This window comes from Nicotiana tabacum, chromosome 20 (assembly GCF_000715075.1).
Source record: "Nicotiana tabacum cultivar K326 chromosome 20, ASM71507v2, whole genome shotgun sequence".
Lineage (NCBI taxonomy): Eukaryota > Viridiplantae > Streptophyta > Magnoliopsida > Solanales > Solanaceae > Nicotiana > Nicotiana tabacum.
Window position 1 is genome coordinate 161,560,402 of NC_134099.1, and position 144,179 is coordinate 161,704,580.

The 144,179-nt window shown below is 36.4% G+C and overlaps 8 protein-coding genes, 2 non-coding genes and 3 pseudogenes across 10 annotated transcripts; all 13 read left to right on the forward strand.

The window, feature by feature from the left end:
* Nucleotides 1-21,972: 21,972 nt before the first annotated feature.
* LOC107805325 (eukaryotic translation initiation factor 3 subunit H) lies at nt 21,973-29,276 on the forward strand. The gene is made up of 12 exons (XM_016629355.2): nt 21,973-22,112; nt 22,201-22,283; nt 23,699-23,815; nt 23,917-24,020; nt 24,859-24,925; nt 25,742-25,875; nt 25,967-26,015; nt 26,451-26,522; nt 26,614-26,715; nt 26,805-26,872; nt 28,147-28,299; nt 29,127-29,276. Exons 1-12 carry the CDS (start codon nt 22,103-22,105, stop codon nt 29,182-29,184), a joined length of 1,017 nt encoding a protein of 338 aa, XP_016484841.2. The 5' UTR covers nt 21,973-22,102; the 3' UTR covers nt 29,185-29,276.
* Nucleotides 29,277-32,372: 3,096 nt separating this feature from the next.
* LOC107805323 (putative WD repeat-containing protein C2A9.03) lies at nt 32,373-45,164 on the forward strand. The gene is made up of 10 exons (XM_016629353.2): nt 32,373-32,587; nt 33,368-33,514; nt 34,774-34,941; nt 35,055-35,141; nt 41,950-42,084; nt 42,419-42,529; nt 43,454-43,545; nt 43,625-43,730; nt 44,049-44,135; nt 44,518-45,164. The coding sequence occupies exons 2-10, from the start codon at nt 33,392-33,394 to the stop codon at nt 44,929-44,931; spliced, it is 1,323 nt and encodes a 440-aa protein (XP_016484839.1). The 5' UTR covers nt 32,373-32,587; nt 33,368-33,391; the 3' UTR covers nt 44,932-45,164.
* Nucleotides 45,165-50,134: 4,970 nt separating this feature from the next.
* Nucleotides 50,135-54,032, forward strand: LOC142161659 (DEAD-box ATP-dependent RNA helicase 45-like). The gene has a single exon (XM_075240969.1). It carries the CDS (start codon nt 50,421-50,423, stop codon nt 53,847-53,849), a length of 3,429 nt encoding a protein of 1,142 aa, XP_075097070.1. The 5' UTR covers nt 50,135-50,420; the 3' UTR covers nt 53,850-54,032.
* Nucleotides 54,033-54,228: 196 nt separating this feature from the next.
* On the forward strand, nt 54,229-56,052 carry LOC107805322 (uncharacterized). Its single transcript, XR_012703828.1, has 3 exons — nt 54,229-54,363; nt 55,605-55,656; nt 55,815-56,052. It is a non-coding gene; the product is annotated as an uncharacterized LOC107805322 (transcript).
* Nucleotides 56,053-59,125: 3,073 nt separating this feature from the next.
* On the forward strand, nt 59,126-63,331 carry LOC142174772 (15-cis-zeta-carotene isomerase, chloroplastic-like). The gene is made up of 4 exons (XM_075240970.1): nt 59,126-59,680; nt 61,457-61,603; nt 61,730-61,939; nt 62,669-63,331. The coding sequence occupies exons 1-4, from the start codon at nt 59,267-59,269 to the stop codon at nt 63,002-63,004; spliced, it is 1,107 nt and encodes a 368-aa protein (XP_075097071.1). The 5' UTR covers nt 59,126-59,266; the 3' UTR covers nt 63,005-63,331.
* Nucleotides 63,332-68,761: 5,430 nt separating this feature from the next.
* LOC107805326 (ABC transporter G family member STR2-like) lies at nt 68,762-72,311 on the forward strand (annotated as a pseudogene).
* A 2,341-nt stretch (nt 72,312-74,652) lies between these two features.
* LOC107805321 (CRIB domain-containing protein RIC4) lies at nt 74,653-77,466 on the forward strand. Its single transcript, XM_016629334.2, has 3 exons — nt 74,653-75,002; nt 75,655-75,792; nt 77,020-77,466. Exons 1-3 carry the CDS (start codon nt 74,852-74,854, stop codon nt 77,259-77,261), a joined length of 531 nt encoding a protein of 176 aa, XP_016484820.1. The 5' UTR covers nt 74,653-74,851; the 3' UTR covers nt 77,262-77,466.
* Nucleotides 77,467-78,570: 1,104 nt separating this feature from the next.
* On the forward strand, nt 78,571-82,089 carry LOC142174795 (ABC transporter G family member STR2-like; annotated as a pseudogene).
* Nucleotides 82,090-84,429: 2,340 nt separating this feature from the next.
* On the forward strand, nt 84,430-87,243 carry LOC142174141 (CRIB domain-containing protein RIC4-like). The gene is made up of 3 exons (XM_075239867.1): nt 84,430-84,779; nt 85,432-85,569; nt 86,797-87,243. Exons 1-3 carry the CDS (start codon nt 84,629-84,631, stop codon nt 87,036-87,038), a joined length of 531 nt encoding a protein of 176 aa, XP_075095968.1. The 5' UTR covers nt 84,430-84,628; the 3' UTR covers nt 87,039-87,243.
* Nucleotides 87,244-88,347: 1,104 nt separating this feature from the next.
* Nucleotides 88,348-91,866, forward strand: LOC107798228 (ABC transporter G family member STR2-like; annotated as a pseudogene).
* A 2,343-nt stretch (nt 91,867-94,209) lies between these two features.
* On the forward strand, nt 94,210-97,023 carry LOC142174140 (CRIB domain-containing protein RIC4-like). The gene is made up of 3 exons (XM_075239866.1): nt 94,210-94,559; nt 95,212-95,349; nt 96,577-97,023. Exons 1-3 carry the CDS (start codon nt 94,409-94,411, stop codon nt 96,816-96,818), a joined length of 531 nt encoding a protein of 176 aa, XP_075095967.1. The 5' UTR covers nt 94,210-94,408; the 3' UTR covers nt 96,819-97,023.
* A 16,532-nt stretch (nt 97,024-113,555) lies between these two features.
* LOC107805319 (galactolipase DONGLE, chloroplastic-like) lies at nt 113,556-115,335 on the forward strand. Its single transcript, XM_016629331.2, has one exon. It carries the CDS (start codon nt 113,611-113,613, stop codon nt 115,051-115,053), a length of 1,443 nt encoding a protein of 480 aa, XP_016484817.2. The 5' UTR covers nt 113,556-113,610; the 3' UTR covers nt 115,054-115,335.
* A 14,282-nt stretch (nt 115,336-129,617) lies between these two features.
* Nucleotides 129,618-129,724, forward strand: LOC142175049 (small nucleolar RNA R71). The gene has a single exon (XR_012704239.1). It is a non-coding gene; the product is annotated as a small nucleolar RNA R71 (small nucleolar RNA).
* The last annotated feature ends 14,455 nt before the right edge of the window (nt 129,725-144,179 follow it).

Consider the following 144,179-nt stretch of genomic DNA (forward strand, 5'->3'; position numbering starts at 1 on the left):
TTCAGACATGACAGTTGTAGCTTGTCTGGCATCTATGCATCTTAATAATCCAAGATCTGGTGTTCTTTTATACAAAATTCCTCCGCTTAAGAAGAATCCATTTGCCAATCGCCTAATGGTCCTCTTTTGATCCCCTGTGGCTTGTGTGGGATATATCCCCATATTGATATACTCCTTGATGTCGTGGAACCATGGTTCACCATCAAATTCTTCTTCAACCATATTGCAATAAGCGTGCTGATCGTGGACTTGAATATGTATCGGATCTACATAAGCTTTGTCCGGATGGTGCAACATTGATGCCAGGGTAGCCAATGCATCAGCAACCTCATTATGGATTCTTGGAATATGTTGGAATTCCACTGATTGAAACCGCTGACAAAGATCATGTAGACATTGTCGGTATGGTATGAGCTTCAAGTCTCGGGTTTCCCATTCTCCTTGAATTTGATGTACCAAAAGATCCGAATCTCCCATGACTAAGATTTCTCGGATACCCATGTCTGCGGCTAGCCTTAACCCCAAAATGCAAGCTTCATATTCAGCCATATTATTGGTGCAATAAAATCGTAATTGAGCCGTAACAGGATAGTGATGCCCTGTTTCAGAAATGATTACAGCTCCTATTCCGACTCCTTTCATGTTAGCGGCTCCATCAAAGAAAAGTTTCCAGCCAGGCTTTTCAATTTGCTCCACCTCGTCGATATGCATTGTTTCTTCATCAGGAAAATAAGTCTTCAACGGCTCATATTCCTCATCGACCGGGTTTTCGGCTAAATGATCGGCCAGTGCTTGAGCCTTCATTGCAGTTCGAGTCACATAGATGATGTCGAATTCTGTGAGCAATATCTGCCACTTTGCAAGTCTTCCCATTGGCATAGGCTTTTGAAAAATGTATTTCAATGGATCCAACCGAGAAATGAGGTAAGTAGTGTAGGATGACAAATAGTGTTTCAATTTTTGAGCTACCCATGTTAGGGCGCAACATGTCTTTTCCAGATGGGTATACTTAACCTCATAAGCTGTGAACTTCTTGCTAAGGTAGTAGATGGCCTGTTCTTTTCTGCCAGTGAGGTCATGTTGCCCCAATACACAACCAAATGAATTTTCCAAAACCGTCAAGTAAAGAATCAAAGGTCTTCCTGGCTCTGGCGGGACCAACACGGGTGGGTTTGACAAGTACCCTTTTATTTTATCGAACGCTTCTTGACACTCATCAGTCCATTTGACTGCAACATCCTTTTTTAACAATTTGAAAATTGGCTCACAGGTTGTTGTGAGCTGAGCAATAAACCTGCTGATGTAATTTAACCTTCCCAACAAACTCATTACTTCAGTTTTGTTTCTTGGAGGTGGCAGTTCTTGGATGGCTTTGATCTTTGATGGGTCTAGCTCGATGCCTTGTCGACTGACTATGAATCCTAGCAACTTTCCGGATGGAACTCCAAATGCGCATTTGGCAGGGTTAAGCTTGAGGTTGTACCTGCGAAGTCTTAAGAAGAACTTCCTCAAATCCCCAACGTGGTTGGCCTGATGCTTTGATTTTATGATCACATCATCCACGTATACCTCAATTTCCTTGTGTATCATATCATGAAACACTGTGGTCATTGCTCTCATATAGGTTGCTCCGGCGTTCTTTAGACCGAATGGCATTACCCGGTAGCAATAAGTTCCCCATGGTGTGATGAATGCCGTCTTTTCTGCATCTTCTTCATCCATTAGAATTTGATGATACCCGGCATAACAATCCACGAAAGACCCTATATCATGCTTGGCACAATTGTCGATCAAAATATGGATATTGGGTAATGGGAAATTATCCTTTGGACTTGCTTTGTTGAGATTGCGATAGTCGACGCATACTCTAATTTTGCCATCTTTCTTTGGCACAGGAACGACATTAGCTAACCAAACAGGATATCGAGTGACTCGAATGACCTTTGCTTCCAATTGTTTGGTGATTTCTTCCTTAATTCTCACACTCATATCAGGCTTGAATTTTCTCAGTCTCTGCTTGACAGGAGGCACCGTTGGATCGGTGGGCAATTTGTGGACCACTAAATCAGTGCTCAAGCCCGGCATGTCGTCATACGACCATGCAAAAACATCTTTGAATTCTATGAGTGCTTTAATTAACTCCTCTCGGATCTTTGGTTCGAGATGGACGCTTATTTTAGTTTCCCGGACATTACTCGTGTCCCCTATATTGACGTCCTCGGTATCACTCAAGTTAGGTTTGATTTTTTCCTCAAATTGAATTAACTCTTTACTAATCTCTTCAAAAACCTCATCTTCATCATATTCTGATTCATAATCACAATATATTTCTTGAATTAATATTTCGGAACCAGATTGATTTTTAAGACTGGGCTGAAGATTCCCCATGCATGTCATATCACTAGAGCCAGCGTAAAAGGAACTGTACAGGAAAGAAGAAAAAGAAAAGAAAGCTATTAGGAATGATAATAAAAAGGAAACTGCTTTTTATTGGATGATGAAAGATAACAAGGTTTTGTACACTTCAAACCAACTGTAGGATAAACTTTGGGATTACAACCTTGAAATAACCCAAACAAATTGAAAGAAAATCAAAATAAACTACCAAGACTCCTTTCGAATTGGGAGAGGAGTGGCTTTCCAATTATTGAGCTTTGTTTCTGGCCCAACGAATTGAACTTCTGTGTTGCTACACCCTTCTCCGTTTTCCAACATGTTCACATCACTAAACAATTTCTCGAATCTTTCAATTAATTCCTCCTCAGGATTGATCCGGGATTTAGGAATTGTTGTTATCGGGCGATTTTTAGCGCCGGTCTTGACAAAAGACTTTGACAAATGTGGGACTGGTTTTGGAAGAACCCATGCTTGGTGTTTCAGCTTCCTAACCCTTATCACGTCATTGGCAGTGGGTATGAACCCCAAACCGAATGTTCCCCAGTTCTCGGGGAGAGATACTGGTTGTATAATTCCTTGCAAAGATAAACCCAGACCTTTGCCGGGTATAAAGCCATTCTTTAACATTTCATAAGCTACCATGGCTGATGCAGAGGATATCTTTGGATTTGGAAGATATTTCCCCTCTGGAATTTTCTCTATCGACACTGTGTCGGTCACTTGGTATACCCAAGGTCCCTGGTCATTTTCTGTTCCTTCGACCGGTACAATGGTACTGCTGTGAGCATTTAAACTTTCTTCTCCATACACGACTACTTCTTGATGATCCCATTCAAACTTGACAGCCTGATGTAGTGTTGACGGGACTGCTTTAGCAGCGTGGATCCATGGTCGACCCAACAACAAGTTGTAAGAAACAGTTATGTCCAACACTTGGAATTCCATTGTGAATTCAACTGGCCCTATTGTTAGTTCCAATACTATGTCGCCAAATGAATCTCTGCTTCCACCGTCAAACCCTCGTACGCAGATACTATTCTTCTGGATCCTCTCCTCTTTAATCTTTAATTTGTTTAAAGTGGAGAGAGGGCATATGTTTGCACTTGACCCATTGTCAACCAATACCCGGGTTACTATGGAGTTTTCACATTTCACAGTGAGGTAAAGAGCTCTGTTGTGTTCGGTACCTTCCACAGGTAATTCATCATCAGCAAATGTAATTCTGTTTGTCTTAAAGATTCTGTTGGCTATTTTTCTCAAATGATTTACAGAGATCTTTTCAGGAACATGAGCTTCATTCAGGATTTTCATCAACGCCAAACGGTGTTCCTCTGAATGGATCAGTAATGACAACAGTGAAATTTGAGCGGGGGTCTTCTTTAATTGATCCACAATAGAATAATCATGGAGTTTCATTTTTCTTAAAAACTCCTCCGCCTCTTCTTCCGTCACAGCTCTCTTTGTTGGCATTGGATTGTTTTTAGTTTTTCTCAGCTCTTCGGGAGTAAAACATCTTCCCGAACGAGTCAAGCCTTGCACCTCACACACTTCTTCCTTGATTTCTTTGCCTTTATACATTACAGTCACCCGTTCATAGCTCCATGGGATGGCTTTGTTGTTGATGACCGGTAGCTGGATTACAGGTGCAATAATAACCCGATCTGTACGGGCCCCTTCCACGAATATAATGGGTTTGTTAACAACCCCTGGTACTATCACTTTCGGCTTTTCTTGTTTTGCGGCAACTTTGCTCGATGATCCCTCATCGACTATCATAGACGGTTCATCACCATTTTTGTTCTGCTTAGACACCGGCTTCTCCTCCATTAACTGCTTATCTGGCTTGGTTTCATGAGACTTGATCATCATGACAGTTTGTGACGGCTTCTTTGTCTTCCCATCAGCTTGTATGATTTCTATCATATTAGCCTCTTGATGGGCTAGCATTGGATTTCTATTGATATTTGGGGCTTCGGGGGTTTGAACCTCGATTTTATTAGTATCAATCAGCTCTTGTATTGCATTTTTCAAATGCCAACATTTCTCCGTATCATGGCCTGGTGCACCAGAGCAATATTCACAGCTAATGGTGTAATCCAAATTCTTTGGAGGAGGATTGGGTAGCTTGGATTGTATTGGTCTCAGCATGTCTAGCTGTCTCAACCTGTGGAACAGACTGGTGTAAGACTCTCCCAATGGAGTGTAAGTTTTCTTTTTCTGTTCCCTTTCTCCCCGGAATGCTGGCCTAGGCTTGAAACCTGGTCTGGGATAGGCTCGTGGGTAAGTATTTGGTGTGACAGGAGCACGCCAATTGGTGTGAACAGGTGGCTGATTGTATGCTTGAGCATGGTTAATGGAAAAATGAGGCTCTGAAGGGTGATAGTAGTGTTGGGATGAATCATGGTGGTAAGCTGATTGGCGAGGTCGTGGTTGATTATAGTAAAGCGGTGAACCTCTGGGTCCCGACCAAATTCCTGAATCAACTATTGTTGCTTCCTCCCTCTTCTTTCTTCCGATTCCTCCTACCCCGCCTTGAATAGCTTGAGTAGTTGCCTTAATTGCTGAATAGCTCATGATTTTATTTGTCTTGAGGCCTTCTTCCACCATACCTCCCATCTTCACTACTTCGTTGAATGATTTCCCAACCGCTGAAACCAAGTGGGCATAGTAAGTTGGTTCCAAGGCTTGGAGGAAGTAGTCTACCATTTCGCTCTCCTTCATAGGAGGATCTACTCTTGCTGCTTGTTCTCTCCACCGAAAACCATACTCTCTGAAACTTTCATTATGTTTCTTCTCAAATTTTGTCAAAGATAATCGATCTGGGATGATTTCCAGATTGTATTGGAAATGGTATGCGAATGCCTGTGCCAGGTCATCCCAGGTGTACCATCTTCCATGGTCCTGGCGTGTATACCACTCCAAAGTTGATCCGCTTAGACTTTGACTGAAGTAAGCCATCAATAATTCATCCTTCCCCCCAACTCCTCGCATCTTGCTACAGAAACCCCTTAAGTGGGCTACTGGGTCGCCGTGCCCGCTGTATAGGTCAAATTTGGGCATCTTGAAGCCAACTGGCAATTGTACATTGGGGAATAAGCATAAATCTTTGTATGCTACACTGACTTGCCCACCTAATCCCCGCATGTCTCGGAACGATTGTTCTAGACTTTTGACCTTTCTGAACATCTCTTCTTGTTCAACATTTTTGGCTGGCTTGTCAATTTCGGTTGGGAGATCAAACCGAGGAGCAGTTGAATTGATTTCGGAGGCTTTGAAGGTGGGCTCCGGGGGGTAATATTGGTTGTCTTGGGCCTAGAATGTAGGCTCACTAGGAGATTTGTGAAATGTGGCAGGGGAGGTGCTACGAAAACAGGAGTCATAGTTGGAGGAAAGTACGGAACTGGTTTTGGAGGTGGAGACTGTGGTGTCTGAGAGGTGGTGCCTCGGTAGTGCTGGTAAATGGGGAAGTTTGGGGACAATTCAGTGGTGATATTATCCTGAGTTTGGGTCATTGATGGAGCAGGGTTATTTGGGTAAGATGGGGGTAACTGTCCTGTAGACCAGGCTTGGTACATCTCAGCCATTTGCTGCTTGAGCTTAAACATCTCTTCTTTCATTTTCCCGACATCCATCTCCTCTATCTCCATACCTGTGTCAACATCTGGGATAGACATACTTTCGGGTATTGGTCCTTTTGATCTTGTGTGATAGTGATAATATGCCAGTATACTCTTTAGAGAAACTAACTGCTTGAATTCTGAAAATGAACAAACTTGTTAGTTCTGAGAGTTTAACACATATATAATCACACGTTGAGATGCAATGTTCCTAGACAAATAATCCCTTTCTATTATGCACTTGCTCGGCAGCTTGTGTCGTCCCAGCTTTCTTGAAATTTTTTTATTGTTATTCACTTTTATTTATTATATATATCTTTTATCATGGTGGTCGAATCTTAGAGATTGCCTACGTATCATGCCCCCACATGAATCAGACCATGCGTAGTTTGGACCAAAGGCAATCACTTTTATTCATTACACAAAGATGGAATTACATTTGAAAACTTTAAGAAAATGGCTTGAAAACACACACACTTAAATCAAAATAAAAGATACAATTCTTAACATCTCACAACGTGCCCCACTTTCCACTTTTGTTGTCAAATATTGGGTTATATGCTCAATGTGGGGCTTGACCCGGATGGCCTCCCAGCGTACGATACATCCTTTCCAACTCCATTGCTAGATGACGAGCAAAAGTGGGCGCATGCTCTGTAAACCTTTCATAATTCATTCCTTGGCAGTTTACATAACTTTGAGATGTGAAGACTGCCAGGTCGTGGATTTGTGCCCTGAAACCTTGGAGACGTTGGTCTTGGTCTTGCAATTGCTGCTGACGAGTGGTGGCTATATCTCTGACACGGTTTTCACGATCTAGAGCTGATTCTAACAGAGCTCGGAGTCTGGCCTGCTCTAATCTTGCTTGCGATCTTTCCCTGTCGAGGTCTACTTGTTGATGTTCTCTGTTACATCTTCTTGCCTCTTCTAGTTGTGCACGAAGCTGGTCTTCTGATCGCATCCAATAGTCTTTTTCCTTCTTGAATTGTGCCTTGTCTTTTTCGGATTGCCTATCTTGGCGTTCCTTGTTAGATCTGGCTTCTTCGTTTAATTGTTGGATCCTTTCTTTTGCTTTTCTCAATGCCCTTTCGTTTTCCGCAAGAATGGAATCATAATCTTGCATTCTTTCAAAGAGATTGGCGATGGTTTTTTGATCCTTCCAGCTCCTCTTTGGCGTTTCAGAAACTCTTTTCATTTTTTGGAATCGAGCATGAAGATTTTCATTCTCACAAGCTAGACTCTTTTTCTCGCCTTCGGCTTCTTGTGCTTGCAAATCTTTCTCCAAACTGAGGCTTCTTAGATTTTCTTTTAGGGCATGGATAGTTGCTTTGTACCCTTTTTCTTTTTCTCCCCAGATCAACCGCTCTTGGATTTTATCATTGAAGTTTTGAACATGGGGTCTTTTTGTTGGCCTTTTTAGCTCAGGTTCTGGTACATCATCCACGCGAGACCGTTTTTCGAACCACCTTGCATATCCAGGATTTATCTCACCCTTTGTAGCGTCTAGGACTTGAGTATCGCTTTTCAAGTATCGGCACCCATTCCACATCTGCTGAAGTAGAGCTTCGGGAATAGTGGCTTCTGGGTGTAATTCGATTACTTGCATACTCAAATCTTCATCGTCAGGAACTATTTGATATCTCCCTAGTTGCCTTAGGACTCTTAGTGGTGCATACGGCTGAATGCTTCTCAATCCCAATAGTAGTAGATAACTATTTGAGGTTGACATATGTATTACTTCCCTCATCGGGAGCCATCCCAGGGTCCATTCAATTTGATTTGCCGTTAAAGCCTTAAGATGAGATACCCATGCTTCTATCCCTTCTGGAACCTGATAATTTTTTGTTCTTTCATCATAGCTTTCGATGCAATTATCATTGTTTGACCCATACTGTATGATCTTGGGCTGTTGTTGGAGATGTTCAATCACCCATATTTGCAACAAAATTTTGCATCCTTCGAAGACTTTTGCTCATGATTTGCATAAAGTCAAAGCCCGATAAATATCTGATAGAATGATGGGGACAAGGGTGTGATTTTCTTTAGTGGTGAGGATTTGCACAAATTTTGCGGTGCGAATATCAATTGTTCGCTCTTTATTTGGGAAGACCATGACTCCTAGAAAAGCTACCATGAAAGCAAATCGACGGTGCATCTGCCAAGTGTCTTTGTTTTGCTTATTAGTAAGGCCTTTCTCATGAATTTCGAACTCATCTGACTTTCCGAACCTTGAATACAAAAAGTTGAAGGAACAACATCCATTGATGACATTGCTTTTCCTGATTTGACTGCTGATGTTCAGAAGACCGAAGAATCGATGTACCGAAGGAGCCTTTGTGAATATCAAGCTTTGATTTCTTAGACTTCCGTCAAAACCAGCATATCCAGCTATCTCCTCTAATGTAGGAGTAAGCTCGAAGTCAGAGAAACGAAAAACATTGTGAGCAGGGTCCCAAAAAGTTACTAACGCCGCAATCAGATCATCACGGGGTTTAACTTTCATAATGTCCGTGAGATTTCCCAAATGCTTGACGACCCATTTTTGACCGTCTTCGCCTAAATCATACCACCATATTTGAAGCTGACATAGAAATTCTTCCGTACTTGTGGATGAGGGGCTTTGTGTGGTGCTCATTTTGTATCTGAAATTTAATTTAGATAAAGTCAAAATTCATTTTTTGAAAATTTATAAAAAAAATCATTTTCGAAATTTTTTTTTTTATTTATTAAATACCTTTATTTCAAAATTTAAAACTATTTTTTTTCGAAAGATTTTTTTTTAAAAAAAAACAACCCATTTTATTCCTTTCTTCTTACCATGATTTTATTTAAGCTGGTCAACAAGCATGTTCGAGGCAAATGAATGCACAAGTAACAAGTAGGATGCATCATGATGGTCTTTTATTTTGGGTTCACCTGTCCTAGACAGACCCAACCCCTGTGTTGAGTCTCCAAGGCCAAATGTGTATGATGCAAATAGACGTTCCTACTAGGGATCAGGTACATGGCTGAGTTATTCGAAGTGTAAAACCTTAGGTTGATTGTTCTAAACCTGGCTTACCCAAACGGACAGTTTGAGCCGAAGCGGGGGCAACGTACCGGGAGCACGAAAGTCTGCCCGGCCTAGTTACTTGTCCCAACTCCGTCTTATTTGGTATGACTTTAACAGAAAGGTGGGTCACGCGCACGTGTACACCATAAATTCAGAAGACTCAGAAAGAAGGGGGTTTCGTAGCAGTTGTATATATTCACAATTCAAATAATATTAAAGCGGTAAAAAAAACATTTAGCATATTAGCATATAAACAGTTAAAAATCATATAGTAAATAAAGCCAATTAACACAGATATTTTAAGCTCGAATTCTTTAAACCCTGAACCAGAGATTCTGGGTTACAATAACACTGGTTTAGTCCCCAGCAGAGTCGCCAGAGCTGTCGCACCTCCTTTTTACCGCGCCCGCGGGGCGCGTGGGGAGTTTTCTCCAATTAAAGGACAGTTGAAACGGGATTTATTTAATTATTTAAGAGTCGCCATCTGGGAATTTTAAGGCGTCCCAAGTCACCAATTTCAATCCCTGAATCGAGGAAAATATGACTCTGTTTATTATTCTGCGAACCAGAAATCTTGAGTAAGGAATTCTGTTAATCCGGAAGAAGGTGTTAGACATTTCCGAATTCCGTGGTTCTAGCACGGTCGCTTAACTGTTTTTATTATTGGCTTAATTATCTTGATTTTATTAAATATATTGATGTTACATGATTTTACTACCGCTTATACTTATTGTGATTGAGGACCCTTCTTTGAATCGAATTACGCGTACGTATATTCGTGTTATAAATTTAAAAATGCGGAATTGTGTCACGCGTACGTGTACACGATAACTTTTGGTAATATATTTATTAAACAATCATTTTTTCGAAATTGTGTCGAATCAAGAATATTTGTTTTTCTTAAATAGTAAACCATACATCTCGGGTTTTTATGAAATTGATTTAACGCCTTTGGAAAAATCCTTTTATTAAATATTCGCTCGAAATTGCGCGTACGCATAATCCGAATTTTTTGCTTTTAAAAATATAATCAGGGTACGCGAACGTATCCCTAATTGCGCAAAATATTTGTAATGATATTAGGGATTTTTTCCACAAATTGTTTATTATATTATGAGAAATCTTCATTTAAGATACCCTTTAATTCTTGAAAAAGAATTCACAATTTGTTGAATGTTGCCCGTTGATTATAATTTCCGCATATAACATGTTCATCCAAGACTATTCAAATTCTAAATAAAAAACATGATTAATACTATTCTTCACAAATACAACATATATATCTACATGCCCAATAATGAATTGTATATGAAACTAAAAATGATTTATAAAGGGAAGAATATTTTTTTAAGAACTTTTATTATTTCTATTTAGTGCAAGTCCTATTTCTAATTGTCGTTGATAAAAAGTGTTGCAATTTGTATATCTCATCTTATTCTCATATACTTGCTTTTAATCTAATAGGACTAATTATTTATTTAGGATGGTAAATAGGCATCAAATTGATAATAAAGGGAATTATTGTACAAATTAATTAACAACATTGCTTTACATGCCACCTATTTGTATGTCTTGAAACATTCGTAGCACTTTAACTTCGTAATGAGCCATAACAACTCAACTCACTATCCACTAATGGTTCTATAAATACCTGTTATCATACCACATAAGAACGTATAACTTATATCATTCCATCCATAACTAAATCAAGTATAAGAATAAACTAGCAATATAGTTTTGATATTTTCACTCCATTCTAACAATGCCATAAGGCCTAGTAAATAGCCAATCTTTATGTCATGTTTCTTGCCTTGACAGTTCAAATATGATTAAACTAATGAGATGAAGGACTAACATTATTACAAAGCTTTATACGAACTTTCAAAGTAAGACAATTAGCTCATAGCTATCAAATTGAATTCACTACTAATTAACTAACATGAAACGAAAAAATGAAATTTAAACTGATGAACTTGGACAAATGGAAAAACAGAATTTCAATTCAAGCTTCATTGATGAGTCATGTTGAATCTCTTTCCAACTTAAAATTTAAAAGACATGTACCTGAAAATGAAGGTAGAAGGAGTAAATTTCAGCAGTAGCAGCAGTAACAAAATCAGCAGAATATACCAATAACACAGCAAGTCTGAATAAGACCCGTTAACCCAGATGAACAGTGACAGAGACTTGAGAAAATTTTCAGATTTGGACTGAACAATATTCACAAGCAAACAACGGACAGATTCTAGAAAGATAACATTTCAGATTTCAGTTTCTTTCCTCTTCCTGTTTCAGATTCCTATTTCACATTTTCTTTCTTTCTGTTTTTCACAAATGTGTATGTATTTCTGTGTGTATTTCCTAATGTTTTGGAAATCAGCCTCTCTTAAAGAGATAACCTGAAGAAAAACAAAACTGCCTTTCTAAATCAGATTGTTCCTTCTCTTAAAATCTACCTAAAATCTCAGTTTTCCTTGTTCTAATCTCTCTGAAAACTGAACTTTAAAATTTATGTCTGAAAACTGATTTCTCTCTCTCTGAAAACTCTTAAAGTCTGTCTAAATTCTGTTCTGAAATCTCTCCAAAAAAAACTCTTAAACTCTCTTCAAGTTTTCTGAAAAACTCCTCTAAATCAGTCCCCATTCCCTCTATCTTATACAGGTCTGTCCCCCCTTTTTAAGTGCTGCCCGGACCCCCTTTTATCTTTTAAAAACAGAAAAAATTCCATTAAAATCTGCCTTTACTACTTTAAATCCCATCAAGTTAACTTTTTCCTGATTTCTAGCAGCCCATTATCCCTTGTTCCCCATTAGTATCATTAACTAATAGCCATTAACATACCACTTTTAGCCCTCTATTATATCATATTACCTCACTGTTTCATTACCAGTAGTACCCCTGAAAACCTACTGTTATTACTGAAAAATCAGAACCCACTGTAAAACAGATTCTATAATCTGTATAAACTTAATTATCCTTCTGATTTATAGCTATAAACAATCCTATGATTTTGAGACAGTATATCACATTTCTAATAACTGATTGACAAGAACTGAATTTAAACAGGGGATTCTCAACTGAACACTGAATAAAACACCCTTAACATTACACAGAACATGCAGGATTATTTCAACTGAAATTCAAAACTGAACTAAAAGCAAACAAATACAGGATCATTGTCAATATACTGACAATGCCCTGTTCAGAAAACAATATATACATACCATTGACAAACTTTCTGAATTATTAAAAGAGAATCAATTAATTGGGAAGAACTAATTGACTGAGTTCAATGACAATAAACAATTCCAAACGGATAAACAGGGTATTATAAACAGCATTAATGGCAATAAGAATTTACAAAACAACTAATCGACGAACTTAATCGAGTCGATTACACATATTATGACCACTCATAAACAACAGAAACAATAGTATGATTCTGATCCAATAGACGAGTATGAGACAGTATAACAGAATTGACTAAAAAAATATGAAAAATTAAACAGACTAATGAAAACAAACATAGAATACTCATAGAATACTCATAAGAAACAGAAATTACCTCTGAACCTTTAAATTCAACTAAACTCAACTCGACTTGGATTTGGACTTTGTTTGAAATCAAACAGACCTTAGTCGAAGTATTTTCCACTGAAAATACTTCGACTAAGGTCGATTAAACCTCAATCTTTATTCAATCTGGACAGAATCCAAAAGTTTGGTATTTTAGGGTTCTTGAAAGTTCGATTTGGGATTTACTCATTTCTGGTTAGATTCGAGGGAAACCAAAGATGTTCTAGGCACGAGGGAGGTCAAGGGGGTAACTGGTGTGGGTTTGAAGTAGGTTGGGATAAGGTCAGGTTGTACTCGAATCTTCAAATGAAGATTCGAGTAGTTCCAGTATGATTCGAACCATGCAACTAACAGATCCATGATGAGGGTATCTAGGGGAAGTTGTGGTGTTATTTTGGAAGCCATCGGAGAAGATCAGGTTTTCAGGCCAACCTTCGATTTAAGATTCGAAGAGTTGGGGCCTGATTCGAAGGAAACTAAGGTCATATTCGTGTAGAGGATGTTCAGGGGGTCCTAGGGTGTTGTTTTGGTGACCGGCGGCGTTGATGCCGCCGGGTTTCAGGCTTTGGGATCTTAGGGCGGCTAGGGTTAAGGGGGAGGGTCTGAGGAAGATGATGAACAGTGAGAGGAGGGGGGGTGTTCAGTTAGGGGCCGGGGTAGGGCTTGGGACTTATATAGGGGTGGGGTGGATTGATGCTATCCGTCCGATCAAGTAAGATGAAGGGCCAGGATCAATCCACTTATCAAAACGACATCGTTTGATTTAAGTTGGGGAAAGGGTCAACCCGGGGTTGAAATGGATCGGGTTTGAGTGAGTATTTTAAGACCGTGGGATCAAAATGGATGAACGGTTCAGATCTAGTTGCCCTAAACGTCGTCGTTTTATTTATGCACGGGCTGAACTGGACCGTTTGATTGCAATGAATCAACGGCTCAGATTTGAAGTACCTCATGCGACGTCGTTTAGTCTGGTTCGAATTGGACCGGATAGGGGAATGTTGGATTGGGCTGTGGGGGGGGAAATTAATTCATTTGGGCCTGGATTTTAATCCAGGTCCGATTTTCTAACAATTATTTTAATTGTAAAACAATTTTAAATTCGCAAAATATATTAATTATTTTATAACAATTATTTAACACATAGACAAAACATCAATCATACAATGGAATAAAAATGGAACTATTGCATATTTTTGTGATTTTATTTAAATTATCTTTTAAATGTATCATTAAATCCTATATGCATTCAATATGTATTTTATTTTATTTTTTCACTTTATTATGACAATGTAAACACTTACGGACATAACACAAGTATTTAACACCACGCAAATTCAAAAATTACACAGTAAAAGAAATTTATTTTATTTTTTGATTTATTTTGGAGTAGTTTTTCGTAAGGCAAAAATCACATGCTCACAGCGTGCAACCCGATCTAAATCATATGATACTGTTCCGGCATGCAACCCGACCCCACATGTCCTCTCTTATTACTCCTTGTTGCGGCGTGCAACCCAATCTCATATAATATTGTTGCGTGCACCCCGATCCCAATATACAAATCAACACTAAATGACAAAGAATTCCGGCAATGGAACAACAATATAATAACAATATCCCGACAAGGGAAATAATATCACAAGAATTGACATCCCGACAAGGAATCAACTATAACCAATCCAGTTTCAACAATTAATTCACAAGAGAAACCTCAACCTGAGCCAATACTTGGCAACTACCAATTTTTAAGAATTCATCATGAATTTTGTGCCACGGTTACTAACCATCCAACTAAGCATGATCAATACATAATAAGATCACAACAAATCCAATTATAAGACTCACGGGCATGCTTGACACCAACGTATAGATACTTGACACCTCACATATACGTCGTACTCGACACTAACACATAGCAAATAAGACTCAGCACCTATTTCCTCAAGCTAAGGTTATGCCAAACACTTACCTCAAACTTCCACGGCCAACTCAAGCCTCAAACACCGCTTTCCCTTTAGAATTCACCTCCAAGTTACTTGTATCTAGCCCAAATTAATTTAACAACATCAATAAACGTTAAAGAATTCATACCCAATGCTTAATTTATAAGTTTTCTATCATTTTTCCCAAAAAAATCAAAACTCGACCCTGGGCCCACTTGGTCAAAACTTGATGTTCGGACCAAAACCCGATCACCCATTTACCCACGAGCCCAAATATGCAATTAATTTCGAAATCCAATCCCAAAACGAGGTCTAAATTCCAATTATTCAAAAGCCCCAACTCTACCCAAATTCCCAATTTCTACCATGAAAGTTCTTGATTTTTGATTAAAAAGTGATGAAAAACGTTGGGTAATTGAAAGAGTAGAGTTTAGAATTGATTACCAACACTTTGGGGATGAATTTATGTGAAGAAAATTGCCTCTAGGTCTTGGGAGTTCGAAAATTTGGAGAAAATGAGATCTGCCAGTTTTGAAACCTGTTTTAAAAAGAATGGGCAAGCCTTCATCGCGTTCGCGATGGGCCTACCGCATTCGCGATGGGTCAGGCCCAAATGGCCTTCGCATTCGCAGAGCTTTAGATCCTCAGGCCTCCGCGTTCGCGGTCAAAGGGCCGTGTTTGCGTAGAACAAATCGAGCTCTTTCCCCAGGCCCACTAACCATATGCGTTCGCGTGGGCCAGAACACGTTCGCGAAGGGTAAACCCCCCTAAAGCTTCGCGTTCGCGTCCTGAACTTCGCGTTCGCGTCCTGAGCTCCGCGTTCGCGAGGAACAAAATGACACCTGAGGAAATTTGCCTTACGCGTTCGCGAATGGATCCACGCGAACGCGAAGAACAAAATCATTGTGCACCTGCAACAACTATGACAACAGAAATTCTAAGTCCAAAACATTCCGAACCCCATCCGAAACTCGCTCGAGCCCTCGGGGCTCCAAACCAAACATGCACACTAACCTAAAAATATCATACGGACTTACTCGTGTGAAATCGGCAAAATAACACCTAGAACTTCAAGTTTAGCATCAAAATCAAAGAAAAATCTCAAGAACTCCTAAGTTTCAAATTTCACAACCGAGGGTCCGATTCACGTCATATGAAGTCCGTTTCTTATCAAATTTTATAGGCATAACTTAAATACCACATAAGACCTGTACCGGACTCCGGAACAAAATACGGGTCCGATACCTTCAAATTCAAACACATTTAAATTTCCAAAAACTCTTAAAATTTCAGTTAAACAATTTTCTTCAAAAATTCATTTCTCGAGCTTGAGACCTCAGAATTCAATTTCGGGCATACCCCTAAGTCCCATATTTTTCTACGGACCCTTCGGGACTGTTAAATCATGCGTCCAGGTCCGTTTACCCAAAATGTTGACCGAAGTCAACTTAAAATCAATTTTAAAGGCCAAATTAGCATTTTTATCAAATTTTCACATAAAAGCGTTCCGGATATACGCCGGGACTGTACACGCAAATCGAGGTGAGATAAAAGGAGGCTTTTAAGGTCTCGGAACACATAATTAATTTGTAAATCAAGTGATGACCTTTTGGGTCATCACAAGAGTGTATTCAATGAAAATTATCTTTTGATTCTATTGCATTATTTAAATATATTTTTATTAATTATGGGTGTATTGCAAGAAAGATTAACAATTGCCGATTCTTTGAGTTGATTCCTCGAACAGATTTGAGCATAGGAAATCATACTTTCCAGCTTTGGCTATTGTCAAGAGAGTGGAATGATTATGACTTGAAGGAGAAGGATCTTTCATCTTTAGATACTGAGAATGCAAATATGGTTATCCGATTGAATGACTAGATTATGACTACAGTTATGACATTTAATTCGGTGAATATTTTTTAAGAAGCTTGATTGATAACTTTTTAGATATTCTTGAAATTTGGTTAGTTAGGTAATTATTTTTGAAGTATTTTTTCGACAAATAGTATCTATTATAGGTTACAAATAGTAGTTATTTTAAGTCCTTATTTGACGAGATTCGTCATTGTCAACAAAACTTATATAACGTTCTGCTTTTGTATTCCTATAATTTTACGTCAAGATTATATTTATATGTGTGTGTTCTTTTTTTTCCTTTTATCTTTCAATTTAATTAATATTCATTGACAATGTAAAGAATTTTGATACATATTTACTCGAGGAACATGTGTTTGTTCGTGATTGTTAGAATTTCTAACAAGTGTGAACATAGGTCCATTTTATTAATGTACATTTATTTTGTAATTTTGAAAAGGGTTATTTTGCGATTTAAATTTATAACCTTCTCGATAGCCACACAACAACAATTGTTATTGTTACGGTAATTCTTACCATGATATAAACATGTTTTTCCAAAGTATTGGGGTTTGAAATTGCAGTAAACATACTTGATGAACTGTTGTTGCTAATGTACAAGTGTATGGTACGAGCATATTATTAGTTTATCTGCTATATTTATATCTATATCTTCTATTATATTAAAAGTACAAAGGCCTTATTGAAATGTCGTTTAACTTTTTTAACCTTTAAAAATCGAGTTGGAAAGAATTATAATTTAATTTTTTTAACATTCAGGACTTTTAGATCAACCAAAAATTTTGCTTATTAATTTTTTCCTTATTTGAATTAGAATTATTTGTCTTAATTATACTTTAACTGCTTTTCTTTTGGGTAAAAACTATGTACAACAACAATTTAAGATATGCTTGTAGAAATTATTAGAAGAATCCAAAATTAAACGAGTCACGACTTTGGTTAAAAGTAAGAATGTCCTTAACGAAATGTCATTTGTCTTTTTTATCTTTTGAAAATAGAGTACACATTAGAAAAAATAGTCATTTATTTTAATTTTCTAATATCTAGGAATGGTCATTAAATAAAAAATTTAATATTTAAAAATAGTCATCTAATTATTTTTCTAATATTTAGGGTTTTGATTTTAACTAAATTTTTTCCCTTGTTTGATCTAGATAAGGAGTTCTAATATTTAGAAATTCAAAATCATATATTTTCACTTATAAATACGATATTATATATTTTGTATCCAATAGTCATAGTACATAATTGGGTATGAACAATCTATACGTGCACTTTTAGGTATATATTTTGATAGTCAAAGTTTGTTATTAAACTACGAAAAAATAAGTAATTACTTATCAAGTTTCAATTCAAACTAGGATATGATAGTTAACAAAATTATCAATTTGTTTGATATTGAACATCATTTATCAGTAAATCTTTATTTAAAAGATTTAAAGTGAAACATCAAATCAAGTTTTTTATCATTTCAAAATAAATTCTTAATGAGTAAATAATTTTTAATACTCTATGAGTTATATTTTTGCCATTTTTAAAAATTTAATTCTCACGGATGAGGTATACGTGCAACGCGCGTACCTTAAGACCAGTCATATAAAATAGAAGCAGATTGTATATTAAAATACATCATATTACATTCTTATCATGTTTTAGCGGAGGTCCGTAATTGCTTATCCACCGGACAAATCGCACAAGTAATTGATTTTAAGGGCATCATTTAAAACGTAACCAATTTTAAAACCTTTTTTGAGGTTCAGTCTCCTCAAAATCAAACATAACCAAGGTTGAAGTTTGAGCTGAATTCAAATTTCAAACTTCTAACTTGAAATAGTTTGAAAATTCTGGATACATTTTAAATAGGGTGCTACAAGTGGCTACCTCGTGTCATTTCTATTAGTCACGCCCCTTGTAAAGAAACATTTATTTAAGGGATTTTTACCTATCTATACCATATATCAAACCTTATTACCCTCAATGTTTAAGGTTTGTGTTTATTACATTTAAGCATATCAAATTACCATTTCTATACCATAATTCAAATTAGGGATATAATTAAGGGTTCATTTATATTAGGCATAATTATAGGACTATCTTCCCACTTTCTCTTTCCTTTCATCTCAACTGTTCACAACACACACACAACACATTTATACTAATTGTATATCCATTTGTTCCCATATAATAAATGTTGTTAGAGCTATAAGGTCCCCCAAATTCTCAAAGAAGTGTATCAAATTTAGCTCATACAGATATAATTCGCTTGATCAGATAAAGTTTTGACAAAACTGAGTTGAACATATATTTATTGGCAGATCAATTTAAGCATAACTCAAGTTAGCTCGTAAAAAAGACTATCAGAACATATTTGAAAAATAAATCTTTCAAGTTTAGTTTGTCAAATATAGTCCTAATAATTTTTTTAAAAAAAATATTTTCGTTATTTCGAATTAGTAGTTAAACAAATTTTAAAAGAACAAACAAACAAATGAAAATATATTATGAGTTTGGTTTGGGTTATGACCCATTAGCAAAAATTTATCAGCTCATCTTGACCTAAAAATAGGGCAAAATATGATCCAACCAGCTAATTAATTCAAATTGTTTAGATTAAATACAACTCGCCTATTTGACCCTCTAAGCTTAAAAGATGACATTTCAATCAAATGAATTTAAAAAACATAAGCTTTAGGGATTTCACCCAAAATCATGACGGATAAAAAGATCCATATATAAAAGTAGTCAAGACATGCGTAATGAGGTGTAGCTGTATCGTTGGGGGGGCAAAGTCACAAAGAAAGAGCACAAACAAAAAATAGCTTCTGGTATTAAGAAAGCGTCTTAATTTGCTTGGCTCAACAATTGGTGATTGGAGGGGTCCCCCTCCCCCCACACCACCTATTAAAGCAGTTTGGCATACGTAGCCTTCAGAATCTTTCCAAAATAAACGACATGTGTGGTGTGGTCATTCTTGCAAAACATATCGATTGCTGCTTCTTTAATTTGTTATCCACACTAACCTTATACTAATTGTATATCCATTTGATTAAGGGATTTTTACCTATCTATAACACAGTCGATTGAAATTCGAAGAAGAAGAAGAAGAAGACATATTTCCAGAATTTGTAGATATTTTGTAGTCAAATTGTAGTCAAATTAGAAAAATTGTAGATAAATTGTAGACTGTTTTTTGCAGAAGATTTTGTAGAAGCTTTAGTCGTTTTGGATTTGTGAAAACAGAAAATAATGCATCTACAATCAGAATACAAATAATCTACAATTTATCTACAAGATATCTACAAAATAGATACATTGAATTTTAATATCCAAATTCTCATTTCAATTGTAGCATAATTGGCATTTTCGACATAATTGTAGAAGATTTGTAGAAGTTTTAGTCTTCCCAATCTACAATTTATCTACAATATATCTACAATTCTACAATTTAACTACAATTTATCTACAATTTCTGGAAATACGTCTTCTTCTTCTTCTTCTTCTTCTTCTTCTTCTTCTTCTTCTTCTTCTTCGAGTTTCAATCTAAAATTCAGTCAAAACCAAGTCTAATCTTCACCAAAACCCCTCAAAATTGAGATATAAACTCCTAAACATATTCCGAATTATTTACAACAACACCCAATCCAAACAAATAATGATTTTTGAAAACCCAAATTTGAATTCAAAGCTTTCAAGCTTTTTAATGGCTATCAATGGTGGAAAATATATGGAAGAACAGATGAAGATGAAGATGAAGAACAGAAATCTCCTTTTCGTTTGATTACTGGAGCTTCAGTAGCTTGCGTTTTTTGAGAATTGTAGTTGAGTGAGAGAAGAGAGATCTCTTTCCATTGAGGAAGGAGAGAATCACGCAACAATTCTAATTTGATGTTGACAGAATCACACGCAGATCTGGTGCCTTCATTTTAGCGCATTTTTATGGCAAAATCTACCTATTTTTGGATTGGTATATAATTTGTAGTAAAAGTGTGGACTACACGGGTAAATAACAAATTATGAACATTTTTGGTAATAAAGTTTGATATATGGTATAGATAGGTAAAAATCACTTTATTTAAGAAGAATTAACCTAGATAACAGTCCATTTAATTAGTTAAATTAAAATTAGCCGGCGAATATATAATATATGTACTAGTTTTAGTATACGCGCGTTGCGCGTGTCCCTCGTGTTAATGAAAAATAAAATTTTATAAATAAAATAAATAATATTCAAAAATATGTTATGTTATTATATAAAATTAAGAGTAGTTCTTCCTTAGGAGTTTGATCTACTCTAATAGTTCTTCCTTCAGTTGTTTCTCTTGCTTGCTTTATTGTACAAAAAAAGATATAGGAGTAGCGTTTGATTGAAAGGTAAAAAAATCATTCAATTTTACTTGAGGACTTGGGTACGTACATTGCATGTATATTTCATGTTACTTATTCAAAAATTTATGTAAGATAGTTTACCAACAATTAATTTTTTTTATCTTTACTCATTTTACGGTACTGCTAAAGCTGTAACCTTATTCTATTGATAACTTAACAATCATATAGGCATCCGAACTCGATTATTATTAACAATTTTTATATTATTTTTTTTTGCTCAATTATTATCTTATTTTACCTATAATTTCTTTCTAAAGTACTTTTACTCGTGACCAATTACATATATATATATATATATATATATTCTTTTTCTATTCCAATTTTTGTGTACAAAATATATATTGATCAACTTATTCTACCATTTAAAATAATGTCACATTTAAAAACGATTATCATTTGATTATTTCTTAATATTTAGACAATAAAAATGGACAAAACTTGTAAGTATATTTCAAATTCTACGTCCTTATTGTTAAAAGAAAATAGAATATCACAATTGCTTTTTAAAGTCTAAATTCATGCCACCTTAATATGAATTATCATTAATGTTTTCATTTTTTTTAAATCAAAACTATGACTTAAATGCACTATTTCTTACGTGCCTTTTTAAAATATTAGGCATAAAATTGATGGATCATTTATTTACTTTAATTTTATTTAAACCACACGTTATTTACTTTTTTTCACAGAATATATATCCATGAAAGCAACATGTAAGAATTATAATTATGTGACATATATAATTCAAATAAGGAAAATATTTAAGTTAGGTAAAGTTTTAATTGACTTTAAAGTCCTAAATTTTAGGGTTTCCTACCTAGTTCAATGGAAAATAATTTAATAACAAAAATTTTAGTCAATTTCAAAGAACTAAATATTAGGAGAATAATTAAATGACTATTTTGTCTAGTGTGAACTCCAATTTTAAAGGGTAAAAAAGGTGAATGACATTTCGCTAAGGGCCTTCATGCTTTTAATATAGTATAGATAATCATGTATAATTAGTATATATAATTTATGTACACCGACTAAAAAATGTACACAGTAAAAGTGACCGACTATTTATGTAAGATCCTTTATTAAACAATCTGGCCCAATATATGTTCTTCCTCAGGCCCAATATTTATAGGGCCATACGGGCCAGCCCAAAATGAAAATCCTCACATCTCAAATCTCTCCACCATCATCAGCACAAACCCCTCGAGCAATTTCGATCGCTTTCAGCACAGTGATATATTTCAATCTGTTTCACAATGTCAAACGGTATGTAAAATTCTTTCACTTTGCATCTATAATGGGTATTTTGTACAGAATCAGTTTGGCAATTGACCTTTTCGTGTGGTTAATGCAGCAATACCGAGGTCATTTTTGCAAGTTGCAGCTAAAGAAGAAGAAGCTGCACCGCCGCTGAGAGTTGTTCAGATTGAAGGACTGGTACTTTCTATGTTTCTGTCCACTTTACATTTTATACACTTGAATTTGATTGATTTTAACCGGTATAGATTCTAAAGCGGCATTGTACCGTGGATTAGGATTGTTAAATAGGTGTCCTTTTAGCTAAAAGTAGAAACTTCGATCGAACCAAAGGGAAGTGCGAGGAGAACCATGAGGTCTTAGGTTCAAATCGCACCGGAAGCGGAAAAAAAAAACTAGGCGATTTCTTTCCATCCGATCAAGCCTTAGATAGACAGAGTTACCCGCTAGTGGGAGGTAGCAGGTACCTAATGGAATAGTCGAGGGGTGCACAAGCTTACCGGACACCACCATCATTAAAAAACTCATGATTTTTGTACAGTTATGTAATGATAGACTTGTAAGACTTGATACTTGTTAATTAATTGGTTCCTCACCATCTCTAATTTGACCGAGACAACGATGTATCGGTACTCATCTTATAAGCTACTTCCCATATGCGAGATAATGTATTTGTAATGAAGGTTTCAAAACCTCAAGTATTGGTCGTGATTATTTATTTAAGTTGCTTATTACAAACAACACTTAGAATACTGGCGGACTTAGTGAAGAACATAACACATTGGAAGTAAATAATCCATATAAGTAATACCAACTAGTTGGGATAAGACAAAATCTTGTTGCTACCATTATATTACGTACCAGTGCTTGTACACTTACATTAGTCGGGATTGATTCATCTAAAAAGACAAATTATCAAGTATTGAAATGGTTGACCCCAACTGGCTTTGGATTGAGGTGAAGTTTTTATTGCCATTGGATTTTTCACACTTTTATTGTTGCAAAACTGAGTAATTTTCTGATGCGCGCCAGCTTACCTTCTTTTCATTTTGGACTGGGGATTGCCATCTTTTCCTTTTTCCTTTGATCTAAAGTTAATATTAATCAGTTCTTTACCTTTTCATAAAGAAAAGTTAATATTAATAGATTCTGTTAATCTAGGAATGCAGTATGGTTTCTGACTTACAACTGAGTTGAACTCAATTAATTTATTCCATGACACTCCACTGAATGACTTCTAGGAGGAACTAAAATATGTTGGAGAGTTACAAACTTGTTAATTATGTGATTGAAGCACTCAAAGGACTAACGGCGATGGGTCATCTCATCCTTCTAGTTAAGAAAACAATGTAAGAAACACATTGGCTACTATATTCAACCGGGTCTCTTATATAGATGGTGACTTTAATGAGTTCGTTGGAATGAATCATTTATCTTTAATATACTCCCTCATCCTAAATTATTGTCCTGTTTCTGCTTCGAGAGGGTTGCCCATGATGCATTGTATCGCACAGTTAGATACCAGATGGTTCTGGAAAGATTGGACGCGATAGTAGAATTATCGTATTCTAATGGTTTAAGTATGTGTGCAACAGGTCATTCTGAAGATAATAAAGCATTGTAAGGAGTTTTCCCCAGCTTTGGTCACTGGACAACTTCTTGGATTGGATGTTGGAAGTGTTCTAGAAGTCACTAACTGTTTTCCATTTCCGGTATGTTGGATTCTAGCATTTCTTGCTTATTATTTATGCATAAATTTGTTGTGTCAGATTCATTAATGAGTAGATGTCTTCTTAACATATATTTTGTTCAGGTTCGTGAAGAAGATGAGGAGCTCGAGGCTGAAGGTGCTAATTATCAGCTTGAAATGATGAGATGCCTGAGGGAGGTTAATATTGACAATAACACCGTTGGTTGGTACGACTACTTTCTTGTTTGACTACATTAGAGAGAATTATGGAAGAATGAGTGAAATGATAGTTCAAATCTTGGAAGTGGTTGTTGTTTCATGCAAAGTTCATACATCTTTCTTGAAGTACCAAAGTCATTTCCTGAAGTTACAAGCAAACAAAATTCTTGAAGTTACAAGCAGGGATTCTTGCTGCAATTTGGCTTCAAGGGAAAATAATCTAGTTATAGAAGAAAATCTAGTTCTTTTATGCGTAATAAGGGATTTTATTATCTGTAGCACCCAGGGGCTGCTTATGATGTGCATTTACAAAAAACTATGTTCAATTCATTTACTGCTTACCACAACCAGCTAGTTCTGACTTACTCATCGTAATCGAATCCTTATAAAAAAAGTTCATTTACTGCAAATGAAATGAACTAAGGAAATCTATCATTCCCTCAGCTTCTCTTACATTTTCGATCTTAAGCCAAAAAGCTAGAAAGGGATATACATCTATGTTTTGAATTCTAGCCCTCAAAGTAGCTTTGATTTGTTTCCTTCCAGACTATCGACCAAACAATTTGCTAGTACAGTGTTTCAAAGCATCCTAGCAGCTACTTGAAGTCCTATCCTTTTTCAATTCAGCAGCAGTTCATTTGGAGTTTCTGACACACACCATTTTACTTCAAATAAATTCGAAAACATATACTGCATCTCAGCTATAAGCGTGGAGTATTTTCATTACCTTCCTCACAGAGGATACACCTGGTGCAGATTATCATTCCTATTGCCACGTCTATCCTTGTCATATGATTATTGGTAATATGCCCGACTACGAATTTTTCTTTGGTATTTATATTCTAGGTATCAATCAACTTTATTTGGCTCTTTTCAAACTGTGGAATTGATAGAGACTTTCATGAATTACCAGGTACATTTCTCATTTATGATTCTGTCCGTCTCCATCTCTCTTTTTGGATTCTGAAATTGCGTGTATTGGTAATGGAGTTACACTTGTTCTGGTTCATGTGCTGATAATACTGGGAGGTGTGTGTGTGTGTGTGTGATTTACAAGAAAAAACAAAAATAACTTCATATTTGCTCGGGTCTCCTCTCATGCAATGTTTATGTTTCTTCTGCTTAGTCAAGAAGTTTGTGGAAGTGCTGTAGATTGATGCATCATTCAAGAGTCTGCAAAAAAGAAAATGAATTTCAGGACATAAATGTGTGACTATAGTGCTTACTCTAATCTCCTTCTGGTTCTCTTGCCTTTTTCTCTCCTTGTTATGTATTGAGGGATTTAAGTAGCATAGGAAAGTGCCATGCCACCATGGAAATATATTGATATCAAGTTTCTTGATAGGCTTTCCGCATATCATCATCTGAACCCAAGATGTGCAACACGAAATCTTTTACCTGCTTAAGAGCTTGAGTTAATTCGCTACCGAAAGCCAATTCCTAGCAACAACTTGACCAGAACACCCATGGAATGTTTCAAACTAAATAACAGAAGGTGTTTTAATTTCTTCCGAGCTTTCTTATGTTTTGTATTTGCTCTATGGGAAAAGATACTTAAATTTTCTCATCTTGATGCCTGATGAATGGGATATTCATTTCTGTTAAGAAATAAGTTTTCTTGTAGAATTTTCTTATGTTCTTACTCGATCAGTTGCTCTTTAATTGTTTCTGTCCCAATTGTTTATGTGAATATCCCTGTACTTGGACTTGATGGCCTTTTGTTTTTCAGGAGAATATTAAACGTTGTGTTTGCATTGTCTATGATCCATCAAGATCCGACCAAGGCGTCTTAGCATTGAAGGCCTTGAAGCTTTCCGATTCTTTCATGGAACTCTACAAGAGTAACACCTTTACTGGAGAGAAGTATGTTCATTGTTGCATTCTTCTTTTCCCCCAGGATAAATTTTCTGGACATAGCAAACTTAATCTATTGCTGATATTGGTTTATTTCTAGGTTGAGGGAAAAGAATCTTTCATGGGTCGACATCTTTGAAGAGATACCGGTATGCTTCTTATCCACTTTGCTTTTCTCATACTTATACTTTCATGTGTAACTATTATCCTTGTATGAGCAGATTTTTCAACAATGCGACATTATTTGCTTCTCGATGCCATTTTGCGCTTGTATCAGTTCGAAAGACTGTCTCGTTATTAGCCCTTTTTGCCCCGCAAGAGGATTCTTCACTTTTTTGATCGGTGTCCTGTTTTAAAGTTAAACTCAATATCTGACGTGTATTTCTTCTCCACACTCATTGATGAGATAAATTTAAGATTCTTTGAGTAATACCATGAAGTGGTACTACCATCTTGGTTTTAGTCTGTAAACATGGAAACTTCTGATGAGTTATGTTCGTAGTTTCTAGTGAGAGAAAAGTTACAGGAAGAAAACATGCTTCAGTTTTCTAACACATTTCAATTTTGCCATCTCTTTTGGACAGATTAAAGTTTCAAACTCAGCTCTCATAAGCGCCTTCATGACTGAACTGGAACCTGATACACCTGTAACTCAGGTAGCTTTGTTTTTATCTTGGCAGAATTCTCAAATGATCAGATATAGCTTGACAAATCGTTACTGAAGGTTTCTTTTTCCTTGCGTGTCAGTGTGATTATGAGCGCCTACAGTTGTCAACCAATCCATATTTGGAAAGGAACGTGGAATTTTTGGTTGAGTGCATGGATGACTTGTCAATGGAACAGCAAAAGGTTAGTCCTTCTCTTCCTGGGTCAATTTTTCCCTTTCTGTGGAGTGTGTCATATGTTTGGATGTTGCTAACACTACTACCCGTTTACAGTTCCAATTTTATTATCGGAACCTTTCCCGTCAACAAGCTCAGCAGCAAGCTTGGCTTCAAAAGAGAAGGTATCCTTCTTTTTCCTTTGGGGACATTTTCAATCACCTTCTTTACAGGAAACATAATAGCAGATATGATAAGCTTACAGATGATAATAGATCTCGTAAAAGTGAAGCCGAAACATCTCATATATATCTTAAAAATTGGAGAGGATGTCCTTTCATTGCTCTACTTTTCATTTCTTACTAGGAGCACGGGTAAAGGGTTTTACATTGTAATTGGAAATTGCATCATTGAGATCCTCTCTGGAACTGCTCAACTTTTGGGGGGATTAAGTTACTTTATAAGATATTTAGTACGTCATGGTGGAAGCCGTTATATATGTAGCATTGACAGTGAGACAAATGACAGGCACAATTTGTAGCTGGATATATCCAATACATATGTCACTGCCATATCCGAAGCATATTCAATACTCCCTCTGTTTCAATTTATGTTAACCCATTTAGCTGGGCACGGTGTTTAAGACAAGAGAGAAGACTTTTGAACATGTGGTATAAAATGAGGCTACATATATTTTGTGTGGCTATAAATCATTGCATAAAGATAAATTATTTCCAAATAGGGAAAGAGGTCATTCTTTTTGGCACGAAACTAAAAAGGAAATATGTTCACATAAATTGAAACAGAGTATATCGCAAAGAGAATATCTTATGATTTAGGAAATCTTGTGGATTTCCATATCAACTCAAAAGCCAAGTCTGGAAAGACCTGTAGCCCCTTGCACGTGTTCAGCATCTCAAGTATCAGGGTTGCTGTATCAACTCAAAGGCCAAGTCTGAAAATCCTTTTCCCTGTACGCTTTTGTAAATTTTTGTCTTTTACAATTAGATTTCCTAAAGGCGCCCTTGAAGTACAGAGTGTAGGAGATTGATGAATGCGCTTCCACATGCCAGCTTATATATAAAAAGACTACTTTTACATCATAGCACCTTTTATCCTAACCTGAATCATGGTTTGCTTTGACTATCTGGAACTTGGTTTAAAAAGATAAGGAGGTAGATACTGATATTTCTACAATAGGATGTTTCAGCAATTGCAGAAATAGTATGGCAGATCTTCTGGATGCTGAAAATATTTTTTATTCATTAACTTGGTGGTGGGGAGGGGGAAGCCATTACCAGTTGTGACAGCTTGATAGTCGAATTTGCTAATTAGAAGTTTCAGCTTTTGGATGTCTTGGCTGTGGTATGATATATACCTGGTGAAGTCAGCAATTATTTGTTTTTTTTTCAAGAGGTCCTTTCTAATTGATATCTATTCTGGATTTTGTTCTCTGCAGGGCTGAGAACATGTCACGCAAAGCTGCTGGAGAAGAGCCGCTACCGGAGGAAGATCCTTCTAATCCCGTCTTTAAGCCAATCCCAGAACCCTCACGATTGGAAAGCTTTCTCATAACTAATCAAATAGCAAACTATTGCAACCAGATTAATGGGTGAGTTACAATCTAAAGTGATAATCATTACATGCATGTTTGCAAGCATTGCTGATAGGGACAGTTCAACTGAGGAAAACACAGCCTTCACTTCTGAGCGTTGCCAATTTACCAACCCCTTAGATACCCTAGTATTTTAGCTTGGTCAACTTTTATAATTTCAAAAAGGATTTGAAATGCTTCTACTATCATCCTGAGTGAAGTATTCAGGAAGTTCCCCATCAAATAGAAAATCTAAATATCTCAATATCCTTTTCTGTATCAATAAAAAAAATATGGTGACATAGATTTTCTATTTGATTTCATTTGTTCTAGCATTTTCTTCGGGACATGGTTTTAACCTTAATTATTCAGTAAGGCCTCTTAAGGAACCGGACCTATTAGGTGTGAGTATTTATTTTGAGTTTTGAGTAGTATCCGCAAACAGCCTCCCTATCTTTATAAGGTAGGGGTAAGGTCTGCGTACACACTGCCCTCCCCAGACCCCAGGGAATACACTGGGTTCGTTGTTGTTGAGTAGTATCCGCAAAAGGAGAATCATGATTAGTTTGTAGGGAAGGCACATCCAAGGGTGTCGCTTAACAGTCAATAATGTAGGTTAAAACTGCTGAAAACAAAGTTTAAATTCAGATCACCTTTTCATGTGCCTAAGCTTGGTGGACAGAAGTTACTCGATGGAATGGTTGAGTTCGCGTAAGCTGGCTCAGATACCATCATTAATAACCCCCTTCCCCCCCCCCCCCCCAAACAAAACCAAAACTCTCTCTCTCTCACACACACACAAAAAGATTGTTTGTGAACTGAACTTGTTTGTGAATTGCTTGCAGTGTTGCTGGACAGAGCTTCAGTAGACTTTATCTCATGAAGGCTCTTCACGAGAACTGAGGAAATCTATGTAGTAGGCCAATTTTGTACTCATTTTTTGTCGTTATTTAAACATTTTGTGTTGATATATGAGAATGATGAATTCCTCTGTGTGTGTCATTCTTTTTTTTCTTTCTCCTGCATCTGCTTATAACCTTCTCTCGCTAGCTACTTAACTGTAGCCTACATGCTGGAGGAAATAAAAATAGGTACTATTATAAGATTATCATATTCTAGTCCTGAATCATTAAACCTAGTGCATTTCTAGTTTCTGAATATTTAAGCATTTAAATTTGAGATGAACTAGATCTAGTCTGTTTTATTTCTGAAAAATCAATCAATCACCCTCGTTAAGCGAAAAGTGCTATAGAAATTAGACAACAACAAAAAATTAAAAAGAACTTATAATATGCATATATTGCCGAAAATGTAGTAAATCATTTTCTTGGCATTCACATATTTTTTTAAATGTAAATGTAAAGAACAATTAATGCTCCATCATATATATTTACTATAGTAGTAATTTTCTTACAATTGATTGAATATTTACACCGTTACTGCGTAAGACTTAAATTTCAAATGTGTGCAATATTTCTTTTAACCAATCTACAGTTCTACACAATGGATGAACTCAATTGGAACCTTCCCACCAACGTAACTTTGCCCATATTCGAAGGACTCTTTACGTTAAGTTTAAAATATTAAGGATGCCAATTAAACTAATCAAGAAAACCGGTGAGGTCTAAAGCACTATAAAGGATTATTGAGATTTTTTAACTAATAAACTAGTATTAGTACCTTGCGCGGACACAAATATGTGATTTGAGTTATTTGATTTATGTACTTTAAAATATTAATCTTTTAGGTAAAAGTTATATATAATCATTAAATAAATGTTAATAAAAAAGCAAAAATTTCTCAGATCTCTTAAAATTATCCATAATTTCTTGTCCATATTGTATTACTCATAACTTAAAATTATCATATTCTTGTCTGTTACTTCTATTATAATATTATAAATAAAAAATATGTTTTTTTTCTTGTAGTAAAATTTTTATTTACTTTTATTCTATTGTTCATATTAATGTTTAAATTTATCATATTTTTTATAATACCTATATTCTTATCTTTATAATTAATTAAGATAGAGGCGTTGTTTTTATCTTTCAATTTATTTATTTTTAAATTTTATTAATTAAGATAGGGTAGATAATATCTTTACAAAAATGTTCACTGCTTTTTATTCAGATTCAAAAAAAAAATTAAATTAAGTATTAATATTAATATTATCCTAAATTGCTAAGTGGTTTTATAGTAGTTTGTCACTTGGCTTAACCACAATGCAAATTTTATTCGTTATTATTTAAAATACTTTCTCTTCTCAAAAATCAAATAAGTCTTATCCTTCCAAATATTTCTACATTAAATTTATATATATATATATATATATATATATATATATATATATATATATATATATATATATATATATACTCTGATCTTTTAATTTTTTTAATTCTATTTATCATATTAATGTTTAAATTTATCATATTTTTTTATAATACCTATATTTTTATCTTTATAATTAATTAAGATAGAGGTGTTGTTTTTATCTTTCAATGTAATTTTTTTTTTTAAAATCTTATTAGTTAAGATATGACAAACAATATCTTTACAAAAATATTCATTTTCTTTTCATTCAGATTTGAAAAAAATATATTTTAATTTAAATTAAGTATTAGTATTATCCTAAATTGCCAAGTGGCTTTATAATAGTTTGTCACTTGGCTTAATCACAATGCACAAGCGCAAGCGCAAGCGCGCGCGCACACACACACACACACACACACACACACACATATATATATATATATATATATATATATATATATATATATATATATATATATGCGCACACACATATTCTCTTGGAATTTGGTTTATAAATTTTTCGATTTTCCGAGAAGTTAACAATACTATAAAAACTCAATGTCAAATTAGGAAAAAGCACATAGGCTTAAAAAAAATTCTTTTGATGTTACCCTTTCGAATATATATATTTCTTACAAATAACCCTTTTAAATGCCTAAAATTAAAGCGGCAAAGTAATTTTAAATAGGATTTACAATATCCCATAACTTTAGGCATTTATTAGTCCAATTAAAAATGAAATTTTTTCAAATCTTCGAATGTGATACAAAAGTAATACATTATATTTTCTTCTTATCCTTTTAACTTTATCCTAAGTCTTTCCTAAATTCTTATTTATTTTGTCTTACTTTGCTATGTGTCTTATTCTTAAGACGCCACTTTATTTTATATTTTAACTCACTCCAAAGTATAAATAGTCATATGTTATCTCAATTTACGCTTTTTTATATTTTTTTTTTGTTTCTATTATAGATTTTTAATTAATTTTTCACCTCCATATTTCTAGTTAATATATAAGAAAATCTATGAGTGGATCAATATATAGATATAAAATATAAATATAGATGTAGATACCAATATACATATAAATATAGATATATAGATTATATTTGTCTAAGATCTATTTAGATTATATATAAGATTAAATCAACTATTTCCATTAATTATGTTTCTATTTATAATTTTTAATTATTAATGTTGTCTTAAAATTGCCAAGTGGCTTCATTTTAGCTTGTCACTTGGCTTAACCACGATGCATACTACTCTCCTTTTAATATAATATAGAAGATTAAGTAGATAGTACTAACTTTTAGTGAATCATAAGGCAATATAATTAGAAGAAAAAGATTTTTGGGGATATCGGCCTTAAGATCGTGCAAGTAAGTAATCTCATATTCTTTTATATTTTTGTATGAATCATCACATGGAATAATTACTTCACACTTGTTCTTAATTATAAATTTAGTATAATTTCATAAGTGGGGTGACATACATATATTATGTTAAGTTTGAGAATAATATAATTCTAAAAACAGTCTAACTATAGCATAAAAACGGACCAAAACACATATTTTAGTAAATTGAGGATTAAATATACTTTAATCATATATATGACAAGAACTAGAATTTACAAACGGCCAAAGGTGATATTATCTCTTACTATTATTCTGAAAAATAAAAAGAAATTAAAAAGTAGGAAGTGTGGGTCCTTAATCTTGAAATTTGCGCGCGTGGGTCCCTTAATCTTGATATTTGCGCGCGTGGGTCTGTACCTCCTTATACTAACAATCTTTTACAATCATACCAAAGGTATGGCACAAACCTTCTTGGCCGACATACCATGATTTATAAGAGCATACATCGCTATCATATAACTGCAGATATATACATTGGAAGTGAAAAAAGATCATTTTTTCTTGATTTATAATCATCTGGATTTTTTTTAGAGACAGCTACGGTTTGTTTCACTGACCCAGAGAAGCAAATTCTTTAGGTACATTTCTTTGAAACTCTCTTTTTGCTACTTTTTTTATGTTTATAATCAGTCTTTAAATGCAATCCCAGATTTGATTTTAGCTGAATTTTGCCTAATTGGTGACTTGTATTGGATTTTAGCTTAATTTGCAAGAAAAATGTCATTTTTTTTCTTTTGATTCGTTCTCTTTTGTTGGGATTTTGAAGTAATTCGCAAGTTAGCAATTTTTATAGTGTTTAAATGGGACCCTAGATTCATAGAATTCAATTTCCCTCTGTTGCGTTTTTCGGTGTGTGCCTGGTTTATTGGATTATAGCTGAATTTTGCATAAATTTGTCTTTTTTTTTTCTTTGATTTGTTTTTATTTCTTGTTTTTTTTTTGGGGGGGAGGGGGGGGGAGAGGTTGGAATTTCTAGTAATTTCCAAGTTAGCAACTTACATATAGTCTCTAAATGCAACTCCAGATTCATAGAATTCAATTTCTTCTTGTTGGGATTTGGGTGTGTGTGTTTTTTTTTTTGGGATTTTAGCTGAATTTTGCGTTAAAATGTCATCTTTCTTTTCCTTCTATTTGTTTTTTATTTTTTGGTCTGGGGGGCTTGGGGGTGGGGTGGGGGGGATTTTGGAGTGATTTCCAATTTAGCAATTTGGGTTCTTCACCTAGAGATATGAGAATGCTGACATTTTGGTCTTTTTCTGCTCCTTTTATGTCTGTTTTAATTTGGGGCTTTTAATTTTTGTCTCTCTATATCTAAGAAAACACTGTGTTTGGTTTTGCTGGACTTTTCTTGGACTCAGGGTTGAAGGGTTTTGTGGGAAATCATGGCTTACCAAAGGGTTGACCGATTGGATTACATGAGTCTTGACGAAGAGATGGCAGATTCAATGGATGAATTTGAAGAGGTATTCTACCGCGACGATACAAATCTTGATGACTTTGAGCTGGTTAGTACATATACACTTTTACTTATCCTATCTCTGGTTTTGTATTGAATTTTGCTTTAACGTGGTTGCATTGAGTGACCACATCAACGGAATGCTTAACCTGTTAGAAAGAATTCGTTTATATAGTTATAGTAGGTTGGCGTGGCTTCAAATTTCGAGGATATGGCCCTTGATAGGAAGCTGTCGAGGTCGAGCATTAGGGTTGTAGGTTAGGAGGTAGTTGAGTTTTTTTCTACTTCGTACCAATGTGAGACTAGTCTGATAGGATTTTTGTCTTAGACTGCTAGTGGTTAATGTTGTGTTCTCGCTACTCTTTCGTTTTTCATAGTGCTGGTCTATTTACTGGTTATTGCTTTTGCTTTTCATCTATTTTCTGGTTTTAGGATGCTGTTATTATTTCTATAGTTTCTGTTGATGGTACTGATATATTGTCTCTTTTCGTCTTCTTGAGCCGAGGGTCTTTCGGAAACATCCTCTCCTCTCTCGGGGTAGAGGTAAAGTCTGGGTACACACTACCCTTCCCAGACCCCACTAGTGAGATTTTACTGGATCATCGTTGTTGTTGTTGATGATGATATGTCCTATGTTCAGGACTGACTCATTCTTCTTTGGCCCAAGTACATGGAAATTCCTTTTGATAATGCGTGTCAGTGAGAATTGAACCAAGAGCCTTTGTCTGGTATGATGCCATGTTAACTATTGATCACCTCATCTAAAGCTTAATCCATTAGAGAGAACATGTTTATCTAGTATTAGGTCTGTAACACGCTTCCCTTCTCTTCTCCTTTTTGTTTTGGTGTTGACGTGGTGTTGAAAAGTATTGTCTTTCAGATGGTCTAGCAGTTTAGCAAATAATTGTTTCCGCGTATATTGGATTCTGCACTCTTGTTTTGCTTATTGGTTTTGTAATTTTTGGCAGCAAAACATGTACCTCCTAAAGATGTTCTTCGTTTGAAAGTTCTATTGATAAACAGCCAAGCACCTATTGAATTTGACCTAGTCATGTTACCTTTCTTTTTGGGTTTCATTGTCCTATTTGTTTGACGGAGTAATCACATGGAGTACCTTTTTTCAAATGAGTCCCTTTTCATCAGGTGCTGAAGTACCGAGATGAGTTTTTGGTATTTCTTCTGTTTTTTAGTTACCGTGAAATTTTGAAATGACTACACATCAAGTGAAAGCATGAATATTTGGTTACTTCGGTGTTGTATATCAACGGTGTACTCATTTACTTTTTTTAAATTTGTGAAACTGGGTAGGTAACAGAAGGGACTGATACATCTGCTGCACAAGCAAGGAAAGGGAAAGATATACAAGGTATTCCATGGGATAGATTGAATATAACCAGGCAAAGCTACAGATTGACAAGGCTCGAACAATACAGAAATTATGAAAACATACCTTTGTCGGGAGAAGCTGTAGATAAGGTCTGTATCTTCCGTGCTCTATTCTTTTAGGGACATAAAATTAGGACTTTAATTCTGTATTGCCAAAGTAGAATTTAAAAATTTTATGATCTTCTATGTGATTGCTTTTTCAGGAATGTAAGCAGGTTAAAAAGGGTGGCAACTACTATGAATTCTTTTACAATACAAGATTGGTGAAGCCTACCATACTTCATTTTCAGGTATGCATTTACTGCAGGTTACGCAAATACCATAATCACATTGGGTAATTTTTGGTTTGCAGTAAATATTTCTCTCAAGTGATTTTATCGGATGTTTCATTTTCCTCTATGCTTCCCCAATTAGCCATGTTTACGTTTTCACTTGGATGCAACAGTACTTTAACCTAAACAGCATAATGCAAACTTATTGTCTTTTTATTCTTCGAATGCCTTCTTAAAGCTAATTTCATCCATACCAAAAAAAGAAGGAATTTTTGTTTTTTCCATAGCAATGTCAATGGTATTCTTGTGGTAGAACATAGGCATGTGATGAGTACAAACCCATATGTAAACAAAAAAAAAATACAAGATTTACGTGGTTCGGCAATTTGCCTATTCACGGCTACACAAAAAATAACTTTATTATACTGAGAGAAAGAAAAATTGCGAGAATGGTTTACAAATTAGGAGCAGAGGCCTTTTTATAGGCAGAGGGTCAGCTGAAAAATTTCAGTGAAGATGTGATTACGCAGAAATAAATTTTGTGCTAATTTCCTTCTTTCCGACTCTACAACCTATCTATTTTGACCCTCTTTTTCTTTTTGCCGTTTTCTTTCTTATCTTTTTTTCTTTTTCCTCGTCTTTTTCTTTCTTTATATTTGTTTACATATGGATTTGTTTCCATCAATCTCCCCCTCATATCTGTATACATCGAGAAAGAAAAAAAAGGTTTGTTAGCCTCTAGTGTGGGGCCTTGATTTTGAAATGAAAGACTTAGGATCAGCTAACCAAATGCTTGGGATGAAGATTAGGAGAAACAGGTCCGAAGGAACCTTAAATCTGTCTCAAGTAAAATACATACAAAAGGTACTAAGAAGGTTTAGTCTTTCATGATGCAAAGACCAGAAGCAATCACTAGGAAGCCACCTCAATCTGCCTGAAGTGCAATTGCCAAAGACAGATGAACAAAGGAAGTACATGTTGAATGTACCATGTGCTTCAACAGTAGAAAGTTTGATGTATGCTATGATTTGTGCTAGGCCTGACATAGCTATACAGTTGGAGTTGTCAGTACATACATGTTAGATCCAGGAAAGGAGCATTGGAAGATGTAAAGATGAATTTTGCGATACCTCAAAGGTACCTCACGTATGGCACTTTGCTTTAAACAACAACACAGCAGCAACCTAGTAATATCCCACGTGTGAAGTCTGGGGAGGGTGGTGTGTACGCAGACTTTACCCTTACCTTGGGGGTAGAGAGGCTGTTTCCAAAAGATCCTCGGCATAAGGAGATGAAAAGGCACTTTGGTTTAAAAGGAGTAAATATTATCTTACAAGGTTTCTCTGATGCAAACTTAGGATAGTTGGAAAAGTACCACAGTCTGGGTTTACTTTGGGTGGTATTGTTGTTAGTTGGATGTCTAGACTTCATAAGAGTATTACTTGTTTACCACCGAAGCACATGCAATCTTAGAAACTGGATAAGAGATGATTTGGCTCAAGAATTTTTTGAAAGAGCGGGGTAAAGAGCAAGACAATTGTAAACTTTTCAGTAATAGCCAAAGTGCAATGCATCTTTCCAAAAATCTAGTGTTTCATACTAGATCAAAGTACGTGGTATTATCATATTCGAAAGTTGAGAAGTGAAGGAACTCTTTCCCCAAAGAAGATACCAGGATCGAAGAACCCTATAGATATGTTAACCAAAGTTGTCGGTGTTTACAAATTGAGGTTGTGCGTTGCCTCAATTGGCCTTCAAGACTAATAATGTAAAGGCGACATGCTAAAAATAGCAAAAAAAATCTTCCTTTTTGATGTATATGGATTTGAGTGGGAGATCACACCCATATGTAAACAAATATGAAACGACAGGGAAAAAAAAGACGAGAAAAAAGAAAGAAAGATAAGAACGAAAAAGACAAAAAGAAAGAAAGGAACAGAAGAGGGAAACTAAAGGGTTTGAAAGAAAGAAATAGACACACAATTGCAATGTTGTCCTGTCGCGCAGAAATAATTTTATTCACATCTTCACTGAAATTTTTTCAGCTTACCGTCTAACCATAAAAATACCTCTGCTCCTAATTTGTAAACCATCCTCACAATACTTCTCTCTTCAGTAATAATAGAGTTATTCTCTGTGTGGCAGTGGAGTAGAAAAATTATCAAACCACGTAAATTTTGTCTTGTGCAATTTATTGCTTTTCTCTTTTAAATATTTTTCCCCTTCTATTAGCCTGACACGCTTCCCAATTACATGTACACATTCTTTCGGTGCATGTACCAAGTAGTGCGAGCATACTCAATAACTGTCTCAAACATTACCAGGGCGAGGAATCGATAGAGTGCTCAGGACACCTACTGATTTAATATCAAGGGCAAAGGCATAAGTACCTCCTGACCTATAGCCGAATTTCCAACTACACACTTAAACTTGCAGCGGTCCTATTGCCTCCCTGTACTATTTTAAAATGGTATAAATTTACCCTTAAAATGTCACAACCACATCTATGTTGTGTGGTGGAGTACACGCGCCTCGATCTTTTCTGCCACTAAAATTAATTATTTCTTTCTTATCAATCTTCTCCTTTTTTTCTTTCTCCTCCATTATCAACAACCCCAAAAATCACCATTATCATACCTGTTTCACTCGACACCATCTCTTTACCACTTCTAAAAGAAAATTTTGAGTTCTACCATTTTTATTTTCACTTATTATTTCATTCGCCACCTCCATTTTCCTCACCATAACCATAGAACTTTATTACATTAATATAAACATATTTCCATCTAACGCTGATCAATTAGAGTACAACAAAAAAGAAATGCAGATCTTTTAATCCTCGAGAACTTCTCAGAGGATAGTACAAAAATTAAAAAATGTAGAATCATTGTCGTCGCCGGTGATTTTGATACTTTCAAGTTCTGGAATTCTGCCAAACCATCATTATCTTCATATTTTAATTCAATAGTTGGAAGTTTTTACTGGGTTTTTGTTGTTGCTGCAAAGGGGGAGGTACGGGTAAAAATAGAAGTGGAGGAAGATGAAAATGGTGAGCTGGACTCCATTTTTTCCGGCGAGGCGAGAAGTTTGCTAGAGTTCTTGTGGGAATCCCTTACAGCGTCTTGAAAAAATTAAATGGGTTAGAGATTGTTTTATTAATAAAATGTAACTAATTGTAAAGTATCCAATTATAAAATGACACATGTAGACATTAATAAATGCTCTCACACGCCTCCAAGAAAGTGAACACACTTTTTGTGTCACGTCGTCTCTCAAGGGGATATTTTTCTTCACTTTAAAATAGTTCTTGGGGGAGGGGGGGGGGTTAATAGGATCCCCACAAAGTTTAATTTTATTAGCCTGTCACGCTTCCCAATAACATGTACACATTCTTTCGGTGCATGTACCAAGTAGTGCGAGCATACTCAATAACTATGTCTCAAACATTATCAGGGCGAGGAATCGATAGAGTGCTCAGGGCACCTACTGATTTAAAATCAAGGGCAAAGGCATAAGTACCTCCTGACCTATAGCCGAATTTCCAACTACACACTTAAACTTGCGGCGGTCCTATTGCCTCCCTGAACTATTTTAAAATGGTATAAATTTACCCTTAAAATGTCACAACCACATCTATGTTGTGTGGTGGAGTACACGCGCCTCGATCTTTTCTGCCACTAAAATTAATTATTTCTTTCTTTTCAATCTTCTCCTTTTTTTTCTCTCGCCTCCATTATCAACAACCCCAAAAATCACCATTATCATACCCGTTTCACTCGACACCATCTCTTTACCACTTCCAAAAGAAAATTTTGAGTTCTAGCATTTTTATTTTCACTTATTATTTCATTCGCCACCTCCATTTTCCCCACCATAACCATAGAACTTTATTACATTAATACAAACATATTTCCATCTAACGTTGATCAATTAGAGTACAACAAAAAAGAAATGCAGATCTTTTAATCCTCGAGAACTTGTCAGAGGATAGTACAAAAATTAAAAAATGTAGAATCGTTGTCGTCGCCGGAGACAAAACCATCGCCGGTGGTTTTGATACTTTCAAGTTCTGGAATTCTCCCAAACCATCATTATCTTCATATTTTAACTCAATAGTTGGAAGTTTTAACTGGGTTTTTGTTGTTGCTGCAAAAGGGGGAGGTACGGTAAAAATAGAAGTGGAGGAAGATGAAAATGGTGAGCTGGACACCATTTTTTCCGGCGAGGCGAGGAGTTTGCTAGAGTTCTTGTGGGAATCCCTTACAACATCTTGAAAAAATTAAATGGGTTAGAGATTGTTTTATTAATAAAATGTAACTAATGGTAAAGTATCCAATTATAAAATGACACATGTAGACATTAATAAATGCTCTCACACGCCTCCAAGAAAGTGAACACACTTTTTGTGTCACGTCGTCTCTCAAGGGGATATTTTTCTTGACTTTAAAATAGTTCTTTGGGGGGGGGGGGTTAATAGGATCCCCACAAAGTTTAATTTTCAATTTGGAAACCCCCCCCCCCCCCCCCCCTCAATAAATAAGCTATAGGTCAGGGGGTACTTGTGCATTTTCCCAAAAAAAGAGCACTTGGGAGTTTTATTTAAGTAATGGTTGGTAGCTAATTTTCAGAAGGGGTCTCAATGATTGAAGATAGAGGGCTTTGTTCAGTTGATGCAACTCCTTAACATTGGAAGAAAATAGGAGAGATTCACTGATTTGGCAGCATGTAAAGATGGAAAGTTCACCATCAGAGGATGCTTCAGTTTATTACTGAAACAACAAGGATTATATGAAATAGAATGGCCATGGAAAGCTATAAGGCACCTGTTAAAGTTGCTTTTTTTGGATGGGTTGCAGCAAAGAGAGCATGTCTTACTCAGGAGAATCTACAAAAAAGAGGATTTTCTCTAAGCAACAGATTTTATTATATGTGTGAAGAAGAAATAGAGACAGTCCGTCATCTCTTTATTCATTTTCAGATAGGCAAAACAGTGTTGGGAGCCCTTTTTAAACATGTACGGCATTAAGTGTGTAATGCCTAAACAGCGTTACGAGCTTGTTGGAACAATGGCATCATCAGAAAATGGCAAAAAGGAAACAAACAGTGTGAAGGACAATTTCTTTGTGTGTTTTATGGACAATATGGGTGGAAAGAAATAGTGTTTGTTTTGAAGGGAGAAGACAACATGTTTTCAGAATTATAAATAGCTGTCTTTTGAACTTGTATTTTTGGTGTAATAGGAGTACTGTTGAAAATATGGAGCAATACTTGAACTTTTTAGAAGAGAGAGGAGATTTGTAGTTGCCATGTTAGTGGCAGATGTTGAACTGATGTAACTTGTACCATCTTGGTACCCTTTTAATAAAATATTACCTTATAAAAAAAAAAGAACACTTAGGAGACCAGATTATAGTATATGCAGAGGAAACTACACAAGAAAGACAGAGAACATATCCTGCTAATTTTATAGGTTTTAGCATTACCAGCAATAAATTCAACCAATTCACTTTGAAAATGACAGGAAAGGTTAAGTAAGCATCCAGTAGACTGTACCTGAGTCTAGTAGGAAAGTCTCCTCTTTTCCTCTTCAATAGTAGGGATTAGTCGAAATTGAAGGAGATGAGATTTTCTTTTTTAAAATTTGGTTATACGTGGTTGTGTGGAGAATTAGTCTCCTCTCTTTATTCTCTTGAGATGTTAAATGTGTGGAAAGTAACTTATCGATATTTGGAATTAGAGAAAATACCCCCTTGTGGTCCTTGGATTCAAATATGATTATACGAACATTTGACCGTCAATTATGTATGACTGACTGGAATATTATGCGATATCTCTTGAATGCTTACATATTAGTCAACACAGATATAAACCCCATATCAGCAGTATTAAACACCCACCTGCAAACAATTATATGAGCATTTACCATCAGTAACTCAATCATAATTCTTTTTGAACTGGAACTTAATCACAATTTTAAAGTCAACATACAAACATTTTTAACAGCAATATCACAACCAGTTGTCGAAGTTAACAGTTCATAAGCGAAATTTGGGTGAACTTATTATGTCCTAGCTTTGGCTATCTGTTTGCTTTAGGTGTCCAGCCACTATATACTTTGTTCATCTATTTTTCTGGAAAGAACTCGTCAACCAACAAAAACTCAAAATGCTACGAAGTCTCAGTTGTTTGGAGGGCAGCGAGTAGTTTTCTGAACCCAGATGAAGATGGGAGTAAAAAGGGTTTGAAAGATCTTTCAATTGAAAAGGGTCTAAAATAATGGGGTAGTTGTATTACAGAGTAGCTGCATTGAGAAGGATCTAAAATAATTGGCACATGAAATTATGAAATTTTAGGGATATAGTGCATAAGAACCAAATTATAGTGTATGAATGGGAAACCTCAAAATCTCTGTCTAAAAAAAAGAGACACTATTAGTTTCATCAATTTGAACACTACAATCAATAAACTCAAGCAGTTGAATATGACAAGAAACCTGAGTAAGCATGCAGAAAACTATGCCTAAATTTAGCTGGGAAGTATCCTCTTCCTCTTCAATTAGGGGTTGGTCAAAAATAAAGAAATTGGGATGTGTTTTTGAATCTTGACTATGCTAAGACAAAAAAATTATCGCTAGAGGATCTCCATCTCATTTCCATTGCTCTTGTGATAACTTCTTGACTGCAGTTACTTATCAAAACAGAATTTGTGAACTACGTATTTCTTCGAAGAAATTCGGTTTATTCTATGGTCTGTTCCTCTTAAATAATGCTTCTTTTTTTGCTGAGAGGATGATTTTAATGAACTCTTTATGCCACTTCTTTTGCAGCTAAGAAACTTGGTGTGGGCTACATCAAAACATGACGTGTATCTTATTTCGAACTACTCACTTATGCACTGGTCATCCATTTCCCAAAACCTATCAGAAGTCCTCGATTTCTCTGGACACATAGCGCCGTCAGAGGTAATGGTACACTTAATAGTGATGTTTCCTTTTCCATTTTAGTTTCTGGGATGCCTGTAGTTCTTCTCCTTTATGTTGGTGTCATGTTTCCAAGAAGAGGACTTTTATTTTTCTGTGTCTGGTCAATTTGTTCTTTTGTTTGCGTTTCGGCGGGGTTTGAAGGAGTACCCATCGCCCCATCCCCCGGTCGTCTAGCAAACAGACTTTTGGAAGTCTTTCTTGAGTTTTGTTTTTCAAAATTTTTTCTTTGATTCCCAATTGGATGTCAATGTTAGTTGCTGTTTCTTCTCTTATTGCTTCTGTCTTACCTACTCTTTGTTACTTTGGCCTCTAGAAACATGCAGGAAGTTTGTTAGAAGGTCTAACACAAACCCAGATCAGCACAATGGCAGTGAAGAATCGGTTTATGGTTGCTGGGGGCTTCCAAGGAGAACTCATTTGTAAGGTCAGTTGGAATTTTTTGTATTTGTTCTTAGTTCCTCAACCTTCTTCCTTGGGTTTGTTTTGAACGTCAGGTAAATATGAGACAATAAGGTTTCCCGGAAGATTCATGAAATGAAAGAGGGGAAGTGGAAATTGACTTTCTTACAAATGTTTATTTGACTTCTTTTAACTGCCTAACTATATACGGACATAAAATCAATATGGATTTATGATTGTTATAATTGTGATAAGTAATATTGTGATATAGAGTTGTTTAGTTTATCATATTAAGAAGAGTAGATCATTTTTGAAATGAAAATGTCAGAACTTTCTGATATGATGTTGTTACATACTTACATCGGAAGTGCTCTATAATCTAGATAACAAAGAGGAAGTGGCAACAGTGAAATGAAGATGTATTGGCAATTTGAGCTTTTGCTAACTTTTTGGACTGAGTTCTAGGAGTGGTTTGTGGAAAACAATTTCTGGAACGAAATAATGCAAGGCATGGGATCACTTTTCGTGTTAATCAAATGCAAACAGATTTTACTAGAAAGTTATTTTCTTGTACTTTCTTGCTGCTTCCACGATAATCAAATATGGATAGGTGGATTAAGTTAGAGATCCAAGGATAGGGTCATGTTGGCTTATGGGCAAGCTCCTTCAAGTTTTTCTCTATTATCATTCATGAGCATTTCTTTTTAATACTTTCTTGCTTCTCTATTAACTATTGATAGCGGAAGAGTAGCTGGTTTTGAAATATAAATAGGAGGGGTGAAAGGTGCGGACAACTGGTATTTGGTTGCTCTGTTTCTGTAGGAGAAAAGAGTATCCATTTCTAAATCAGCACGAGCTGAGATTATTAAATTTGAATGAAATAAGAACAGAAGCTTTATCCTACATGCGGCTTTGTTATCCTTGCTTGACTTAGCTTCAAATAATGCAGTGTTTGGATAAGCCAGGTATAAGCTTCTGTGCAAGGACTACTTATGAGGAGAATGCTATCACAAACGCTGTTGAGATATACGAAAGCACGAGGTAAGAGTGAATATAAGATCAGTTGTTGGGCTAGTTTGAAATTTAACTGATTGAAAGTATATCTAAAATTGTTTTGCAGTGGTGGGCTTCATTTTTTGGCAGCCAATAATGATTCTGGTGTGAGAGAGTATGACATGGAAAAATTTCAGCTTATGAACCACTTCCAGTTCCCGTGGCCAGTGAATGTCAGTTTCTTATCTACCTTTTACTGCTCTTTTTATTCTTCCTGTTTACCTTTTGTGTTCTGTGGAGGGGAAGGCAAAGCGTTGTAATTGACATCCCATTGTAGACTTTGTGAACACTTTCTTTTAAAATTTTTTTTGTTATTGTTCATGAAATAAGTTTGTCTATCCAAAGGAGGATATCCTCCGTCATCTGATTTTCTGCTGGACTAAATAATGTTACTATACATGCTTGATGTCATATGATTTTGTTTGGGATGCATGTGTCTTTGGTACTTTTCACTCTCATGCATTTCGTAATTTCATTGGTTATTTATGCAGCATACTTCAATGAGCCCAGATAGCAAGATTCTTACTGTTGTCGGGGATGATCTCAATGGTTTACTTGTTGACTCCTGCAACGGAAAGGTATCAAATACTTACCTTCAAATCAGATGAAATGAAAAGTTCTTCATCATGTGCTTACCTTGTATCAGTTCTTAGCTTAGAAAGTAGATTCTGAAGTATGTTGGTCATTTCTCTACTGCATTTGTAATGAGATTCTTATTTGGCAAGAATCTATTAACTAACTGCGAAGAGTTCCACTTCTATTTGTTTCTTGTATTTTTCCATGCACAGCCATCATGAGCTGATAAGAATTTGTCGAAGCTTATTCTGTCCACAGAATGACTTTTAGATTCTTATTTATTTTAAAGGTGTCCCTTGGTCCCTTTGTTTGGATTTTCATGGTGAGTCCTCCATTTTCCGATCCCTTAAGTCCGTTCTAATAGAATTTCTTTTACTGTATCAGACGATTGGTTCAATTGTTGGTCATCTAGACTACTCTTTTGCTTCTGCATGGCACCCAGATGGCCGTACCTTTGCCACTGGGAATCAAGATAAAACTTGCCGAATTTGGGACTTGAGAAACCTGTCCTCGCCTACAGCAGTGCTGAAGGGAAACATGGGTGCTGTCCGATCTCTTCGTTACTCATCAGATGGGCGGTTCTTGGTGGTGGCTGAACCTGCAGATTTTGTCCATATTTATAATACTGACGCGGATTACCAGAAACGTCAAGAAATTGACATGTTTGGTGAGATATCTGGGGTATCTCTGAGTCCAGATGATGAGTCTCTTTACATCGGAATCTGGGATCGAACATATGCAAGCTTGCTACAATACAACAGAAGGCATTCTTCTGAATATGTTGATTTGTTCACATAAATACCCTGATGGTTTGTTTCTTCACAGCGGGCCGATATACTGGAGAAATAGGGGTTCCTCAGAGGTGATGAAATGATTAATTCTGGTTTTATTCAATGTTGAACTCTAGGAACTTGGCTCAGTTTTAAATCTTGGTTATACCATGTACAGTGTCCTTAAGAAAAACCTTATACAGACTGAGACAGCCTTATTTCTTCTTATATACAGCCTTTCTCATGTGCTTCTTTTGAAAATGACATGGTGCCTATTTTTTTCTTCAACAAAGATTATTGCTAAAAAAAAAGGGTGCAGCCCTGTGCACATGGTATTTTGCGTTCATGCAGGGTCCAAGAAAGGGCCGCATCCCAAGGGGTGTGATGTAGACAATCTATCCTAATGCAAACATTAGTGGTTGCTCCATGGCTCGACCCCGCAGATTATAGGTCACAGGGACAATTTTATCGTTGCTCCAAGATTATTGCTAATGAGCAAAAAATCTGCTGAAGAATATTAGATTAAGAGTGTACTAACCCGATATTATAAGAGTGAACTTTTTTAAGCGAGTAACTATAGAATATATTTTTGGAATATTACTTACATACATGATACATATAAATTATGACTTTAATAATTTTCTGAACTTCAGTAAATAATTCGCTTTGTTCCTATGAATGCCTCTTTTCATGTGAGATTTTTATTCAAACCTTTAATGTTTCGATCAATTGATTTTCATACTCGCTTCATATTATTCATAGATAATTGGGAATGATTATTTCTTTATTAATTATGCAGCACATCATTTTTTTAATATAAAAATAAATAAATAAATAAAATGTTAACGAATTAATTGGGTATTACTAATTGGCATTAGGTATAGTAATTGGTATCTTTCAAGAATAATAATTTTATTAATTATATAATTAAACTTTTGGAATTTTACTGTATTGAACAAGAAGCAAGATCAGTTAATCCGATCTACGGAGGGGCTAACACTAATATTTGAGAATTAATTGTCACGTAGTTTATAGTTTAGAAAAGAGCAAGGTTTGAGATATAATAGACTTTAAGCTTTATATGAAATGTAATTGAGGAGGACACTAACTCACTATGTGATGCCTTTGTAATCTTTATGTAACATAATAATAGCTTGGTTGAAGCCTAGTTATGTGAACCTAGTTTTACTACAAATACAGGACAGACAAGGAAGTAAATACTTGTTAATTCAATCTCTTGTAATGGGTAATTCAATAGCGATAAAGCTATGATTGCTCTGCTGAATCAATAGTGAAGAATATGATTTTGGTGAATTCATTCAAAGTAAGGCCTGAACCATGTTATTGGAACAGTGACGAAAAAGATAGGAGCTCCCCACACCGTCGAAGCCAGTAATGTTTTTAAGGGTATTCAAACTTGAAAGAAGTAGAAAAAAATTCCGACAAAGGGTGTTTAATATAGGTTTTATATATCTAAAATCAATATTTTACTTATATACACAGTGTAATTTTTTCATAATTTTTTTCGGCGAGCTCAAGGTAGCTTCGCCCATGGCTCCCAACAACATTTTTCGGTATCTTGAGATGCGGTTGGACTTATTGCGGATCGAGAATTCATTCTCTTTGGTTGGAGTGAGATCATTGGAGGTCGTTTGGTTGGTGTTTTAGACGATACGAGATTGGAAAATTCGGCATTAACGAAGTAAGTGAGACTTTAAGCTTTGCTTTTCTAAAACCTATTTTGAAAGTGTGTTTTCTCTGTCTGGTCCATGTGTTGGGACAAGTGTGCGCTTGGCAGAATCGATGGTCTTAGATTAGCCGCAAATATATTATTTTATGAAAATACATTAAAAAAAATTATTTTATAAGTTGTTTGATAGTTTGATACGGCTGTGCGCCATGATGTTGAGTCGGCTGTGAGTCATGGTGTTGAGTTGGATACGGCTGTGCGCCATGATATTGAGTTTGATACGGCTGTGCGCCATGATGTTGAGTTTGATACGGCTGTGCGCCATGATGTTGAGTTTGATACGGCTGTGCACCATAATGTTGAGTTTGATACGGCTGTGCGTCATGATGTTGGGGCATTGTGTATGCCTTTGTACATCACCCGAGCATTGTGTATGCTTCTTGAGATATTTGGGGCATTGTGTATGCTTCAGTGAGCATTGTGTATGCTCTATTACATATTTGAGGCATTGTGGTGTCGTTGTGGACTCGTAGGTGTGTTGGTAAAATTCTTTCACTGCAATTATGATAAGTTCTTAGTGGGTATTCTTGTTCGGTTAATTCTTAATAACTTTGTTGATACACATATATTGAGTTATTGTATAATTATCATATTTATTACATCATTCGTGTTGTAGTGTGTTTTTATTTTCTAACACTTGTTCCAGAGGTATTTAAAGTGGCGGGTCGAGGATCTTACTAGGTTATATTTACGTATAACTCACTCCTTACCTGCATGTCTATGCAGATACTATTGGTGAAGATAGAGATAATAGCTGACGAGTTCGCTAGAATTGATTCAGTTATTGAAGTGAGTCGCTGCATTGTTCGTGAAGGCTGCCAAGAGAGTCTTTATCATTTATTTATTGATTTCTTTTGTTATTTTCTTATATGCTTCATGGTCTAGTGTAAAATTTGGGCTAGAGTTTTAATTTAATATTTTGAGATACTAGTTGTTCATAATTAATTATCAAATGATTTGGGTACTCATAATTAATCAAATATTGCAAATTAATGGTTAAGGTATGAAAGTATGGTTTGCCTGGCAGGTGGTGTTAGCTGGGCGCCACTCACGTCTAGGAGGTAATTTGGGACGTGACAAAGAGCCCGTTTGGACATAAGAATTTTTCAATTTTTTTTTACTTTTTTTTGAAATTAATGTTTGGCAATAAAATTTTCAATTTTCACTTGAAGATGAATTTTAGAATTTTTTAAAATTTTAAAAACTCCAAACAGCTATTGTTTTAAAATTTTCACTTAGATCATTCACAAAACTTTAAAAATAACCCAAAATTTTATTCATATTCAAACACAACTTTAATTTTCAAATATTATTTTCAGTTGACTTTTTTTTTCACTTTTTTTGTTGTTGGAATTTTACCATTCTTATGTCCAAACGCCCACTAATTCACTTCTTGATCTTCAAACAGGAAACGTCATTTCTCTCTTGACTTTAATAGCCTTGGAATTGAAAAACAACCCGTATATAAGTCCTTTTTAGAAGTGATTTTATCTTTTGGAAACTAGTAGAGTTATAGTACTGTTACTCTTTTGCCACCATAAATCATTTTTTTTAATGAAGAAATTAGTGGCAACACAATACATTAATATTTTTATTCACTGAATATTTTCTTTTCACTAGAGGAGCTTTAGGAAAAGGAGAATCAGCAAAAAAAATTGCATGCACACAGTGTTTACATCAAATTAAATAATTTAATCTTAAGTGTCATTTTGGTAACATACAAGTTATAGATTGGCTACAATTGATATATATACACATACGGAAGTCATATAACTCTGCAAATTAAAACTTATATATATATATACTGGCACTGCAATATTTTTTTTTTTTATATTATCAAGTCGTCTTAAAAATATCTGCAAGTAACTCTCCATGTCTTTGTTCTTTTTGAGTGATAATCGGGAGAAATTTAAAAAATAGCCAGATTTACAACTGGTCGTTCAGAAATAGCTTTCAAAAGTAATTGAAATTTAGCCATTTTTCATTTAAGGATAAATCTGAGCAAAAACACTGTTCAAAACCCGAAAAATACGCCAGTATATTATACTGGAGTTCCAGCATAAGTATGCTTGAACTCCAGCATATTATACTAGAGTTCCAGGATAAGTATGCTGAAACTCCAGCATAATATGATGAAGTTCCAGCATAAGTACACTAGAACTCCAGCATAATATACTCGAGTTCCAGCAAGTATAATTGTCCAGTATAATATACTGGAGTTTGGAGTACCGGTGCTCCAGTCTCCAGTATATTATACTGGAGTCAGCAAAGTATACCGGTCCGACATAATATGCTGGAGTTCATACACAGGTGCACCGAACTCCAGTATATTATGCTGGACCGGTCTCTGTTGCAGCAAAATAATGGCTATTTTTCATTGACTTCGTAAATGTTGGTTATTTTTGAATGACCAGTCCGAAAACTGGCTATACCGTACTATTTTTACTGTTTAATCGTGTATTACAAATACACATATTTTTATTTCACATCTTATTCCATGTAATATAATACATGAGCAATGAAAGAGGCAAACAAACAGCATATTACTAATGTCTATTTTTATCCATGTATTATACAAGACATTATAGATCAAACTAAACGAGCCATAAGAGTTACAAACTATAGTAAGAATTATGTCGTTGACAAAAGTATTTGTACGTGTACAGAAGATATATATATTTTAGTAATTATTGATTTAATGTAACTCTCAAATGTCTAATTATTGAAAAAAATCTACCAAAAAGTGATCTTAAAAGGTAAGGTATTTTTTTCATTACATAACTGGAGAATACAATATTCTACGTGGCTGAAGAAAGTTATTTTTTGGTTTCTCACACGGTGTTCGGTGTTAGGTACTTATATTTGGGGTCCCGACAAATCTAAATTTGCCACATAAGACTCGTTAGATAGGGATGCGCTTCCTATCATTTTCAGAGCTCGAACTTGAGACATCTAGTTAAAGGTGAAGAGATCTTATTCATCCCACCGTAACCCTTGGTAGTGATCGAAGAAAGATATTGATACTAAGTACGATTGATATTATGTTTCAAAAAAGATATTTATGATAAATAATTTATTTTTTAGTATTTGAGTTTTTCACTTTTCACCAAATAAAGGAAAATAATTTCGGTGATTCTTCGGCGAATGCTCTAACCTACACTTCAGACACCATTATCAATCTCTAGTACTCAAAATTTCATCAAAATACTAAACATTTCGCTAACATTATTACTAATCTTTACTAAATATTTTTCTTAGAAATTATTTTTCACTCTTCAAAAAAATACATAAACTTCTTTAGGAAAATATTTTCATAATTAAGTAAAAAAATCGTTCTCTTTTTTCTGTTCAATAAATTTTGCAATAATTGAAAGATAAAAAAATTATTTTTTTTGGGAGAAACAATACCGCCTAAATTATTCTCTCTTTTTTTTTTTTGCTCAGTTAAATTATTCCACTAAATTCAATTCGACTCGACTTCGGAAGAAATAAAAAAATCATAAAATTCGACTCAACTATTAAGCAGAAAGCCAGTACGAGAAAAGAAAAAAGTGCAAAAGCTAGGGTTTGGGAACTTCACTTCTTCCCTTCGACCTTTGGCACATATATTTTGGAGTCGAAGATAATTAGGGATTTCGCCGGAAATAATTGGGGATTTCGCCGGTAATAACTGGGGATTTTGCCGGAGATAATCGAAGCTACTGTATCGCCGTTGTCTCCGGTGTGGAGTGTATTGCTTTTGCCTTCCGATTTCCGACTATTTTCTAATGGAAGAGAAGCACAAGTCGAAGAGAGAGGAGGAATCGAAGAAGCGTCACCGTGATAGTAAGGAGGATCGAGGAGATCGCGACAAGCATAGGGACAGAGACCACCATCGTTCCTCATCAGATAAGAAGGATCGAGAGAAAAGCAGCCGCTATGATAGAGAAAAAAGCGCCGATGAAAAGTACGGCGAGAGGGATAGAGATAGAGATAGAGATAGAGATAGAGATAGGGCAAAGCACAAGGATAGACACAGGGATAAGGAGCGTGAAAAAAGCAAGGGCCGTGATGATAATGATGATGAAAGACCTAGTAGAGATAAAGTTAAAGAACGAGAAAAAAAGGATAAGGAGGATCGTGAAAACAGAGAGAAGGAGAGGGAGAGGGATAGAGAGAAAGAGAGGGAGAAGAAGAGAGATAGAGAGAGAAGGGAGAAAGAGAAAGAGAAAGAAAAGGAGAGGAGGGAAAGGGAGAGAGAAAAGGAGCGGAACAGGGAAAAGGATAGACACCGTGAAGTAGAAAATGGTAGCGATGATGAAGCTGATGCCAAGGATCGAGATAGAAAGAGGCGAAAGAGAAATGATGATGATCATAAGGAGAGGGAGAGGGAGAGGGATCGTGAAAGGAGTAGCAAATCCAACAACAAGCTCAGGGAAGATAGCACTGATGAAGTATTAGCAGAAGAAAAGAATGAGAAGAGTCGAGAAGAGGATTTTGCTGAGGAGCAAAGGAAATTAGAGGATGAGATGGAGAAGCGAAGGAGGAGAGTTCAAGAATGGCAAGAGCTAAAGAGAAAAAAAGAGGAGTCAGAAAGGGAGCAGCTTGGTGTTTCTGCAGGTGCTGAAGAAGAACCTAAATTGGGTAAAACTTGGACTTTGGAGGGAGAATCTGACGATGAAGATGCTGAGGGGAAACATGGGATGGATATTGATGTGGATGATAATGACAAGGCGATGGATGATGATGATGGTACGGACAAGGTGGTTAGTTCCCCTGTGATTCAAAATGGCAATGATGAGTTAATGGAGGACGATGATGATATTGACCCGTTGGATGCTTTTATGAACTCTATGGTTTTGCCTGAAGTTGAGAAGCTTAATAATGCCGTAGTCAATAATCTTGGTGATGGAAATTCTAAAAATGGTACTGATAAAGGCGAAGAAGAACAACAGCCTAAGAAGATGAGTGTGAAGAAGACTATGGGAAGAATTATCCCTGGTGAAGATTCAGATTCGGATTATGGGAACGTTGAGAATGATGGTGATGATCCTTTGGAGGAAGAGGATGATGAAGAGTTTATGAAACGCGTGAAGAAAACCAAGGCCGAGAAACTATCAATAGTTGATCATTCGAAAATTGACTATCCTCCTTTTAGAAAGAATTTTTACATAGAAGTTAAGGAGATTTCAAGAATGAGTGCTGAAGAGGTTTCTGCTTACAGGAAACAACTGGAATTGAAGATCCATGGAAAGGATGTTCCTAAACCGATCAGAACGTGGCACCAGACGGGACTGTCCTCCAAGATGCTAGACACTATAAAGAAACTGAATTATGAGAAGCCCATGTCTATTCAGGCTCAGGCTCTGCCGGTAATTATGAGCGGCCGAGATTGCATTGGGATTGCTAAGACGGGTTCTGGTAAAACTCTGGCATTTGTATTACCAATGCTAAGACATATTAAGGACCAGCCTCCTCTGATGTCTGGAGATGGTCCTATTGGGCTGATAATGGCCCCTACGAGAGAGCTTGTGCAGCAAATTCATAGTGATATTAAGAAGTTCACTAAGGCGATGGGTCTCATTTGTGTGCCCGTGTATGGAGGCTCTGGGGTTGCTCAGCAAATTAGTGAATTGAAGCGAGGAGCTGAAATTGTTGTGTGCACTCCAGGCAGGATGATTGATATACTTTGCACAAGTGGTGGAAAGATTACGAATCTGCGAAGAGTCACTTACTTGGTCATGGATGAAGCTGATCGAATGTTTGACATGGGATTTGAACCTCAGATCACAAGAATTGTCCAAAACACACGGCCTGACCGTCAAACAGTCCTGTTCTCTGCAACTTTTCCTCGCCAGGTTGAAATATTAGCTCGTAAAGTATTGAACAAACCTGTTGAAATACAGGTAGGTGGTAGGAGTGTTGTGAACAAGGATATAACACAACTGGTTGAGGTGAGGCCAGAAGGTGAAAGATTCCTTCGGCTCCTTGAATTACTTGGTGAATGGTATGAAAAAGGAAAAATTTTGATATTTGTTCACACACAGGAGAAATGTGATGCTTTATTTAGGGATTTGATTAAGCATGGTTATCCCTGCCTCTCCCTTCATGGGGCAAAGGATCAGACTGATCGCGAGTCCACCATATCCGACTTTAAAAGTAATGTGTGTAATTTGTTGATTGCTACTAGTATAGCAGCCAGGGGCTTAGATGTCAAGGAGCTTGAACTGGTAATCAATTATGATGTTCCGAATCATTATGAGGACTATGTTCATCGTGTTGGTCGGACTGGTCGGGCTGGTAGGAAAGGTTGTGCCATCACATTCTTATCTGAAGACGATGCAAGATATGCACCTGACCTTTTGAAAGCTTTACAACTGTCAGAACAAGTTGTTCCAGATGACCTGAAAGCTCTTGCAGATAGTTTCATGGCGAAGGTGAATCAGGGACTTGAGCAAGCACATGGGACTGGTTATGGTGGTAGTGGTTTTAAATTTAATGAAGAAGAGGATGAAGTGAGAAGAGCAGCCAAAAAAGCACAGGCAAAAGAATATGGATTTGAGGAAGATAAATCAGATTCAGAGGATGAAGATGATGGAATTAGAAAAGCAGGCGGCGACCTCTCTCAGCAGGCTGCCCTTGCTCAGGCTGCTGCTCTTGTTGCTGCTTCCAAAGCGAGTATGGCTTCAGCGGCAACTCCAGTTTCAGCTGGTCAGCTTCTTCCCAATGGTGGCTTGCCTGTTGCATTGCCTGGTGTACTTGGTATTAATATACCAGGTGCAACAGCAGCTATTGCTGGAAATGGACTGCCAGTTGGCTCTAATGATGTGACAGCCAGAGCAACAGCATTGGCAGCTGCCTTGAACTTGCAGCACAATTTAGCGAAGATTCAGGCCGATGCAATGCCTGAACATTATGAAGCGGAATTAGAGATAAATGATTTCCCTCAAAATGCTCGCTGGAAGGTGACACACAAGGAGACTTTGGGTCCTATTTCTGAATGGACGGGAGCTGCCATCACCACTCGAGGACAGTATGTTCCACCTGGCAAGGCACCAGGGCTTCTGGACAGGAAGCTGTACTTGTTCATTGAGGGCCCCACGGAACAATCTGTCAAGAGAGCAAAAGCAGAACTGAAACGTGTTTTGGAGGACATTACCATGCAAGCATCATCTCTTCCTGGTTCGGCTCAGCCAGGCAGATACTCAGTTGTATAAGAATGAATGTCCTTGCCATTTTTATAATTCTTCATTTCTGACTGTTACATATTCCAGGCAAATTATTTCTTAAGTTTTGTTGCTTGATTTCGAGATGACATTGCTTGTAATGATCTATACAGGTTTAACAGGATACATGGTTATTCTCCCTGATATTCTAAGTATTAGCTTCTGAAAGAAAAAGCTCGACTCGACTCAAGGGCACTGATAGCACTGACCTGCCCGATTTGATTAGTCCGACTTTGGCTAAACCCTTGTTTGAAACAAAACTTGGGTTTTTCTTCTTCGCATCACATTCTCTCTGTTTCTTACTTTACTCTTCTTTTCCTTCGTGATTAGTCATGGTTTGCTATATGATTATGTAAACTGTTATTATGAACTTGAATTGGAACAGCCGCAGGGAGATTACATAGAGTTGCACAGGAAGAGAAATGGGTATCACTGATAACTTTGAGCATAAATGCAACAAGGAGGATCGCAGGTGCTCGCAGACTGCCCAAAAGGTTTTACCCTAGTTAGTCCCCTTGCAATATCTCTTTCGAATTTTTCTCATACCTTTCATTTATTGAATCTGAAATTTTTGGTTTTCTCCTTTACGACTCCAAAGAGCTTTGAGTATCAAAGTAATATGTTTGTAAGAGATGCTATACTGAAATGGCCCAAATGAAGGAAAATGCAAGGAGCTTTTTAAAATCAAGTTATTGGTTTAGTTCATTTTTTGTAAGGATTATTTTAGCTCATTTATGGGTTTAGTTCACTTTTGAAACACCCTTCTAGCAGTTTTGGGTTACTCTTTTATGAGATATCATCTAATTGTTTCCTCCGTCATATCATATTTGCTGTGTTTACCTGGACAAGGCTAAAGTAACAACTACAAGTTAGTTTGATATGAAGAAAAAAAACATCAATTAAAGTCTAAACTTTAAGTAGTTAATTGAATTTGAATTCTTAAGAATTGTAAATATAAAGAGAATAATGTTATTATTGGAATTGCATCATGCATGTTGGGACCTCCCAATGTGGAAAGGGTTGTCAATATAAATTGGGATGGAGGGACCGAGGGAGTATACCTATATTTCACATAATATTGCAGGTTATTTTTAAGCGTCATTGCTATATGATATGTAATGATTGGGATTAGGAGTTTTAATTAGTTAGGCCTATTTGGTTGCTAAGTCCCTATTATCTTAGATTGAGGCAATCTTTAAGCATCAGATATAATCCATAATGGTAATGCCTCCATATATCTAAATAATGTAATTGCATTTCCATGTGTAGCATAATCCAGTTGTCTCACTCAGGTTTTTACTTAGGTTTTTCCTTTTCTCTCAAATCATTTGTAGGATCCCTGATGCTTATTAGGTGATTGGTCTACTTTTTGTTGTATTTGAGGCTGAACAGAACGTGTCTTTCTGACTTAATAAATTTCTTTTTCATATGTGCATCCTGATAGTGGAAGAGAACGGTCAAAAGCAACTTTTGCTGGGCCAGGTTTTACCATGAAACTATCGGTTTATCGGACCGATGGGTTTGCGCCTTCTTGAAAGCATGTGACACTTCCTGAACTTAAATGCACGTTCAATCTTGAGAGCATTGGGGCGAAAAAATCTTAATGGTCCAAATTTTACATCTCTAGGCTGGGTGTTGTAACCAAAGGAACCAATAACCATCATTGAGATAATCTTCCTTTTTTAATGGTGCATCCGAGTCTATGTAGTTGATGTTTCATATCTTTAATTTTTTCTGTGAATCTAGGTAAATGTCAGTGAGCTTGGTCTTGTCACCCCTGCTGGAAAATTTGTATGGGGTAAGGTGTGCTTTCGGTGTTTGTTACTCCATCGTCTCTCTAGATATTTCTTTTAGTTGCTGCTATGTTGTTTGGATCCTCGAAAATGCTGCTGAATTTGACAAGGACATTTTTGGAGGATCCGAGCAAACATAGGTTTCTGATGATTCATTTCTCAGATGGTGAATGCAGGGAAACACAGCCCTATTGACGAAGAACCCTGAAAATGATGGTTCTATCAATGCAGTTTGCCTTGTATAGTAGTTAAGTATAGAGGAGAAAGGGGTCAATTTTGTGTTGTAGACTTGCATAACTGATCTATTAGTCTCATCAGAATTTTCTGATGCTGGTTTTGTAGTGATGTAGAACACCTAATGGAGAGGGAAAAAGGAAGTATGAAGCAACACTTGAAATCTATCATTCACCTAGTGGTGTGATAGTGCTCCTGGGTTAATTTATACATTATGTTTTCCACTTCATAATAATGCTGGAGGTGAATTGCACCTTGAGCTTTGGTATAGTGGTTAGAGCTCAACACATAATGTGTGGGTAATGTGCACGTTACAGGCTCGAATCTTGCTGCTGACAAATTTTGGTATTTAAGGTGAGAAGGATGGAGGGCTGGGCATGTTGTCCACCAAGTTTCGAACAGTGTGCTACTAGACTTAGATTTCTAGGTTATAAAAAGGAGTTCCTGCAGGTGGATTTCGATATAGGTTTTACAAGTCTACCTTGTTAATCAGCTGATAACAGCATCAAATTCTATGAGCTTTAACTACCAATATAATTAACAACGGTAGCGCCCCTGCAAGCTTCACAAGGGGTTATTTTGTCAGACACAGCCCCTGTTTGATCTGGAAAAATAACAAAATGTTGCTTGATCCATTTATGGTGTTGATTGAATCCGTAGACAATAGGGAACAGGATGAGGAAAATGCTTTTGTGTTTTAAAGTGGGATTAGTTTAGCTTATATGAATGTTTGACTCCTTGTTGATTGGGTATGTGAATTTTTACCGTATTCCATAAAATATTACTAGCTCCTTATATCGTAGCCGTGCTTCAAGTAAACATTTTCTTTTCTATAAAACTTATCGTACAATGTAACCAAGCAACTCCGAACAATGCAAAAATTTTAGAAATACCTTGTGCATTCAAAAGAAAGGAGCTATGTTTGTACAATTTTCTTCCCCATGTTTGGTTTGGCGAATTAGAGGAAAGGAAAGCAAATGGCAGAAAGTTAAATTTTCTTCAAGTTTCCCTTAAGTAGCAAGCATCAAGAATTTTCTTTTGAAAAAAAGAAAAAGAAAAACGATCTGTTCTCACAAGCGATAATGGAATGAAGTTGCAATTTACTAGTTGAAAGCTAGAAACTTAGCACAACAACATTGAGGATAGCTTTATTGCTCTTTCCTCTGCAGTGAGTTAATAGCTCTCTCAAGCTTTTTACATGATTTTTTGTCCATTAAAGAAATACCTTCCCCTTGTCAACGCTAATTCTTGTTTAAAGTTTGTTGTTTTAATGCATCTTACTCGCTATTCACGGCAGAATTCTCCCTCGAATACATGGACAAGTTGTCCATATTAACTCTTTTGTTTGTATGGTTCGAACGTTAACCCGAGACAAGTGCAAATCACTTCCATGTATTCACACAGCCTACCGGTTAATAAAGTAGACAAGGACTTTAAAAGACTATGATTCACATTTTAGGAAAAACAAAAATACAAAAAAAAAAAAAAAAGATACATCAAGTAATTTGTGTCTATTTGTCTAAATTTTAATTATTATTTTTGGGCTTATAAGGAGATTTATATTAGAAAGTAAGTAATGTAACGGTTTTAGTTATTACAAGTCAAGATTGTTCAAATGTTCAAGTTTTTAGAACAATCCTTATTGAAATTTGATAAAGCAAAGAGAGGAGGAGATAAGTAGTATGGGGGATGCTATGGCTGTCGTCTATCTGAGGGTGTGAAGTTCATGCCATGCTTAGCCAAGGTATCTGCTACAATATTAACTTCTCGATAACATGTCTAAGCTCCACGCGACTCAGAGTGACCTGCAATAAAAAATAATAGGTAAATAAAATTCATTGCCATGTTCGACTATGGTGCATAGTACCTGCGAATCAGTTTCTACTTGAAGCGCCCAGAGGCTAAAGTCCTTAGCTAACTGTAACCATAGCCGAAGTGCTACTAATTCAGCTTCAGTAGCAGAGAAGCAGATTAAACTGTAAATCCAAAGATTCAGTAATTGTTGGAGTTGCGAAAAATCCCTATAGCTCCCACTCTGTGAGTCGTTTGATTCAAGGCTTCGTCGATGTTAACCTTAACGAAATTATTAGGCGGAGACTACCATTTAATGTAAAAAGTGCACGTATTAACTTTAGGATAACGGACTGGTGAAAGAAAGTAAAGTATATGATTAGGGGTGTCAATGATTCGGTTCGGCCGGTTATTCTATAAAATTTGTACCATATCAATTTTTCGGTTATACTATTATGTATAACCAAAATTAGACTTTTCGAAACCGTCCCAATCATGTCGGTTTCTCTTCGGTATCGGTACGGTTCGGTTAATTTTCGGTATTTTTTTTATATCATGTAAAATTCACCAGTAGAAGTGGAATGCAATAACATACATTATTTTATTGGACTTAGCAAAACTATCTAGACATTTTTACTGTTTAAAGGGTGATGAATTAAAAAAAAGAAGAAGAAGAGATGGCTAGAGTATAGATCCATCAACTATTCTACAACAGCGTAAAAGAAATCAAACAAAGTCAAAGAAAATATAAATCACACGAGTTGAAAGATATACCAAGCTGAGACTCAAGAATAAAATCTATAGAAGATTAAATATTCAAAAAGATAAATCCAAATTATATGAAAGGAAACATATTCAATACATTGTAGTTTGCTACTCATAATCGCTAGAATACTTTGTATCTTGCTAATAAAGATACTTGAAATAACTTAGTTTAAGTAAAAGTAGCATAATAGGTTTTAAGAATTAGTATTTTGAGTTTAATTACTTGTTTGCTTGTAATGGTTTTCATAATTCCAAGGCCCAAAGAAAATTTAATGCATTATTACTTTTAAACTTACTAAATAAATATATTTTCTACATGTAAAATTAATTCGGTACGGTTCGGTATTTTTTCGGTTTACTTTTATAAAATAAAAAATCTACCCTAATTATCGATGCGGTTACAGATTTATATAAAAACCTACGGGTTTCTTAAAAAGAAACCTAAAAATCGGTTCGATACGGTACAGTTCGATCGATTTAGTCGATTTTCGAATATGCATTGACACCCCTCGGTATGATGGTAGACAACTCCTTGCAGTTGAATCGAACAACATCGTTCTAAATAAAATCATTTAAATACACGGATTTTACTAAGGTAGGTATCTTTTTATAGGTAGACATATGTTTTTGCCGACCCAAACCAAACAACCAAAAATTAACATAAAAAGCTACAATTAATGTCTCATCACCCACTTCCCTCCACTAACTGTCCAAAATACACCAAAGAGCACATCTCCTTTAAGATACTTCTCTCCCCTTTGCATAAATCCCAAACTCAACACACACACACACACACACTTTGAAACTCAGTTAATCTTTGCAAAAATGGCCACTTCAATTTTCCTCTCACATCCTCTTTTTCATTTCCCTCCTTTATCATCAAAACACCATAAAATTCCAACTCCCAAACAAACCTCAGCCATAATAGCATGCCATCCCTCCATCAAACACACCAAGAAACCATTTTTCAACTCCCATTTTCCATTTCCTTACAAACCCAGAAAGGAAATTTGGTCTATTTCAGTGGGAAGAACACAAATTGATGATAAAGATGAAATCTTGGTGGGGGAAGATTCAGCTGAATTCCAGTTATCCAAACAAAAGATTTCATCTTGGGTTTATTTTACTGGGATTCTTGGTGTTGTTCTTTATGTTCTTAATGTTATTTGGATTGACAATTCAACTGGTTTTGGAAAATCATTCATTGATGCTGTTTCAAGCATTTCAGATAGCCATGAGGTGGATATTTATTGCTTATTTTCTTTGGTTAATTCTGTTTGTATCTTCTATTTTTTTTTTTTTTCTGAATTGGGTCTTGAGATATTGCTTTTAGTTTTATTCTTTACTTGGTTTTAGTTTAACCTGTTACTCCTTTCATATCATTCATTTCATTTGAAAAAGAAGCTTGTGGTGTTAAATATGCGTTATAACATTTGTGTGGCTATAAAAGTTTTTCGGGTATAAAAATATGAAGTTTAAAGTTAAATGTGTTTTCAGGTACTAAAATGTGTCATTCTTTTTTAATGGACTAATAAGTAAATAGTGTTACATAAACTGTAATTGAATTGAAATAGGAAAATCTTTTCTAAAGAAGAAATTTTAAATGAAAAGAGAACTACTTGAGGGGAGTTACATTATTCTATTTTCTTTTTCTTTAACTTTACTCGATAGTGATCCTAAATTTTGTAGTTTTCTGACAGAGGACGGAGTTCCCACTTCTTCCTCATTTGCAGTCCTTGTTGCATTTCACTCAAACTTGGTATTTTGACAATCTCAATAAACATGCTTTTGCCGTGCTTGGTTATATTCTATATGCATATTTTTTTAATGGTGATGTCGAGCCAGCTTTTGCGCACCTTTACTATTTTACCTGGTAATTATATCCTCCTACAAGTATAGGTGTCGAGTAACTCTACCCGCCAAGCGTTAGGCATTACCTAACTCCTTTTTTTTCCTCTGCGAAATTTGAACCCTGGTCTAACAAGGTCTTTGTTTGAGTTTCATTGACTGCTAGCTCACGCATTTGGGTGCAATATCATCTACTAACTATTATCTGTTAAATTTGGTTTGAAATTGAAGTAGGGGTCAAGATTCTTAATTTCTGTTATCTAGACTTTAGCATATAAATAATAGGACCTTTCTGTTCAGGTGGGTGTTAAGGTTCTTGCTTGAGTTAATAAGTGCTAATTGTAGCAAATATATTGCTCATTTGAGCTTGACTAATGCCTGGGGCAGTTAAGTTGGAATTGGCGTATGCGCTAACATATTGCGGCTACAACTTTGGTAGTTTGGTGAATAGCTACTGTTTTGTCTGACCTTCTTTTTCTTTTTTCATTGCTGCTCTTTTGTCTGTAGTAACTAAAATATCATGTCATAAAATGTGTGACTAGCAATTCTTTGTGTCACTCTCTATTACATAAGTTATGCAAGATTATTTCACTTATCTAGTGACCTAAATAAGATGTTTTACAATCATGATTTGTTAAAAAGAAGAAGGTAAAAGAAATATCTGGAACCAGTGGAATAAATGTCATTCTTACAGTTCCAAGAATTGTTATTTTAAAAATTTAATTACGAGTGAGTTTAGGACTATATTTCAGGACAATAATATTTTTGCATAGGTTGTTAGACTTTTTTTTGAATCTCTTGAGAAAAGTGCTCTTTCTTCTTTTTCTTCCTTTTTTATTCTATTGTTGGTAGTGATACAGTTGGAGGTGTATCTATACTTCATAGGTATTAAGGAACACATTGGAATTAAGTTACTTATGATATGAAGAATGGGACTTAGGCATAGTTGTTGTTGTTTGTTGTGTACGAGGCAAGTGATGCATATGAGTTCTTGACGAATCATGTGGCAAACATACAGTTGTCTGAAGCTTCTACGCTATTGTTTCTTTCTTCATAAGCTTTCTTGCCTTCCACTTTGGCTCTCTTGGTCACCAGCATAAATATTATTCTTTCGTTTTGCATAATTAAATTTCTGTTTGCTGAGTGTTTATCCAAATATTTCTGCAGATTGTAATGCTTTCCCTCACCTTGATTTTCGCAATAGTCCACAGCGGTCTTGCTAGTCTTAGAGACAAAGGAGAGGAACTCATTGGAGAACGTGCCTTTCGTGTATTGTTTGCCGGGATATCTTTGCCATTGGCAGTCAGCACAATTGTAAGTTTCTACTCCACTGGCAGAAACTGAGAATTTAGAATCTTTTGGTAACTTCTATAATTTTCCTGTGCAATGCTTGATAAATGGAAATTTAACATAACCAAAGGTTCTTATAATGGTGTACAGGTCTATTTCATTAACCACCGATACGATGGAGTGCAATTATGGCAATTACAGAGCATAGCCGGACTTCATGAACTAGTTTGGTTCTCTAACTTTATTTCCTTCTTCTTCCTATACCCATCGACATTCAATTTGCTAGAGGTAGCAGCTGTTGACAAGCCCAAGATGCATCTTTGGGAAACTGGAATTATGAGGATTACCAGGCATCCACAGGTATTAGTCAACATTCACTTAATTGTGACTTGCTGTTGTGTAAGATACCGAGTGAATCTGATACCATAAAGTTCCTTGTCCTGAAACACCATTTTGTACCTTTTAGTGTCAATAGTCTTTCTGCCAACTTCAACTATGGATTCATATCACTTCACTTTGTACCTTGTATTATTTTTTAATTTTCCAGGATATAAAAGACGTAATAAACAAAGGAAGGAGGTTTAGATATGATGATTTGTGTTTATAATTTCAGAAGTGTTCAGGACTAGTTTCTTAAGGTTTATACAAGTGTATAAAACTCATCTTACTGTGTGAAACTATATTTTACTTTTGATTCACAGAATCCAAGTATTGACTCTATAACTCAAAGGGTTTGTTAAAGGAGTCAAATAAGGCATGTCACAAAGAATAGTATTACACGAAGAGGACGGATTTGCCGCATGATGAGCTTTAACAGGAAAAGAGGTCAAGATTATTGTAATCCAGTTCTGATAGTGCAGAAAAGGAAAGAGACCGTCCTATTGATGAAGCTGTTCCATAATTGAGGATTTTCAGTAAAGAGGAACCCTTCAAGTCTTGAAATTTGAGAAAACAAGTCTCCTTTACATGATTGTTATCATTGTTTTTGAGCATATATGTTAAACATTTTTGCTTTTATTTGCTGCTTCATTGCCAGGTATTGTTATTCTTTCTTTCATAGCTAATTGAAGCCTATGTTCTCCCTATCAGATGGTTGGGCAGGTGATATGGTGCTTAGCTCACACGCTGTGGATCGGGAATTCAGTTGCAGTGGCAGCCTCAGTAGGTTTGATAGGACATCATCTGTTTGGTGCCTGGAATGGAGACCGAAGGTTAGCCATACGACATGGTGAGGCTTTTGAAGTCGTGAAGAACAGAACGAGTGTCATTCCATTTGCAGCTATCATTGATGGCCGCCAAAAGTTGCCTGAAGATTATTACAAGGAATTTATCAGATTGCCATATATATCAATAACAGCATTGACATTAGGTGCTTACTTTCTCCACCCCATTATGCAAGCTGCTAGTTATCGGCTACACTGGTAGTAGCCCTGATGTCACAAAACTCTTTCCATACAAGAAATCGCGAGTCCAAGTTGTACATTTCAAGATATATATAGGTTGCTATTGACTATTTAAAGACAACTGTCGGAGCAACTATTACACTATAAAGTTTGCCTGGAGTAGGAAAGCTAAGAAAGAAGAGGAATATGAAGGATTCAGTTTATTGCTCTTAGAAATATACAAGTTTCAACTTTGGTTTCCTTCAAATTCTATATTGTGTATTATTGTATATGTCCTTGTTCTGACTTTATTTAAACAACTATAAGAGAAGATATAATACAGGGGTTATGATGGGGATATTGCAATAAATATATTACTACTTACTTACTACTTATGGTTTATCTTTTTATAGATGGGAGAGGGGAATGAATCCAATACTGCGTTTGGTTTGAGGGTCATACACGGTTATAAAAGAGCAGCTCGGTGCAGGAGTCCGGGGAAGGGCCGGACCACAGGGTCTATTGTATGCAACCTTACCCTGCATTTCTGCAAGAGGCTGTTTTCACGGTTCTAACCCGTGACCTCCTGGTCACATGACAACAACTTTACTAGTTACGCCAAGACCCCCCTTCATCTTCAAAGACTATATGAAAGATATTAAAAAGTTGAAGACTTTTATTGTGTGAAAGTGAAAAATGAGTACAGTAAAATATCACGAAGACACTGACTATAATGGTGTTCAGATTAGTTTGCACACATCTCGATTATTTCACGACTATTTGTTACTTCTCATCAACATAGGTACCGAGAGTAAAAAGAATTTGTACGTGCTAAAGTTAACACGAAAAAATAATAAAACAAAGAAGATAAAACAGGGAGAATTATTGGGGACGTTGACTATATGCGAAAGGTAAGAAGACAAGCAATAGAATGAAAATGGACACAATAATGTTATAGCAAAAAAGAACACAGATTTTATAATTGTCCAAAGTTATGAGGCATGTCAATGGTCATCATCGAGTCGATACGCGATCGGTATAGGTATGAAACCAGTAAATTTCACAGGTGGGCTAGAATTCTCAAACCTTACATACACTGTGACAAAGAAGATAAAAGATATTGATGGAAAATGGCTAAATCAAGAAGTGGATTTATTACACCAAATAACTGGCTATGTGATACATGATTTTAAAGAGTCAGTAGTTAGTAGTCCAAAAGTTAGTTAAAGAGAGGGAAAGTTAGTTACGTTAGTTAGTAGCTGAATAACAGAATTCTGTTATTAATTCTGTTAGATAGAATCTAATTACATTTGGAATGTATGAATCACTACATATAATGATTGTAAACATCATTACAGGATATGAAATGCAATTACACAATTTCCTCCTAAATCTCTCTATTCTTCTTCTTCTTCCTTCTTCTCTTCTGCAATTCTAACATTCTCTACTACTTCCTCGATTTATTCCTGAAGAAGTGCTACGATCCTCGAATTCTCTTTGAATTCCTGCAATCGTGTAACATTGGTATCAGAGCCGTGTGATCCTTGGAATCATGGCAAAAGGAGCTCGAACTACCGACAGTACGAATGAAGAAAATCCTGATCTACGAGAGTTGATGCAGAAATTGATAGCTGATGTAGGAGTTCTATCTGGAGAAGTCTTAGCTCTAAAGTAGTTGGATCAGGTAGTCCTTGAATTGAAGGAACAGATGACAAATTCAAGGGAACACCAGAAGGATAAAGCTCCATTAGCAGAGGATGATGGACCTTCTGAAGCTAGATCTCATCGAGAGAAAAGCCCTACGAGTTGTAATTATCACAACTCCAACTTCTCTAGGTGGTCTAGGATGGAGTTTTTACGATTCAATGGAGAAGATCTGAGATCGTGGTTGTTCAAAATTGAACAATTCTTCTCTATGGAAAAGGTGGATGCTGAAGAAAGGGTCGAAGTAGCTGCATTGCAGTTGGAAGGAGAAGCCATTCAGTGGCATCTCTCTTTCATGAGGTATACTTGGAATGAATATGTGATGGCACTGGTTGAAAGGTTTGGGGCTGATTTCGATGACCCTATGGAGGAGATCAAGCAGACTGGGAGTGTGAAAGAATATCAGGCTGTCTTTGAAAGAAATTTGAATAGGGTGAGGCTGTCTCAGGAAAATGCAATCAGTTGTTTTATTGGGGGTTTGAAGCACGAGTTGAACATTGCTGTGAAGCTGACTACTCCAACAACCCTATCTCAAGTGTACAGAACTGCAAGGATCATGAAGTTTACCTGGCTGCAACTAAACAACCTACTTATACAACAAGTTCTTCAACTAAAAGATATGCAGCACAAAGCAAGCCAACTCCTAATTCTGGTAGTTCTAGCTATACTAAGGTTTACTAAGAGAGCATTAAGCATAGATGAGATGAATGAATAGAGGGCAAAAGGATTGTGTTACTTCTGTAATGAAAAGTATGTGCCAGGCCATAAATGTAACAGTTCCAAACAGTTATATCTACTGGAATTGGAAGAAATAGAGGAAGGGACTTATGCAGGGGAAGGACAGGAGTTAGAAATTCAAGAGGAAGGAATAGACCTATTAGAATCATCTCAAGGTATGGAACAAATGGAAATTTCCATCCATGCTCTGAATGGTTCACTGGGGTATAGAACCTTAAAGGTTACTGGTTATCATGCAAAGAAGCCCTAAGTATACTGATTGATACTGGTAGTTCCCATAATTTCATAGATCCTGAATTGGTCAAACATTTAGGGTGTACAATCCAATCTACCAAACCTCAATTAGTAGCTGATGCTAATGGAAAACATGATGGTAGATAGAGTATGTACAATTACTTGGCTGCTGCAAGGTGCTGAGTTTTCAGCAGAATTTTTACTGCTACCTTTAGGCTCATGTGGAGTAGTGTTAGGAGTGCAATGGCTACTAACACTTGGGGATATTAAAATGAACTTTAGGAAGTTAACTATGGAGTTCTGGTACAAAGGAAGGAAACACCTCCTCAGAGGTGCTGGCAATCAGGTGAAGGTGCAGGAAGCTGATAAAATGGTCAAACATACAGGGGATCTATCTCAACTGTGCATGATACAAGTGGTTCCTATGGGGGAGACAGAAGAACAATGGCATGCTATTAAGGCTAAGGAGGAACTTGTGGCAGATTATAGGCTAATACATTGCTAGCTGAGTATTCTGGATTATTTGAAGGGCCTACTGAATTACCTCCTTCTAGGGGTGTCTTTGATCACAGGATTGTATTACAAAATGGTACTGAACCTGTGAACAAAAGGCCCTATAGGTATCCTTCAGTCAAGAAGGATATTATTGAGAGTCTTGTACAACAGATGTTAGATCAACGTATCATTCAACCTAGTTGCAGTCCTTTTGCATCACCAGTGGTACTAGTAGGTAAAAAAAGGATGGATCATGGAGGTTGTGAGTTGATTATAGATATTTGAATAAGCACACTGTGAAGAATAAGTTTCCTATTCCTATTGTGGAAGATTTGTTAGATGAACTTGGGGGCTCTAGGTCTTCTCTAAAATAGACCTAAGGTCTGGATATCATCAGCTCAGAATGGCTAAGGAAGATGTGCCTAAGACTGCCTTCAGGACTCATTCTGGTAATTTTGAGTATTTGGTAATGTCATTTGGCCTATCAAATGCTCCTGCAACTTTCCAAGGATTGATGAATTTTGTTTTCCAGAAGTTTCTTAGGAAACATGTACTGGTTTTCTTTGATGATATTCTCATATATAGCAGCACTTTAGAGGATCACTTAACTCATTTGAAATCTGTTTTTGTGGAGATGAGTAAACACCAACTCTTTGCAAAGAGGAGCAAATGTTTCTTTGGGGTTCAGAGGATTGAGTATTTAGGACACTTCATCTCAGCTGAAGGAGTGTCTACTGATCCTCAAAAGATAGCAGCAGTCCAAAACTGGCCCACACCAACAACCCTCAAACAGCTCAGGGGATTTCTAGGCCTAGCTAGTTATTACAGAAGATTTATTAAGAGTTTTGGGGTGATTTGCAAACCCCTGACTGACTTAACTAAGAAGGATGGGTTCAAGTGGTCGACTTCAGCAGATGCAGCTTTGAAAGAAGCACTCACTCGAGCTCCTGTTCTAGCTTTGCCAGATAATAACAAGACCTTCATTGTAGAAACTGATGCCAGTGGTCATGGTATTGGGGCAGTACTTATGCAGGAAGGACATCCCATAGCTTTTATTATCAAAGCTCTATCACCCAAGCATGCAGCTTTATCTGTATATGATAGAGAACTATTGGCAATGGTACATGTAGTGACTAAATGGTCACAGTATCTATTGGGACAGAAGTTCATCATCAGAACTGATCAAAAGGCCTTGAAGTATCTTATGGAGCAGACACTACACACTAATTCCCAACTACTGTGGCTAACTAAATTAATGCCATTTGATTACTCAATAGAGTACAAGAAGGGTGTGGAGAACAAGGTAGCTGATGCCCTTTCTAGGGTAACTGGAGCTGAAATATTGACATTGATGGTTTCATCTGGTGATACTGGTCTTTTCCAAGCTATAGTTGATAGCTGGAATTCTGATCAAGAACTGAAGAAACTCATTGCAGACTTAGAAGCTGACCCACTCACTCACAAACAGTTCACCTGGTCCCAAGGCCAACTGAGAAGAAAAGGCAGATTGGTGATAGGCAAAGAACCACAATTGAGAAGAACAATTATGACTTTATGGCATGCAACTCCTCAAGGGGGTCATTCAGGTGTTGAAGCTACCCTAAGGAGGTAACTCACATTGTTTTACTGAAAAAACATGAGGAAGGAGGTGAAGGACTTTGTGCAGAAATGTGATATTTGTCAGAAGAACAAATCTGATTTAGCTGCTTATCCAGGGTTGTTACAACCCTTACCTATTCCAGATGTGGTGTGGTCTCAAATTAGTATGGACGTCATTGATGCCCTTCCCAAATCAAAAGGCTATGAGGTGATACTAGTAGTGGTGGACAGACTTGGCAAGTATGGTCACTTCATTCCATTGAAGCATCCTTATACTGCTAAATCTGTAGCTCAAGTATTCTTAGACACTGTGGTGAGATTGCATGGTCTTCCTGACACTATTACTAGTGATCGAGATGCTGTCTTCCTTAGTAATTTCTGGCAAGAGCTATTCACATTACAAGGAGTTCAGTTGAATACTTCTTCTGCATATCATCCTCAATCTGATGGTCAGACTGAGGTATTGAAGAAATTTGGAAACCTACTTAAGATGTTACTGCAACGATGACGCTGCTAACTGGTACTCTTGCTTGCCTATGGCTGAGTACTGGTATAACACTTCATTCCATTCAGCTATACAGACTACCCCTTATGAAGCTTTGTATGGCCGCCCACCTCCATTACATTTACCCTACTTGCCAGGGGAGTCAGCTTCAGCTGAGGTGGACAACACCTTGATCCGCAGGGAACTGAAGCTCCAGCTGCTGAAGCACCATCTAATGAGAGCTCAACACAGGATGAAACAACAAGCAGATGCTCACAGGAGTGAGAGACAATTCGAGGTTGGTGATTGGGTCTACCTTAAAGTTCAACCTTACAAGCAAGTGACTATATCTAATCATGCTTCCCACAAGTTAGCCTCTAAATACTATGGCCCTTTCCAAATTCTAAAAAGGGTGGGTTCAGTTGCTTATACGTTATTACTGCCTGCTGGAGTTCAAATCCATCCCACAGGACATGTGTCATTGTTGAAAAGATGTTATGAAGCCCCATCACAGATTTCTTATCCGCCTACTCTGGATTTGGCAAGTCCATATTGTCCTAATCCTGAGGCTATCTTACAAAGAAGGATGGTGAAGAAAGGAAACAAGGCGGTTGCACAAGTTTTGGTTAAATGGCAGGGGCTTCCTAATGAAGCTGCTACTTGGGAGTTTGCTACTGTCTTACACACGTGGTTTCCTGCTTTTGATCCTTGTGGTCAAGGATCTTCGATTGGGGGAAGTACTGATACATGATTTTAGAAAGTCAGTAGTTAGTAGTCCAAAAGTTAGTTAAAGAGAGGGAAAGTTAGTTACGTTAGTTAGTAGCTGAATAACAGAATTCTGTTATTAATTCTGTTAGATAGAATCTAGTTACATTTGGAATGTATGAATCACTACATATAAGGATTGTAAACTTCATTACAGGATATGAAATGCAATTACACAATTTCCTCCTAAATCTCTCTATTCTTCTTCTTCTTCCTTCTTCTCTTCTGCTCTTCTGCAATTCTAACATTCTCTACTGCTTCCTCGATTTATTCCTGGAGTAGTGCTACGATCCTCGAATTCCCTTTGAATTCCTGCAATCGTGTAACACTATGCACCAAAAGGTTGTGTAACTGCAGTTATGGGTCCAAGTGGTGCTGGAAAATCAACATTCTTAGATGGTTTAACTGGTAGAATTTCAAGTCTTAGGGGTAGAGTTTCTGTTGATGGAATGGATATGACACCAAGTTTTATTAAGAGAACCTCTGCTTATATTATGCAAGATGATAGATTATTTCCAATGCTCACTGTCTATGAGACATTGCTGTTTGCTGCTGATTTTAGGCTTGGACCAATCTCAATGGCTGATAAAAGACAGCGCGTTGAGAAGCTAATCGAGCAGCTTGGTTTATCTGTAAGTCAATCAACAACTGTCACATAATTTTTTATGCACTAGATTACTATATATCGTAATCATTTATAAAGCCGGAGCCAGGATTTCAGCTTTATGGGTTCTGGATTTTAGAATAACGACTTCAAGTGCTAATAGCTGCGTTCTAAATTTAATATTTGTACATATTTAAAAAATTTCTTAACACAAATATACTGTTTGAGCATAAGCTACTGGGTTCAGGCGACCTGTATCCAGGCTTCAAGATCTGCCCCTGACCATTTATTGTTTATTTTATGGCAGTCGACTAGGAACACTTACATAAGTGATGAAGGGACACGAGGAGTATCTGGTGGTGAACGTCGTAGGGTGTCAATAGGGGTGGACATAATACATGCACCTTCATTGTTATTTTTTGATGAGCCAACTTCAGGTCTTGATTCAACTGGTGCTCATAGTGTGATTGACAAAGTTCATGCCATTGCGCTAGCTGGTAGCACAGTGATCCTAACGATTCATCAACCATCGTCTCGAATCCAGTTGCTTCTTGATCATCTCATTATTCTGGCTCGCTGACAGCTCATGTATCAAGTATCACCAAAAGATGTTGCTGTACATCTTGGTAGGATGGGGAGAAAAGTACCAAAAGGTGAAAGTTCAATAGAGTATTTGATTAATGTGATTCAAGAATATGATCAATCTGAACTTGGAGTTGAGGCATTAGCTGCATTTGCTCTTACTGGAATGAAACCTCCACCATTAGGCGAACATGAGATGTCAGTTGTCCCTTCATTACCAGCATCGTCACACAGGTCTAACAAACGCCTTGATCATTTGCGAACAAATGCAAAGAAGGATCAAGATTTTGATCATAGTCTGAGAAGTCCCTGGAATTCATCTAAGTCTTGGAGTGCAAGCCACAGTGGAGTTCTTCAAACACTTGGATTTTCTCCTGCTACACAGCGCGCGGATCATAGAAACCCAAATCCGATAAGGTAAAATATTCTTTTATATCAACGCATTACGCATGAGTTGTTCTAATTCCTTGATCAGTATGTTAGAATGTCCAACATTGTCTGAGGAATAGACTGTTGTCTCCTTATATGAGCTTGCTTTTGAAGTTGAGTTAGGTCTAAGGTCCATTTTCTTAATATGGTATCACAGTCGGACCCAATGCAAAATCCGTTTTGTGCCTCTATATAATATATTTTGAATCCCCGTGACACTAGCCAAAAACATAACTCAGTCGTTAAGGGGGTTCAAAATCTTTTGTAAGGTCGTTGGTTCAATTCCCACTGTCTATAGTCTCTTCTAGTTTTTAACTTTCCTTTTTTGCCGCCATTCCCCCCCCCCCCCCCCCCCCCCCAAAAAAATAAAATAAAATCATGTTAGGTTGTTCCATGCTCTGGATGTCTAGCCTTGGGCATGCTAGTGGTGCAAGAGTGTCTCTTGAGCGAATGGACAATCTTCATCTCATGAGCTAACTTTTGAGGTTGAGTTAAGCGCGATGTCTATTTCTTAGCACATGATTCGAAAGCTAATGATAATTTTAGTCGTGTAATAAAACATGTATGTTTAACGCCTATTTTCACTTGGTTAGCTGTTTAACTTGCACAGAATCCGATCTGTGTTAAAGCTAGATCTATATTATCTGACTAACTGCCATATGATATTTGTGCTTTTCTTTGTGCAGTTCATCTCCAGGTGACTTTGCCTATACTAGTGAAAATTATCAAAGTACTACAACCCCTCACACTCAAAGTAGTGAATGCACTCTCAACGAAAATGATTTTTTGACTCCATATGATGCAGCCAACACCAATACATACCAATATCTTGGCCCCAAGTTTGCAAATTCATTCTTATCAGAGACATGGATTCTCATGAGAAGAAACTTTATAAACATCCGACGTACCCCTGAACTCTTCCTTTCTAGGCTTGTTGTGCTAACAGTCATGGGAATTATGATGGACACAATGTTTATGCATCCAAAAGAAAACCTACAGGGGATAACGGATCGCCTTAGTTTCTTCATCTTCACAGTTTGTCTGTTTTTTCTTTTCGTCTAATGATGCTGTCCCGGCTTTCATTCAAGAACGTTTCATCTTTGTCCGCGAGACATCTCATAATAAGTATAGAGCCTCTTCTTACACAATTGCAGGTCTAGTCACTTGCCTTCCTTTCTTAGCTGTTCAAGCTGCAGTTTATGCACTAATTGTTTGGTTTGCACTATCTCTTCGCGGACCATTTATATACTTCTTGATTGTTCTATACATGTCACTTCTGTCCACAAACTCTTTTGTTGTGTTTGTGAGTTCAGTGGTGCCAAATTACATAATAGGATATGCTGTTGTTATTGCTTTTACTGCTTTGTTCTTCTTGTTTTGTGGCTATTTTTTAAATAGCCATGACATGCCATCATATTGGAAATGGATGAATTATATTTCAATTATGAGTTATCCATATGAAGGGCTACTTATGAATCAGTTTCAGACATTATGTTGGCATGGGCTATTTTATACAGAGTCCTGTTTTATATTGTTCTCCGATTCTTTTCGAAGAACCAGAGGACATGAACTGCCACAACGAGAAGCAGTTAGAGGCGGATTCAAGATCTTAAGACTGTCATTACTCTTTTGTAACAATTGATGTGATCTTAATATTTTTTTTGAAATTCTTAACAATATAAATATAGTTTCAAGCTAGCAGAATTATTTCCAAAATAGTGAATAACCTTCTTGGAAACTAGATTAGTGGATTGATTGTAAGTGTAGACGGATTTAGGATATATTTTACGAATTTAATTGAACTCATTACTTGATTTGAATTGTGTATATACCTAAGAAAAATGCCTGCATATAATAAGATCGCACCCATTATGAATTCATTGACTCCAAATGTTGAATTTGCCTATGTACTATAAACTTAATAATTGGTTGTCTATTGAATATGATGAACTATCATAATAATATGTACTCAAATGTTTAGTGCTAATTAAATAAGTTCACATTGGTTTAAAGGTTATTTTATTTTTTCTATTTTTTAGCATAATCAGCCTCATATATAGTACTTAGAGCAATTTAACATTGAATATTTTCATCAAAAAGTACACGAAGCAATTATTAGAGTTAGAGGTGGACCTAGAATTTAAAGGTGGTGAGGGCACATGATTGGATTGGTCAATTAGTGCCCCTGCTGGAACCTTTGGTCTTAGGGTTTCAAACAAAGTATATGACTGTTTTTAACATATATATATATATATATATATATATATATATATATATATATATATAATGAGTGTGTGTGTGTGTCGAAAAAATTTATCGAATTTAACGAGGTCCGATGACCCCTCCACTCGATACATAGGTTCGCCTTTGATCAAAGTCGAAATCGTACCAGAGATTTCATGTTCAAGCTCCCAATACTTTCAATAAGGAGTAATTTACCTCATTTAATTAATGGGTTTATTCCGAGCAAATTCAAATTAATCGAAATAATGAGCTTTAAATACTGAATGATTAAACAAGAAATAAATATGGTGCAAATGACAATAGTTTAGTTAGAAAAAGCCTACCTAAAAGGAGCAACCAAATTTAGAAGGAAGTGAAAAAGAGAGAAAATTAAAGAACACTCCATTCCACTTCTGGTGTTCAATAAGTATCAAAGTACACCAAACTCTTTGACTTTCTTTACTTTTTGTGAAAATGAAGAAATACTCGTCGCTATTTTGAATCATATTATAATAAATTCCCTTTGGATTCACTCTTTCCCACGCAATGTGATTGGAAGAGTTGGGAATGAGTAGGTTCATTTAGGATTACTAAACTAAAAAGAGTGATTGTACAAGTATATGACTTCATATCTCCCACTTAAATCATGCTCAATAACCATTTCGTGTTCGATAACTATTTTAGGTCTGACTAATTCGAATTCACATACAAAAGTCCAATTTTTGGGTTACAATATTTCCAATCAGAGGTGATTTCATTCCAAGACTTGAATACAAAATCTCTAGTTAAGAATATATATATATATATATATTATTTTATTTTATTTTATTTGAAATAGTGCAACTATCTAAAGTCCCCTTGAAATTAAAAAAAACAATTGCAAATAAATTCTATAATGTTAGAGCAATCAAGTAAGTACATTAATTACCTTTTCATCTTTGTTTTAATGTCTACGTTCACTTTAATGGTCAAAATTGGTCAATTCCGGGATTATAGTTATCTATACAATTTAAGACTTAGAATAATAATAATAAAAACTTATTACACAAAAGACAAAAATAGAGTCAAACAATTAAATTTTAGTTGCAGATTACCAATAAGATTTTAAAAATTATGGTCAAATTAGATAATATATTCAAAACACAAAGTAGTATAAGGCTATAAGCCGATGACCAAAGTCTAGTTTGCGTTAGAAAAGTTGAAACTAGGGTGATCGAGCTAGGTAAAGTAATTTAAAAGAAATATTGATATGAGTTTAACTTTTATAAGCTGATAATTTAATTAAAAAGAATTACACTATTAAGCTACTTTAAAGATAATTATAGGTAATTATCTATAATAAGTAGGATTACTAAGCATGCTACAACAAGTTAAATTGTACTGATAGTTTATAATTATTTATAATGTCATTAACCTCTATAACTTTAATTCTATTGATATATATATATTACGAATACTTTTGTTATATGAATGTTTTCATGTGGCACATATACCATCAGTGGCAGAGCCATCTTTGCCCAAGGGGTGTCAACTTGACACGTTTTTGCCGAAAAATAATAGTGTATATATAGGTAAAAACTAAAAATTAATATATATGTTACATGTAAAAAAAATTGACTTTCTTCGTTATATTTTGACTCTCCTTAATAAAAATCTCGACTCACTTACACACAGAAAACTTCCAGGGGGTGGAGGAGTTGGTCAGTGGGCTCTGTTTATGTCTTAAATTGGACAAGTAATGAGCCAATATTGAGCATGAGTTGCACAGTTTAACCAACTTAAATATATCCACTCTTTTAAGTTTCTAACCCACTCCATCATTTTCATATATTCTCTTTGCTTTTCTCTTAATGCCATTGCCACCAAACCAAACTGCTTTAATATTTGGTGTGTCTTACATTTCTATAGCCTAAATCATTCTAACTTCTTCATAAAGCTAATTACTTACACATTAATCTCATTAATGTAACTCTCTCTTTATATCTCTTCCCATCTTTTGTGATTTATATGCTATAATTCACTGTTGATTTCATATGCTAATTGGAAGAAATATGAAGGAAAAATCAATAGAAAAGTTTTTTATGTTGCCATTTTCTGTAGTGTGTGGTTCTGAGTCAAGTGTTGCAGTGAGCAGTAGCAGCAGCCAATCTGAGAAAACAAACACTAATCCAGCTGAGAAAACAAGTATGTCTCTCTCTCTCCCCTATGTCTCATGTATATTTTTATGTTTCTTTGTCAAAAATATTGGGTTCATATAAACTTAATAATATTTATATTAAGTTTAAGTATTATTAAGAGGTTAATCCTATAGTAAAACCTTTCAAACCAAAATCTAGTATATTATGCTGAAACTTCTCGTGTTTCAGTAAAGGTATTTTTGTCCAGATTTTATCTCCGCATAAAATAGTGATTATTGTTCAATGACTTTGCAAAAGCTAGCTATTTTCCAATTATCAATCCGAAAACAAGCTAGCCTATCCTATTTTTACTTCATTTATGGTAGGCTTTTGATGAATAGATAGTTCTCATTTAAACCACATAAATTGAATAGGTAAAACTTATTTGCACCCGATGTTTAAATTAAATCATACTAATTTATCATATATCATGGTTAAATCATAAATTAAGATGAGTATGTGTGTTTCTTTAACTATGGTTTAGTGATACGAGTGTTTTATAAGGCATGTCTCATATATTTATTGGGTTAGTGTAAACACCAAATGCGAGTAAGTTTTATTCTCATCATATAAAATATTTTCAATTGCTTTTGTTGTGCCTCTGTATTGTTATTCTTTTCTGTGTTTGACATTATTACTTTGGGTGTGACTTATTCAAGAAAGACAAGAAGGAGAAGTGAGCTCATCAAGTGTAAAAATGAAGAGCTTTTGGGGATTTTTGTCCATGACAAGACCAACATTTTCCCAAAATATTCAAAGATTGAAAAGGCATTTCAAAGGTTTCTCCCAATTATTTGGTAAGTAGCCATTGCCCTCTTTACCTTGTATTTATAAGATTTTAATCTCATCAAACCATTTTCCTCTTTATCTTTCCTCTCCTACTAGTCACAAATCCACATTCATACAAAATCAAAATTAAAAACATGGAGAATAACATAAAAAAAATTATTAACATAGACTTAACCTCAAAAGCTCTCGCTCCGTAGGTGAAGATAGTTTATCCACACATTCTTTTGACCATTATAGGATACTCTAATTAGGGTAGTTCAAAACCGAACCGTAACCGTTAACCAAACTGAACCGATGACTTATTGGCTAAAGGGATATCAGGGTAATGGTTGGTGAACGGATTGAGATTTTATAATTAACGTCTTAACGGTTTGGGGGCGGATTACTCAATTTTCCTATCGGATAAACTGTTAACTCGTTAAATTTTTTTATATTTACACTTTTACTCTTATGTATATAAAGTACTATTGAAACCATAAATGGCTAAATCCCTACTTTTTAGTTCTCAATTAAATTCAGTCCGCAGTAAAGAGTGAGAAGTCGACCAGTCATCTCTCGTAATTCTAAATCCCTAATCAAAATTTCTCTCAATCTGAATCTTCTTGTGTTCATCACTCGTCAGTCTCGTCTCTCTCTTGATGATCTTGGACACCAGCTGCATGGGGGTAACACATATAAAGGACCAATTAAGAGTAATCTAATCACCAGACCAACTAGTTGAAACAAGAATAGTGGAGTCGCTAAAAGAGGAGGCTCATATGGAGTTCCACAATGGAAGGTATAAAAGCCAATGAACTATGTAGTTTGGCAATTTGGCATTCACAAGACTAGGATTGTTGAATTTTTTTATATTTGATTTAGCCAATAAACCGTCCGATAACCATTTGATAATCGTTAATCCGATACCAGTCTACCCGTTATCTTATTGGATAACTAGCGAATTACTATATTTATCATCCGATAACCGATAAGCCGAACCGTTAAGCGTAATTATCCGTCTGATCCGCCTGATAAGTATCCTAACTCTAATATATGGGTCCAACATCGGAAATACTAGAACTAGAACGAGTCTGATATATTATCAAGAAAATGAATCTAAAGTTGATTCAACCTAAAATAATTATTAAAATCGTCTAAAACCATATAAGGAGACAATAGTTCGTTCCCTTTCAGAGCCGATTTTTATTTTATTTTTTATTTTATCCTTATAATTTGCTTCTTTTTTTCTTTTGTAGTGCACAAAGAGGAAGAAGAAGAAGTGGAAATGGAGATAGAAATAGGGTATCCAACAGATGTGAAGCATGTAACACACATAGGGTGGGATGGATCAACAACAATTAACCCTATCAAAGGATGGGAAAATTTGAAAACTCCTGAATTAATTTCTTTTCCTTCAATTTCCATTAAACAATTTGAACTTGCTATGGCTGCCCAAGCTGGTGGACCTAGAGGTGTTAATAGCAACCATAATGCTTGACTTTTAATATTTTTGTAATTTCATCTTCTTTTTCATTCAAATTCTGTCAACTTTATATTCTTTTGGGATTGGCTGTGTGAAAATTAGATTGTATAGATATTGTTAAAATTAGTAAAGATTTTTTTTCCTTTTCGAAAAATCAAATTTGTTCCTGAACTTTGTAAAATGGTTCAGATTTGTCATTCATTAATACTCTTTCTATTCATTTTTACTTGTCCACTTTTGATTTTGCACACCCTTTAAGAAATAATAAATAAAGCGCATAATTTGTCATAATACTCATATTAATTGATGCATATTTTTAATGGATTTGAGAAAATGATTTGAAATGAATAATTAATACTGTGGGTATAACATGAAAAACTAAATTGTCTTCTCTTGATATGCTAAATGTAACAAGTAAAAATGAAAATCTATTTTTAAAATACTGGACAAGTAAAATTAAACGAGGAGTAATTGAGATCAAATCTATTTTTATCATTACATAAATAGACTAAATTTGCTTTGTTAACTTAATGTAAGAAATATTTAACACATGAACCTTTTTTACAAGGAAAAAGATCAAATTTGATATTGAACAATGCCAATCTATACTCTCTGGCTCTCTGTTTTAAACTCTATGTTTATATTTTCTGATTCTTCCACTAACATAACAATTTATTTTCTTCTCAGTCGCAACTTTATTTTTCCATTAGGCAATAAAACTAAAGGTTGGTCAACAAATTTATAAAGATTTAAAATTATATATAAATAATTTTTTGCACTATCAATTTATTTTAACATTATCTACTCTAGTTTTAGTTTTGCTAGATCAGATTTGTTAGAAGCAATTATAAGTGCACATAGATTAAACTCAATTTTTATAAAGCATCCTCACATTTGTGAAATTAGGGCTGGGCATATATCTGTTATAACCGAGAGCCCGAACTGATAAAATGTTATTGGATTATCGATATCGGGTTCTTGGGTAAATAATTCGATAACGGTTTAATGTTATTTGACTATTGGACTGTCGGTTCGGGTCTCGATTGGCCCAATTTATTAACGGTTTAACCAATAGCCCAATAAGCTTTAACAAAATTATAAAATTACCTACTAAATATATAAAGCTACCTTACAACTTCATTTTCTCATTCTCACAATTCTCTTGGCAATTACTCTTCATCTTCAACGTAGAATAAGATTCAAATCCATCCCACAGGACATGTGTCATTGTTGAAAAGATGTTATGAAGCCCCATCACAGATTTCTTATCCGCCTACTCTGGATTTGGCAAGTCCATATTGTCCTAATCCTGAGGCTATCTTACAAAGAAGGATGGTGAAGAAAGGAAACAAGGCGGTTGCACAAGTTTTGGTTAAATGGCAGGGGCTTCCTAATGAAGCTGCTACTTGGGAGTTTGCTACTGTCTTACACACGTGGTTTCCTGCTTTTGATCCTTGTGGTCAAGGATCTTCGATTGGGGGAAGTACTGATACATGATTTTAGAAAGTCAGTAGTTAGTAGTCCAAAAGTTAGTTAAAGAGAGGGAAAGTTAGTTACGTTAGTTAGTAGCTGAATAACAGAATTCTGTTATTAATTCTGTTAGATAGAATCTAGTTACATTTGGAATGTATGAATCACTACATATAAGGATTGTAAACTTCATTACAGGATATGAAATGCAATTACACAATTTCCTCCTAAATCTCTCTATTCTTCTTCTTCTTCCTTCTTCTCTTCTGCTCTTCTGCAATTCTAACATTCTCTACTGCTTCCTCGATTTATTCCTGGAGTAGTGCTACGATCCTCGAATTCCCTTTGAATTCCTGCAATCGTGTAACACTATGCACCAAAAGGTTGTGTAACTGCAGTTATGGGTCCAAGTGGTGCTGGAAAATCAACATTCTTAGATGGTTTAACTGGTAGAATTTCAAGTCTTAGGGGTAGAGTTTCTGTTGATGGAATGGATATGACACCAAGTTTTATTAAGAGAACCTCTGCTTATATTATGCAAGATGATAGATTATTTCCAATGCTCACTGTCTATGAGACATTGCTGTTTGCTGCTGATTTTAGGCTTGGACCAATCTCAATGGCTGATAAAAGACAGCGCGTTGAGAAGCTAATCGAGCAGCTTGGTTTATCTGTAAGTCAATCAACAACTGTCACATAATTTTTTATGCACTAGATTACTATATATCGTAATCATTTATAAAGCCGGAGCCAGGATTTCAGCTTTATGGGTTCTGGATTTTAGAATAACGACTTCAAGTGCTAATAGCTGCGTTCTAAATTTAATATTTGTACATATTTAAAAAATTTCTTAACACAAATATACTGTTTGAGCATAAGCTACTGGGTTCAGGCGACCTGTATCCAGGCTTCAAGATCTGCCCCTGACCATTTATTGTTTATTTTATGGCAGTCGACTAGGAACACTTACATAAGTGATGAAGGGACACGAGGAGTATCTGGTGGTGAACGTCGTAGGGTGTCAATAGGGGTGGACATAATACATGCACCTTCATTGTTATTTTTTGATGAGCCAACTTCAGGTCTTGATTCAACTGGTGCTCATAGTGTGATTGACAAAGTTCATGCCATTGCGCTAGCTGGTAGCACAGTGATCCTAACGATTCATCAACCATCGTCTCGAATCCAGTTGCTTCTTGATCATCTCATTATTCTGGCTCGCTGACAGCTCATGTATCAAGTATCACCAAAAGATGTTGCTGTACATCTTGGTAGGATGGGGAGAAAAGTACCAAAAGGTGAAAGTTCAATAGAGTATTTGATTAATGTGATTCAAGAATATGATCAATCTGAACTTGGAGTTGAGGCATTAGCTGCATTTGCTCTTACTGGAATGAAACCTCCACCATTAGGCGAACATGAGATGTCAGTTGTCCCTTCATTACCAGCATCGTCACACAGGTCTAACAAACGCCTTGATCATTTGCGAACAAATGCAAAGAAGGATCAAGATTTTGATCATAGTCTGAGAAGTCCCTGGAATTCATCTAAGTCTTGGAGTGCAAGCCACAGTGGAGTTCTTCAAACACTTGGATTTTCTCCTGCTACACAGCGCGCGGATCATAGAAACCCAAATCCGATAAGGTAAAATATTCTTTTATATCAACGCATTACGCATGAGTTGTTCTAATTCCTTGATCAGTATGTTAGAATGTCCAACATTGTCTGAGGAATAGACTGTTGTCTCCTTATATGAGCTTGCTTTTGAAGTTGAGTTAGGTCTAAGGTCCATTTTCTTAATATGGTATCACAGTCGGACCCAATGCAAAATCCGTTTTGTGCCTCTATATAATATATTTTGAATCCCCGTGACACTAGCCAAAAACATAACTCAGTCGTTAAGGGGGTTCAAAATCTTTTGTAAGGTCGTTGGTTCAATTCCCACTGTCTATAGTCTCTTCTAGTTTTTAACTTTCCTTTTTTGCCGCCATTGCCCCCCCCCCCCCCCCCCCCCCCAAAAAAATAAAATAAAATCATGTTAGGTTGTTCCATGCTCTGGATGTCTAGCCTTGGGCATGCTAGTGGTGCAAGAGTGTCTCTTGAGCGAATGGACAATCTTCATCTCATGAGCTAACTTTTGAGGTTGAGTTAAGCGCGATGTCTATTTCTTAGCACATGATTCGAAAGCTAATGATAATTTTAGTCGTGTAATAAAACATGTATGTTTAACGCCTATTTTCACTTGGTTAGCTGTTTAACTTGCACAGAATCCGATCTGTGTTAAAGCTAGATCTATATTATCTGACTAACTGCCATATGATATTTGTGCTTTTCTTTGTGCAGTTCATCTCCAGGTGACTTTGCCTATACTAGTGAAAATTATCAAAGTACTACAACCCCTCACACTCAAAGTAGTGAATGCACTCTCAACGAAAATGATTTTTTGACTCCATATGATGCAGCCAACACCAATACATACCAATATCTTGGCCCCAAGTTTGCAAATTCATTCTTATCAGAGACATGGATTCTCATGAGAAGAAACTTTATAAACATCCGACGTACCCCTGAACTCTTCCTTTCTAGGCTTGTTGTGCTAACAGTCATGGGAATTATGATGGACACAATGTTTATGCATCCAAAAGAAAACCTACAGGGGATAACGGATCGCCTTAGTTTCTTCATCTTCACAGTTTGTCTGTTTTTTCTTTTCGTCTAATGATGCTGTCCCGGCTTTCATTCAAGAACGTTTCATCTTTGTCCGCGAGACATCTCATAATAAGTATAGAGCCTCTTCTTACACAATTGCAGGTCTAGTCACTTGCCTTCCTTTCTTAGCTGTTCAAGCTGCAGTTTATGCACTAATTGTTTGGTTTGCACTATCTCTTCGCGGACCATTTATATACTTCTTGATTGTTCTATACATGTCACTTCTGTCCACAAACTCTTTTGTTGTGTTTGTGAGTTCAGTGGTGCCAAATTACATAATAGGATATGCTGTTGTTATTGCTTTTACTGCTTTGTTCTTCTTGTTTTGTGGCTATTTTTTAAATAGCCATGACATGCCATCATATTGGAAATGGATGAATTATATTTCAATTATGAGTTATCCATATGAAGGGCTACTTATGAATCAGTTTCAGACATTATGTTGGCATGGGCTATTTTATACAGAGTCCTGTTTTATATTGTTCTCCGATTCTTTTCGAAGAACCAGAGGACATGAACTGCCACAACGAGAAGCAGTTAGAGGCGGATTCAAGATCTTAAGACTGTCATTACTCTTTTGTAACAATTGATGTGATCTTAATATTTTTTTTGAAATTCTTAACAATATAAATATAGTTTCAAGCTAGCAGAATTATTTCCAAAATAGTGAATAACCTTCTTGGAAACTAGATTAGTGGATTGATTGTAAGTGTAGACGGATTTAGGATATATTTTACGAATTTAATTGAACTCATTACTTGATTTGAATTGTGTATATACCTAAGAAAAATGCCTGCATATAATAAGATCGCACCCATTATGAATTCATTGACTCCAAATGTTGAATTTGCCTATGTACTATAAACTTAATAATTGGTTGTCTATTGAATATGATGAACTATCATAATAATATCTACTCAAATGTTTAGTGCTAATTAAATAAGTTCACATTGGTTTAAAGGTTATTTTATTTTTTCTATTTTTTAGCATAATCAGCCTCATATATAGTACTTAGAGCAATTTAACATTGAATATTTTCATCAAAAAGTACACGAAGCAATTATTAGAGTTAGAGGTGGACCTAGAATTTAAAGGTGGTGAGGGCACATGATTGGATTGGTCAATTAGTGCCCCTGCTGGAACCTTTGGTCTTAGGGTTTCAAACAAAGTATATGACTGTTTTTAACATATATATATATATATATATATATATATATATATATATATATATATATGAGTGTGTGTGTGTGTCGAAAAAATTTATCGAATTTAACGAGGTCCGATGACCCCTCCACTCGATACATAGGTTCGCCTTTGATCAAAGTCGAAATCGTACCAGAGATTTCATGTTCAAGCTCCCAATACTTTCAATAAGGAGTAATTTACCTCATTTAATTAATGGGTTTATTCCGAGCAAATTCAAATTAATCGAAATAATGAGCTTTAAATACTGAATGATTAAACAAGAAATAAATATGGTGCAAATGACAATAGTTTAGTTAGAAAAAGCCTACCTAAAAGGAGCAACCAAATTTAGAAGGAAGTGAAAAAGAGAGAAAATTAAAGAACACTCCATTCCACTTCTGGTGTTCAATAAGTATCAAAGTACACCAAACTCTTTGACTTTCTTTACTTTTTGTGAAAATGAAGAAATACTCGTCGCTATTTTGAATCATATTATAATAAATTCCCTTTGGATTCACTCTTTCCCACGCAATGTGATTGGAAGAGTTGGGAATGAGTAGGTTCATTTAGGATTACTAAACTAAAAAGAGTGATTGTACAAGTATATGACTTCATATCTCCCACTTAAATCATGCTCAATAACCATTTCGTGTTCGATAACTATTTTAGGTCTGACTAATTCGAATTCACATACAAAAGTCCAATTTTTGGGTTACAATATTTCCAATCAGAGGTGATTTCATTCCAAGACTTGAATACAAAATCTCTAGTTAAGAATATATATATATATATATATTATTTTATTTTATTTTATTTGAAATAGTGCAACTATCTAAAGTCCCCTTGAAATTAAAAAAAACAATTGCAAATAAATTCTATAATGTTAGAGCAATCAAGTAAGTACATTAATTACCTTTTCATCTTTGTTTTAATGTCTACGTTCACTTTAATGGTCAAAATTGGTCAATTCCGGGATTATAGTTATCTATACAATTTAAGACTTAGAATAATAATAATAAAAACTTATTACACAAAAGACAAAAATAGAGTCAAACAATTAAATTTTAGTTGCAGATTACCAATAAGATTTTAAAAATTATGGTCAAATTAGATAATATATTCAAAACACAAAGTAGTATAAGGCTATAAGCCGATGACCAAAGTCTAGTTTGCGTTAGAAAAGTTGAAACTAGGGTGATCGAGCTAGGTAAAGTAATTTAAAAGAAATATTGATATGAGTTTAACTTTTATAAGCTGATAATTTAATTAAAAAGAATTACACTATTAAGCTACTTTAAAGATAATTATAGGTAATTATCTATAATAAGTAGGATTACTAAGCATGCTACAACAAGTTAAATTGTACTGATAGTTTATAATTATTTATAATGTCATTAACCTCTATAACTTTAATTCTATTGATATATATATATTACGAATACTTTTGTTATATGAATGTTTTCATGTGGCACATATACCATCAGTGGCAGAGCCATCTTTGCCCAAGGGGTGTCAACTTGACACGTTTTTGCCGAAAAATAATAGTGTATATATAGGTAAAAACTAAAAATTAATATATATGTTACATGTAAAAAAAATTGACTTTCTTCGTTATATTTTGACTCTCCTTAATAAAAATCTCGACTCACTTACACACAGAAAACTTCCAGGGGGTGGAGGAGTTGGTCAGTGGGCTCTGTTTATGTCTTAAATTGGACAAGTAATGAGCCAATATTGAGCATGAGTTGCACAGTTTAACCAACTTAAATATATCCACTCTTTTAAGTTTCTAACCCACTCCATCATTTTCATATATTCTCTTTGCTTTTCTCTTAATGCCATTGCCACCAAACCAAACTGCTTTAATATTTGGTGTGTCTTACATTTCTATAGCCTAAATCATTCTAACTTCTTCATAAAGCTAATTACTTACACATTAATCTCATTAATGTAACTCTCTCTTTATATCTCTTCCCATCTTTTGTGATTTATATGCTATAATTCACTGTTGATTTCATATGCTAATTGGAAGAAATATGAAGGAAAAATCAATAGAAAAGTTTTTTATGTTGCCATTTTCTGTAGTGTGTGGTTCTGAGTCAAGTGTTGCAGTGAGCAGTAGCAGCAGCCAATCTGAGAAAACAAACACTAATCCAGCTGAGAAAACAAGTATGTCTCTCTCTCTCCCCTATGTCTCATGTATATTTTTATGTTTCTTTGTCAAAAATATTGGGTTCATATAAACTTAATAATATTTATATTAAGTTTAAGTATTATTAAGAGGTTAATCCTATAGTAAAACCTTTCAAACCAAAATCTAGTATATTATGCTGAAACTTCTCGTGTTTCAGTAAAGGTATTTTTGTCCAGATTTTATCTCCGCATAAAATAGTGATTATTGTTCAATGACTTTGCAAAAGCTAGCTATTTTCCAATTATCAATCCGAAAACAAGCTAGCCTATCCTATTTTTACTTCATTTATGGTAGGCTTTTGATGAATAGATAGTTCTCATTTAAACCACATAAATTGAATAGGTAAAACTTATTTGCACCCGATGTTTAAATTAAATCATACTAATTTATCATATATCATGGTTAAATCATAAATTAAGATGAGTATGTGTGTTTCTTTAACTATGGTTTAGTGATACGAGTGTTTTATAAGGCATGTCTCATATATTTATTGGGTTAGTGTAAACACCAAATGCGAGTAAGTTTTATTCTCATCATATAAAATATTTTCAATTGCTTTTGTTGTGCCTCTGTATTGTTATTCTTTTCTGTGTTTGACATTATTACTTTGGGTGTGACTTATTCAAGAAAGACAAGAAGGAGAAGTGAGCTCATCAAGTGTAAAAATGAAGAGCTTTTGGGGATTTTTGTCCATGACAAGACCAACATTTTCCCAAAATATTCAAAGATTGAAAAGGCATTTCAAAGGTTTCTCCCAATTATTTGGTAAGTAGCCATTGCCCTCTTTACCTTGTATTTATAAGATTTTAATCTCATCAAACCATTTTCCTCTTTATCTTTCCTCTCCTACTAGTCACAAATCCACATTCATACAAAATCAAAATTAAAAACATGGAGAATAACATAAAAAAAATTATTAACATAGACTTAACCTCAAAAGCTCTCGCTCCGTAGGTGAAGATAGTTTATCCACACATTCTTTTGACCATTATAGGATACTCTAATTAGGGTAGTTCAAAACCGAACCGTAACCGTTAACCAAACTGAACCGATGACTTATTGGCTAAAGGGATATCAGGGTAATGGTTGGTGAACGGATTGAGATTTTATAATTAACGTCTTAACGGTTTGGGGGCGGATTACTCAATTTTCCTATCGGATAAACTGTTAACTCGTTAAATTTTTTTATATTTACACTTTTACTCTTATGTATATAAAGTACTATTGAAACCATAAATGGCTAAATCCCTACTTTTTAGTTCTCAATTAAATTCAGTCCGCAGTAAAGAGTGAGAAGTCGACCAGTCATCTCTCGTAATTCTAAATCCCTAATCAAAATTTCTCTCAATCTGAATCTTCTTGTGTTCATCACTCGTCAGTCTCGTCTCTCTCTTGATGATCTTGGACACCAGCTGCATGGGGGTAACACATATAAAGGACCAATTAAGAGTAATCTAATCACCAGACCAACTAGTTGAAACAAGAATAGTGGAGTCGCTAAAAGAGGAGGCTCATATGGAGTTCCACAATGGAAGGTATAAAAGCCAATGAACTATGTAGTTTGGCAATTTGGCATTCACAAGACTAGGATTGTTGAATTTTTTTATATTTGATTTAGCCAATAAACCGTCCGATAACCATTTGATAATCGTTAATCCGATACCAGTCTACCCGTTATCTTATTGGATAACTAGCGAATTACTATATTTATCATCCGATAACCGATAAGCCGAACCGTTAAGCGTAATTATCCGTCTGATCCGCCTGATAAGTATCCTAACTCTAATATATGGGTCCAACATCGGAAATACTAGAACTAGAACGAGTCTGATATATTATCAAGAAAATGAATCTAAAGTTGATTCAACCTAAAATAATTATTAAAATCGTCTAAAACCATATAAGGAGACAATAGTTCGTTCCCTTTCAGAGCCGATTTTTATTTTATTTTTTATTTTATCCTTATAATTTGCTTCTTTTTTTCTTTTGTAGTGCACAAAGAGGAAGAAGAAGAAGTGGAAATGGAGATAGAAATAGGGTATCCAACAGATGTGAAGCATGTAACACACATAGGGTGGGATGGATCAACAACAATTAACCCTATCAAAGGATGGGAAAATTTGAAAACTCCTGAATTAATTTCTTTTCCTTCAATTTCCATTAAACAATTTGAACTTGCTATGGCTGCCCAAGCTGGTGGACCTAGAGGTGTTAATAGCAACCATAATGCTTGACTTTTAATATTTTTGTAATTTCATCTTCTTTTTCATTCAAATTCTGTCAACTTTATATTCTTTTGGGATTGGCTGTGTGAAAATTAGATTGTATAGATATTGTTAAAATTAGTAAAGATTTTTTTTCCTTTTCGAAAAATCAAATTTGTTCCTGAACTTTGTAAAATGGTTCAGATTTGTCATTCATTAATACTCTTTCTATTCATTTTTACTTGTCCACTTTTGATTTTGCACACCCTTTAAGAAATAATAAATAAAGCGCATAATTTGTCATAATACTCATATTAATTGATGCATATTTTTAATGGATTTGAGAAAATGATTTGAAATGAATAATTAATACTGTGGGTATAACATGAAAAACTAAATTGTCTTCTCTTGATATGCTAAATGTAACAAGTAAAAATGAAAATCTATTTTTAAAATACTGGACAAGTAAAATTAAACGAGGAGTAATTGAGATCAAATCTATTTTTATCATTACATAAATAGACTAAATTTGCTTTGTTAACTTAATGTAAGAAATATTTAACACATGAACCTTTTTTACAAGGAAAAAGATCAAATTTGATATTGAACAATGCCAATCTATACTCTCTGGCTCTCTGTTTTAAACTCTATGTTTATATTTTCTGATTCTTCCACTAACATAACAATTTATTTTCTTCTCAGTCGCAACTTTATTTTTCCATTAGGCAATAAAACTAAAGGTTGGTCAACAAATTTATAAAGATTTAAAATTATATATAAATAATTTTTTGCACTATCAATTTATTTTAACATTATCTACTCTAGTTTTAGTTTTGCTAGATCAGATTTGTTAGAAGCAATTATAAGTGCACATAGATTAAACTCAATTTTTATAAAGCATCCTCACATTTGTGAAATTAGGGCTGGGCATATATCTGTTATAACCGAGAGCCCGAACTGATAAAATGTTATTGGATTATCGATATCGGGTTCTTGGGTAAATAATTCGATAACGGTTTAATGTTATTTGACTATTGGACTGTCGGTTCGGGTCTCGATTGGCCCAATTTATTAACGGTTTAACCAATAGCCCAATAAGCTTTAACAAAATTATAAAATTACCTACTAAATATATAAAGCTACCTTACAACTTCATTTTCTCATTCTCACAATTCTCTTGGCAATTACTCTTCATCTTCAACGTAGAATAAGATTCAAATCCATCCCACAGGACATGTGTCATTGTTGAAAAGATGTTATGAAGCCCCATCACAGATTTCTTATCCGCCTACTCTGGATTTGGCAAGTCCATATTGTCCTAATCCTGAGGCTATCTTACAAAGAAGGATGGTGAAGAAAGGAAACAAGGCGGTTGCACAAGTTTTGGTTAAATGGCAGGGGCTTCCTAATGAAGCTGCTACTTGGGAGTTTGCTACTGTCTTACACACGTGGTTTCCTGCTTTTGATCCTTGTGGTCAAGGATCTTCGATTGGGGGAAGTACTGATACATGATTTTAGAAAGTCAGTAGTTAGTAGTCCAAAAGTTAGTTAAAGAGAGGGAAAGTTAGTTACGTTAGTTAGTAGCTGAATAACAGAATTCTGTTATTAATTCTGTTAGATAGAATCTAGTTACATTTGGAATGTATGAATCACTACATATAAGGATTGTAAACTTCATTACAGGATATGAAATGCAATTACACAATTTCCTCCTAAATCTCTCTATTCTTCTTCTTCTTCCTTCTTCTCTTCTGCTCTTCTGCAATTCTAACATTCTCTACTGCTTCCTCGATTTATTCCTGGAGTAGTGCTACGATCCTCGAATTCCCTTTGAATTCCTGCAATCGTGTAACACTATGCACCAAAAGGTTGTGTAACTGCAGTTATGGGTCCAAGTGGTGCTGGAAAATCAACATTCTTAGATGGTTTAACTGGTAGAATTTCAAGTCTTAGGGGTAGAGTTTCTGTTGATGGAATGGATATGACACCAAGTTTTATTAAGAGAACCTCTGCTTATATTATGCAAGATGATAGATTATTTCCAATGCTCACTGTCTATGAGACATTGCTGTTTGCTGCTGATTTTAGGCTTGGACCAATCTCAATGGCTGATAAAAGACAGCGCGTTGAGAAGCTAATCGAGCAGCTTGGTTTATCTGTAAGTCAATCAACAACTGTCACATAATTTTTTATGCACTAGATTACTATATATCGTAATCATTTATAAAGCCGGAGCCAGGATTTCAGCTTTATGGGTTCTGGATTTTAGAATAACGACTTCAAGTGCTAATAGCTGCGTTCTAAATTTAATATTTGTACATATTTAAAAAATTTCTTAACACAAATATACTGTTTGAGCATAAGCTACTGGGTTCAGGCGACCTGTATCCAGGCTTCAAGATCTGCCCCTGACCATTTATTGTTTATTTTATGGCAGTCGACTAGGAACACTTACATAAGTGATGAAGGGACACGAGGAGTATCTGGTGGTGAACGTCGTAGGGTGTCAATAGGGGTGGACATAATACATGCACCTTCATTGTTATTTTTTGATGAGCCAACTTCAGGTCTTGATTCAACTGGTGCTCATAGTGTGATTGACAAAGTTCATGCCATTGCGCTAGCTGGTAGCACAGTGATCCTAACGATTCATCAACCATCGTCTCGAATCCAGTTGCTTCTTGATCATCTCATTATTCTGGCTCGCTGACAGCTCATGTATCAAGTATCACCAAAAGATGTTGCTGTACATCTTGGTAGGATGGGGAGAAAAGTACCAAAAGGTGAAAGTTCAATAGAGTATTTGATTAATGTGATTCAAGAATATGATCAATCTGAACTTGGAGTTGAGGCATTAGCTGCATTTGCTCTTACTGGAATGAAACCTCCACCATTAGGCGAACATGAGATGTCAGTTGTCCCTTCATTACCAGCATCGTCACACAGGTCTAACAAACGCCTTGATCATTTGCGAACAAATGCAAAGAAGGATCAAGATTTTGATCATAGTCTGAGAAGTCCCTGGAATTCATCTAAGTCTTGGAGTGCAAGCCACAGTGGAGTTCTTCAAACACTTGGATTTTCTCCTGCTACACAGCGCGCGGATCATAGAAACCCAAATCCGATAAGGTAAAATATTCTTTTATATCAACGCATTACGCATGAGTTGTTCTAATTCCTTGATCAGTATGTTAGAATGTCCAACATTGTCTGAGGAATAGACTGTTGTCTCCTTATATGAGCTTGCTTTTGAAGTTGAGTTAGGTCTAAGGTCCATTTTCTTAATATGGTATCACAGTCGGACCCAATGCAAAATCCGTTTTGTGCCTCTATATAATATATTTTGAATCCCCGTGACACTAGCCAAAAACATAACTCAGTCGTTAAGGGGGTTCAAAATCTTTTGTAAGGTCGTTGGTTCAATTCCCACTGTCTATAGTCTCTTCTAGTTTTTAACTTTCCTTTTTTGCCGCCATTGCCCCCCCCCCCCCCCCCCCCCCCAAAAAAATAAAATAAAATCATGTTAGGTTGTTCCATGCTCTGGATGTCTAGCCTTGGGCATGCTAGTGGTGCAAGAGTGTCTCTTGAGCGAATGGACAATCTTCATCTCATGAGCTAACTTTTGAGGTTGAGTTAAGCGCGATGTCTATTTCTTAGCACATGATTCGAAAGCTAATGATAATTTTAGTCGTGTAATAAAACATGTATGTTTAACGCCTATTTTCACTTGGTTAGCTGTTTAACTTGCACAGAATCCGATCTGTGTTAAAGCTAGATCTATATTATCTGACTAACTGCCATATGATATTTGTGCTTTTCTTTGTGCAGTTCATCTCCAGGTGACTTTGCCTATACTAGTGAAAATTATCAAAGTACTACAACCCCTCACACTCAAAGTAGTGAATGCACTCTCAACGAAAATGATTTTTTGACTCCATATGATGCAGCCAACACCAATACATACCAATATCTTGGCCCCAAGTTTGCAAATTCATTCTTATCAGAGACATGGATTCTCATGAGAAGAAACTTTATAAACATCCGACGTACCCCTGAACTCTTCCTTTCTAGGCTTGTTGTGCTAACAGTCATGGGAATTATGATGGACACAATGTTTATGCATCCAAAAGAAAACCTACAGGGGATAACGGATCGCCTTAGTTTCTTCATCTTCACAGTTTGTCTGTTTTTTCTTTTCGTCTAATGATGCTGTCCCGGCTTTCATTCAAGAACGTTTCATCTTTGTCCGCGAGACATCTCATAATAAGTATAGAGCCTCTTCTTACACAATTGCAGGTCTAGTCACTTGCCTTCCTTTCTTAGCTGTTCAAGCTGCAGTTTATGCACTAATTGTTTGGTTTGCACTATCTCTTCGCGGACCATTTATATACTTCTTGATTGTTCTATACATGTCACTTCTGTCCACAAACTCTTTTGTTGTGTTTGTGAGTTCAGTGGTGCCAAATTACATAATAGGATATGCTGTTGTTATTGCTTTTACTGCTTTGTTCTTCTTGTTTTGTGGCTATTTTTTAAATAGCCATGACATGCCATCATATTGGAAATGGATGAATTATATTTCAATTATGAGTTATCCATATGAAGGGCTACTTATGAATCAGTTTCAGACATTATGTTGGCATGGGCTATTTTATACAGAGTCCTGTTTTATATTGTTCTCCGATTCTTTTCGAAGAACCAGAGGACATGAACTGCCACAACGAGAAGCAGTTAGAGGCGGATTCAAGATCTTAAGACTGTCATTACTCTTTTGTAACAATTGATGTGATCTTAATATTTTTTTTGAAATTCTTAACAATATAAATATAGTTTCAAGCTAGCAGAATTATTTCCAAAATAGTGAATAACCTTCTTGGAAACTAGATTAGTGGATTGATTGTAAGTGTAGACGGATTTAGGATATATTTTACGAATTTAATTGAACTCATTACTTGATTTGAATTGTGTATATACCTAAGAAAAATGCCTGCATATAATAAGATCGCACCCATTATGAATTCATTGACTCCAAATGTTGAATTTGCCTATGTACTATAAACTTAATAATTGGTTGTCTATTGAATATGATGAACTATCATAATAATATCTACTCAAATGTTTAGTGCTAATTAAATAAGTTCACATTGGTTTAAAGGTTATTTTATTTTTTCTATTTTTTAGCATAATCAGCCTCATATATAGTACTTAGAGCAATTTAACATTGAATATTTTCATCAAAAAGTACACGAAGCAATTATTAGAGTTAGAGGTGGACCTAGAATTTAAAGGTGGTGAGGGCACATGATTGGATTGGTCAATTAGTGCCCCTGCTGGAACCTTTGGTCTTAGGGTTTCAAACAAAGTATATGACTGTTTTTAACATATATATATATATATATATATATATATATATATATATATATATATATAATGAGTGTGTGTGTGTGTCGAAAAAATTTATCGAATTTAACGAGGTCCGATGACCCCTCCACTCGATACATAGGTTCGCCTTTGATCAAAGTCGAAATCGTACCAGAGATTTCATGTTCAAGCTCCCAATACTTTCAATAAGGAGTAATTTACCTCATTTAATTAATGGGTTTATTCCGAGCAAATTCAAATTAATCGAAATAATGAGCTTTAAATACTGAATGATTAAACAAGAAATAAATATGGTGCAAATGACAATAGTTTAGTTAGAAAAAGCCTACCTAAAAGGAGCAACCAAATTTAGAAGGAAGTGAAAAAGAGAGAAAATTAAAGAACACTCCATTCCACTTCTGGTGTTCAATAAGTATCAAAGTACACCAAACTCTTTGACTTTCTTTACTTTTTGTGAAAATGAAGAAATACTCGTCGCTATTTTGAATCATATTATAATAAATTCCCTTTGGATTCACTCTTTCCCACGCAATGTGATTGGAAGAGTTGGGAATGAGTAGGTTCATTTAGGATTACTAAACTAAAAAGAGTGATTGTACAAGTATATGACTTCATATCTCCCACTTAAATCATGCTCAATAACCATTTCGTGTTCGATAACTATTTTAGGTCTGACTAATTCGAATTCACATACAAAAGTCCAATTTTTGGGTTACAATATTTCCAATCAGAGGTGATTTCATTCCAAGACTTGAATACAAAATCTCTAGTTAAGAATATATATATATATATATATTATTTTATTTTATTTTATTTGAAATAGTGCAACTATCTAAAGTCCCCTTGAAATTAAAAAAAACAATTGCAAATAAATTCTATAATGTTAGAGCAATCAAGTAAGTACATTAATTACCTTTTCATCTTTGTTTTAATGTCTACGTTCACTTTAATGGTCAAAATTGGTCAATTCCGGGATTATAGTTATCTATACAATTTAAGACTTAGAATAATAATAATAAAAACTTATTACACAAAAGACAAAAATAGAGTCAAACAATTAAATTTTAGTTGCAGATTACCAATAAGATTTTAAAAATTATGGTCAAATTAGATAATATATTCAAAACACAAAGTAGTATAAGGCTATAAGCCGATGACCAAAGTCTAGTTTGCGTTAGAAAAGTTGAAACTAGGGTGATCGAGCTAGGTAAAGTAATTTAAAAGAAATATTGATATGAGTTTAACTTTTATAAGCTGATAATTTAATTAAAAAGAATTACACTATTAAGCTACTTTAAAGATAATTATAGGTAATTATCTATAATAAGTAGGATTACTAAGCATGCTACAACAAGTTAAATTGTACTGATAGTTTATAATTATTTATAATGTCATTAACCTCTATAACTTTAATTCTATTGATATATATATATTACGAATACTTTTGTTATATGAATGTTTTCATGTGGCACATATACCATCAGTGGCAGAGCCATCTTTGCCCAAGGGGTGTCAACTTGACACGTTTTTGCCGAAAAATAATAGTGTATATATAGGTAAAAACTAAAAATTAATATATATGTTACATGTAAAAAAAATTGACTTTCTTCGTTATATTTTGACTCTCCTTAATAAAAATCTCGACTCACTTACACACAGAAAACTTCCAGGGGGTGGAGGAGTTGGTCAGTGGGCTCTGTTTATGTCTTAAATTGGACAAGTAATGAGCCAATATTGAGCATGAGTTGCACAGTTTAACCAACTTAAATATATCCACTCTTTTAAGTTTCTAACCCACTCCATCATTTTCATATATTCTCTTTGCTTTTCTCTTAATGCCATTGCCACCAAACCAAACTGCTTTAATATTTGGTGTGTCTTACATTTCTATAGCCTAAATCATTCTAACTTCTTCATAAAGCTAATTACTTACACATTAATCTCATTAATGTAACTCTCTCTTTATATCTCTTCCCATCTTTTGTGATTTATATGCTATAATTCACTGTTGATTTCATATGCTAATTGGAAGAAATATGAAGGAAAAATCAATAGAAAAGTTTTTTATGTTGCCATTTTCTGTAGTGTGTGGTTCTGAGTCAAGTGTTGCAGTGAGCAGTAGCAGCAGCCAATCTGAGAAAACAAACACTAATCCAGCTGAGAAAACAAGTATGTCTCTCTCTCTCCCCTATGTCTCATGTATATTTTTATGTTTCTTTGTCAAAAATATTGGGTTCATATAAACTTAATAATATTTATATTAAGTTTAAGTATTATTAAGAGGTTAATCCTATAGTAAAACCTTTCAAACCAAAATCTAGTATATTATGCTGAAACTTCTCGTGTTTCAGTAAAGGTATTTTTGTCCAGATTTTATCTCCGCATAAAATAGTGATTATTGTTCAATGACTTTGCAAAAGCTAGCTATTTTCCAATTATCAATCCGAAAACAAGCTAGCCTATCCTATTTTTACTTCATTTATGGTAGGCTTTTGATGAATAGATAGTTCTCATTTAAACCACATAAATTGAATAGGTAAAACTTATTTGCACCCGATGTTTAAATTAAATCATACTAATTTATCATATATCATGGTTAAATCATAAATTAAGATGAGTATGTGTGTTTCTTTAACTATGGTTTAGTGATACGAGTGTTTTATAAGGCATGTCTCATATATTTATTGGGTTAGTGTAAACACCAAATGCGAGTAAGTTTTATTCTCATCATATAAAATATTTTCAATTGCTTTTGTTGTGCCTCTGTATTGTTATTCTTTTCTGTGTTTGACATTATTACTTTGGGTGTGACTTATTCAAGAAAGACAAGAAGGAGAAGTGAGCTCATCAAGTGTAAAAATGAAGAGCTTTTGGGGATTTTTGTCCATGACAAGACCAACATTTTCCCAAAATATTCAAAGATTGAAAAGGCATTTCAAAGGTTTCTCCCAATTATTTGGTAAGTAGCCATTGCCCTCTTTACCTTGTATTTATAAGATTTTAATCTCATCAAACCATTTTCCTCTTTATCTTTCCTCTCCTACTAGTCACAAATCCACATTCATACAAAATCAAAATTAAAAACATGGAGAATAACATAAAAAAAATTATTAACATAGACTTAACCTCAAAAGCTCTCGCTCCGTAGGTGAAGATAGTTTATCCACACATTCTTTTGACCATTATAGGATACTCTAATTAGGGTAGTTCAAAACCGAACCGTAACCGTTAACCAAACTGAACCGATGACTTATTGGCTAAAGGGATATCAGGGTAATGGTTGGTGAACGGATTGAGATTTTATAATTAACGTCTTAACGGTTTGGGGGCGGATTACTCAATTTTCCTATCGGATAAACTGTTAACTCGTTAAATTTTTTTATATTTACACTTTTACTCTTATGTATATAAAGTACTATTGAAACCATAAATGGCTAAATCCCTACTTTTTAGTTCTCAATTAAATTCAGTCCGCAGTAAAGAGTGAGAAGTCGACCAGTCATCTCTCGTAATTCTAAATCCCTAATCAAAATTTCTCTCAATCTGAATCTTCTTGTGTTCATCACTCGTCAGTCTCGTCTCTCTCTTGATGATCTTGGACACCAGCTGCATGGGGGTAACACATATAAAGGACCAATTAAGAGTAATCTAATCACCAGACCAACTAGTTGAAACAAGAATAGTGGAGTCGCTAAAAGAGGAGGCTCATATGGAGTTCCACAATGGAAGGTATAAAAGCCAATGAACTATGTAGTTTGGCAATTTGGCATTCACAAGACTAGGATTGTTGAATTTTTTTATATTTGATTTAGCCAATAAACCGTCCGATAACCATTTGATAATCGTTAATCCGATACCAGTCTACCCGTTATCTTATTGGATAACTAGCGAATTACTATATTTATCATCCGATAACCGATAAGCCGAACCGTTAAGCGTAATTATCCGTCTGATCCGCCTGATAAGTATCCTAACTCTAATATATGGGTCCAACATCGGAAATACTAGAACTAGAACGAGTCTGATATATTATCAAGAAAATGAATCTAAAGTTGATTCAACCTAAAATAATTATTAAAATCGTCTAAAACCATATAAGGAGACAATAGTTCGTTCCCTTTCAGAGCCGATTTTTATTTTATTTTTTATTTTATCCTTATAATTTGCTTCTTTTTTTCTTTTGTAGTGCACAAAGAGGAAGAAGAAGAAGTGGAAATGGAGATAGAAATAGGGTATCCAACAGATGTGAAGCATGTAACACACATAGGGTGGGATGGATCAACAACAATTAACCCTATCAAAGGATGGGAAAATTTGAAAACTCCTGAATTAATTTCTTTTCCTTCAATTTCCATTAAACAATTTGAACTTGCTATGGCTGCCCAAGCTGGTGGACCTAGAGGTGTTAATAGCAACCATAATGCTTGACTTTTAATATTTTTGTAATTTCATCTTCTTTTTCATTCAAATTCTGTCAACTTTATATTCTTTTGGGATTGGCTGTGTGAAAATTAGATTGTATAGATATTGTTAAAATTAGTAAAGATTTTTTTTCCTTTTCGAAAAATCAAATTTGTTCCTGAACTTTGTAAAATGGTTCAGATTTGTCATTCATTAATACTCTTTCTATTCATTTTTACTTGTCCACTTTTGATTTTGCACACCCTTTAAGAAATAATAAATAAAGCGCATAATTTGTCATAATACTCATATTAATTGATGCATATTTTTAATGGATTTGAGAAAATGATTTGAAATGAATAATTAATACTGTGGGTATAACATGAAAAACTAAATTGTCTTCTCTTGATATGCTAAATGTAACAAGTAAAAATGAAAATCTATTTTTAAAATACTGGACAAGTAAAATTAAACGAGGAGTAATTGAGATCAAATCTATTTTTATCATTACATAAATAGACTAAATTTGCTTTGTTAACTTAATGTAAGAAATATTTAACACATGAACCTTTTTTACAAGGAAAAAGATCAAATTTGATATTGAACAATGCCAATCTATACTCTCTGGCTCTCTGTTTTAAACTCTATGTTTATATTTTCTGATTCTTCCACTAACATAACAATTTATTTTCTTCTCAGTCGCAACTTTATTTTTCCATTAGGCAATAAAACTAAAGGTTGGTCAACAAATTTATAAAGATTTAAAATTATATATAAATAATTTTTTGCACTATCAATTTATTTTAACATTATCTACTCTAGTTTTAGTTTTGCTAGATCAGATTTGTTAGAAGCAATTATAAGTGCACATAGATTAAACTCAATTTTTATAAAGCATCCTCACATTTGTGAAATTAGGGCTGGGCATATATCTGTTATAACCGAGAGCCCGAACTGATAAAATGTTATTGGATTATCGATATCGGGTTCTTGGGTAAATAATTCGATAACGGTTTAATGTTATTTGACTATTGGACTGTCGGTTCGGGTCTCGATTGGCCCAATTTATTAACGGTTTAACCAATAGCCCAATAAGCTTTAACAAAATTATAAAATTACCTACTAAATATATAAAGCTACCTTACAACTTCATTTTCTCATTCTCACAATTCTCTTGGCAATTACTCTTCATCTTCAACGTAGAATAAGATTTAAACTTTTATGAATTTCTCATCTTAATTCTTTAATTAAGATGTTTAGTTTTAAAATTTAAAGAATTAATTGTTCAAATTTTTAGTTTTTCTATTTGTTTCTTTTGTTGCACTAATTCTTTAGCATTAATAAGATTGGAATTTTATTATTTTTCTGTGAATTATGCCCGTCGCAGTGAGATAGTTAGTAAGATTAGATTGTTGAATGTCTTATTCCTTACTCCTACTAACTTATAACTTTGAAAATTGAGATTTTCAAATACAAAGAAAGTTTTCTTTTCTAAAAATGAAATTTAATCCCTCTTTTTTTAAGAGAAAAAAATTCAGTTCCTTTCTCTTAACAGTAAGATCACGATTTTTATTAAAAAAATATGAAATTAGTGAATATTTTTATTCTTATCGGTTAAACCGATAACCAAATTGATAACCGACAAACTGATACCCGAGAACCGATATCTTATTGGTTCGGTTATCGGTTTCGACTCACGAAAAACAATTCTCAGCGGAGTTTGCAAATCTTAATAGTAGAAATTAATGCCAAAAAGAAAATTAAACATTCAATTTTGTTTCGCAAACTCAAACAAAAGCCAGACTTGAGCACCAAGATTCCCTTAATAAGCATTTAAAAAAACTTCTTTTCATCAGCCAAATGAAATAAACTTGAAAAACAATAAGAGCAAAAGAAGATAGAGATCTAGTGTGTGTGTGTGTATGTAGGCACCATAGCGAGCCAAAAGCTGATTGAAAAGCAAAACAATGGCTTTCTGAGATGCCTGGGTTTTTATTGTTAGATCCTCTCTAAACTATATTTAGAAAATCAGACAGCACTTTCCGTGACATATTTCATGGTACCTCAAAAGAGGTGTCATAATTCGGCCAATTCTGTCTGAGGAGGATCTGTCTTTAGGGTTTCACTTCCCCATTACTTATATACCCACATACACTAATCTTTTATGTTTTTTTATTTGATGAAGAGAAAAAAATTGGACTAAAAGGTTTTTGGGCTACAAACTCCAGCGGGAAGTTCAAGTGTTAATTGGGCTGTCCAACATGGAATTGTTGTCATTATATGCGGAAATGATATTAGGCAGCCACTCTGAAGGACCGGTATCAGTGCGTCCTGAATTTCAGTTTTTCGGTTTAAATTTTTAGAACAAAAAAGTCTTGAGTTGAGATTTTTAGTTCAAAATTTCAGGACAAAATAAGTATCGACTAATCTCTAAATAGCATCACTGAAAATGACTATCTATGCACTTGCTCCAAGATTTAACAAATGTAGAAGAATTAACTTAAATAGTTGTCAAACCAATATATATACTCATAAAATAGGCATAATGAGTCATTTGGTTACCATGTTGAATAGGTAAATAATGAATATGATTGACTATTGTGTAAAGACCCTGATTCTATTAGGTCCCACCGGTCCATCAAAGGCTCTAATATGGAGCAAGGGCACAGATAGCCACTCTCAATGATGTTATTTGGAAATTAGCCAGTACTTATTTTATCTTGAAATTTTAAACTAAAATCCTAACATGAGGACAATTCAGGAAAAATTAAACTGAAAAATTAAAATTAAGGATACATCGGCTAATTCCTAAATAGCAGCCTTTAGAGTGGCTACCTGGCCTCATTTCTACCTTTGTAACAGCCCAGCCCACTAGTGGTATTGTTCGCTCTGGGCCTAGACCCTCACGGGTTTAAAACGCGTCACTAGGGTCTAAGGCTTGTTAACTTATATACACAACATCCTTCTTGTGTTTTGCCGATGTGGGACTCTGTCTAAAGCCTGGGGTGTTACATACGCCCCCCTCTTATGGACTCAGCGTCCTCGTTGAGGTTTGCCCTACTACATGAGATTTGCCTAGACTCAGCATTGAACTTTGATCTGACTCACCATCGGCAAAGCTGACACAAGAGTGGCTCTGATACCATCTGTAACAGCCCAGCCCGCTAGTGATATTGTCCGCTCTGGTCCTAGGCTCTCACGGTTTTAAAACGCGTCACTAAGCTCTAAGGCTTGTTAACTTATATACCCAGCATCCCTCTTGTATTTTACCGATGTAAAACTCTGTCTAAAGCATGGGACGTTACATAAAATTCCAGTGAGTGTCGATCCATGGGTCCTTTGCATGGAATTTCGGCACTTCAGCTACACTTCTAAAAATTAGATAAATGAGAAAACTGAGAGGAAAAGGTAAAAAAGAAAAAAACCGCAAGAAAGTTGTCATGTCACGCTGACATACACGATGTTGTTTTTGTTTAATAATATCAAGAATATACATTAACCAAAAAAAAAAAAAGGAAAAAAAATCATTGAGCGGCTACCCTCTTGTAAAAGGCAAAGAAAGCCCAAGTGTTCATACAGCTGGCCCAAACATAACTCTGGCCTGGCCCACAATCCAACTCTAGTTGGCGTCAAATCGATCTATCGTTAGATCAAGCAACTGTTATTAAGAGAAATTCAACCCAAAATATCCCCATTTTTGTAGAATTCAATCTCAAATCGCAATATCTACAGGTATTAATATTAATTTCAGCTCAAAAAGTTTTTTTTTTCTTTTTTTTTTCTCCATCGAACGACCAATTTTGACTTGAAATTATTGTTGCAGAATACAGAATTATTTTTTCAGTGTGAGATCGGACGAACATGGGGTTTTTAGTGACGACTCTAATTTTTGTTGCGATTGGAGTTATTGCATCTTTATGTGCCAGAATTTGCTGCAATAGAGGACCTTCTACTAATCTGTACGGTCAATTTGTTCCCTTTGTCTTTGTTTCATTCGGATTTGCTTATCATAATTCCCTTAGGGCTCGTTGTGTTTATTGTGTATGAAAAAAAAAGAGAAAATCTTTGCATAGAACTCTGAGTTATTAATACAAAATGCTTGAGTTTTTGTATAAAACTCTGAATTATTGATGCAGCTTTGCATTACTAATATAGTTTTGGGTTCAACTTCATTGTATATTGTAATTCCTTTAGGGCTTGTTTGGTTTGTTGTACGAGAAAATAGAAATTTGGCGTATATATAGCAAAGTTGTTGCAATCCTTTGATGGTGGTATCTTAGAGGGTGTTTGCGTATATATGCACTTTTTAGCTTATCTACGTATTTGGTAAACGCTAAAGTGCTTATAATCCAATCAGCCAAAAGCTATAAGTTGGTCCCTTACCAACTTATGGCTTTTTAGCTTATAACACTTTTGGTTTGAATTTTGACAAAGCTTTTTACTATTTTATCCAAACACTCCAATTGTATATTATCAATTTCAGCACTTTATAAAATCAATTTCAGCACTTAAATGAGTTTCTCTACACTTAATACTTATCAGCTACTTTTAATCAGCTATCCAAACAGATTCTTGGAGGAATTAGTGTTAGTTTGGTCCTTTGTGTTATGCTTCATTAGTACAATCAGCTATTCTCATTATCACTTCTCTCTTTCCTTTATATACTTATAATAACTGTGTGTCTTTAGTCCAGGGCTTCTTTGTTTTCTAGTCTTTGATCCATATCCAGGTTATTGACTATGTCAGATGCTAGATAGTGATTATCTAATTTTATCACTACTCTCTAGCATGAAGATTTTGATAGTTTTTTTAGAAATTTTATTAAATTGACTGTATTTCATGATTCAGTCATTTCAGATAACAAAGTAAGCACGTGCAATTGAACTTGAAAATGCAAATTGTGATTTTTGTCGGGCCGCTGCTTATTTTTCTTGAGTTTATATTGAGCTCTCCAGGCTTCAAGACGATGTATTAAATTTTATTCAAGCGTCTTTTGATCTCTGTCTGTAGTAGCTAACTGAATTTTGTGATGCAGGTTACACATGACACTGATCATCACCGCTACAGTATGCTGCTGGATGATGTGAGTTTGCTTCTCTCTCTCTCTCACACACACACACACATGCGCGCGCACATGCAAACGCTCGCACAACCAAATTTGTACAAAGTAAAGCAGAACAAGACATAATGTAGATGCTTTATCTCTCAAAAGGACTTATAAAAGAAACTATCTCTTTCAAAACACGGCAGCATGAGTTCATTTGTTTGACTTGAAGCCAGGCGTTAGTAAAATGTTTTCCTGAATTTGCTTCGTCATGTTTCCCATATTTAATCTTTTGATGTCAAAGAGGTTGCATAAAATAGAGAATTACTTACCAATCAAAAAATAAAAATAAAAGATAAAAAATTAGAGCAATTACATATGCAAAGTATGGGTATTACCTATAAGAATACCTTTTTGCTGAGGAATCCATGTTTTGCTCGGCTTGTTGAATGTATTGCTTGTGTTGTCAAGCAGTGTATTGCTTGTGCTGTCAAATCTGCTTGACTTCTGCATAAACTATGAAATGGGCTGTCATTTGTCAGTTTGTCCACTGGAATATTAAATGAAGCTAATCCATTTGAAGAATTGGCTGGCTCTGTGATAGAGCCAAGTAATCAATAATCAGAACTTCGAAGTTACATGATTGTTGTCCCATAATCTTTGTGAGAGGATTTAGATGATGATCGACTTCCTAGGATGAACTTGGATGTTGGTTTTTGGGTATATATATATATATATATATATAGTGTGCTAAATATCTGAATCCACTAAAATCTAAAGATATTGCAGTTATTCCTTTCTTTGAATATTTTCTGAGGCTTAGCTGGGTTTGTTGTTGTTGTCGTTGTTGTTAAGTTTTCCCTGATCAGGATGCTCGTAATATAAGCTAAAGTTTGAAATTTTCTAGTTGATTTGACAAAACTCTTCATTTGTATTGTCAAACAATCATGGTCTTGTGAGTTCTAGTCTTGTGAGTTCTAGCTTCACAAATCCCATAGATATTCTGCCCTAAATTAAGTGGTAACTTCTTATAGATGAAACATAGAATCGCTTCTTCTTGAAATCGCTGAGGTGTAGATTGCTATATCTATTCCATACTTTTGAAGTTCCTCATTCTGGAAAGTAAGAAATGTGATGGAATTTCTTTACATGTGAACTTATGTGACTAAGTGTTGAAGGTCTCCCTGCTTCTTGCAACATCATTATTTCCCTCCCTTAATTGACAGATGAATGTGTTGGTAAGATTTTCAATGTTGTCTCTTGAGGGTTCATTATTGAGTAATTTTCTTCTCAAGGATCATGTGGGTATCCACTACTTTTTCTTTATTCTGCTTTTCCTCTCTCTATGAACACGAATCAAGTTCAATGTTTCTTTCTGTTATTTTGATGCTTGTCTCATGACTTAGCTGACTGGGAACTACCCTTCTATCTCTCGCTCACCTGCTCCCTCCCTCCTCTCCTCCTGTTTTGTATGTGGGGATAGCGGGTGATAATGATCTGGTAGGGAAGCTGATGTGTGGCGTATCGTGGAGTGACTAGCATTCATTATTTATTTACTCTTTTTTGGAAGTTGGAGAAGCTATGCTTTCACTAATATTATTTTGGTTGAATCTACAGAACTCCATTTAGTATTCTCTGTGAAAATCCTTATAGTCTCTCTAAATGGACCCCTAACTTTTACTAAGCTTATTCCTTATTTCTTTGATAAGGTAATTAATTTTATTAACATTTGTGGGGGAACCCCATGTACATGCCATATACCAAAAAAGAGAACCTACACCAAAATATGGTTCTCAACATACGTGATACAAGTAGGGACCTCATGAGTACACCAAAAAGAAACTAGAAAGAAAAGACTACTTTGCAATTTTATACACTCTTGTTCCACCCCTTCAAATGCCTTTCTATTTCTCTCTTTCCAAATAACGCACATGATTGCTAAGCTTATTCCCTAAAGAAATATTCATTCTCCTTCACGAATGCAATAATTATTTGCCACGTTATCTTCTTAATGCATAGAAACAACTGTGTGCTCCATCAATTGTCAATGGCCAGAATATTACTTTGCATCCTCAGTTCTGCATTGTTAAAAAAGATTTGTGTATTTTTGAACCATTTTCCTGCATTAACCAAAAACGATTCTGTTGGTGTGTGATTGAATTATAAGAGAGAGTCATCACTTTGAGGATATGTTTGCTAGTTCTGCTGCCCTACAGGGAGCAGAGTGCTACTTTTGCTTTTGTCTTTGATAAGCTTCCTTAATTTTGCAGGCTTGCACCTAATTATCACTTGACAAGGAACTTATTTATAGTTCCTATTTTGATTTCCCATCAATGATACTGGGTTGTCACTTCAATTAGTGTGATGTTGGAATAATAAAACTTACACCAATACTCCTGGATTGGGGTGTAATAATAGTAGTAGTAGATGTTGCAAGTAATTTTCTAGCCATTTTCGTTGTTAAATTGGATCTATCAGTTGATACTGAGAAGAAAATCCACTGTTTCTGTGTTTTTTTGTGGATAGGTGGGCAATCGTGTACCTTGCACAGTTGAAACCACTCATCGTTCCAGTTTTGAGTGAAGGAGAATAAGATGCTCTTGGAAACTCAGGTTTGTCGATTTGAGTGAAGCGAAATACTAGTGGCATGCTGAAGTCATATTTGTATCACTATTTATGTGCTTATCGTTGATGCAAGACAAATTTGATTTCATTTTTTTGTATAATATTCACAACTTATTTTCTAGTTCTATATCATCTTAGAGTGTCTGAGCTTTGACTGCATAAAGCATCTTGAAAGAACACTATAAGATGGGCGATGTAACTGGCTATCTCTTTGCCTCATTTTGGCAAGAAACAATAAGCGGTGGGAAGCTATTGCGTTCCCTTTTTACCAACACATTTGTCAGTGAGAATTCATATAGTCGAGCTCATCTTGTTTGGGATTGAGGCATTATTGTTGTTGTTGTATTTGTTTAAACTCTTGGTCATGGATGGAGCATTTCAACTTTTACATGCAAGATGTACTGCAATTTTATGGATGTGTTAAAATTAAAACTTTTCTTCTTTTTTTAGTCTTGCTCCCAGAGAACTTTGTTTCTGTTAAACAATGACTATAATAGTTTAACAGTAGTTGCAAGAGTGAATGAAAAAAGAATGAAAAAACGAACAGGAGGGGTCCATTTGTTGTAACTTTTTAGTACACAAATGATCTGCTAGTATTAAAATTATTTATGTCTGCTCTCTTTAATGAAGACAAAACCGAAACAGTTAAATTGGTCATCTGTTCAAACTAGAGCTCCTAAGAAAGTTAAAAACGAGTGAAAACGGCTGCAAACTAAAAACTTTTTGATTGTTTTTCATTAATTAGCTTGGCTAGTTTACACACAAAGTTGATGACTTGAGATTGAAAACATATGAATTAGATAAGGAGATTTGCCAGCTATTTGAAATCAAAGCTTAGCAGCTACTCATGACTGTTGAAAAGAAAAGAAAAGAAAAGAAAATTCTGTCCAGATTTGTCACCCCACTACATGGGCTTCAAAGCTGGTATCAGGACTTTCCAGGAACCTTATTGTTGAAAACAATGTTTGGGACAGGTGAGAATCCTAAGGAATTTATGTGAAAATTGCACGGATTAGTCAGTTTTCGGATTGGTAATTGAAAAATATCTATCGTTTACAAAGTTATTGAAAAATAGTCACTATTTTACTAAAACACGTTTTTTTGACCACCTTAATTAAATGTTTTTTTTTGTTCAAATCCCAAGTATGGAAAAAAATTCTATAGGAATTAATGCTTCCCGCTTTAATAGCTTTCATGCGACACTAATTCAAATTAGTCGAGCCCTAATATTAGACAGATAAAAGGGTAAATTTGTGAATTGTGAAGGATTCACGCCATGAATTCATATATAGATTAGCATTCACTCGATGAAAAGAAGGAAAGCACCAAAGTACTAAACGAAATAGGTATTAATTTGGCAATGATTGGAGCAACAAACTCGGATTCGATAAAAATCTCATATTTTTTATTGTAAGGGAAAATTGGCCCAAAAATTGGACGAAGGTCAAGACACAACGTGTAATTGCTCGGCATTGAGTGTTCCGTTAGTTGAGAAAATATATAAGAGGATCGATGTTGAACGGAAATGAGGTTAAAGCAGCCAACAACTCATCTCTTTACTTAGTATTGCTTGAAAGGCTGGTCAATTTGTTTTTCTTTACTGTGGAAAATTACAAGCTTATATTGTCAACACGTGTCCACAATTTATGTCACCTTAAACCTTTTTTCTTTACTCCCTTTGATAAATAAATAATTATTAAAGGATGAAAAGGAAAGATCCATAAAATCTGTTGTGGTAATGAAAAGAGCCAAGGGTACATTTTTCCCATAGAGAGTTCATATTTGTCCCATAGAAAGTTCACAAAAGATTAAAAACGTCCAGATTCAACATGGAAACTGGAAACAAAATTTCTCATTAAAGCCACCTATTCATGGAATCAATAAAGAACTGAATATTACCAATATGGATAATTATGGAGCGGTAATTACTTCTTCATCCTTAATTAATTAGAAGTATTAGGTTCGAGCCATGGGTATTGAATCGTTTTAGTTAGGCAACGCTTTAGTTTTTATTGTGGAACTTTCCGGTGTTTATTCGAATTTAGTCGTACCTCAATGCGGGACCCCGAACACTATATAAGAAATCGAAAAAAATGTAAAACTAATATTTGTACCAAAAAAATTAAGTTTTCTGTATTCTTGTATAAAGATGGTAACGTAACTAACCTGTTATCATACTACTATTATAAGTTAAAATTCACTACTAATGTATAAATGTTTACACTGCAGTGTCTATAACTTAAATTCAAAAAGAAAAACAAAACGTGTGACACGTTTGCAACTCCATGTCCGCAATTGATGGAATAAAGTAGGAATAAATCAAAGTAAAGAAGAAAGGTGTTAAAAAAAACAAGAAGGGATTGTTTATAGTGTCAATCTAGTACTTTCCAATCATTCGACTCCACCATTTGTGATTTTTTTTTAGCAATTTACATTACTTGTCTGTTTTACACTTTTAGAATTCGAAACTAAATCAAGATAATTGAGTTAATAATGACATTTTTGTGTAAAGATGAAAGCAAAATTTGAAATATATTGAAAGTATGAGGTATCACGCCTACATTAAACAACCACTAAGGGGTCCTTTGGTACAAGGATAATGTAAAAATTTAATATCATCTTAATATTCTGTTTGGTTAGCAAATCAGGTATAGGTTATCCCAGTGTTAACTCTAACACTGAGATAACTTATACCTTATAGAAGGTGGGGTAATTAGATATGGTATCAGAGGCGGATCTAGGATTTTTATAACATCGGTGCAACACTAAAAAAATGAATAAAATAAATATTAAGTGTGAATCAATTCCAATTCCTCTAGGTAAATAACCTAGCATTCAACCAAGTGCATCATTTAACATTTTTGGAGCATGAGTGCCAGCAAGTAATATTTTATTAGTTCTAAAAAATATGTACATAAAATACCTAATTTAGCGGAAAGACCATGGGTTCACGTGCCCCATTGACTGGGCTATAGATCCGCCCCTGACATGTATAACTTATACATTCTTGTTAGAAATTATGCAAGTATCATTCTTAATACAACATACTAAACAATGAATAAACAACAATCTCAGCATAACTTATCCCAATATAATTTATACCGATATAAATTGTATTCCAACCAAACGACCCCTAAGAGGTGTGGTGGTGAAATGAATAAGATTTCTTGTTGCTAATCACTAATTAGATATATCAAATTTAATGGTAAAAATAGCACGGTATAGCCAATTTTTGGACTGGTCATTCAAAAATAGCCAGCGTTTACCAAGTCAATGAAAAATAGTTACTATTTTGCTGCAACAGAAATCGATCTAGCATAATATACTGGAATTCGGTGCACCTGGTGTGAACTCTAGCATATTATGCTGGACCGGTATATTTTGTTGGCTCTAGTATAATATACTGGAGACTGGAGCACCGGTGCTCCAAACTCCAGTATATTATGCTGGACCGGTATACTTGTTGGAACTCCAGTATATTATGCTGGAGTTCCAGCATACTTATCCTGGAACTCCAGTATAATATGTTGGAGTTCAAGTATACTTATACTGGAACTCCGGCATAATATACTGGCGTATTTTTCGGATTTTGAAAGTATTTTCACTCAGATTTATCTTTACATAAAAAGTGGCTAAATTTCAATCACTTTTAAAACTGGGCTATTTTTGAACGACCAGTTGTAAATCTGGCTATTTTTGAGTTTCTCCCAATTTAATGTTAGGCAGCATTTCTCCTTTAATGAGCCTAAGGTAATAGGCGACCATGACTTACGTATAATTATTAAAAGAAAAAAAGGAAGAGTTTTTGACAGATATTGTCCCTTATCTTTGAGGGTAGGTCTATTTTGGTTCCTCAAATATAACCCTGGACTTATTTAGTCCCTTAAGTATGTTAAAGTGTAGCACCTTTAGTCTCACTATAGAATCTATCCAAGATGAATTTACAGCGGCTATATAGTGTTATTTTCTCATTGAAAACTGACAAAAAATATGCTCCACTTTAGCATACATAAGGGACTAAATATGCTCAGGGTTATATTTGAGGAACCAAAATAGATCTACCCTCTTAGATAAGAGACAATATTAGCCGAAAACTCAAAAAGCGAGCTTTAACAAATGGAGTCCTCCTTTAACGTTCAGTACTAAACTCCCCATAATTTTCTACGACGTGATTACGTTTTAGTCGGGCCAATAAATTTCGTACATAGAATAATAGACGTTTAAAGAAATAAATTAAAAGAAATGGACATGTTTATCTTTTAAGAATTTCAAAGTATTTGTAGCCTACATATTCTACTCATGTTTCGCAGATTTCAGATGTATAATGTAATAATTTGTACTAATTCGCGGTATTCTTATGTGGAGTCATCCGGAGACAATGTGGGACGATGGTGCACAAGTTGAAGCAAAAGGGAAATAAAATGAAAAATTAGGACAGTGTAGCGCCTAGGCTAGCGTGGGGCGCTATCGGTGGCGCAATATCGAGAAGCACCAAAATTTCCGGTGCTAAGGCCAGCGCCCCACGCTACTCTAGGTGCTGCGTGACGGGAAATTGTCCTACTTCGTCCGAGACAAGGTTATTTTGACCCAAGACGCCCCCAATTCATATAAAAGTAAGTCTAAACCTATTTTGGAGGGGGAAACACCACTTTGAGAGAAAAACACAAGTACGGAACACTCAGGAGCACGTAATGTGTTGATTCTTCCATCCTTCCTCTAGTATTCATAGCTTTTACGTTTAAAAATAATATTTTAATTATTTTCATGAATATGAGTGGCTAAGAACCTCATTATTCTGGGGTTATGGGTTGTAATTGACTATTGTAGTTTGACAGTTGATTGTTTTGTTTGGTTGATCATATTAATTTATTTATTCAATCTTGCACTTAATTATTTGATTGCTTAGCTAACAATAGAGTATTGTCTACGAATTTATAGTTGAACTCGAAAGTGGGAACTATAGATTGAATATAAGATTGAATAGAGTAAGTTCTTGAATCCAGGCATCAGATAATAGATTCACGATTAGGATAGACATTCTAGTTGCCGTATTTGGTTATTTTTGCAGGAAATACACACGCGTTCTTGTTAATTCTGATTCTACAGACATATAATCTTAGATTGACTTGAATAGGCGAGCGAAGCGTTGAAAGAATTTCACGAGCATAATAAACCCTGCTAATCAACAAATTAGCAAGTGAAGAAATTAACCGAAAAAAATCAATAGGAGAGACATTAATCCCATAACCCCGGAATATTCTCATCTCATTGAATTCTTTCTAAGTGTTTGTTTGCTCTACTTGCAATCTTATTTTCTTGTTTTACTTATTAGTTTCATAGTAATTTCATTAATAAAAAATCACAATCTTTTTCTTCCCACTCACTTGAGCATTAAATTTCTAAATTGTTTATATTGGATAATAGTTCATAAATCCTCGTGAGAACGATACTTTCTCATTACTTTATTGCTTGTCGTCCGCGTATCCTTACATGTGAGTTTGGACCCAACATCCGTACATAAAATAATAGATGATTAAAGAAATAAAAGAAATAAAAAAGAGAAATCCTACGTGTTGGATTGCTCGTGTATCGAGGAAACAAATCCTATCTCTTTTAAAAATTTCAAAAGTATTTGTAGCCTAAACATTCTCTCAACCATGTTAAATTCTCTAAATACCGACACAAATTAACTAATTCGTTATTTCCTCCAAATAATAGTTTACGTTCTTATTGAAGTAAACAATAGGCGAAATGGCTTTCTGACCACTTAAACTTGTATCGGTTTGTAAAACCGATATATGAACTTATATTTTTCCCATTTGAACACTTCAACTTGACGGAATGAATACTAATAAACACTTTCTGTTGAACATATTCGCCAATCGCTCTGACATGAATGCCATGTCACATGTTTGGTCTTTATTATATGACATGTGGATTTGTGGGTCCTATATTATTAGAAAAAAAAATAATCTTTAAAATTTTTAATTTCTTTTTTCGTTCTCTTTTTTCTCCACCATACTCAGCCTATCCAACAACTCTAAACCTTAGCCATTTTCAACCACCATCATCTTTTTCCTCCTATAAGAAAGCTTCGTCCAAACTCCAAACCTCACCAATATACAATGAGACAGGGATAGTCCCTCTCGAGAACTACTCGACTTTGATTCCAAACCCTGCCCTCCTCATATTGACGACTTCTTCTCTAAGCCCCACCGGTAAACCCTAAATTTCCCCAAAACAGCTCCAGTCTGATCTGAAAGAGCTCAGTGACAGCCAAAAGAGAACCAGATGATAATGATGCTAATGAATCGGATATCCGGTCTTACATTTCTTTTTCCAGTAAATCATCACATAACAATTTGGACTATTTTTTGATTTGTGTTTGTCATCCTTGTGCACGAGCCATTTAGTGAATAGGGAAGAAAAAGAGAAAAAGAAACGGGGAAGGAGGGGGGGAAGTAGGATAGAAAATGAAAAACGTTTACAGGACGGGGGAGTTGCTTGGGAAGATGAGAGAGGTGGGAGGAGAGGGGAGAAGGGGAGAGAGTTAGATCTTTTTTTTCCCTTTCTTATTTATATTTTATTCTATTTCTAATATTGTTTTAATAAAAATAAAATTATTCACACGCTTTGACAGTGTGATTTGCACACAATTTAGCCATGTCAGTTGTGTCACTTCCACATAGGCTTGGTCAATGGTCAAATGTGTTTATTAGTATTCATTTCATCAAATTAAAGTGTTCAAATGGGAAAAATAAGTTCATGTATCGGCTTTACAAACCGATACAAGTTTAAGTGACCAGAAAGCCATTACGCCTGAACAATAACAAGCTCCATTCTCCATTAAAAATCAAATCATTTAATTTCCACTTTAGGGTTCTTATTTCTTGGTAAACTCAAGTTATTTTAAACACACAACAAGCAATTATCAAATACATTTACCAAATTTTATGTGGTCCTCATCCCCTTAATTAAAGCTCATCCAATAGAAATAATAGTTACAAAGAGTTGTACTAAAAGCTAATTAAAACTTCTAATAGTAGAAATATATTTCTTTAAAGTAATGTGAACTAAATAGTGTTCTTGTTCTCTCTCCAAAATTAGTTAGTAAATCTACAGAGTTACACACTAAAGAAAGAAAAATCTGTTTTTCTATTTGGACCCTTAATAAAATTTGATAATACATGCTAAGTATTTGTTTTGGGTCGCTATTATTGTGAGTTGAGTTTAAGTTATCAGTTCACCTAGCGGTGAAGGTAGGAATTTTTTCAAGGGTATTCAAATTTGAAAGAAGTGATAAAAATTTCCGATAAGGGTGTTCAATATATGTTATATACCTCTAAAACATAATATTTTACCTATATACACAGTGTAATTTTTCGATGAAGGGTGGTCAGTTGGCCACCCTTGTGACCATGTGGCTTCGCCACTGAGTTCACCTGCCTGTTGCGGCGGGTAACCTGGCTTTTTTTTGAAATTTTTTGCAGTCGTTGTCTTTCGGGTGCGCATTGGGTAACCTGCTCATTGTGCAATAACTCGCAAACCACATAGAAGATGTAAACCGCACTAGGCAAGTCTGGTGCAACGGCGCATTGAGTAACCTGCTCATTGTGCAATAGCTCGCAAACCACATAGGAGATGTAAACCGCACTAGGCAAGTCTGGTGCAACAAGCTCTGACCGAGGAGGTTGCTGGTGAAGGGAATTGTCCCAAGTCTTCCATGTGGGAAACCACTCACCCAATCAACTCAGTCAATCTTTATGGACGGAACTTGTCTTATTTTAAAGAATACAAATTACATATATTAAGGAGACTTACCTATCAATATTCTTTAAGTGACATTTTTATGCCGGCAGTATATATAACTTGAACTCATTCAAATATATATACTCTTTAACTCAAACGTATGTAAGTCTCACCTTCCTTTATTATTCCTTTATTTGATACTAGATCTGCCAAAACAGAATATATACTGTTATTCTGGTTAAGCCATTACATATATTATATGACTTTGCAATTTATATTAGACCTACCTTTATTCAAATGAGATCTCATCTCTTTATAAACTAAACTTTTAGCTTTCCATATATAGAATCTAACAACCTCTCCTTAAGATGCTACTTAATCTTTATAACCGTCCAAATCAAGATTATGAAATTGGATCATGTAAATTATAGGAATTCTTAGTTAGAAAAGGCTCTTTAAATTTGCCCTTTTAAATATTAGCATATAGATATTAAGATACTTAATGATAATGACTTGGTAGGGGAAAAAGAGGAATGATAATTGGAGTATAGTCTAAACACTTGTGCTAACAAACAATTTTTTAAATTGATTAACTTTCTTTCATTTATGTTACGAAAATCGAAAGATCTTTTACTTCACCATAACAGAAACTCGTTAAATTTCTCAGTCAATTAATCTAACCATGGATTCTATTATATTTATCCACCCATCATAAACAATAACTAGCGAACTTGGAGAAAAGGAATAACCTATATGGCAAGTGGAAGTTTTTGCCCCGCTCACATTATATATTTTATTTAGACCGGGGTATTGCAACAACTATTCTCCTTGAAGTGCACGTATCGAAAGTTGTTCGTAAGACAAGGCCCGCGTATTGTGCATCTCTGAGCTTGTGTGTGACAAGCACAATTATACATGTAATATCTTATTTATCAGTACGTAAGCTGGCAAGTTCGATATAAAATCTATAGTCATATATATATATATATGCTAGTAATAATCTTTTATATACGTAGCACCAAACCTTTGAAGTCAACCATATATATGAGCTAAGGAAAGAGCAAACCATCTTAATTATCACTACATATATATGTTCCAGCTCAAAACTGTTAGTATTTGCAGCACTATATAATTATAAAACAAATAAATTACTAACTACTTGAGGCCAACCGTCCACTTTCATACTATATAATTCTGAATATTTTTTCAGTCAAAATTCCTCACCAAACATGCCTTTATTCCCCTTCCCTTATCTACACAGTCCGTGGCATCACAGTCCAAATCAAATATATATACACATACCATAAATCAAAATTCCATATACTCCTTTCTCTATGATCTCTCTCACTCCTATCCTTTCTTTCTAAAGCATTCGGTATTCGAAACTCACTGATATTTTTCATGGCATCCACATTAATGCTTAAATTGCCAGATCCAAATATGAAATTTTCTACATTTTCAGGTGAGTTTCCAACAAAACCATCATCTTCATTATCATCAATATCATTAAAATTGATACCAATTATGGCTTCTACTTCTGTTCGAGAACCACTTGTAATATCAAGAAAAAATATTATTACTACCAATAACATTTGTCGTAGTATTATGACTACAACATTTATTCATAGTAACATTAGTAGTAATACTACTACTAATACATTGGCTTCCATGTGGAGAGAAATCCAAGGGTCAAAAAATTGGCAAAATTTAGTGAATCCATTGGATAATCTTTTACAAAATGAGATTATTAGGTATGGAGAGTTTGTGGCTGCATGTTACAATGCTTTTGATCTTGATCCAAATTCAAAAAGATACTTGAATTGCAAGTATGGAAAAAATAGTATGTTGAATGAAGTTGGCTTGGGAAACTCAGGATATAATGTAACAAAATACATTTATGCTACTACAGATATCAATGTTTTATCAATTGGTCAAAAATGCTCTAGTGGAAGATGGATTGGTTATGTCGCAGTTTCAAATAATGAAGAATCTAAGAGACTGGGCAGGAGAGATGTGCTCATCACGTTCCGAGGAACGGTCACTAATCCTGAATGGATAGCGAATTTGATGAGCACATTAACTCCTGCCCATCTTGATCCGAATAATCTCAGGCCTGAAATTAAGGTTGAAGCTGGATTTTTGAGTTTGTACACCTCGAACGAGGATGAAAAGTTCGGTCTTGGAAGTTGTCGCGAACAATTGCTTTCTGAGATAAGGAGAGTAATAAATATGTATAAAGGCGAGGAAATGAGCATAACAATTGCAGGACATAGTATGGGAAGTGCATTAGCCCTTTTATTAGCTTATGACATTGCGGAGTTGGGATTGAACACAACAACTGCCCCTGAATCCCAAGTAAGTCATCAGAATCGACTATATGAATCATCACCATCAGTATCAGAAAATAACATCATACCGGTCACGGTTTTTTCCTTTGGAGGTCCTAGGGTTGGAAATCTTGGCTTCAAAGAGAGATGTGAAGAGTTAGGTATAAAAGTATTGAGAATAGTGAATGTAAATGATCCCATCACAAAACTTCCTGGGGTTTTTTTGAATGAGAATTTTAGGGTTTTATTGGGTGGGAAGTATGAGGTTCCTTGGAGTTGTTCATGTTATGCTCATGTTGGAGTTGAAATCTTGTTAGATTTCTTCAACATGCAAAACCCTACTTGTGTACATGACTTGGGAACTTATCTCAATTTGCTCAAAATTCCTAAGAGTAATTTGCAAGTTCAAAGAGAAGAAGGCATTGATTTCTTGAATAGAGCAAAGGAGTTTTTCCTTTGGGGGCTCAATATTTCAATGCTTTATAATGGAGAAATAATGTTGCCATCCATTTGGTGAAGTTAGTTGGAACTAGCATAAAGGATATAAGCAGCTTTAATTAACATGGTAAATATATACTTTTGGAAATATCATAGGTTGTAGTTTGCAAATATATGAGTATATTTTTGTACAATTGTAACTAGGGACTATTGCGAGGAAGGATGACTTTTATGTTGTCCTTTATTTTGCATTTGATGGTATTATATCCGTAAGAAAAGGTCTGGGGTACCGACTCTATGAGGTCAGAATCGAATCTTTTTATGAACAAGGGCGTGAAGCAAATACTTCTAATTGCTTCGCATACATCTTATTATATTGGCTATGTTTGTTTTCGTGACGAATTAAAATGAACAAAGAGCGGGATGAGTGTATCATTTTCAGATTGATTAATAGATAGCCTAATCTACTCTGCAGGAGCCAATTACTCTGTAATGATGCATATTATGTTATAACATATTTCATCACCTTATTTCTACCCCAAAAAAAAAAAAAGATTTTCAAGGATGTGTGTATATTTCATCGCTTTAATAATTTGGATATATTTAATTAGATATGTTAATACAAACAATATTTTGATTAAAGTTACTAGGTTCGACTGAACTGGTAGCCGTAATCAAATCTACTAAGCTTCATCCAACAGAAGTACTATTATTTTGGGATCTTTACACAAATAGCCAGAGTCATATTTACTGTTTACTTTTTCTAGATATACACATAGATTAAATATTGATTATACACAATTGTGCATATATAATATATAAATTATGCATATATTATTTCTCTACCGGCTATTTTTAGTTTAAGCGATTGAGTGAACAACTATTTGGATCAATTCTTCTAATATTTTCTACCAAATCCAATTTCTACATACACTGTTGCAGCAATTTGTACAGAAGTTTGAAATTAAAGATTCTAATTTGGACAGAATCATAGAGTCAAACTATATAAAATATATTGCGTCAAAGCCTGCTGTCTTCTCCTTTTTTTTTTTTTTTTCCTTTTCTTATATTAATTCCCGACTCTACTAATAAAAAAGAGTATAAATAATTAATGATATGAAATGGTGATATTAAACGATGAAAATCACTATGATGAAAATCAACGAATGAAATTCTACAGCCAAATGGCCATGCAAAGTTATTAAAAAAATGGAAGACGTGTTATTCTCCACTCATGCAGTGTTGAGAGTCAAAGTCAAAATCTGCACACGTACCCACACACAGTGTTGACTCAAAGACGTAACATTCCCTTCATATTTTTCATATAAATGTATTGTTACTAATTTCGCCTGTGCAAGGTTGTCCTATTACCGGACCAAGTTCGAATAAATTAAAGGACGAGGATTGTGATAAGCTGACAGCCAGTATAAGATTTACCAATTCATTTGTTTACCCTTAAAATTAGATAACAATTAAACTTAGAAGTGATTTCACTTTGCATAAACTGAGAAATATGAGAATTAATGTTAGAAATTAACTGTAAAATAAAGCGAACCAATATAATGAGCGATTATGGCCCTCGAGCTAGACTGCCCTCGAACCAGCTGAGTATACTAATGGAAAGTATGAACTAAACAACACAGTTTAAGAGAGAAAATGTAGTGTACTGCTTTGTTATGCGTGAATGTGATCATTACAAAATGATTAGAACCTCCTTTATATAGTAGATGAATTCTATTTATGGTACAATTCTAAATACAGAAGCAAATCCCATGATAGGTTAAATAACCGGTCTTGATTTGATATGTGCCGAGATTTCCGCCACGATCCTTGCCCGATCATGGATATCTCGGCTTTCTGTTATCCGATTTAGCTGGCTCCCTTCGACCTCACTCGATCTCTATCCCGCTTCGGTAATCGATCACGGCTGGTCTCGATCTTGATCGGTCATTAATTCATGAGCTTAGCAATCCATCCTTGTGCCATGGTCTGTCATAAATCAAAATCGATCCTGACTTATCGTGATCCATCCTCGATCAGTCTCTCAAAAAGGGCAGGCCCGATTTTGACCGTATACAGATAGTCCCCTCATTTTTTGGAGATTAATGACAAGAAACGACTTGATCTTTCCCAAGCCCATCTCAATGGGCCATGACGTAAACGACGAGCCCGACCATGCCGTCAGCGACAAGTGGGAACTGAACTGTCCCTTTGGTTCGGATGTTGAGGCATTAAATGTCTGTCAGTTGTTGTCGGACACTACCGGTTCTGAACCGTCATCTTCAACCTATAAATGTATCTGCCTTCTTTTGCATTACTTTCAATCTCTTTCATTCTAATCTTCATATTTCTTTGCCTTCTTCAGAACCTCCTATCTTCAGGTTTTTGAGTTTCTTTGTTTGTTTTTCCCAAAATACCAAATATCCCAATCTCTGTTCTCTCTTGCTTACAAAAATAAAATGTCCAAAACATCTAAAACTGTTCTACATAAAGAAAACACTTCCTCGTCTCGCCCGGTCGGCGAACAACAAGTGGCAGAGCCACGCCCTGAAGAATTCGTTCCTGGAGGGTGCTTCCTTGACTCCGACTTCAAGGTTGAAAAGACCCCCTCAGTTTTGGGTCGATGCGAGCCAATGTTGAGGTATATATGCACGATCACTAACGACTTTCTCGACCAAGTTAAAGAGGACTGCAACTGGGTTGACAAGCACGTGGTGATACCCTCGCCTGAGGAGTCAATTACTACCCATGTAGAGGGGTTTCTAAGTATTTACACTTATCCTTTCACATTGGGTCCTTTGGACCCGGTCATTGTAGACTTCTGCAAGAAGTACAAAGTGACCTCGGTCAAATTCACCCCTTCTTCTGGAGGATAGTAATATTGCTCCGCTTCTTTTTGAGCCAAGTCGATGGGCTTCCCTTTACCCTCGACCACCTCATATGCTTATATAGCCCCCGACTTTATCGAGAGGGACTAATAAAGCTGAATGTTGGGCCTCCAATGCAGCTTTTTCGAGCATAGATGAGGACAAGGATCGGGGCTGGATGGGCCGATTTATCCGAGTGAAGACCTCGGACTTGATCCCAGCTGAGAGTATGCCATTTCCAGAGAAATGGAATATGAGATGTAAGTATAACTCCATCTTTAATTTCTGCTTATTGTCTTTATTTTTTCATTCTTTCTTATCGGCGTTTTATTTGGTGCAGTCGTTACCTGGATGCCGGGTGCGATTGCTCAACTTGAGAACTGGGTTAGAAGCCTAGTGTCGAAGTCGACACACGTGAGCGCGCATGGCGTGATTTGGCGAAGGGTCGATGGAAGGCCCAAAACCACGGTAAATTTTTGTATGACTCGACAATTTTGATCATTGTTCGAATTTTTTCTCAATCTTACTCGTCTTTCTTTTAAAGGTATGGGGAAGGACGTTCAGATGAGGCCCCCATCTGGCGATGAAGAAAACCTTCCCGAACCATCCGCTCCGAAACAGAAGAAAGAGCGGAAAATGAGAGAGGCTTCGAGCTCCACGAAGTTGGATAAGCAGAAGCCCAAAAAGAGGCGAACCCGTAAGGGAAATGTCATCCCTCTAACAATGGACTCAATCCGTCGGCTACTAGATGAGCTCGAAGAGGTGAAGAAGAAGAAAATGAAGATGATTCCAGGCTGGTGTCTCGTGCACGCGGAGCCGGTGGGAGTCGATATTGCTCAGCCTAGGCTCGATGGGGTCGAGGAGGAGACTTCGGCCGAAGTCCCCGAGCCAAAAGGAACCAAAGATATTTTACCTCGGGGCAAAGAGACCATCGAAGAGGTGGTGGGCGTTGAGGTAGAAATTGGGCTCAAGGCTCCCCAAGATGGAGGCAGTGCCTCAATGGACCCACTTGGGGAAATAGAGATCGGGGATTAACCCTTGTTTCCTTCAAATTCCGATTTGTTGATACGCGATGTTCAGGCCGCGGAGAGGATGATCTCTTTCGTGGTTTATTTGTTGGGGTAGAAGATGTCACCGGTTTGAGTGACTTGGAGGTTCCGAAGAAGAGCTCGGGTGAGGCTTCTTCGAGTTTTAAACTGACCAATCAGTTTCTGGCCCCTAGTGCCAATCCCGAGTGTAAGCGAACAATCGTTATCACGATCTTGGAGGATGCCCGGGTTCTTGCTGCCCCCGTAGGTGTGGCTAGCTACCTCCGGTGTTTGGTCACCGAAGAAGATCGAGACCAGATGGACGAGGTGGGAGCGCCTTGTCTTTTCAACGAATCCCAATGATTACGCCCAACTAAGCCTTATAAAAAGGACAAAGCAGTCGCTGCATATATATTCCGGTTAACGAGTCCGGAGTCAAATCCCACAGGGAATTAACCTATCAATCACAGCTATTGGACTTACACAAATTCACATATTCAATCTTCGAAGATATTTAAGTAGTAGATTGGATGTTTACTGACTAAATATTACGTAATGAAAATACAATATTTAAGAACTAACTACTAACAGTTTGTAGACAAGAATTGGAATGATCTAAGGTTCTGATTTCCCCTATTGTCGGAATCCTTTTTGCTATGTTTGCTATAAATTTGCCTAAGTATTCTCTATTGATCATGAGCACTCTAGCTGTCGTAACTCTCTCCCGAGTAATTGCAACAATATACTAGACATATTCTCCTGAATCACGCTAGCTAGCTTTAAGTACAACTCACTTAGATCGCACCCCAGGTTTTGTTATCCCTAATCCCGCCTTTAAACCCTTCGTATTGATCCCTCATATATGTTAGTAGTGATGATGTTCAACAACTACTTAAATATGCACTCTCTCCTGAGTAACACATACTAAATAGGAACAGCTAATTGAGGGCCCTTCAATCAACAAAAATAAGCATACAGTTGAACAAATAGAGATAATACTATGGCAAATCTATATTAACATAACGAGAAAATCATCATTCAACAGGTTCCATCAAAACCCAAGATTATGAGTTTAGCTACTCATACTCATAGTAATGATATCCAAAGTAATTTGCATAATTAAATTACAGAGTAAGGATAAAGAGATGTAAAAATCAATGATTCCATCTCCCAAGTAGTGTTCCACGAGCTATTCTTGCCTCAGTTGCAAAGTCCTTCAAAGTGGCATTTTTGGGTCTATTTATATGTTTGGGACAAGCCTTAAACGTGTAGGTCAACTCCTAGTCAAGCCGGAAAACAATTAAAACCTTCAAAACTCGGACTAGGTCTGGCCTTAGGCCTGGTGTCATCTAGCTAACACCAGGCTCAGCCTGACATTAAGCTGGCGTCGCCCAGGCTAACGGTTAGCTAGGCCTGGCTTTAAGCTGGCCTCGCTAGGCTAAATCCTGGTCGAGCTGGCTTTTTCCCGGCTTCTCCTTTTTACTGTTCTCGAGCGCACTTTCGACGTTTAAGCATCCATTTAGGTCTACTTTCATTTTCGATGCACCTAAACATAAAATAGACTCCATTATGCTCAAACAAAGTGTAATTTAACATTAAATCATGTAAAACGCAAAGCATATACTGTGCAAAAACTATGAATTATAGCCACACATCAATACCCCACATTTAAACATTTGCTCGTCCTGGAGCAATCAAGATACACTTATGGACACAACCTATTAAGCAATTCCCTTAACTTATTATACCAAGAATCTTTAAAATAGTTTAAGCACAGAGGCTTGACATCCTCGTCTGAATAATCTACTCACAAATAACATGCTTTATTCACAATTCACTTACTTACTCTAACATGGAGGTCAACAACATTACCTTTCCTTTATGAATCATGTACCCTCACCCAATCAAAGAGCTTAGTTCTACACACCATGAATTTTAATAATGTAGGAACTCAAGATAGGAAAAATTCACTCGCTCTCAGAAATAACATTTATATGCTCCAAATGACGTACCATAAGCTTGCCCTTAGTGTAATACTTTACTAATCGAGTTCATTCAGTCTAAGATCAAATAAGACTTCCATTGGTTGTAATGTAGGCTGCGGGTCAGGTAGGATACATTTGGATATAAGTGACTACACCTCCCTTAAGCACTTTAATACAAATACTTCAACCTTCAATCCCCTACTTATGTCAAACCAAGATTCCACCTTAACTTCACTATATTTCACCCCTACTTTTTTAAGCACCAATACATCAAGAGCCACCACCATCAGAAATTATATATTTTTTCTCTTTTTTTTCATACACTACTATATATCTATATATTTTTTTTCTTCTTTTTCTATCCAAATGGCTTTTATTGACATTTTTTTTCATACAGTGCACCTTTCTCCTTATTTTATTGTTCCACGCAAAAGCCAACCCATCACCCCACACTTTAACTTTTTAATAATTCATCACAATTCAAGTGATTACGAGAGGTGACAAGGTTCAAATATATGGTCTATTCAAACAACGGGGTATGGCTTGTAATGTGGTTCCCAAAGAAACAACGTTATAGGCTCAAAAGGGTTAAGTACGATACATAACATTTAGGTGGGTACCTTATATATATCTGGCTTAACAAAGAACTACCTATATCATTTCTCAGACTGAACAAGACTACTATTTCGCTTTGCACACACACGAGGCAAGTTCTAGACATCAAATGCAATGCACAGAACACATGCAAACCTCACAGACATGACACATAACTCATTCAGAATTGGTTCTATCCTAACACTCCAGTCAAAGCAGTTAAGTAAATTCAAGAATCCACGATTTAAGGTATTTATCCTAGAGTCAAAAATTGAGCCTAATCGTCTCAATCCGAGTACTGACTATTCTCAAGGCATCACAAAGCTCAGAGATATTACTGCGATTAAGTGCTTAGCCACATGATTTCTACTCCTAAGAATTAAAACTACCTGCACCCGGTTCAAATAAAAACCCTTGGAAAAGAATTGAGGCCCAAAGAAAAACCAATGGGGAATTACTATACTACTTAAAAAATCATTATGGTATTTTCTTTAGACTTACTTCCCTCAAGAAAACTGTCTAGGAGATCCATCGTTGGGAAGAGTCCAACATATTTATGTTTTTTTAATAATTTCTGCCTAAAAACAACTAATACAAAGAAAATAAAAAACAAGACAAATTCTAAAAATAAAAACAATCTAACTACTAACAAGAAAATACAACAATAATAAAATAAGAAATTCTAACAAGCTAATAACTAACAAAAATAAAAACAAGCTAACACTACTAATAGCTACAAGTTCTCAACCCACACTTAAATCATGCATTGTCCTCAGTGCATGCACAAATAGATAAGACAAGAAATAACAAGAGTAGGGTGCAAGAAAACCCTGGTCAAGTAGCGTCGTCATCCTATGACGCTCTCCACTCTTCATCATGTTCGTCCTCTCCATCATCACCATCTCCCTCTCCATCTGATTGCATTGGCTCAGCCTCAGAATGCTCCGGTGTGTTGACATCATCATCAGCGGGGAGTCTGAATCCCTCTCCTACACCAACCAATTTCTGAGCATGAGCATTGAGTGGGTATCGCTTCTCCAAATCAGCCCTCTCCTCAGATGTGGCCGGACGACCCCATATTCGCAGCTGCAAATCCATGATCCCATAAAGATGGGCCATGAAACTGTCATCACGCGCATTCTGCTCAACACCTGTCAGTGTCCCAGCCTCGCCTTTCAGCCTGATATTAGTGATGTCTATTTGTCGGATGAGTGATCGATAGTGTGGTCAAATTCAGGCTCTACCTCAACCCTCTCATGTTGTAGGAATCTTGTCAAGAAATTAGGAAATAACATTCAATCAATCTTTTTACCCGTTCTCACTTGTGCCATCTGGTGGAGAATCAGGTGACCCATATTCACCCTCTGCCCTGTCATGAGGAAATATAGCACACAGGTCCTCACATGGCTTACAAGCGTGTCATGATTGCACGGTAGGAGCCGTGCTTTTATCAACTTGAGCCACACCTAAGCCTCCGCTTTCATCTTCTTCTTAGGGAACCTCTCGTGATGATTCATTTCCTTGTACCGAACCCATGCAATACTAGAGTTGACCCTATAAAGCATGTGCCTCAACTCTCTATAAGTAGGCCTGCGAATGAATTGTTCCAATGGGTCCACAGGAACATTGGGAGCACCTAAAAATTCAGATATGGCCTTGGGTGAAAAATCTATCAAACGTCCACCGATCGATACCATTTCCTAAGTGTCATGTGGATCAAACCCCGTATATAATTCCCTTACTAAGTTGAGGTTGATGTCCCCTGTGTTCTTAAAAACATAGCTTAACCCCAGATCCTGGATGCCTTTCCAAATAGCCGGATACTTCACTTTCACACTACGTTCCTGGATAGCTCCCTCGGGATGGATATGTTTAGGCCTACAACGCTTGTACCAATCCCTCGTATGTGGAGGTATGTTATTTATGCCAAACTCCCGCTGGCCTGGGGGTTGTGGACGCATGACAGCTATAACTGCTACCGCTTGGGCACCAGTCATACTAGAGGCAATTTCTCCCTCATTTCTTTTCTTTAGAGGAGGTGCGGAGGTCGCCTTTGCTTTAGCTTGGGCCGTTGAAGTAGCATTTCCCTTGCCTATATCTTTTCTGGGTGGCATCTTCGTTCCTACACAAACAAGCAGTACCCAGATAATGGTACATTACACACTACACACATAATCTCCCCCAAATTACCGAGGTTACTCAGACTTCACCTCGTATTTTCTTAACATTAGAATCAAACAACAACATATTGGCTACCCGTGAGCCACCCCACACTTAAAATGTTAATGTGGTGCATGATTACATAACACTAGATTACCAATTTCGGAGACTTGGGCTCCAAAGGGGACTAGGAATGCCATCAAGGTATTTCACCAAACACTTGACAAGCACTAGTGCCATGGGAGTTCTTATGTACTTGAGAGATTGCCTCATCTTCCCAAATAGGCTTGGGAGTTTTGTACTACCATATATTTTCACAATCACAACACCATTCCTAAGGGGTTCATGGGATTGGGGCATAAAAACACAATAAGACCATGAAGAATAACCACCCATAATGAAACACAACCAACACTCAATTCATGTACCCAACTCGAAATTACCAAGAAAAGAGATAGAATCATACCTTTGAAGATTTATGAGGAGTGGATTGCCTTAGAATTTTGGATAAGTGTGAAAGACTAGCAAGATGAAACTTGACCTCTATGTGGATGGTGATTGTGTGTGGGTGAACAAGCAATTTGTGCAATGTATTTGTGTTCTGTGAAATTTCTTATAGAACTTGGTGTGTGTTGGTTGAAGTGAGGTTAGGGTTTGCTTTGTAGAGTGTTCAGTGAGTGAGGGCATGTTTGTGAGGTTTGTTTCGACCAAAATAAGAAGAAATAACTTAAAAAGAGCAAAGAATACCTACCTAGCATTGGCCAGGCGTCGCCAGCCTAAGACCTGGCTGACCCTGGTGTTAGCCAGGTGTCGCCAGCCTAAGGCCTGGCTGACCCTGGCTTTATCCAGGCGACGCCAGCCTAAGACCTGGCTAACCTTGACTTTATCCAGGCAACGCCAGCCTAAAGCTTGGCTGACCCTAGCATTTTCCTGACTTCGCATGACGTTTAAACCTTGCTCGACTCGCCCAAACTCATCTGCAAACTTGTTAGTATCTAAAAACAAAAACAAAAATTCTAACTACACTGAAAATCAACTATGAATTGGGTTGCCTCCCAACAAGCACCTTAGTTAACGTCGCGGCATGATGAATACAATAGATGAATGAGTTCCCTCCCATGAAGCACCTAATTTAACGTCGCGACACAATGCAGATAAGCGCATTTATAATAGGCTCAACATTGGAGGCTCGATCAAATAGATCATTAACACTACCTTTGCTTTATCCATGCCCACATAATGTTTTAATCTGTGCCCATTAACTTTGAACGTGCGAGAGTCATTATTCGCAGTAATCTCTACGGCACTAGTGGGGTAAATTTCAACCATACAAAAAGGCCCTGACCATTGTGATTTCAATTTGCCCGGAAATAACCTTAGCTTGAGTTGTATAGCAATACCGTATCTCCGGGTTTAAAATTCTGCTCAATAATATTTCTATCATGTATCATCTTTATTCTCTCCTTGTATAATCTTGTACTCTCAAAAGCGTGATATTTGAACTCATCAAGTTCGTGCAACTTCGTTACTCTACTTGTTCCCGCAGCTTCAATATCAAGATTCAATTGTCTCAATGCCCACCAAGCTCTATGCTCCAACTCTACCGGTAAATGACATGCCTTCCCAAACACCAACTTGTATGGCGACATGCTGATTAGAGTTTTGAAAGCGGTTCGATAAGCCCAAAGTGCATCATCTAACTTCCTCGCCCAATATGTTCTAGTAGCATTCACAGTCTTAGTCAACATACTATTTATTTCTCTGTTCGAGACTTCCACTTGCCCGCTTGTTTGTGGATAATATGGGGTGGCCACCTTGTGGCGTACATCATGCTTCTCTAACAACTTCGCAAAGGCTCGATTACAAAAGTGAGTGCCTCCGTCACTGATTATTGCCCTTGGAGTGCCAAATCGGGCGAATAGGTTCTTTCTCAAAAAACCAATTACCCCCTTTGCATCATTTGTAGGGAGTGCCGCAGCCTCCACCCATTTGGACACGTAGTCCACAGTGACGAGTATGTACTTGTTTCCATATGAGCTGATGAAAGGCCCCATGAAATCGATCCCTCATACACCAAACACGTCTACCTCCGGAATTGGGTTTATAGGCATCTCATGCCAGCGGGAAATATTCCCAGTTCATTGGCATTCATCACACCCCTTTATCTATAAATGTGCATCTTTGAACAGTGTTAGCCAGTAGAAGCCCGACTCCAAGACTTTCATAACTGTCCTTACTCTCCCGAAGTGCCCGCCATATGGTGACGCGTGACATGCCTGCAAAATAGAAGACTGGTCTATCTCGGGGATACATCTCCGGATCATGTTATCAATACAAATCCTGAACAGATAAGGCTCATCCCAATAATACATGCGACAATCATGAAAGAACATTTTCTTTTGAACAGAGGAAAGGTCATAAGGAACAATACCACTCGCCAGGTAGTTTGCAATGTCTGCATACCATGGTGCTTCCTCGAGACTCGTGGCTAGTAGTTGTTCATCTGGTAAAGTTTCCAGAATCTCTTCTACCTCAATCTTCTTCTCAGCTACTTCTATCCTAGACAAATAATCAGCTACTTGGTTCTCCGTTCCCTTTCGGTCACGGATTTCCAAATCAAATTCTTGCAGCAGTAGCACCCATCAAATCAGGCGTGATTTTGAATCCTTCTTCTCGATTAAGTACCTGAGAACAGTATGGTCAGTATAAACAATTACCTTTGAACCTATCAGGTATGACCTGAACTTGTCAAATGCGAACACCACTGCCAACATCTCTTTCTCGGTCACAGTGTAATTTAGCTAGGCTCCACTCAGCGTTCTACTTGCACAGTATATTAGATGCATGACTTTATCTTTTCGCTGCCCAAAAATTGCTCCCACAGCATAGTCACTCGCATCAAACATCAACTCAAATGGTTGCTCCCAGTTGGGGGAAACTATGATAGGTGTTGTTACCAATCTCTTCTTTAATTCCTTAAAAGCTACCATGCAATCATCAGAAAACACAAAAGGGTGACCATTTTCAAGCAATTTACACAAGGGGTTAGCAATTTTGGAAAAATCATTTATAAATCTCCTACAAAAACCGGCGTGCCCAAGGAAACTTCTGATTGCTTTGATGAAAATGGGTGGTGGAAGCTTTTCTATCACATCAACCTTTACATGATCCACCTCAATGCTCTTACTTGACATTAGGTGCCCCAAGACTATACCTTCATGTACCATGAAATGACACTTTTCCCAGTTTAGTACCAGATTCGTCTCGATACACCTCTTTAATACTCTTCTCAAGTTTATAAGGCAGTCATTGAATGAATTCCCCACCACTGAGAAGTCATCCATGAAAACCTCAATTATTTCCTCTACCATATCTGTGAAGATGGCCATCATGCACATTTGGAATGTGGAGGGTGCGTTGCATAGGCCAAACGACATTCTCCGAAAGGCTTAGATACCATAAGGGTAGGTGAACGACATTTTCTCTCTATCCTCTGGGGCAATGGAAATTTGATTATATCCCGAGTACCCATCCAGAAAGCAAAAGTGAGACCTCCCTGCCAATCTATCTAGCATCTGATCAATGAATAGCAGTGGGAAATGGTCTTTCCTGGTAGCCAAGTTCAACTTCCTATAATCCATACAGATTCTCCAACCTGCGACTGTTCTTGTAGAGATCAATTCGTTCTTCTCATTTTTTCATTACCTTCATACCTCCCTTTTTTGGCACACAGTAAACTGGGCTGATCCAGTTGCTGTCAGAGATGGGGAATATGATTCCGACATCTAACCACTTAATCACTTCTTTCTTCATCACTTCTTTCTTGTTGGGGTTCAACATTCTTTGATGTTCTCTAGAGGTTTGTGCCCCTCTTTTAGTAAAATCTTATGCATATAGAAGGCGGGGATGATCCCCTTAATGTCTGCAATGGTCCACCTAATTGCAGTCTTGCACTCAGTCAGTACCTGAAAAAGTTGTTCTGCCTGCACATCTAACAGACTAGATGAGATAATAACAGGTAAAGTTGAGTTAGGTCCTAAGAATGCATACTTGAGATGAGATGGCAGTGGCTTCAGTTCCAACTTTGTTAGATCTTCTATCGATGGCTTAGCTGGAGGAGTTTTTCTGTCCTTTAAGTGTAAAGGCTCAAATTCGTGCTCTTTTCTCCAAAAACCTTGACCTTCAAGAGCAAGTACCCACTCTGCCAAATCTTCTCCATTGGCTTCATCTAAGTTCATGAGATAGGCTGCTAGAGGATCTTTAATGCCTCATCTTTTTCCTCCAAAACAACATCCACGGCATATACTAGAGAGTAATTAGCAAATTCACTCGGTCGTCGCACGTTAAATGTTATCTCTTCATCGTTTAATCTCATTTTGAGCTCTCTAATTTCACAATCAATTAAAGCTCTCCCAATAGCCAAGAATGGTCTTCCCAAAATTATGGAAATTTCCTCGTCAACCCGACAATCGAGAATAACAAAATCTGTTGGGAACACAAACTTCCCAACCTATACTAATACAGCATCAAGAATACTAGAGGGTCTCTTCACTGTCCGGTCAGCCATCTGTAGTACATAGACGTGGGTCTAGCTCTTCCAATGCCTAGCCTTTTGTAGATAGCCAGGGACATAAGCTTTATGCTTGCTCGATATCACACAGTTCCTTAGCAAATGCATAGTTGCCTATTGTGCAAAGGATTGTGAAACTCCTTGGGTCAGACAACTTCTCAGCTATGGGTCTCGTCACAACAACACTGCAGGTCTGAGTCAGTGTAACTGTGGGCAAGGCTTGAAAGTCGAACTTGCGGGACATCAAGTCCTTCATCATTTTCGCATAACCAGACATCTCCTTTAAAGCTTCAATCAATAGAATGTTTACCTGAATTTGCTTCAACATCTCCAAGAATTTCTTGTATTGCTCATCTTTTTGATACTTCGCCAATCACTATGGGAATGGTGTTGGAGGTCGCTTCTTCCCTGTGATTTGATTTTTTTCTTGTTCGGGCACTGCTTCTACTATCGGTTCCGGTGCAACCTCGGTCTCTTTCACAACCTCTTTTTCTTTGTTAGCAATATTTTGTGCATGCTGTACCGTCACCTCAGTTAACCCTGCTGAATCATCTATCTCAATAGATACTGGCACCAGTGTCTCAGTCGGTCTGCTTTCGCGAGAAATTTCTTGCTCCCGATCTAGATCTATACCATTTCGGAGATCACTACCATAAGCTGCTTCGGGACCTACTCTTTTAGATTGTTTTGTGTGTTTGTGGATCTCAATATTCTTTATCGCTGATTCATGTGAGTCTACTCTGTCAGTTAGTTTTCCTGTGGACCCAATCACTTGTTGCATCATTCCCTCAAGTTTAGCAAACCCATCTTCATGTCTCACAGTTTGTTGTTGTTGAGATTGTTGATAAGCCTACTGCTGAGTTTGTTGGTTATAACCATGTTGCCTTTGGTAAGGCACCACTTGGTCCTGTGATCGCATATCCCCTAAGATTTTTGTTGTTGTTGTACTGCTGTAGAGCTGGTCTATATTGTTGATTCTACTGACCCTAATTCTTACCACCTGGGCTCTATCCCCCATAGTTGGCCACATAATTCATGTTCTCCTGATATTATTGGTTATCACCTTCCGCATTCCACGAGCAGAAATATGGTTGATTAATGCATGATGTACATAACCCCAATTAGTTGCATCAACTATGTGTACATGGTGCTTCTGGCCTGATTCATCAACTTTTTTGGTGAGGATGCTCATTTGTGTCAGTAGAGTGGCCATATTTTCAGCTATTGAGTTAGTCAGGTCTAAAGCAACTAAGTGAACCACAGGAGTGATTGGAGCTTTTCTTGTTGTCCATCCTGAGTTCTGTGCCATCTTGTCAAGTAGGATCTTGCTTTCTCTGAATGTTTTGCTAAAAAATGCTCCACTTGCTGAAACATCAACATTGGCTTTCAAGCTATATGCCAAACCCATGTAAAACCTCTGCTCCAACGTTTGCTTTGGAATACCATGATGTGGACATGTAACCAGCAGACCCTTCAACCTCTCCCACGTTTCTTGTAATGTCTCTGTTGGTTTCTGTCTGAAGCTCAAAATCTCATCAATTTGTTGATCAGTCTTGTTGGGTGGGTGAAATTTGTTCACAAATTGCTTGACTAATTCCTCCCAAGTAGTGATGGAGTTTATGAGGAGTGAATTAAGCCAAGTCTGAGCCGCTCCCGTCATTGAGAATGGAAACAACAACAGTCATACTGCTTCCGGTGTCATGTTATGTTGCCTCTGCGTGGCACAGATTGACAGGAAATTCTTCCTATGTTGTTGAGGATCTTCAACGTATGACCCCGAGAACAGTCCCTTGTTCTGCAGCAAATGTAGCATGTTATTTGTGATTTGGAATGATTCTGCTTGTATCTGAGGGACTACAATTGCAGTTGCTAAGTTGTCAGTGGTGGGTTGTGCCCAATCGTGCAATGATGCTTCTGGCACAAACAGCACCACACTCTGATTGATCGGGTCATCCTCATTATTTCTGTTGTTTACTTCGTCTCCCATGTCTGGTTCAATTTGTTCTGTTGAGTTCTATTGTAGTTTGATATCTTGTTTGCATGATTCAATGGCTTGAAAACTTTCTCAGGATCTGATAATGCTTCAAACAAATCACTAGTTCTTGAGGAGTTTCTATGCATGCACCTGTAACACCCAAGACTACAAACATTAGAATTTCAATGTATTCAGTTTAAATTGAAGAAAATTGACTACACTAAGAATTTTTGCACTTCTTTTAACTACAATTAATAACACCATTAATTCCCCGGAAACAGTGCCAAAATTTGATCACACCCAACTAAGCCTTATAAAAAGGACAAACCGATCGCTGCAAATATATTCCAGCTAACAAGTTCGGAGTCAAATCCCATACGGAATTAACCTACAATCACAGCTACTGGACTTACACAAATTCACGTATTCAATCATCGAAGATATTTAAGTAGTAGATTGGATCTTTACTGAATAAATATTACGTAATAAAAATGCAATAATTAAGAACTAACTACTAACGAGTTGTAAGCAAGAATGAGAATGGTCTAAGGTTCTGATTTCCCCTCTTGTCAGAATCCTTTCTGCTATGTTTGCTATAAATTTGCCTAAGTCTTCTCTATCAATCATGAGCACTCTGACATTCGTAACTCTCTCCCGAGTAATTACAACTACTAGACATATCTCCCGAATTACGCTAGCTAGCTTTAAGTACAGCTCACTTAGATCGCACCCAAAGTTTCGTTATCCCTAATCCCACCTTTAAACCCTTCATATTGATCCTTCATATATGTTAGGAGTGATGATGTTTAATAACTACCTAAATATGCACTCTCTCTCGAGTAATGCACACTAAATAGGAACAACTAATTGAGGGCCCTTCAATCAACAACAATAAGTATATAGTTGAACAAATAGAGATAATACTATGGCAAATCTATATTAACATAACGAGAAATCATCCTTCAACAGGTTCCATCAAATCCCTAGATTATGAGTTTAGCTACTCATACTCATAGTAATAATATCCAAAGTAATTTGCATAATTAAATTACAGAGTAAGGATAAAGAGATGTTGAAATCAATGATTCCAACTCCCAAGTAGTGTTCCACGAGCTATTCTTGCCTCTGGTTGCAAAAGTCTTTCAAAGTGACATTTTTGGGTCTATTTATATGTTTGGGACAAGCCCTAAATGTGTAGGTAAACTCCTAGTCAATCCGGGAAACAATTAAAACCTTCAAAACTCGGACTGGGCCTAGCCTTAGGCCTGGCATCGCCTGGCTAACGCTAGCCTCAGCCGGGCTTTAAGCTAGTGTCGCCAGGATAATGCCTGATTGGGCCTGACTTTAAGCTGGCCTTGCCAGGCTAAAGCCTGGTCGAGCTGGCTTTTGCCCGTCTTCTTCTTTTCACCGTTCTCGGGCGCACTTTCGACGTTTAAGCATCCTTTTAGCTCCACTTTCATTTTCGATGCACCTACACATAAAACAGACTCCATTACGCTCAAACAAAGTGTAATTTAACATTAAAGCATGTAAAACGCAAAGCATATAATGTGAAAAAACCATGAATTATAGCCACACATCACCCAACAGGCTCTAAACTGGGTAATCCCTAATTTCCCTATCAATTTTCATACTTAAATTTTCCTCCCTTCGTATAACTTTCCTTTCTATGTCTGCAGGCTTCGGTGCTTTATCATGAGGCTTTCCTCCGATTCCTAAGGGAACTGAGCCGTTATGAGGCCGAGATCCAAGGGTTGATTGAGGAAAAGGATGCCTTCAAGCTTCTAAAGCGAGCAAAGGGACAGGGAAGCTACAGGCCTCCGTGCTGAGCTGGAAACGACTCAGAAAAATCATGCCGAACTGGTCGAGCAGGTAAGAAGAATATTTGAAGTTAGTGACGGTTATTTGGGCGTGGTATCTAATGGTTCGAACCAACAGATCCAACAAAAGCTCAATGTGATCAGGCAACTCCGTGAAGAGGCTGATGTACTAAAAATTGAGGCCAAAGGCTGGAGGGAGAAAATGGACCGCCTGGCCTCAGAGAAGGAGACTGCTCGGGCCCAGTTGGCCTAAGCTGAAAACCAGCTCTGGGGTATGAAAGAAGAAATCTTGGCGCGGGCAAGCTCCAGTCCTAGTTGGGTTTAGAGGTTTTTGCTCGGGAGAGTCTGGTCATGGAGCTTGAAGCGGCCAAATCCGAAGTTAAGGCAACCAAGATTGATGTTGATGTAGTGGTGGCTATTTACCGGGCTTATGCCGAAGCTGAGAAAATCACCAAGCACGCCAAGTGTTAATCTCGAAGGGAGTCCCTAGAGGAAATTAATGCTCAAGGATTTGATCTCACAACCGAGATCGAGAGTGCTACCGAGCTCGAAGATGAAACCTGGAGATTAGCTTACCCTGACGATGGTGACGAGTCTGGGAGCTTGAGCGGATCCGAAAGCAGAGATGACCCCCGAGGGCGGAGGTGCCTCTCCCGGAGATGACCAGGTTACTTAATCTTTTAGATAGTTTTTTTTTGACTTTTTGTTGAGGTCGTTTCGGACTTTGTAAAGAATTTCCATCGGTTCGTGTTGCCTTTGTAAAATTATTTTGATGAATATATAAAACTTCTTCCTTTCCATGGTTTATGAATCTGTTGCCTTTTTTGTCATTTCATGTAAGGGTCAGAATGCCTCACCGTAAGATCATGAAGTTGTGTTCGAGGGTCCAAGGTTTGAGGAAGGTCAGGGGCGACAATAATCCTTGCCTTCGACCTTTTCTAATCGATGGACTCCGAATGATTACTCGAACTTGAGTTTATGTAGCCCTTAAGCTTAATGATCGAGTGAGAACATGCTCGAACTGGGAATTAGGTAGCCCTTAGGCTTTCTAGTCAAGTGAGAAGGATCTGTCGAACTCGAAGTGAAAGTAGCTCTTGGGCATTTGTAAATTTTGTATTTGGCCGTTCTGGCCTTTATAAAACGTTCATTTAATTATATATATAAAGCTTTTCTACCCTTTTCGGCTTTCAAAGTTTTTCCTTTATTTAGCATTCGTGTTTACAAAGGTTGCAATGCCTTGGCATGAAATAAGGAGTTTGTTTGAGAGTTCAAACAACTTTGTACTCATTAGAGTTTTTGAGGTTTGATATAATCGAAGCCTTTTATAACTTTATCAGGGGTATCCCTTTTAACCGGTTTATGAAAGAATTCGAAGGCATATTTTGTTACGAAATTCGGACGTCTTCAAACTATATTAATTTGACTGTAGCCTCTTTAGTCCGGGATTTGACCCTTGGGCTTATTTTCCCTTTTTGCTTTGAGCTTGCTCGAAGTGTCAGTCCCCGAGTGGGGTGACCGTGTCCTATAAAGATCGAGAGTTGCCTAAAAGGTCTTATGATTTCGAAGTTTTAATAATTAGATCTTGTTTATTTTTTGGGCGGTAGTCCCCGAGCGTGAGGAAAAATACTTCTCTTTATAATTGATTATACATGTGTACATGTTCTGTGCCAGGGCTCGAGCAAACTACGCGGGCAAAGTTCATATGACTGTTTGGCCCTTACAAATTTTCCTATCGAGACCTCGATGCCATGAAGTAATTTCCTCGCAACATTGTCATTCGAGGGTAATGCCCCCCAGTATTTGAGGTTAATTGTAAAGAACCCTTAGATACTGCTAACTTGTTCTAAGTTAGCACGATCAATTTGTGCCTCATTAAAAACCGTATCGAAAAGCCTATTTGGGACAAAACTGGTCTAAGAGAAAAATAGTTCAACGCATGATTTTAAACCTAAAGACTTCGTGTTGAGGAGTCCATTGATGTTTATAATCGAAAACCTGCAAGAGTTAGTTTAAAATATAAATGAAAATGGAAGGGGATACGTACCTTAGCAGTAGTACTGTTTTAGGTGTGATATATTCTAGTTGCTCGGTAGCTATTCGTCGTTCATTGTGCCGAGCTTGTAGGATCTTTTTTCGATGATTTCGAGAACCTGGTACGGTCCTTCCCAGTTCGGATCCAGTTTACCTTTATTTGAATTTCGGGTGTTGAGGGTGACCTTTCTTAGCACCAAGTCCCCGATGTTAAAATGTCGAAGATTGGCTCTTTGATTGTAGTACCTTTCGATCCGCTGTTTTTGAGCGGCCAATCGGACGAGGGCGGCTTCGCGTCTTTCGTCCAATAATTCTAGGCTTGTATTCATGGTCTTGTTATTTGACTCCTTTGTTCCATATTGAAATTTGATGTTGGGTTCTCCGACTTCGACCGGGATTAGAGCTTTGATGCCATAAACTAATAAGAACGGTGTTGCTCTGATACTGAATTTTGATGTTGTGTGGTACGCCTATAGAACCTCGGGCTGTATCTCTCTCCACTTTCCTTTGGCATCGATCTTTCTCTTCTTAAGGTTCTGAATGATGGTTTTATTGGTCGATTTGGCTTGTCCGTTCCCGCTGGAATGATAGGATCCTTTTGATCTTGTGATCCTCGAGAAATTTTATTACTTTGATGCTGATGAATTGCTTTCCATTATCACATACGATCTCGGAGGGCATCTCGAATCAACATGTGATGCGATCCTAAATGAAGTCCATGACTTCTTTTTTCTATGACTTTCTCGAAAGCATGTGCTTCAACCCACTTAGAAAAATAATCAGTCATAAATAAAATAAACTGGGCTTTACTTGGGGCCGATGGAAGAGGGCTGATGATGTCCATTCCCCATTTTATGAATGGCCATGGGGATAAGACCGAATGGAGCTGCTCTCCGGGTTGGTGAATCATTGGTTCATACCTTCGGCATTGGTCGCATTTTCGAACGAACTCCTTTACGTCCTTCTCCATATCGGTCCAGTAGTACCCTTTTCTGATTACTTTGTGAACCAATGATTCGGCACCAGAATGATTTTCACAAGTGCCTTCGTGAACTTCCCATAGGATGCAATCGGTATCTCCCAGTCCCAAACATATTGCCAACGGTCCATCGAACATCCTTCTAAATAGCTTTTTGTCTTCAGACAAAGTGAACCGTGCTGCCTTTGTTTGTAGAGCTCTCGACTCCTTTGGATCCGATGGGATCTTCCCGTTCTTTAAGTACTCTAGATACTTGTTTCTCTAATCCCAAGTCAAACTTGTGGAGTTTATTTTGGCGTGGACTTCTTTGATTACCGACCTCATGAGTTGTACGACAGTCCTCGAGTTGAGCTCGTCGTCTTCGGCCGATGAACCTAGATTGGAAAGAGCGTCGGCCTCGCTGTTCTGTTCTTGAGGTACATACTGTAACGTCCATTCCCTAAATCGATGTAGAGTCATCTGTAGTTTATCCAAGTACCTCTACATTCGGTCTTCTCGGACTTCAAAAGTCCTATTAACTTGGTTCAGACTTCAAAAGTCCTTCTAACTTGGTTTACCACAAGGAGGGAATCACACTTGGCCTCTATGACCTCCGCTCCCAAACGTTTATCTAGTTCGAGACCTGCAATCATGGCCTCATATTCGGCCTCATTGTTAATCAATTTTGTAGTTTTGATAGACTGTCTAACTATATTACCCATGGGTGATTTTAGCACGATGCCTAGTTCGGACACCTTCACATTCGAAACACCGTCCGTAAAGAGGGTCCAGATTCCCTAAGATGTTCCCGATTTCATCAGCGGTTCTTTTTCAACCTGGGGTAAGGTGGCGCAAAGTCAGCCACGAAATCTGCCAAGATTTGAGACTTGAAGATGGTTCGGGGTCGATACTCAATATCATACCCACTGATTTCGACAACCCATTTAGCCAATTGACCTGAAATTTAGAGTTTGTGCAAAATATTTCAAAGAGTATAAGTTGTAATAACACATATTGGATGACATTGGAAGTATGGTTTCAGTTTCCTAGAGGCGCTTATTAGAGCAAGCGCTAATTTTTCTATGTAAGGATGTCTAGTTTCGGCCTCACCTAAGGTCCGACTAACATAATAGATAAGGAATTGCGTACCTTGTTCTTCTCGAACCAGGACTCCACTTACCGCAATTTCGAGATTGCCAAGTACAAGTAAAGCTGTTTGTCCGCTTTAGTTCCTCCATGGCCTGCTGGCATTCCAGGGTCTATGCGAAATTGTTCTTCTTCTTAAGCAATAAGAAGAATCGGTGTCTATTATCTGAGGACTTCGAAATGAATCGTCCTAGGGCAGCTATGCACCTTGTTAGCCTCTGCACGACCTTTACATTATCTAAAACCGTGATATCCTCGATATCTTTGATTTTATTGGGGTTGATATCGATCCCCCAATAGGACACCATAAAGCCAAGAAACTTGCCCAAGCCAACCCCGAACACGCGCTTTTCTAGGTTGAACTTCATATTGTACTTCCTCAGTATACCGAAAGTCCCTTGCAAATTCTTTAAATGGTCCTCTACTCGCAGGGACTTAACTAGCATGTCATCAATAGAAACTTTCATAGATTTCCCTATTTGTTTTTTGAACATTCGATTTACTAGGCGTTCATAGGTTGCACTAGCATTTTTTAGTCTGAATGGCATTACATTATAACATTAGGTGCCATACTTAGTGATGAACGAAGTCTTTTCCTGGTCTTCCACGTTCATTTGTATTTAGTTGTACATGGAATAAGTGTCGAGAAAATTGAGAGTCTTGTGGCCAGCCACGACATCGATTATACAATTGATGTTAGGCAAAGGAAAAGAATCCTTGGGGCATGCTTTATTCGGGTCTTTATAATCTACACACATTCTAAGTTTGTTTCCCTTCTTAGGGACTACCACTATGTTTGCTAGACATTCGGGATACTTTACTTCCCGAATGGATACTATTTTGAGAAGTTTGGTTACCTCGCCCCATGCCCAGGTATACCTTTAGTTCGGGTTGATGTTCGGCTAGTGTGACTTGTTCCAGCTCTTCGACCGTTGACTTAGTGGCGTTGGAATCATCAGGAATTATGAAAGATCGAGGGATCCAATAGTCCTCGTTTTTATCGGTCCCCTGCTTCTTTGATTGTGTCGAGGCTGGTGTCTTTGGTTGCTATTTGGCCTCCTATTTTCCCTTCGAATCCGGTCCCTTTACTAAGAAAAATGTCAGCATCGGCGTTACTTCATCGGTTGCAAACATCTCTTTAGCAGCGGGCTCCTCCCCGTACACTATTTTGACTCCCTCAGTTGTCGGGAACTTCAGAACTTGGTGAAGGGTCGAGGGTACTGCCCTCATGTTATGGATCGAAGGCCTTCTAAGCAGGGCGTTGTACTTCATGTCACCCTCGATCACATGGAATTTTGTTTCTTGGATGGTCCCGGCCATATTCACTGGCAATATAATTATACCTTTGGTAGTTTCTCTTGCCATGTTAAAGCCGTTAAGTACTCGAGCTGCGGGCACAATTTGATCTTGTATGCCGAGCTGTTCTACGAACCTCGATCGAATAATGTTGGCCGAGTTACCTGGATCAATCCAAACACATTTAACTTGAATTTTACTCATACGAATAGATATTACCAGTGTGTCGTTGTGAGGTTGTTCGATCCCTTCTGCATCCATCACTGAAAGACAAGGTCTCTTCTAGTAAGTAGTCTCGAGTTCGCTTTTCCCTTGTGATCGTCACCTTAGTGCGTTTAAATACCGGTCCTTGAGGAATATCAACCCCTCCAACGATCATGTGAATCACATGATTTGGCTCTTTTTTCTCGTTCTATCTCTTTGAATCTCTGTTTTTAAAGTGGTTCTTGGCCCGATCACTTAAGAATTCCCGAAGGTGCCCCTCATTGAACAATCTGGCTACTTCCTCCCTTAGTTGTCTACAATCTTCTATTTTATGGCCATGGGTTCCATGATACTTGCATATTTGGTTTGGATTTCTCTGGGCTGGATCGGTCTACAAAGGTCGAGGCCATCTAGTATCTTTGATGCATCCGATGTCCGACACAATGGCGGATACATCTACGTTGAAGTTATATTTTGATAATCGATGTGCTTCTTTGGGCTCGGCATCCTTGTCGAAACCACTCTTGCTCATGAGTCCTTGGGAGCTCTATCCTCAATCATTCCTTCTATCATTTCGAACGGGGTTGTATCTAGCCCCGTTATTTCTCCAATCTCCACCGTATGGATGATATCGATCTCTATTTGACCGTGGTTCCCGGTCGATATCCCTTTTAACTCTATCAACGGACCCGGAAGGAGCCCCCAGTTGATCATCGTCGACCCTAATCTTTAACTGATATCGATTATGTACATCGGCCCAAGTGATAGCTGGATATTTGATCAAATTCTGCTTTAACTACTGTAAAGCTATGGAACTCCGAGTGTTGAGACCTTAGTAAAAGCTTGAACAAGCCAATCATCGGTGAGCGGTAGCAAATTCATTCGTTCCATTTGAAATCGAGATACGAATTCCCTAAGCATTTTGTTGTCTTTCTGCCTTACCTTGAAAAGATCCGACTTTCTTGTAGCAACCTTAATGGCTCCGACAGGTGCCTTTACAAAAGATTCTGCAAGCATAGAAAATGAATCAATAGAATTCGGTGGTAAATTATGATACCATATTATAGCACCCTTCGATAGAGCCTCCCCGAATTTCTTCAGCAATACAGATTCAATCTCTTCATCTTCAAAGTCATTCCCATTGATGGCGCACGTGTATGAGGTAACGTGTTCGTTTGGATCTATCATCTCGTTATACTTCGGAATCTCGGGCATACGGAATTTCTTAGGGATTGGCTTCGGAGCCACACTCGGGGGAAAAGGTTTTTGCACAAACTCTTTGGAATCTAGTCCCTTCAATACTAGTGGTGCCCTCGGGATTTGGTCGACCCTGGAGTTATAAGTTTCCACTTTCTTATCGTTTTCCCCGATCTTCTTTTCCCCTTTCTCGATTCGCTTTGTCAGTTCTTCGAGCATCTTTGTGATAGCAGGATTGGCCTCCGATTCTCCTCCATTCGATCTCTTTGGCACCGATTCGGCTCTATGAACAATTACTTGTGATGGCTCGAGCTCGATCCCGCTTGGTGCACAGTTCTGATTTTGGAGTTGTGCCATTGCAGCTTGTTGAGTCTGTAACATTTCGAATATCATTCGAAGGCAATCCCGCCTTTTTCACCGCCCTGTGCATTCTGATCGGCTGGTCGAACATCTCTGTGGATGCTACTTTCAGGATCGACGGCCAAAGTCCCATTAATGGCAATATGGGAGTTGACGTCGATTGGGTCCACGGTCGGGGCTCCATCAGGGTTGACAGGAGGTACTCTATTTCCCGGGGCGGCTATGTTGTCGTTTTCACTGTGGAAACTAAGGCCATTGTCTGTGTGTGTAGGTGCTACTTTAGAGTTTGACATGTTGATCCTGAAATCATAGATACTTACAAGAACAAGTATAAAGCACTGTGTGTTATCAAAAATTGTACCAGGCGATCATTATTATCCTTAGCCCCACGGTGGACGCCAAACTGTTTACCCTTAAAATTGGATAACAATTAAACTTATAAGTGATTTTAAGGATATGTGATTTCACTTGGCACAAACTGAGAAATATGAGAATTAATGTTAGAAATTAACTGTAAAAATAAAGCGAACCAATATAATGAGCGATTATGGCCCCCGAGCTAGACCGCCGTCGAACCAGCTGAGTATGCTAATGGAAAGTATGAACTAAACAATAGAGCTTAAGAGAGAAAATGTAATGTACTCCTTTGTTATGCGGGAATGTGATCATTATAAAATGATTAGAATCCCCTTTATATAGTAGAGAATTTTATTTATGGTACAATTCTAAATACATAAGTGAATCCCATGATAGGCTAAGTATCTTGATTTGATACGTGCCGATATTTTCGCCACGATCCATGCCTGATCATGGATATTTAGGCTTTATGTTATCCGACTTAGCTGGCTCCCTTCGACCTCACTCGATGTTATCCCACTTCGGTGTCGATCACGGTTGGTCTCGATCTTAATCAACCATTGATTCATGAGCTTAGCGATCCATCCCTGTGCCATGGTCCGTCATAAATCAAAACTGATCCTGACTTATCGTGCTCTATCCTCGATCAGCCTCTCAAAAATGGCAGGCCCGATTTTGGCCGTATACATCATCATAATAACAGGTGACCCCAATTTGTTTGGGATTGACATGTACATAATTGTTGGAGTTTGTAAATATAGTAGTTGTTACTGCTATACTCTGTTTGGCTTAGGTTATAGTAGTTTTTTTCTTATAATACATATCAAACTTTGGCCGGAAAGAAATAACATTAATTAGCGTTGATTTAATAAGGAACTCTTATCTTTTTCAATTAAAAATGTTGACATTGTGTGCTGCTCCTAAGGTTTATCTTGAGGAAGAAATGGAGAGAAAACAAGCTGAAGCAAACTCAAACTTCAGAATGTTTTATCTTAAGCTGGGTACTGTCATGCCAAGTTTCAGATTAAAAAGTCTAAAGTTGGATACTACCAGGCCAAGTTTCAGATAAAAATGTCGAAGTTTGCTTGCACAAATAATATGCCAAACTTCAAACATTTTTATTTAGACCCGTTATATCTGAAGTTTATAACTTCAGATGCAAAAACAATTTTTTCAACTTCAGTCATGTATGTATAAAGTTGTTTCCGAAGTGGGTATAAATAGTGGCTCCAAAATGGAATACTTGTGCACTTCCCCTAGTTTTTTGTCTAACTATCATAAGATAGATTGAACCCAATTTAAAGGTAAAAATTTGGTCCAGTTTTTAGCTAAAAAGCCTAGTATGCATTATGCTCTGGATAGCCCAATTGCCCAATTGGCCAAATAGAGATCTAAGTAGTATAGCCTTAGGAATTTCTTTTTTTTTTTGTTTCTCATCCGATGTCCGATATCCGCATTGGAGCCCAACTATATCCAGTTCGCACCGCGTAGGACCTTATTCGGGGGGAAGCGCTCCCTACTAAGGACTTTTCTATACCTAGGGCTCGAACCTGAGACCTCTGGTTAAGGGAAGAGCAGCCACATCCGCTGCACCATATCTTTTGGTGGTCAGCCTATAAGAATGTCAGTTAATAATAAGAAGAAGAAAAGTCCACATATCATCAAAAGTAGGTGAATTTTAGAGCAATTAAGTTCTCTAATTTTGTGTCACTTGAATCTGAAATTAACTTTCCTGTGAAGATGAAGCAGTGTATGATTGTTTACCCTAAAATTCGAGTAATAATTAAATTTATATTGTGGTTTTAAAGATATGTGATTTAATCCAAAATCAATTGATAAATAAGGAATTAAATAGATAAATTAGAGAATAAAATAAATCAAACCGGTATGCAAGCCAAATCTCGACCTCAACCTATGGTAGTCTCGAGGTGCGATAATAGGAATGACAAATGATAAAGCAGCTCTGATGAACAGTAAAATGAAATAGCAAGAAAGTAATGAGTGCATATATTCTTCTCAGTGAATAATGATCGTTACAAATGGATGGGATCCCTTTTTATATAATAGGGGAGTTCTAAATAAGGTACACTTCTAATTATAGTAGAAAATCATATTTGACAACTGATTAACTGTCGAGGACCAATCCATTCTGAAATTTACGTCGTGATCTTCGGTCTGTTGCGGGTATCTCGCTCTTTTCGTTATTAAATTATACCGGCATCATCTCGAAGTATGCCCTCTTTTGACCTCGGTAACTAATATCGACCTCGATGTTGGAAAGGAACTTTGACCCCGAGCTCGACGTTTGATCACAACCTACTCCACACTACTAAAACGTAGGAAGAGAGGGTCGCAATAACTTTTACCCGATTTGTGGGTCGGGATCGATTTCCACAGAGAGCTAGGAATGGAGTCGAGTATCTATTTAGGTTGGAATTGCGCATTTGTTCCAAATATCACTTCTAATCATTTTTGGGTTTTCTTTATATTCTACTATTATCAAACTACAAATTATAATTGCTACTAGATTAACTACGAGTAAATTGCTACAAGTTGTATCTAATGGTTTAAAAGGCACTAGGGTAGTGGCATCCTCCTAGGTGGCCAATTGACGGGTAATTGAACCTAAGGCATGATTGACATGATTGGGGAATATGCTATAACCGTTGCACAATTTTACCCACTCTCACACCTCTCGATAGAGAGAGTGATTTTGCCCAATTGACTTTCTCAAGACCAATAGGGTAGGCAAATTTGCTCAAGCAACTGGGGTTCAAGTCGGGTATTACTCTCTCGAGGTTTAACCCTTTAATTGGGACTATCAATTCTCTTGAGTCCATCCCAATTCCTTGTTGGGTCAATTTTGGAGACTTAGGCTCTCTTTCTCAAGAAGAACCCAAGTCAACTTAGCACAAACTAGTTTTGCAACCACTAATTCATAGATTAAACCATGAAATTGACCCAAATAACAAGCACCCATAGTCAATATAACCTTAAATCACAACACCCATCAATTACCCACACTAGGGTTGTACCACAACCCTAGCTAATAGGTCTAGCTACTCATGCTTGAAGAGAAACAGAGAAATAGATGAAGATAAAGACATATTAATTAATTGCTAAGGTAAATACAAAGATTTAGTGATAAAAACTAAGTAAAAATACCCAAAATGGCTAAGAAAAGTCTTCTCACGAGCGCAGCTAACGTCTGATAATATCTGATGCCCTAAAAATGGAAAAAGGTTCTATTTATACTAAGCTGGAAAAACTGGACAAAATTTCCCCTGCGGGGTTAGTGCGAACCGCACAAAATGGTGTGTGGCCGCACTAGGCTCTTGAACTTGCAATCTTGACTCTCTGAACCCAGGCTCCGCGGACCGCACAAAATGGATTGCGGAGGCTTCTAGCACGGTCCGCACAAACTCGACCGCGGACCGCACAGGCTTGAACCTCTGAACTTGGCATCTCTCTGAACCTTGTCTCTGCGGACCGCACAGAATGGGAGTGCGGCCGCAGAGGTCTACCGTGGACCGCACAAAGTGTATTGCGGCCGCATTGCTTCGAAGCCTGAAATGCTGAGTCTCTGAACCTCTCTAGTGCAGACCGTACAAAGTGTAGTGCAGCCGCACTAGGCTTGTTTTTCCTGAGTTTGTCTTGTCTTTGGTACTTGTGCAAGTTTCACTCCTTTTGAGCTGATCTTTGACATCTTGTCACTTTGTTGATCAAACCTGCAATTCAAGCACAACTTATGAGCCTTTTGGGACTATTTTGTATGAATTTATAATCAAAGCGCAAGCAAGAAGGAGCATAAAATGCGTCAAAATCCCTAGTTATCAACGTCCTGTCCTTCCGATGTGGTATCACTTTTCCATCAAAGGACGAAATTGGGTGGCCGTGATTTCCACCGTATACAGATAGTTCCCTTATTTCTTAGAATAAAATAATAAGAAAGGACTTGAGCCTCGATTTTCTGGAGGCCCCGAGAATGATGTCATCCTCGTGATGTAAGTGGTCTAGTTGACCGAAACATCCCGTCGATACAGTTTTCCAAACCATTAATGCTTGCCAGTGACGGTCGGCCACTAGCACCACTAAACCGTCACCGTGAGCCTATAAATACCGGCTCCCTAGTTGAATCAAAAATTTTACTTCCACCTTCACCAAGCTTTCTAAGTCTCTTCCTCTCTCTATCTCTTTTATTTCACCACCCATTGAGTCAATTCTGTTAGTACTAAAACACCGATTTTCATCTCTTTCTGCTTCCTTCTACCTAAATCAATGGCAAAAACCTCCAAGACCATCCCACAAAAGGAGAAAGCTTATTCTTCTTCTTCCCAGTCGGCTGGTGATAAAACACCGGTGGAACCGCGCCCTCACAAGTATGTTCCCGGTCCTTGCATCCTAAAGTCCAACTTCAAAGTCGAGACCCTTTATCTATCCCTGGCTGATGTGAGCATGTGTTGAGATACACTTGATCGATAAAGGCAAAACATCTCGAGGATATGAAGAGAGATTGTGGCTGGGGGTCTGAGGTTGTGGTACAGATCCCCGATCCTGAAGAGAGCATTACCACTCACGTGAGGGGTTCCTAAGTGTCTATACTTACCCCTTCACAGTGGGTCCTATTGACCCAGTTACTATTAATTTTTGCAAGAGG

Bases quoted from the DNA above. Each gene is read 5' to 3' on its own strand.
- LOC107805323 (XM_016629353.2), top strand. From the start codon at position 33,392: ATGGCTTACCAAAGGGTTGACCGATTGGATTACATGAGTCTTGACGAA. The intron at 34,942-35,054 runs GTCTGTATCTTC...TTGCTTTTTCAG, and splicing joins CGGGAGAAGCTGTAGATAAG to GAATGTAAGCAGGTTAAAAA. The intron at 42,085-42,418 runs GTAATGGTACAC...TTTGGCCTCTAG, and splicing joins GACACATAGCGCCGTCAGAG to AAACATGCAGGAAGTTTGTT.
- LOC107805325 (XM_016629355.2), top strand. The intron at 25,876-25,966 runs GTATGTTCATTG...GTTTATTTCTAG, and splicing joins AACACCTTTACTGGAGAGAA to GTTGAGGGAAAAGAATCTTT. The intron at 26,873-28,146 runs GTATCCTTCTTT...TGTTCTCTGCAG, and splicing joins GCTTGGCTTCAAAAGAGAAG to GGCTGAGAACATGTCACGCA.
- LOC142161659 (XM_075240969.1), top strand. From the start codon at position 50,421: ATGGAAGAGAAGCACAAGTCGAAGAGAGAGGAGGAATCGAAGAAGCGT.
- LOC142174140 (XM_075239866.1), top strand. From the start codon at position 94,409: ATGCTAATTGGAAGAAATATGAAGGAAAAATCAATAGAAAAGTTTTTT. The intron at 94,560-95,211 runs GTATGTCTCTCT...GACTTATTCAAG, and splicing joins TAATCCAGCTGAGAAAACAA to AAAGACAAGAAGGAGAAGTG. The intron at 95,350-96,576 runs GTAAGTAGCCAT...TTTCTTTTGTAG, and splicing joins AGGTTTCTCCCAATTATTTG to TGCACAAAGAGGAAGAAGAA.
- LOC142174141 (XM_075239867.1), top strand. From the start codon at position 84,629: ATGCTAATTGGAAGAAATATGAAGGAAAAATCAATAGAAAAGTTTTTT. The intron at 84,780-85,431 runs GTATGTCTCTCT...GACTTATTCAAG, and splicing joins TAATCCAGCTGAGAAAACAA to AAAGACAAGAAGGAGAAGTG. The intron at 85,570-86,796 runs GTAAGTAGCCAT...TTTCTTTTGTAG, and splicing joins AGGTTTCTCCCAATTATTTG to TGCACAAAGAGGAAGAAGAA.
- LOC142174772 (XM_075240970.1), top strand. From the start codon at position 59,267: ATGGCCACTTCAATTTTCCTCTCACATCCTCTTTTTCATTTCCCTCCT. The intron at 61,604-61,729 runs GTAAGTTTCTAC...AATGGTGTACAG, and splicing joins CATTGGCAGTCAGCACAATT to GTCTATTTCATTAACCACCG. The intron at 61,940-62,668 runs GTATTAGTCAAC...TCTCCCTATCAG, and splicing joins GGATTACCAGGCATCCACAG to ATGGTTGGGCAGGTGATATG.
- LOC107805319 (XM_016629331.2), top strand. From the start codon at position 113,611: ATGGCATCCACATTAATGCTTAAATTGCCAGATCCAAATATGAAATTT.
- LOC107805321 (XM_016629334.2), top strand. From the start codon at position 74,852: ATGCTAATTGGAAGAAATATGAAGGAAAAATCAATAGAAAAGTTTTTT. The intron at 75,003-75,654 runs GTATGTCTCTCT...GACTTATTCAAG, and splicing joins TAATCCAGCTGAGAAAACAA to AAAGACAAGAAGGAGAAGTG. The intron at 75,793-77,019 runs GTAAGTAGCCAT...TTTCTTTTGTAG, and splicing joins AGGTTTCTCCCAATTATTTG to TGCACAAAGAGGAAGAAGAA.